The sequence below is a fragment of the Magnolia sinica genome, chromosome 19, assembly GCF_029962835.1.
Source record: "Magnolia sinica isolate HGM2019 chromosome 19, MsV1, whole genome shotgun sequence".
In the NCBI taxonomy this organism is placed as follows: Eukaryota; Viridiplantae; Streptophyta; class Magnoliopsida; order Magnoliales; family Magnoliaceae; genus Magnolia; species Magnolia sinica.
This window is the reverse complement of record NC_080591.1, coordinates 63,812,314-63,956,492: the sequence shown is the minus strand read 5'-3', so window position 1 is coordinate 63,956,492 and position 144,179 is coordinate 63,812,314. Positions and strand designations below refer to the sequence as shown.

Genomic DNA, 144,179 nt, shown 5'->3' with positions numbered 1-144,179 from the left:
TGGAGGGGCAGATCAGAGTTTTAGCAACTTGTGGCTGAGAAATAGCTTCTTCATCATCATTAGCACTGCCAACCGCTCCATCTTTCGGCCCATTTTTTGGTGTTTTCTTTGGTTATGGACAAACTGAGCATCGGAGGCGTGAGTGCCCTCTCCCCATACGGGAGAAGAGGCCACTGCAGTTGCCTCCTCCTCATCCTCCTCAGCAGTAGCAGCAGTGAGCACAGCTTCCAGCCCCACTCCTAGAGATCCTCCTTAGAAATAGAGGTAGCCAGGCAAACCTCCTCAGAAGAGACAGTAGCAGCACCACCAGCAGAGGGGATACCTTATGTTCAGTCCCTGGGTTTAGTGTGTATCGCAGCCCAGCAAGCACAAACTCAGGACCCCCAATCTTTCGATTTGCTTCCTCTACCAAGTCAGGACCGATTTTATTCTACAGAGCAAGCACTAGGCCAGGACCCGCAGTCATCGACCAGTGGAGTCGCTGAGGGTATTCTTCTTGTTTCTGCTTGCATTGCTCATGTTTTATTTGATTCTAGTGCCTCCCATTCTTTTGTGGCCGAGCAATTTTACAAATCGACTGGTATTCTATCAGAGTCCTTGTCTGAGGCCTTGGCAGTCTCGACTCCCATGGGGAAGTACGTTGTATTGACCTGTCGCTGCCCTTCTTGCCCGGCATTAGTAGGTGAGATGTTCCTTCCTGCTGATCTGTTCGTGATGCTGATGTCAGGCTTTGATGTTATTTTAGGTATGGACTGGCTTGCAGAGTATCGTGCCATTTTAGACTATGCTGCGAGGACAGTCACGTTCCACATTCCAGGCTTGTCAGTATTCCAGTTTGTTGCCGAGCCCAGGGGAGAGCTGTTATCTAGTTTCTTAGCTTCTATCGTAGAGGATTCTGTGGCAGAGTGTATTGAGTAGCAGCCAGTTGTTTGTGAGTACCCGGATGTGTTTCAGGAGATCCCGGGTTTACCACCGCATTTATAAGCAGAGTTTCAGATTGATCTGGTGCTCGGTACTGCGCCTATCTCCAAGGCCCCCCTACCGGATGGCACCATTGGAGTTAAGGGAACTGTAGGAGCAATTGGATGAGTTCTGGGAGTTAGGTTTCATTCGTCCCAGCAGTTCACCTTGGGGAGCCCCGGTATTGTTTGTGAAGAAGAAGAATGGTTCGTTGCGACTCTGTGTGGACTATCATGAGCTCAAAAGAGTCACCATCAAGAATTGATACCTGCTTCCCCATATTGATGATTTGTTCGACCAGTTGCAGGGTGCAGAGTATTTTTCTAGGATAGACTTGCACTCCGGTTACCATTAGATTCGGGTCCAAGAGGAGGACATTTCGAAGACGGCTTTCCGGACACAGTATGTTCACTTTGAGTTTTTGGTCATGTCGTTCGGACTGACCAATGCACCTGCCTTATTCATGCAGCTGATGAACGAGGTCTTCCGGCCGTTCCTTGATCAGTTCGTGTTAGTAATCATTGATGATATTCTTGTATATTCAAGGACCCGGGAGGATCATGTTGAGCACTTGCAGATTGTGCTAGAGACCCTCCGTGCCCACCAGCTGTATGCGAAGCTGGAGAAGTGTGAGTTTTGGTAGGGGGAGGTGAAGTTCCTGGGTCATGTGGTGACGAGGGAGGGTGTCATTGTGGACCCCCTCGAAGGTTAATGTAGTGTGTCAGTGGGGCCAGCCCACGAACGCATCCGAGATCCATAGTTTCCTTGGTCTAGCTAGGTATTATCAACAGTTTATCGAGGGTTTCTCCCGTATTGCAACACCGCTAACCCGGTTGACGCAGAAGGGCGTCGTGTTCATCTAGAGTGACACCTGCAAGGAGTCATTTACGGAGTTGAAGGACCGCTTCACATCCGCTCCTATTCTCACTCTTCCTGATGGGAGTGAGGGTTTTGTTGTTTTCACTGATGCCTCTAGAGTAGGCTTGGTTGCTGTACTGATGTAGCATGGGAAGCCAGTGGTGTATGCCTCGCGCAAGCTCAAGGTCCATGAGCTGAACTACCCCACTCATGATTTGGAGCTTACAATAGTCATCTTCGCACTGAAGGTGTGGAGGCATTATCTATATGGGGTAAGGTTCGAGCTCTTCTCGAATCATAAGAGCTTGAAGTATCTATTTTCACAGTCCAAGTTGAACCTGCGTCAGAGGTGATGGATGAAGCTGTTGAAGGACCATGATTTCAACATTCAATACCACCTGGGCAAGGCAAATGTGGTGGCAAACGTGCTCAGCTGTTAGCCACGAGGCATGTTGGCACATATGATGGTGCGAGAGTGGCAGATGCTTGAGGATGTTTTAGAGTTTGACTTTGAGTTTAGTTTGCGGTCTTCCATTGTTCAACTTTTGAGCTTGTCGATTCAACCCTCTTTGGTGGCTAGGGTGATCGAGGTTCAGCAAACGGACGAGTCAGTTTAAGAGTACTGAGCAGAGGCTGCATCTGTAGAGCAGTTAGACTAGCAGATTGGTTACAATGGTGGATTATGCTTCAGAGGCCGATTGTGTGTCCCAAACGTGCCAGAGTTGCGTCGTGATCTGATGACCAAGGGACACCGATCGAGACTTACTATTCACCCAGGCTCTACAAAGATGTATCTTGTTATGAGGAGGTAGTATTTTTGGCAGGGGATTAAGTGCCAGATTGCTAGTTTTGTGGCCGAGTGTGACATATGCCAGCGTGTCAAGGCCGATCATCAGAGACCCCCTGGTCCCTTACAGCCGTTGAGCGTTCTAGAGTGAAAATGGGAGCATGTATTAATGGACTTCATCGCAGGTTTACTGAGGACTTAGCACAGTCACGATACCATTTGGGTTACCGTCGATCGTCTAACGAAGTCGGCTCATTTTATTCCAGTGCATGCTTCCTGGTCGATGGACCGGCTTGCAAAGGTGTTCATTGAGGAGATAATGAGACTGCACCACATCCCAGTTTCAATCATTTCAGACTGAGACTCCAGATTCATGTCTCAGTTTTGGAGGAGTTTTCAGCAGGCGATGGGACTCACTTTGCATCTCAGTACCGCTTATCATCTGCAGACGGATGGGCAAACCGAAAGGGTTACCCAGATCCTTGAGGATATGCTCAGAGCTTGTGTGATAGACTTTATGGGCAATTGGGATGAGCATATGCGCTTCGCCGAGTTCGCATACAACAACAGCTGTCAGGCGACTATCAGCATGGCTCCTTTTAAGACACTTTATGACAAACCTTACAGATCTCCTAGTTGTTGGACCGAGGTTGGAGAGCGTCGTCTCTTACGTCCTGAGCTTGTATTGTAGATGTCAGAGGCTATTGATATTATCAGGCAGAGGATGCGCACAACTCAGAACCTGCAAAAGAGTTTTGCTAATCGTCGGCATCGACCCCTTGAGTTCACAATCGAGGACATAGTATATCTCAAGGTCTCACCTATGAAAGGCGTGGTTCACTTTGATGTGAAGGGCAAGCTCACCTCGAGATTTATTGGACCTTTTGAGATTACCAAGCACTTAGGCACTGTGGCATATAGGCTTGCCTTGCCTCCTGAGTTGTCCGTGATCCACGACGTGTTCCATGTTTTCATGTTGCGGAAGTGTGGGTCAAACACTATTCCTGTGATTGATTGGCAGCCACTTGAGGTCTATGAGGATGCTTCTTACATTTAACAGCCGATTCGTATTCTTGATCGGAAGGAGCAAGTCCTCAGGACTAGGGTCATTCCCTTGGTGAAGGTGTAATGGGGTCATCATTCGGAGGCCGAGGCATCTTAGGAACGCAAGGCCGAGATTAGAGAGCGTTATCCCCTTTTGTTCAATGATTGATTGCTTGTATTGCTTGTGTTGCCTTCTCTTATGATTAATGATTGATATATATATATATATAAGATGATGTTTATCCATTCTTGTTGCTCCAGTTTTGTCAATTTTGAGGACAAAATTTCTTTGTTGGTGGGAAGGATTATAAGATCTGACATAAGTTTCTGCATGTTCTTGTGTGTATGTGTTAGTATGCATTTCATTTCTTCTAGTCCCGCGGTCCTACCGGTCTAATTTCGGCGACCTTCGGATTGTGTTTGCAGTCATCCTTGAGTCTAGTCAAATAGTAGATTGCTTGCTCTTTTCTTCTGGAATAATTGTATTAGCTAAGGATGTACTTGATTGCATTTGTCAATACTGAGATGTACAATAATAATGGTCTTTTGAGGACAGGCAACACTAGCATTAACGGGTTTAATAGGTATTTCTTTATTTTGTCGAAAGCTACCTAATAGTCATTGTTTCATTCCTTTAGTGAGTTCTTTTGAAGTGGTTTGAAGATTATCTCAATGATGGGAGTGAGTTGGTTGAAGAAGCAAATGATGTACTAAATTCTACTTAAGAAGACAAATTTCATTTTCAGTCTTTGGAGGCAGCATCTCAATGTTTTCTTTTGTCTTAGTTTCAACGACTTTAATGCCTCCCTTGTCAATGATGAATCCAAACAACTTGGTCTTGACGACACTGAAGAAACTACTGCAAGTTGAGTCAGAGCTCGTACATTTTTAATCAGTTAAAGAATATTTTCAGATCTTCAAAATGCCCTTAGATGCTACAAGACTTGAAGCAAGGCTATCATGGTTCACTAGTATGTAGCTCCAATGTTCTTCAACTTGAATGGCATGACTTAGTACTAGAAAGTTCCATAGTGTAATGCATGATGTCTTCTCTCAATCTTCTATTATCATCTTTGTTTTGATTATGTAAGACCTGACTCAAGTTTCTGCATGTTCCTGTGTGTGTGAGTATACATTTCATTTCTTGTAGTCCCGCGGTCCTACCGGTCGAATTCCGGCAACCCGTGACCCTCGGATTGTGTTTGCAGTCATCCTCGAGTTCGGTCATATAGACCCGACTCAGATCGACCTGAGATTTATGCCATCTTGTTCACATCGTCGCTGTAGTTCTAACAACGTGTCTTGTGCATCCATCCGACCTATGGATCAAAAGTTATAAGCATTACATAATATGGCGCTTGATCATGTGGCCCACTTTTATGCAAATGCATGTGGGTCACCTCCATGGCACAATTTCCCATGCACACCACACACACACTACACAATCCCATGGAATAACACCACCCACTCAAGTCACCACCCAAGCCTAGTCTAAAACCTACAAACATGGTAATCTCCTCCCATAGCCATCATTACTTTTTTACAAACTCATGACGGCTTTTTTCTCTCTCCTTATCTTTCCTTCCCTCTCATTTTCTTCCCTTAAGCTAGCAATTCCTCTCCCTCCAACATCCATATTTTTCTCTCTTCTCCAGCCCCCTAACCCCCATCATTCTCTCAATCCCTCCATTAGAACTAGATCTCTACCATTGAAATTCATTCCTTGCTCCAAGAGCTTCATGGAGTAGAAGTTTGGTAGTGAGATCGCAAGTGGGTAACTATGATCTTGCTGATTTGATTTTATACCTTTACATCTTCTTATTTCTTCTTGTGTGGATCATATGGGACCCACCAATCCATGGTGGGGATCTCATTTGACCCCATGCATGTGGCCCTTTGGCCCATTCTACATGCATATCATGATACATAAGGGGGCCATTCTCCTTATGTTAAATCTAGACTGTTGCATGGACTGTCATATTCAATGTTTGGCATGGATTTTGGATCATGATTTCTACTATTTTCCTTATTATTATGGGGTGTAATGAGAAGGTGTGGACCCCACCTTGAGGTGTGGTGTGTAACACCTCAGATGGCCCATGAAATGGTACCTAAAAAGGGAGGCCCATAGGGGTGGGCTATCCAGCCCATATGTATGGAAGGAAAAAAAACACAAACTTCAGCTTGGTTTCTCTAAGGGGTGGCCACTTTTGTGGACCCCACCTTACTGTATTTTATGAAAAAAATACTAAACATCCACTTTCCCCCCTAGATGAAGTTTGGGCCCACCTTATTGGATAAACAATGCATGGACAGCAACATTTCACCCTGGACAGATTGTAATTCTAAATTTAATTAAAATACTTTTCAGTATCCAAAAATTATGAAAATTTATAAAGAGGTGGTCCACCCATTGTAGGACCCACCTACCAAATTTTAGGGTCAACGGACCCTTATGCACATCGTGGAAAGGCCTATACCAGCCCACCATGTTGGGACATCCATATTAACCAGATTATCTAGATAGTCTATTTTATTTAAATTAATTAAAATACTTTTGATCATCTAAAAATTGTGAAATTTTGTGGAGTTGTGGCCCATCTATGGAAGGACCATCATGAAAATTTTTAGGGTCATCGGTCCCCTGTACCGACCATTGTGCACTTTGTGGGTCCACCTTGATGTATTTTATATCCCACCATTCATCCTTGTGGGGTCCATAGGGGACTTGATCATCCTCTCCTTTAGTAGCTTCCTATTGGACCCCATTGGATGAGTTTCTGGGGCAAATATCCAGGCCCATAGAGCTGCCTACACATGGGACACCTGGCCCATTGGGCTGCTGCTAGACGTCCAGTCTAGTAGCATGGCCCATCTGATTTATTTGTTAAATCCACTCCCTTCATCTGGTGGACCCCCCCCCCCCCCCTTCCCTGTGACATGTATGGGCCACCAGGAACTAAAATAAACATATAATTTAATTAATTTTTGAATTTCCAGCAATGCCAGATTGTGGAAGGGATGGAATTTCAATAATAGGCCCATGATTGATGCCCATAAATGGATGTTTTGGGGCAGCATGGTCCACCAAATTTGGGAATATTATTACACATATCTTGCCCTATTTAGTTATATTTTGGGCTTAATTAGTGTATATTTAAGGCCCATTCCAATTGGGTTTTATTGGACTAGTCTTCTTAGTTATTTGTTGGTTTTTCCTAGGCCCATTGTTTTGAAACTTTTTAATAGGCCATTGGACCTTTGGGGCCTATATTATCATGCCATTGTGATGGATTTTATGGGCTAAATACTAAAGTAGTTGGGCCCTTACTTGCCCATTTAAAATGAATCCATGCTTGGGCTGAGATGTGAGGCCCAACTTACTTGTTTTAAATGTAAGGATTACCTATATGTTTGAAATAATGGACTGCCCATTAGGTCCACCGCAATGAGTGGATTCATGACCCTTATGGTTGGGCCCAAACCTTATTTAAGGGCCCACCATGTTGCCTATGTATTGGGCTTAATGTATGGCCCACCGAGCCATGGATTGTTTGGGCCTTGGACCTTAGTTTTTATGCGTAGCGGGCTACCTTTTGGTACCCAGTTGAGGTTGGATGTCCTCCTTGGTGACCCTAAGGTAGGCCCATAGGGTCCTTATGGGTGGTTGAAGTCCCACCTTGGATCTTGATTAGGATTGTTTCTTCCTTGGGATTATGACTCTCTTAGCTTGTGGGTCATCCCAAAGTACTGGGCCCCCACTAGAAGACTTCCCTTCTCCTTAAAGTATTTGTCTATGTACCTAGACCTTGTCCTTCCTTGGGAAGGTGAAATATTTTATATTCTATAGGTAGCGCACTTATATCATTGTGACCCATATGCATCATCTGTGTGAATTGATTGCATTGTATGGTGGTCATAAAGGGATGGAGTTTCTCCCCTCATGCACATTGAGTACCTGAAGCTAGTGCATGATCTATTTGTGTGACTCATGCATTAGCATTGTATTTCATGATAATACCGCCCTTGTTTCATTAGGGCCTTGCCTCCATTAGGATATTCGTGGATGGCCATATGTGTGGACACCGGAAATGATACTTGAGCATACCGGGTGCATAGGATGCCCATGGGTGAAATTCTTAAAACTTCCATGGTACAAAGGATCTGCTCCAACACCATGACCGGGTGAAATATATGAGCACACGAAGGCCTTATACCGTTAGGTCACGACTCTCATTGTCGTGTAGTCAGTTGGATAGGGGTGTGGCCTTACTCGCCTGATGTAAGAGGGCATTGCTAGGCTGAGTCTGACCAACTCGTGAAGGGATCCGCTACCGTCAGGCCTTACTGGTGGTTGGTTGTCCATAAGCGGGTAGTGAGGTCTCTTACACTCGTTTGACTTTACGGGGTTTGTAGAGCGGCACTCATCCAGTAGTGTAATGGACCCTAGTGATTTCCTTATGATTGGAAATGTACTTGATGTGTGGATTGGATATGAGTACTAGCATTACTTGCATCGCATTCGCATCAGCTGTGTAAGCCCCTTCATGCATTGCCTTGGTATGGCGCCTAGTATTCATTGCATCGTATTCATGATAAGCCTTGGTAAGGCTAGTAATATTGTCATTGAGAATGTTCCTCTTCTTGTACCTCATATTCTTCTGTGCACCATTATCACACACTTTCACCACCCTCTAAGCTTCTATAAGCTTATGCACGATTGATGCGTGCAGGAGATCCTAATCGGGTGTCGTAGCAGCAGAGCTTGGATTAGAGCTGCGCTTGAGGATCCCAGTGTTGCAGATCTTTCTCTCCTTCTTCTATTATCTTATGTATGTCCTTTTGGACCTTATGGATACTTGTAAAAGTTCAAATTCATAGTGAATTTTGTAATGTGTGCCTTTGTTATTCTTAGATATACTTGATATGATATTGGGTATGCTCGTATTGGTAATGATTATAGTTTTATGAAAATCCTCCTTGTAGGATCCCAGTATCGGAACCTACCTCATGAGCCAAGAATGGGGAACTACGAAGACTGTTGCGGCCAGAACCGGCTATCAGAGTCCTTATGAATCCGGTTACCGAGTCTGGGGCGTGACAGATTGCAACTAGAGAAGCCATCCATAAATAAGTATATCTTGTACCCCATTGTGTTGTTGGCTAGGGTATCAATGTGTGGGAATGGAAAGTCGTCTTTGGAACTTTCTTTTTTGTTGAGGTTATAAAAATCAAGGCACATTCGAACCTTGTTGTCCTTTTATGGAACTAATGCAATGTTCATAACCAATTCCCCATAATTGGACACCACCAGGAAGCTAATATTGTATTATTTGATGACTTCTTTCTAGATCTTCAATATCCACTTTGGCTTGTAAGCATGTGAAATATAAGTCATGTCTTCAAGTGTGTCATCAACGTCGAGAATACCCAGGTGCCCGATTTAGGGCGTGACAGATTGTTACCCCACCGACCTTCCCGCCATGAAGTAATGTGGTTGAGTGTCAAATGGTCAATCGTCTAAACAATGACCAACTTACCCATATATCTTAATTGTGCAAAGTATTGAACGTATTGTAATTTTTAATGGCCATTTCGCCATGAAACCTCAACATACGACGAACAAACCATCAAAGATCCGTCCACCATCGGCCGTCTTGTCATGAAACTCGACCCAGCATGATAAATAGACAATTGCCATAATGATTATTGTTCACAACCCCAAGTATAGGGTCGTGACGCAGTAATAATCTTGGTGAGACCGATGTCGAATCCATAGGGACTAATTTTGTGTGTATTCTGAAAGTAACGAGAAGTAGAAGTAGAAGAAGATGTGAATCTAAATCTGAAATTAAACAAAGTAATTGTGAAGTGTTTAATTATAAACTTAAGAAATTCAAAGGAGGGAACTAGGGTTTCCAAGGATCCACTTATAGCAATCATGGAAATACTATGCTTGATTCACGGACACAACTGGAATCAGAGTCCTATCTTATCCAGTTGAAAGATATAGCAATTAAGATCAAATCTGAACATCCATCGACCTAATTCTTAATGGATGAAAGTTGTGAGAACTGGAAGTGATTTCATCACTTAGCCATGCCTAGGAGATAATGGCAAACAACAGGATATACCAATTCCACAATCAAATATAGGAGAATCGTGAAGATTATAAGGGATTCCATCATCCAACCATGCCCAAGGGACGATGGTGAACAAAAGGATTTCCTAATTTCACAATCTCAAAGCATGAAAAAAAGATACTCAAAACTATTACAGATTTATTGTAATTTAAGTCACAACAAACTATTAAAAACTAAAAGTATTCCTTAAATATCAAACTAGAATCAAAGTAAGTTCAACATAAACATGAATCAAAGCAATAGAAACATCCCATCACGCTATAAGCCCACCTCTTAACCTTAGCTAAGAGATTTAGCCAACCAAAGACATGATTGGATCTAAAACCCTAAAAGAAAGTATGAAAAACTAAGGAAGAAAGAAGACAAACGCTTGGGGACAGCTCTCCACCCTTATGCTTCGCTCCTCCAAACCCTAGATAGATACCCGATGATGCCCTAGGGACTCCTATTTATAGTTGTGCAACACCTCCTTTCGCACCTCCTTAGAAAAATACGAAAATTGCCTCAAATTTATGCACTCTGCATAATTCTGCACAACTCTGCACAAGTCGTACGATGACATCAAACTGCCTTCGATGTCATTGAAGGTGCCTTTTATACATGTTTTTTCATGCTATTGTAACTTCATCTGGCCTGCATAACCTTTTATGTCAATGAACCTTCCTTTGATGTCATTGAAGGTGTCTTTGATGTCATCAAGCGTTGTTCAAGGAATCAATAATGCATCTAAAACAGTCCAGCGAGTTTTTTCAAAAATCCATAGAAAATTCGATGTCATCGAACTGGCTTCAATATCACCGAGCAAGTCTTCGAGTCATCGTATAAGTCCTCGAGTCATCGAAAAATGTCTTCAATTTTTCCAACAACCAACTCGATTTTCTCTCATAAATTTAATGTCATCGACCTGTGTTTGATGTTATGGAATGTGTCCTCGATGTCATCGAATGGTGCGTTGATGACACAATCAATATGAATTATGCACTTGTTCTTTCGACTTCGTTCCTTCTCCACTTGGTTTTCTTGAATCTTAGGACCTTCAAATCTTCAATCTTTGCCTCCTAAGATCCATTCTTTCCCTTGGTGATCTTTGAGCGACATATCCATGCTTCTAGCACCTTTTCCAATCGAAGCTCTTAAATTCACCTTGCAACACAAACATGAGTAAAATAGGACATTAAGCAGTAACATGTTCATAAAAATAAGATATAAATAGGGGATAATATACAATATTGACCGTCAACACAATCTTCAACCAGTATTTTGCTAGTCCCGAGCAAAGTAGCGTGAAATAAATCTTAATGCTCAATGTCCGAAACCTCTTTTAAGGAAACAATCTTTTGTACACTCAAGTATGAATAGGTAAAATTAAAATACGAAAGTGAGATTTTGAAAACCTAGAACCGAATCACATAAGCAACCAATCAAATAAGTTCTTTATCCATTAAACTAATGCATAGTTTGCATATCACATTTTTTAATGTACACAGTGAAAATCAACTTACTTCCCATACGAATATTATCAATTCATCATGTTAGCCAAGCTCATCACTTCAAGACTGGTTTGAAATTCAAGAACTAATTCCGAACTTATCCCCTTCTCTTTCTTTTTTCAGTTTTTTATTTTATATCGACGATCAATTTTTATTCATTCTTTTTTATTTTTGCATTCTTTACCAGATTTTTCATTCTTTTTCATGACCTCTTTGTCGATCTCCTATTTTTTCAACCGGTTCTTTTCATCTTTTAAGGTGGATAAAATTCTCCAGACTCGATTCTCACCATCTATTAATGATTCACATACTAAAAATTAGAAATTCAAGTATGACCTACAAAAGACAAATTGAATGTGTATTGAGATTTAGATTAACATGATATTCAAACTTCTTTTTAATCAATTGAGCGCAAGAACTTAGGTGATAGATTACTTAGTTGATCAAACTCCAACAATCCAAAATTCAATCTCTATCTTATCATACTCACAGCATTCTTAAATACACAATTCATCGCTTCTAAAACAGATTTCAACTTGAAACATTGAAATTTTTAAATTTTTTTGCTCAAAACTGAGAAAACACTGATTAGTTTACCTAATCCCCCATCCCCAACCTAAAAATCTACATTATCATCAATGTAAAAGAAATAAGCATGTAATGTAAAAGAGACAATGAAAAGAAAAGGGAAGTGATGAAAAGGTAATACCTGAAGAAGGAATTCTGAGGCATTTCTAATGCTCTCAGTGTGAAGATGAGTTAGCACAAGAATTAAACCAACAGAAAGTAAATTATCCTAAATAATGAAAAGCAAACTATCCTAAACAATCATATATGAAAGCAATAAACCTAACTATACCTCCGTCAGACTAGGAGGTTTATCCTGTAAACAGGATCAATCAGAGGTATGGACAGGTCCTCTAAATCAAATTTCTCAACAAATGGCTTTAATCGATGTCCATTCACTTTAAAAATATTGTCATTATTTAGATTCTAAATATCAACAGCCCCTTGAGATAAACATAGTAATTGTGAAAGGGCCAGTCCAACGAGATCGGAATTTATCTGGAAAGAGATGTAACCGAGAATTATACAAAAGGACCTTCTAACCTAGTGTAAATGATTTCTGAAGAATGTGTTGGTCATAAAACACCTTCGTCCTGTCCTTGCAAATTCTCGAGTTCTCATATGCATCATTCTGAATCTCTTCAAGTTCATTCAACTAAAGTTTATGCAGCGAGCCAGCATTGTCCAAATTAAAATTAAAATTTTTAATAGCCCAGTAGGCCCTATGTTCCAACTCTGCAGGCAAGTAGCAAGCCTTCCCATAGACGAGTCTAAAGGGAGGCATTCCAATAGGGGTCTTAAATGCAGTATGGTAAGCCCATAAAGCATCGGTCAAGCGGATTGACCAATCCTTACAGTTAGGGTTAACCATTTTTTCATAATATATTTAATTTTCCTATTGAAAATCTCAGCTTGCCCACTTGTTTGTGGGTGGTATGGAGTACTCACTTTGTGGGAGATGTCATATTTCTTTATTAAGTTTGTAAATGGCCTATTACAAAAATGTGAACCTCCATCACTAATGATGGCTCAAGGCATTCCAAACCAGGAAAAGATGTTCTCTTTTAAGAATTTAATGACCATTTGATGATCATTATTCCGGCACGGGATCGCTTCGACCCATTTAGTAACATAGTCTACCGCTAGTAAAATATATAAATTTCTAAAAGATTGGAAAATTGGTCCCATGAAATCGATGCCCCAGCAATCAAATGCTTTAATGATCAAAATGGGGTTCAAAGGCATCATATTTCGATGGGACAATGCTCCCAATTTCTAACAATGCTCACAAGCTTTGAAAAACTCATGAGTGTCCTTGAACATAGTGGGACAGTAAAAGTTGCATTGCAGAATTTTTATCATGGTCTTTTTAGCATAAAAGTGACCACCACGGGCCTGAGAATGACAAAAGGAGATGACACTTTGGTGTTCATTGTCTGGCACACATCTCCATAAGATTTAGTCTGGACAATATTTAAACAAATATGGATCATCCCAGAAGAATTTGCGTACCTCAGTGAAGAATTTTTTCTTGTCTTGTGCAGTATAATTTGTTGGCGTGAAACCTATAGTAAGATAATTAACAATATCCGCAAACTAAGGTGAATAGGAGACTTTAAATAATTGTTCGTCAGGGAACATATCATTTATATGTGTCATCTCAAAGGAATCAAAGAGATCAAGGCGGGAAAGATAGTCAGCCATTACGTTCTCTACTCCCCTTTTATCTTTTATTTATAGGTCAAATTCTTGGATTAGGAGGATCTATCTTATTAGGCAGGGCTTAGCATCATTCTTGAAAAGAAGATACTTGAGCGTCGCATGATTTGTGTAGATGATGATCTTAGATCTGATCAAGTAGGACCTAAATTTGTCCAAAGTGAACACTACGGCTAAGAGTTCCTTTTTCATGGTTGAGTAATTCACTTGAGCAGGATTTAAAGTTCTACTTGCATAGTGTATAACATAGGGCTTCTTCTCTTTTCTCTGGCTTAAACCCCAAGAGCATAATCGGACACATCACACATAATTTCAAAAGGAAGGTTCCAGTCAGTTGGCTGCATGAGAGGTGTAGTGGTTAACATGCCCTTGAGCTTACAAAAAGCTTCCTGGCATTGCTCGGTCCACTCGTATGGTACATCCTTTTGAAGTACATTACATAAATGACGAGAGAGGTGACTAAAGTCCTTTATGGATCGTCTATAAAATTTGGCGTGTCCCATGAAGGATCTCATGTCTCGTATGTTCTTAGGTGGAGGCAAGTTAGAGATAAGATCGATCTTAGCCTTATCTACCTCAATTCCTGTAGACGAGATGATATGTCTAGGGACAATTGAACAATTCCCTTACGAACCATGAAATGACACTTCTCCCAATTTAGTACCAAATTCTTTTCCTCACATCGCTTTAACACACATTTAAGATTCTCCAAACAATCATTGAAGGATGAACCAAAGATAAAGAAGTCATCCATAAAGACCTCTAAATATTGCCCCACCATGTTAGAAAAAATACTCACAATGCATCGCTGAAAAGTGGCGGGGGCATTACATAGTCCGAATGACATCCTTCAATAAGCAAAAGTGCCAAAGGGACATGTGAATGTGGTCTTTTCCTGATCTTCAGGGGCCATCTCTATCTGGTTATAGCCCGAATATCTGTCAAGGAAGTAGTAGTAGGAATGACCAACTAGCCTTTCCAAATTTGATCAATGAAGGGCAAAGGAAAGTGGTCCTTCCTCATGACGGTATTCAACTTTATGTAGTCAATGCAGATTTTCCAACCAGTAGTGACTCTAGTTGGTACTAGTTTATTATTGGCATTGGCTACAATGGTGATTCCAAACTTTTTAGGAACCACCTGAGTTGAACTCAGCCATTGACTATCGGATATCGAGTATATGATACCCACATCCAATAGTTTAAGTACCTCAGCCTTAACCACCTCCTTCATGTTTGGATTTAACATACATTGTGGTTGCGGGGAGGTCTTCACATTATCCTATAGATAAATGCAGTGAATACAAATTAAAGGGTCAATTCCTTTGAGGTCCGCAATCGACCATCTAAGGGCTCCTTTGTGCTCAATGAGAGTAGAGATATGCATGCTCTCTGGTTCTGGCTCAAGGTGGGAAGAAATTACCACCGGGTATGTCTCATCTTGACCTAAATAGACATATTTCAATTCAAATGGCAAAGGTTTTAGGTCAAGCTTCAATGCCTTGAGGTTAAATGGTAAAGGCAGTACATCAGTTTCGGGCAATTTTTCAAATTGTGGCCTCCACCGGTTAACTTCAAGTAGCGACACGGTATCAAGCATGGAACCCATTTTCCTAATCATATCATCATCTAAATCATGAAAGTGGATCAGGCACATCTCTAGAGAGTTAGAGGATAGGGTCAGAAGTGTTCTATCTTCCACGAAAGAATCAATCAAATTAACATCGTGGCCTTCGTCATCATCCTCTGCTTGTTTGCTCATGTTAGAAAAGATATTGAGCTCCAATGTCATATTACCAAAAGACAAATTCATGACTCCATTCCTACAATTGATGATTACATTTAATGTGACAGGGGATGTGCGATCAAGGATGATAGGAATTTGATTACTCATATCCATGATGGGTTGAGTGAGTACTCATATCCATGATGGGTTGAGTATCTAGGACAATAAAATCAACCGGGTAGTAGAATTTGTCAACTTGGACCAACACATCCTCAATTACCCCTCTTTGTACATGAACTGAGTGATAAGCAAGTTATAATGTAGTCCGGGTGGGTTTTAATTCACCTAGACCCAGTTATTTGTTGACCGAGTAAGGGATCAGATTTACGCTCGCTCCTAAGTCAAGAAGTGCATGCTCAATCCGGTAATTTCTAATTATATAAGTGATGGTTGGGCTACCTGGATCTTTGTACTTTTGTGGCACATCTTTCTTTATGATGGCACTCACTTTTTCTGTCAAAAAGATTTTCTTTTGAATATTTTCTCATCTTTTAGTTGTACACAAGTCTTTCAAAAATTTGGCATATGAATGTATTTATTTAACATCATCCAGTAGTGGAATGTTGACCTTCACTTGTTCCGTACCTCTAGAATGTCCTAAGAGTTAGAGAGAGGTTTTGGTACAATAAACCATTGAGGAAATGGAGTAATCGGCTTGCCTTGAGGTTCCGGTTCTAACTCATGTGGAGTGTTGTTAGGTCTATCAATTTCATTTATTTCCAGGTCCTTAGACTTTTCAGCCCTTACTGGAATAGATTTGTCAATTATTTTCCCACTCCTAAGAGTGGTGATAGACTTAGCTTACTCCATTTGATTCGAAGAACTTTGGTCGCTGACTTCATATTGCTGTTTTGGATTGGGAAGAGGTTAAGCTGGAAGGTTTCCCCTTTCCCCAATCGCATTTTTTACCTCAAGCCCTTGTATGGCCTTTGGAAGGTCTTTAAAGGCTTGTAGCATACCCTGATTGAAATGCTCTTGATTTTGAAGATGCTTTAGAAACAGATCCTCTTGAGGTTTCCCTTTATTTAGAATTTAATCAGGAAATCCTTGAGGAGTAACAGTTTGTCCATTCCTCCAACGGAAATTTGGATGATTTCTCTGACTAGGATTGCATATATTTGAAGTGGATCCACTAAAACGTCTTTAGTAATTATTCACAGCATTAGATTGCTCATTCAGTACCTCTTGAAAAGCAGGAATTGTTAGACAATTTTCAGTTGTGTGAATGTTACAAGCACAAATACCGGAAACAGTTTGTGTAGCCTTATCCTTCTTTAGTTCCATGGCCTCAAGTTTTCTTATGAGATTAGCCACTTTAGCATGTATATCATCTTCTTTCAGAAGATAAATTCTGCCCCTATCCTTTGATTGAGTGGGCTTGGAGGTGGTGCTATATTTTGGGAAGATGTCCTGTGATTGTGTGTTTTCAACAAGCTTATCAAAATAATCCCACACATCATAGACCTCTTTGTTCATGAATTCCCCATTGCACATTGTCTCGACCATTTGGCGCATGGAAGAAGTCAGCCCATCGTAAATAAAAATAAAAATTGTTATTCACCAAGTTTCAAAACAATGTTGTGGGCATGAATTAACAAGATCCTTGAACCACTCTAAACATTGGAATAATGTTTCATCTTCCTTTTGGGCAAACTTCATGATCAACTTTCTAAGGGTGTTCGTTTTATGATATGGGAAAATTTTCTTAATGAACTCCCTCGTCATGTCATTTCATCTGCCAATAGATCGTGGATGTAGTGAATGCAACCACGTCTTAGCTTTCCCTTTAAGCAGAAGGGAAAGAGTTTCAGCTTGACCGTGTCCTCATGCACGTTCGGAAAATATAAGGTGGCTATGATCTCATCAAACTCTTTTAAGTGTAAATATGGATTTTCATATTCAAGTCCATGGAATTTTGGAAGGAATTGGATCACCCCTGGATTGATATCCATATGTCCTGTATTTTCTAGAAAAACCATGCATAAAGGTGTGCTCACCGCCACTGGTTATAAATAGTCTCATAAAGTACGAGGCGGGGGTGCATGATGCACCTTGTTCTCATCCTAGATTTCCTCAACCCTAGGTTGAGGTGGAATTGTAGGTTGATTGGCCAGTTGAATGGTAGCCATGACTTCAGTTAACTCTGTGGATCTCGAGTGGTGTCTAATCCTGTGATGGATAGATAACCCCTCAACCAATCCTCCTTCACTCAAGAGACGTTGAGTGTTGTCACTGACCCACTTGGGCATGAAACACTCTCAGCCCTCAATTTCAGAATCTAACTTAAACCTAAAAAAGAAAGAGGGAAATAGAAATCTAGAAATAGAAAGAGAGAGAATTAGAAAGAAGTTATCAAATTAGAAGTTTTTATATTGGGATCCTATAAAAGAAAAAGGAAAGTGAATTAGTTTCTAAAAAAAATGAGAAAGCAACCTAGTTTCTAAAAAAGAAAAAGGAAAGTTTCTAAAATATTTATTTTTAAAAAAAATAGTTTCTAAAAACAAATTAGGAAAGTTTCTATCCTAGAATTAGGAAGTAAATTAGTTTCTAAAAATAGAAAAGGAACGTTTCTAAACCTAGAAATAGAAAGCTAAGTTAGTTTCTAAAATAATTCAGAAAAAACCATAACCTAAAAATAGAAAGTAGAAAAACCCTAATCTCAAACTAATTCCAAAACTAGTTAATCTCAGAAAAATGTAACCTTTAATCCCTGACAACGGCACCAAAAACTTATTCATAACCCCAAGTGTAGGGTCGCGATGCAGTAATAATCTAGGTGAGACCGAGGTCGAATCCACAGGGACTAATTTTGTGTGTATTCTGAAAGTAACGAGAAGTAGAACTAGAAGAAGATGTGAATCTAAATCTGAAATTAAAGGAAGTAATTGTGAAGTGTTTAATTAAAAAATTAAGAAATTAAAAGGTGGGAACTGGGGTTTCCAAGGATCCACTTGTAGTAATCGGGGAAATATTATACTTGATTCATGGACACAACTGGAATAGGAGTTCTATCTTATCCAGTTGAAAGATATAGTAATTAAGATCAAATTTGAACTTCCATCGACCTAATTCTCAATGGATGAAAGTTATGAGAACTGAAAGTGATTCCATCACATAGCCATGCCCAGGAGATAATGGCAAACAACAGGATATACCAATTCCATAATCAAACATAGGAGAATTGTGAAGATTAGAAGGGATTCCATCATCCAACCATGCCCAAGGGACAATGGAGAACAACAGGATTTCCTAATTTCACAATCTCAAAACATGAAAAGAAGATACTCAAAGCTATTGCAGATCTATTGTAATTTGAGTCACAATAAACCATTAAAAACTAAAAGTATTCCTTAAATATCAAACTAGAATCAAAGTAAGTTCAACATAAACATGAATCAAAGCAATAGAAACATCCCATCAGGCTACAAGCTTCACCTCTTAGCCCTAGCTAAGAGGTTTAGCCAACCACATGATTGGATCTAAAACCCTAAAAGAAAGCATGAAAGACTAAGGAAGAAAGAAGAAAAACACTTCGCAACGGCTCTCCGCCCTTGTGCTTCGCTCCTCCAAACCCTAGATAGATACACTGGGATGCCCTGGGGACTCCTATTTATAGTTGTGCAACACCTCCTTTCGCACCTCCTTGTAAAAATCTGAAAATTACCTCAAATTTACGCACTCTGCGTAAGTCGTTCGATGTCATCGAATGTGCCTTTTATACGTGCTTTTTCACACTATTGTAACTTCCCGGACTACGTAACCTTCTATGTCATCAAACCTTTGATGTCATCGAGCATTGTTCGAAGAATCAATAATGTGTCCACAACATTTCAGCAAGTTTTGTCGAAAATCCATAGAAATTTTGATGTCATCGAACTGACTTCGATATCATCGAGCAAGGCTTCAAGTCATCAAACAAGTCCTCAAGTCATTGAAAAATGTCTTCAATTTGTCTAGAAACTAGCTAGATTTTCTCTCATAAATTTGATGTCATCAACCCGTGTTCGATATCATCAAATGTGTCCTGGATGTCATCAAACGGTGATCGATGACACAATCAATATGAATTATGCACTTGTTCTTTCGACTTCGTTCCTTCTTGTAAGGCTCGTATCCTAGTCCGTACCATTTTGTAGACTCTTGCAATCCTCCATGTCGAATTCTGGCAACTCAGGACCTGTAATTGGCATTTGCGCACAACCCTGAGTCACACCCCGTATATCTGAGTCGGCTCGACTTGAAACTTGTACCATCGCGACCGCACCATCGCTGTGATTTCAACGCCACATCTTACGCACCATGCCATACCCAGGGCAGGAGTTGTGGGCCCGTGTATTTTCCTAAGAAACACCGCGTGCTGTGAATTCCAATAGAATCTCTACAACCCATCACATCAATCAATCAAGTACGAGTCAAGTACACAACCCATGCCTCTCCCATCCCTTTCTTACCAAAAAAGACAAGCAAACCATACCCTATGCCACCTCTCCCCCCATAAGTCAACTCTTCCTTACACTACCCATCTCTTTCTTACAACACCCATTCCTCTCTCCCATTCGTCACTCCATCTTATCCTATTTCTCTACCATTTTCCAAGCAACCATGAGAGAAAAATTCTAAGGAGAGAAAATAAGCTAAGTGTGTGGCCCACTTCCTACCCCAAGATCCCTCATCCTAACCCTTCAATCTTTATCATCTTCCATCAAAGAGAGAGCCAAGGAGTTTGGCATTCTATTAGACCAAGAAGATCCAATAGTGGGTGTTTTGTAGGATTAGATTTCATTTTTTATGATAGACCAAGTGGGGCCTACCGATTAATGATATGGATCCTATTTGGGACCCATCTTGATGTATGTATTGTAATCTTAGAGGGGCCCATAGTGGCAGGGTCTCTCCATCTCACCGCTCTCTCTCTCTCTCTCTCTCTCTCTCTCTCTCTCTCTCTCTCTCTCTGGTTTGATGGCCCACTATTGAAATTGTATGATGATCTATGCCGTCCATTTAAGCGGGTCACCCGCTGTCCAAATTTGGGGCCCACCCGTTGCTGGACTGCCCGTCCAAATGAACTACCCAGCCTGTCCATTTTGCACAGCCCATTGAAGAGAAAACACTAATGTCGGCTTGGTCTGTGGGCCCTATCGCGTGTGTACCCCATCCTCACCGTCCGTCTAGTAAACCGGGCCCATTGGCTGTTAGATTGATAGTCCTGACGTCCCATCCTAGCAATCCATTCTGGACAGACCTGGTGGATGGAAAACATAAGTATCAGTTTGATTTTTTTAAAATAAATAAATATAATAAATAATGTTATAATAATATTATATATATATATATGGTGGGCCCTATGTGGGACCCACCGAGATTGGAAATGTATTGGCTGGTGCATCTCACACCAGCTATATATCTGCTGTGGACGTTGCCAAGTTCCGTGGGACCCACCTGATGTGTGTAGATCTCATCCACATCATCCGTCCATCTGGACGGGACCCACTTGATGCGTGGGTGGAATCCACGTTGTCCGTCCATCTGAAGGGAGCCCACCATGATATATATATATATATATATATATATATATATATATATATATATATATATATATATATCTGACGTCTACTCAGCTATTGAAATGATGCCACCAAGTTCTGTGGGCCCCACGCATGATGTATGTGTTTTTACATCCACACCATCCACTGTTTGGATGGTGAAAACCCACTGTTAGCGTGTCTAATCCAAACCGTCCAGATGAGGTGGGGCCCACCCTAATGTATGTATTGTTTACCAGTCGTCCATCTGGACGTGCTAGAGGGGCGGGCCAACCATGATGTATGTGCTTTGGTCCACACCGTCCAAATGGCTGGACGGTGGGCCACACCATGATATATGTGTTTTATCTCCACCATCCAGATTGTTGGACGGTGGGTTGCGCTATGATATATGTGTTTCATCAACGCCGTCCATCTGTTTTATATCAACACCGACCATCTGTTTTATAACCCACGCCGTGACGTATAGGTTATATCCAACCATCTATCAAGTGGACCACACTGCAAAAATCATTGGAGATTGAATGTCCACCATTGGAAACTGTTTGGGATCATAGAAGGTCTAGATCCATATGAAATTGCTTTCCCTTTTAATTTAGGCCTTGGTGACCTCATGATCAGATTGGATGGAAAATAAACATTATGGTGGTCCCTATGTATTGTTAACAATGGAAATCATTATTTCCACTGCTATTTGTGGTTCGGTCCAGATGATCTTTCGATATGATTCATTTTTTTGGGAATGTATGAGGCCCATTGGTGCGGCCCACTTGATGTATATGAGGCCCATTGGTGCGGCCCATTGATGCGGCCCACTTGATGTGTATGAGGCCCATTGGTGTAGCCCGTGGATGCGGCTCACTTGATGTATATGAGGCCCATTGGTGTGGCCAATGCGATGTGGCCCACTTGATGTATATGAGGCCCATTGTGATGTATTTGAGGCCCATGGGTTGAGGCCCAATGTGATATATATAAGGACCAGGAGTGAGGCCCAATGAGACATATGTGAGGCCTTTGTGTGGGGCCGAATGTGATGTATATGAGGTCCATTACGATGTGTGATTCCACCATGATGTATGCAATGATATTTATGGCGGGCCATGCCTTGGGAGCAATGATGGTTTAACATCCACATTATAAGAGCAATAATGGTTAAATGTTCGTATTGTAACTCTCCCTAGGGCCCATTGTTAGGCACATACTTGTTATGTGTAGGCCGTCTAGGCACATCTTCATTATGAAGATAGTTCATCACCATATAACATGCTTAGTATAACTCCATGATTCATGCCCATACGCATCATATATATGCTTGATATGATGAGTGATTGATCATAACATAAGTCATTGGGTAGATTGTTTATAGGACTCACTGATGGGAGTTGCCCACATGACCGTGCGGTACACGCAGGATTGCTCATGACTAGATAGTGTGATTCATGCATCTTGCATCTGTGTGACATGATCACTATACGCCCTAGTGATATCAGGGTCATGGCCTCCATAGGCACATCGTGGATGGCCAAATTAAACACCGAAAATATTGAATCTAACATTGTGGGCACATAGGATGTCCTTAGGTGAAAGTCCCAGAACCTTTTTGGTACTAGGAGATGCTTCAACATCTAGACCAAGCAGATACACGAGCGCACGAGTGCCGAATACCAGTAGATCGCGTCTCCCACTATGTCGTGGTCGGTTGAAAGGGGGTGTGGCCTTATTCGCCCAAGTGAGGGGGTTGTAAGCTAGGCTAAGTTTGACCAACTCACAAATGGGTCCGCTATCAACGAGTCGGGTAGGTGTTGGTAGACTACTGGTTAGGCTGATAGTGTGATCTCTTCCACTCACTAGACTATGCGGCTAGGGAGTCGGCAGTCAGTGTGGAGTGTACTAGACCCCGGTGATATCTCAGAGGGGAATTGTACTGATATATATACTTGATGAGGACTGGCATGCTTGCATTGCATCTCGCATATGACATTTGGCTACGTAGGCCTCGCATCACATGGCCTTGGTATGGCCGATAGCATTCATGTCTTGCATCACATAGCCTTGGTACGGCTGATAGTATTCATGGACTTACCAGCATATTTCCGCATTACTCCGATATTGCATACTTGACACTAGCCTTCCGCACACATTTACACCACCCTCTAGCTTTTCGTAAGCTTATGCATGACCGTTGCATGCAGGTGACGTTGGATCGCAGCAGCAGCACTGAGGCCGGAGCGTGTAGCTGAGCTTTTGGAGTTCCGATATCTATATTTGTATTTCCTTTCCACATTGTACTCAAAGTTTTTGATATAGTGGATATGTGGTGATGTTGCTTTCTGACTTGGTTATGCTTGTGGTTATGCTCCATTATAAAAAAAATCATATTGAAAATCTTCCTTGTAGGATCCCAAGATTAGAATCTGGCATATGGGTGACAGGAGCCGAGAATGGGGCACTACGGAGGCTGTCGGTGCCGGATTCGGAGATTGAGAATTCTGTGAGCTCGGTTTCCAAGTTTGGGGCGTGACACTTCTCCACTTGGTTTTATTGAATCTTGGGACCTAGAAATCTTCAATCTTTGTCTCCTAAGATCCATTCTTTGCCTTGGTGATCTTTGAGCGACAAATCCATGCTTTTAGAACCTTTTCCAATCCAAGCTCTTAAATTCACCTTGCAACACAAACATGAGTAAAAATAGGACATTAAGAGAATCATGTTCATAAAACTAAGATATAAATGGGGGATAATATGCAATATTTGACCCTCAACAATTATCCAGCCTCGATGTCTGTCGAGAGAAAAACAAACATTTACCCTTCCTGTGAATCATGAGTTTGAAGTTTATACTATAACAAACTTATTGTTATTCCTAACTACTGTTCGACTACAAAGTCAGTTGAATAGGCAATCTAACTTTCATACCCGACAACCTTCTTGCCACTGATAGATAGTTGTTTTCAATGATCGTCTCACTTCGAATAGATTGTCATTAATTATCCTCTTTAAAAAAAAATATTCTTTTCAACCGAGTGTAGTTAAAACTATAATATTTAATTGATCGCTTTTGGCCTAGTTTATTCTTTTTTATTATATTCTGCTATCGTTGAATGGTGAAAAGTGAATCATGCCTTTTTATCAAAAATAAAGTCCTTATTTCAAAGGCAAAAAGAAAGGTAAAAAGAATTTATTAAAGGACATACCTTCCCTTCACAAATCGTTTGATTTTACGCAATTAGTAGCTAAATAGTTAAGTCGATTTTCACATATCCAGTCCTAAGCCGATTATTTCGATGCTTGGGGTCACAAGGCTTCCATTCGAGTTGAGTTACTATTAGCTCCGTCACGCTCGACACATGCACATGCATACATAGTAGGACCACCGAATTCAAAACCATCCATTTCAACCAAATTTTCTTTAGTCGTACATTTATTACATTTATTGCTTATACAGCGGGAGCCCTCGTTGATGGATTGGATGTTTTAAATCCTTAGCTATGTGTAGCATTGGCACATGGATTAGATACTGACAATGTTAGTAGCCAAATTGCTACTGAAGTGACGTCACCAAGATATGTGGACCCCACCACGGTGTATGTGTTATATCCATACTATCCATCCATTTGGAGAGATAGTTTTATGGCATGGAAAAAAATGAGGTAGATCTAAATCTCAAGTGGAACCCACCACAGAAAACAGTGGGGCAATGATACTCACCCTAGAAAATTTTCTAGGGCCCACCGTGATCTATTTTTGAGATCCAACCTATTCATAAGTTAACATAGAGGTAGATGAAGTCAAAATATAAATATCGGCTTGAATGGAAACTTTTGTGGCCCCTAAGAAGTTTTGAACGATGGATGTCACTATCCCCACTGTTTTCTATGGTGGGATCCACTTGATATTTGGATCTGCTTCATTCTTTGGTTCGTTCCATAAAATGATCTCTTCGAATAGATGGAAGGTGAGGATATCACACATAAATCATGATAAGGCCCACAGAGCTTGGTGACGTCACTTCAATGGCGATTTGGCTACTGACATTGTCAGTATCAAATCTTAGGTAGACCACACCATAGGAAAAAAGTGGGGATTGAATGCTTACTATTGCAAACTTATTGAGGGCACCCAAGTTTTTAGATCAAGCTGATATTTGTGTTTTGCCTTCATCCATGGTTATGTGACCTAATCAATCGGTTGGATGGCAAATAAACATTACAGTGAGGTATAAGAAGTTTTTAACAGCAGGAATTCAATCACCACTGTTTTCCTGAGATTTAGATTGGCCTCATTTTTTTTTCATGCCTAAAGATGAGTTGGCAAAATGGATTGACAACATGGATAAAATTCATACATTATGGTGGAGCTCACGGACCTTTGCCACTAGCTAGCTGGCTAGTTTGCGATCACTAGCCAAACCCTATCCGAACTATTTGATGCCATAAAAGTGGGACCCACCTGCAATGACTTAGGGCTCGTTTGACATCTCTACTCTAATTCAATAAGAACTTTTTTTAATAAGAGTTCTTTTTGTTCTAACCCTTGTTTTAAATATGCTTGTTTGGTAAAATAACTTTTTTTAAATTACGAAAACTATTATATGAAATAAGCAATTTTGACAAAACATTTAAATAAGATTATTTTTTTTAAAGTGTACTTGATGTCATTTTTTAAAGATTACAAAAGCTTCGTAATAAGAACAATTCATATGGTTGTTTTGGTGGATCTCACCATAGATGGATGGTGCCCCAAAAGGCAAAAGAGTGGATGACTACATACAATCTTCATATTTTAAGACATTTGGGCCTTCCATTATGTCGGATATTGAATATGGACTGTCCATCATATGGAGCTCGTCTTTAATGTGGACCGTCCATCATGTGAGCCAAACCTTCAAAGTGGGTCATCCACCATGCAAGACCCATCTTGAATGTGGACCATTCATCATTAGGGGCCCACTTTAATGTGCATCATGTGGGTCTCACCATCAATGCTAGTTGCCCTTAATGTGAGGCCCCCCAATGTTCACTACCCATCACCCATCATGTGGAGTCCACTTTGATGTGTTCATAGTGTGGGCCCTACCTTCGAAGTAGATTGTCCATCATGTGGGGCCCACTTTCGATATCCATTATTCATCGTGTGGGGCACACCTTTTATGTGAATCATCCATCACGTGGCCCACTTTAGATATGGGTAATCCATCATGCAAGACCTTGGATGTGGACCGTCCATTAGGTGGGAGCCACTTGATGTGGACCATACATTACGAGGGGCCACACTTTGATATGGGTCATCTATCATGTGAAGTCTACTCTATCCATTATGTAGGCTCACCTTGATGTGGACTATTCATTGTGTGGGGCCCACCTTCAATATGGGTCATTCATCATGTGAGCCCACCTTTGATTTTAACCAACCATCATATGGGCCCACCTTCAATGACCATCAACCATCAGGTGGGTCCCACCTTTGATGTGGACCGCCCATCAAATGGGGCCCACTAAATGTGGATGTTCCGTCATGTTGGCCACACTTTAATGTGGGTCATCCATCATGTGAGGCCCACCATTAATATGAACCGTTTATTATATGGGCCCACCTTGTGTGGGCCATACTTCATGTGGGGCCCCACATTCAATATAGGTTGTTCATCATGAGGGGCCCACCTTTGATGTCCACCATCTATCATGTGGGTCCCACTTTTGATGTGGACTATCTATCATGTGGGTCCCACTTGATGTGGATAGTCCATCATGCGGAGCCACATTTTAATCCAAGCCATCAGTCATGTGGGACCTACCTTTGATGTCCACCATCCATCATGTAAGTCCCAGTTTTATTGTGGATCGTCCATCACGTGGGACCCAACCTTCAATATAAGTCATTCATCAAGTGGACCCACCTTTAATGTCAACCTTCATTCATGTGTTCCCACATTCAATGTCCACCATCCATCATCTGCGTTGTAACTTTTATTTGGATTGTCCGTCATGTGGGGCCACACTTCGATGTGGGCCATCCATCATATGGGGTTCACTTTTGATATGATTGTGCATTATGTGGGCCCATCTTTGATGTGAACCATTCATCATGTGGGGCCCCACCTTCAATACGGGTCATCCATCATGTGGGCCTACCTTAGAGATATTATAAGAGAAGAGGAGAAGAAAAGTCGGCAAGATGGAAATTACTTGAAAAGTTTAAGGACAAATTTGTTTAAAATTTGGTAAAAAAATGTCAACCTATTTAAGCTAAATACAATCTTTTTCAAAATTAATTCATCCCTAAGTTACTGAATCGGAGCTTATTTGATACTTTCTAAACAAATAAGCCCCCTAATTGAACTTTTTCCAAATGGTATAAAAGTTTATTTTTTTAATAGAAATAAGCCAATAAGCTCTTATTTGTAGAGATCCTAAATGCCCTCTTATAGAATTAGTTTTTTCTCAGTGGGAATTAGGTACTTTTTTTTTACACACAACCCCACACAGTAACGCCGTAGTGGGATTTCACCACCTATGGATACTCGAACCCTTGACCAGGAGTTGAAACTCCTAAGAGTCTACCACCCGAGCAAGATTAAGGATCCGGACTTAGCCAAAGATGGAGTTAGGGCCTCTGTAGCGCTCACTGTGATGCATGCTTTATTCATGTCATCCATCCATTTTGAAAAATTATTTTTTTAAGGTCCAAAAAATGAGGCAAACGAATGCTCAAGTAAACCATAATACAGGAAAAAGGTGAGGATTGAATGCCCATCAATGAAAACCTCTTGGGGGTTGCAGAAGATTCAAATCAAGCTGGTATTTATTTGTTTACCTTCATCTAGGTCTATGCGACATTATGAATAGGTTGGATGGCAAATAAACTCACAATGGGCCCTAAGAAGGTTTCAATGTTGGGGGCTCATTTTCACCATAGCTTCCTGTGATGTGGCCCATTAGAGTCTTCAATATGTCTCCTTTTTTGGGCTCATGCTCTAAAATGATATTTCAAAATGGATGAGTGGCTTGGATAAAACACATAAATCACGATGGCCCCATAGAGCCCTGACAGGACTGCCCGTTTTAAGTGAGGTCCTAGTGGGGTTCCTACCCAATCCACACAAGTTTTCCCCGCTATATAAAAACTTTAATACCTTGATAGTGTGATAGATGACACGTAAACACCTAAAGATTACTTATATGGTGCATATGTTATCACACCTCCAATTTTGAGATTAAAATACTCTTAACTCAGTAACCTAACCAAGGGGTGTGACTTATTGATATTAGGTAGTAATGACCATTCCATCACACAAACCACGCCATTCACCATAACATAAGTTACATCAAAGAATTTATAATTGAACCATCATAAATGCATTCCTTATTTGCTAAATGTAAGAAAATAAATTATTTTCAAAATGCAAGCAAATTACTAAATTGTTCTTTTAACGTTGGATTCTTTCGAAGAATTGAATTATAAATTAATTTGAAGCCTCATTCACTCGTCCTCCTCTACAACAATTCCTACCCTTTCCACCTTATTTCGAGGAATATTATCAACATCATTGGGCATTTTTCACAGATGATGTACGTAGTCTTTACCGATGATCAATTTTCAACAAAGTGAGTTATCTAAGCTTAGTACGTAATAACATCACATGCTTATAAAGGAAACAATTTCAGTCTTACCGTGTCCTCAAACACGTTTGGGAAGTGTAATGTAGATATTATCTCATCAAACTCTTTTATATGCAAGTATGGACTTTCATATTCTAGTCTATGAAACTTTGTAAGTAGTTGAATCACTCCCAGTTTAACATCCACAATTCCTGCATTCAATGGAAATATCATGCAGGAAGGTGTACTCACCCCCGCCAATTGTAACTAATCATGTAAAGTACGAGGTAGGGGTGTATGATGCACCTCATTCTCATCTTGAGCCTCTTCAATTGGGTGTTGAGGTTGATGTGTAGCCATCACTTCTATTGACTTAGAGGATCTCAGGTGGTGTCTAATCCGGTAATGGATAGGCAACCCTTCAACTAATCCTACTTCACTCAAGAGACAGAGAGTGTTACCACGAACCCACTTAGGCATGAAACACTCGTAGCCCTCATGTAACTAAACAATTGAAATCTGAAAGGAAAGAAAAACCTACAACAAATAAGAATTCTAAAAAAAAAAATCAAGGAGATTGGAGAGAAGTTACCTGATTAGGGTTACTGTGTTAGGATCCTACAAAATAGAAAAATATTGTTAGTCTCCAAAAACAATTTCAGAAAAATTCTAACCTAAAAGCATAACAGAAAAATAAACCCTAATCTTAACCTAAATTCCAATACCAATTAATCTCAGAAAAATACAGTCGTAGTCCCCAGCAACGGCGCCAAAAACTTGTTCACAACCCCAAGTGTAAGGTCGCGAGGTAGTAATAACTTGGCAAGACCGGGTCGAATCCACAAGGACTAAACTTGTACATATTCTGAAAGTAACTAGAACTATAACTAGAATAAGATCTAAACTTAAATCTGGAATAAAGGAAAGTAATTGTGACTAATGTTAATTAAAACTATTAATTGAAAGGGGGGAACTAGGGTGCCAAGGATCCACTTGTAGCTATCAGGATGCTACCTTACTTGATTCAAGGAACACAATTGGAATTGGAGATTTATCCTATCCAATTGGAAGATAAAACAATTAAATCAAATCTCTGAACTTTTCATTGATCTATTCCTCAATGAATGAGCATTGTGGTGATTAGAAGGGATTCCATTATCCTACCATGCCCAAGAGATGATAGTGAACAATAGGATTTACCAATCTCGCAATCTCAAAATAGGAAAAGAAGATATCCAAAGCTATCACAACATCTATTGTAATTTAAGTCACAATAAATCATAAAAAACTGAAAATATTCCTATAATATAAAACTAGAAATCAATGAGGTTCAACAAGAATAAGAATAAAAGCAAGAAAATCATCCCAACACGCTATAAGCTTCACCTCGTAGCCCTAGCTAAGAGGTTTAGCCAACCATAGACATGATTGGATCTAAAACCCTAAAAGAAATTATTAAAAATAAATAAGAAAAACTCTTGGGAGGCTGCTCCACCCTTTAGCTCTGCTTCCCATAACCTAATTCATGTCTAGAACTCCTTAAAAAACCTATATTTATAGCCTTTGTCTGACTGTCTTTGAAAACAACCTCAAATTTACACACTCTGTATAACACCTTCGATGTCATCGAACGTAACTTGAATCCGAAAGTCACGCCTTTTTACACTGCGTAAGTCTTCATATCATTGAACATACCTTTGATGTCATCGAAAGGTGTTTGAGTAATTGAGAATGTGCCCAGATTGTTCCAGCGAGTTGCTATAAAAATCCACAAAAATCTCATTGTCATCGTACTACCTTCGATGTCATCGAGCAGGTCTTCGAGCAATCGAACAGGGCTTCGATGTCATCAAGAACTGCATCCAATTTGTCCAACAACCAAACTTGATTTCCTGTAATTTTTTGATGTCATCGAACACTGGCTTCGATGTCATCAACTGGCGATCAATGATATAGACAGTGAAGTTCAGATTCTGTGAATTTAGGCACTTTGCACTTTCGACTTTCTTCCTTCTCTACTTAGGTTTCCTTGAATCTTGGGGTCTTGAAATCTTCAATCTTGGTTTCCTAAGATCCATCCCTTGCCTTGGAGATTCTCGAGCATCAAATCCATGCTTTTAACATTCTTTTCAATCCAAGCTCTCAGATTCACCTTGCAATACAAACATGTATAAAATATACCAATTAAGTGTTATCATGTTCATAAAACCAAGATATAAATAGGGGAAATATGCAATATTTGACACTCAACACACCCCCTAACCAGTATTTTACTAGTCCGGAGCAAATCATGCATGAAAGAATTCTCAATTCTCAATGTTCAAATCACTTTTTTAGAAAACAATCTTTTTTCTAAACAGGTATGAATAAGTATAATTCAAAGAAGCAAGAGTGAAATTTTGAAACCTAGAGCCGAATCATATGAGCAATCAATCAAATAGGTTCTTTATCAATCACTTAAGAGTAGAAGTTCATATATCAAGTTTTTCCAATATGCTTAGTGAATTCCAACTTACTTTCCATAAAAATACTATCATTTCATAATGTTAGCCATGCTCATCACTTCAAGATTGATTGAATAATCAAGTGCTAATTCCGAACTTATCCCATTTTCTTCTTTTTCTAGTTTTTGATTTTATATCAACGGTCACTTTTATTTATTCATTCTTTTTAGACTTTTTATTCTTTTCCAATCTTTTCATCAAACATGACTTTTTTGTCGATCTCACTATTTTTTAACTGGTTCTTTTCATCTTTTTAAGGTGGATAAAATTCTCCAGACTTAATTCTCAACATCTATCAATGATTCACATACTAACAATCACAAATTCTAGCACAATACCAACAAAATAAATTGAACGTGTCTTGTGATTTAGATCAACATGATATTCAAACTTCCTCTTAATCATTTTAAATGAAAGAACTTAAGTGATAGTCTACTCAGTTGATCAAACTCCAACAATTCAAAATTCAATCTCTATCTTATCAAAATACTTAAAGCATTCTTAAGTGCGCAAATTTTTATTTTCTAAACAGGTTTTAATTTAAAAAATTGAAAATTTTAAAAAAAAAATTGCTCAAAAGCTAAGAAAACACTGATTAGTTTACCTAATCCACACTCCCAACCTAAAATCTACATTGTCATCAATGTAAAAGAAATGAGCATGCAATACACATGAGACAGCGAGAAGAAAGGAGAAGTGATGGAAAGGTAGTACTTGAAGAAAGAGAATTAAAGCTTTTTCAAAGTTCTCAACATGTAGATGGGTTAGCACGAAGACTAAACTTATTGAAAAAAACTATCCTAATCTTAAACCTATGAAAGCAATAAACCTAACTACACCTTCATCAGACTAGAAGGTCAATCTTGATACACAGGATCAATCAAAGGTATGGACATATCCTCTGAATCAAACTTCTCAACGAATGGCTAAAGACGATGTCCGTTTACCTTGAAAACATTATTATTCGTCAGATTCTTTATCTCGACGGCCCCATGAGGATAAACATTAGTAATAGTTAAAGGACCGGTCCAACGAGATTGAAGCTTACCCGGAAAAAGATGTAACCGAGAATTGTACAGGACTTTTTGACCAGTTATGAATGATTTCTGAAGGATGTTTTGGTCATGGAACACCTTCATTCCATCCTTATAAATTCTCGAGTTCTCGTAGGCGTCATTCCGGATTTCTTCGAGTTCATTTAATTAAAGTTTACGCTGCAAGCCAGCGTTGTCCAAGTTAAAATTCAGATTTTTGATTGCCCACGGACAAGTGACAAGCTTTCCCATAAACCAGTCTAAAGGGAGATATTCCAATGAGTGTCTTAAAAGCTGTACGGTAAGCCCATAAAGCATCAGTTAAGCGGATTAACCAATCCTTATGGTTAGGATTAACCATTTTTTTCAGAACTTGCTTAATTTTCCTGTTGAAAATCTTGGCTTGCCTGCTTGTCTGCGGGTGGCAAGGAGTGTTCACCGTATGAGAGATGTCATATTTCTTCATTAAGTTCTCGAATGGCCTATTGTAAAAGTATAACCCTCCATCACTAATGATGGCTCGAGGCATTCTGAACTGGGAAAGGATGTCTTCTTTTAAGAATCTAATGACCATTCGATGATCATTGTTCCGACATGGGATCACTTCGACCCACTTAGTGACATAGTCTACTGCTAACAAAATATAAATATTTCTAAAGGATTGGGGGAATGATCCCATAAAATCGATGCCCCAGCAATCAAATGCTTCAATGACAAGAATTGGGTTTTGTGGCAATATATTTCGACAGGACAATCCTCCCAATTTCTGACAACACTCACAAGCTTTGCAAAACTCGTGAGTATCTCTAAACATAGTGGGCTAGTAAAAGCTGCACTACAGAATTTTGGTTGGGGTTGTTTTAGCAAAAAAGTGACCACCACAGGCCTGAGAATGACAAAAGGAGATGAACTCCGATGTTCATTGTCTGGCACACATCTCCTTAGAATTTGGTCCGGGCAATATTTAAATAGATAAGGATTATCCCAAAAAAACTTATGTACCTCGGTGAAGAATTTCTTCTTATCTTGCGCAGTACAATATGTCAACGTGAAACCTGTGGCAAGATGATTCTCAATGTTAGCAAACCAAGGTAATTGGGAGAGTTTAAACAATTGTTAGTCAGGGAACATGTCATTTATCGGTGTCAGCTCAAGGGAATCATGGAGATTAAGTCAAGAGAGATGGTCAGCCACTACGTTCTCTACTCCCTTTTTTATCTCATATTTCTATGTCAAATTCTTAGAGTAGAAGGATCCATCTTATCAAGTGGGGCTTAGCATCATTCTTAGAAAGAAGGTACTTTAGCACCGTATGATCAGTGTAAATGATGATCTTACATCCGATCAAGTAGGACCTAATTTTGTCCAAAGCAAACACTACGGCTAAGAGTTCCTTCTCCGTAGTAGATTAGTTCACTTGGGAAGAATTTAGAGTTTTACTCGCATAGTGAATCACATAGGGCTTTTTTTCTTTTCTCTGGCCTAACACCGCTGCGCTGGTGGTGATGTTACATCTATCATTCGTTCAATCATTTATGGTAAATCAAATGAGGCTGGATCAATAAAAAGCATTGTAGGTTAAGCTTAACCTATAATACAACGTGTGGGACCCACCATGATATCTGTGCATGACATCCAATCTTTCAAACATGTGCATCACCCCATGTTTTCATTGGCATCCAAAAATTAGGAGGCATAAAACTCATGTGAGCATCATCATGTAGCATCATGCCTAAAATTTCTAAAATCAAATGGTGTTGTCCAATTGAGTTTTTGATGTTAGATTTTGTGCGCGCTACCTGTGTTGGAGCATGAAGAGAGAGTCAGGCATGCTAAGATGCACGTGCACTTTGAGATGCACGTGTAGCCATGACGAGAGAGATAATCAAGATGAGCTCTCAATAAGATCGATGTGATTTTATTTAGACTTAACCAATTGACCATAGCTTATGGAATTAGGCAGAGACGATCATGAGATGATTAAACAAGAACCCACTAAATGTACGGTGTAGATTTGTTGCAAAAACAAGCAAAGCCTCCTGGGTCCACTAGGTTTGGCCACGAAATGGAAATCACAAACCCACTAAACAAAAAGCAGCTCTACATGCAATGCAATGACTGGCGATGGGTCTATGTATTAGAGAGAGAGAGAGAGAGAGAGAGAGAGAGAGGTGCAGAGGTGCGTGTGGGCTTAGACAGACCTGTTAGGCGTAGACATTACCTTGATAATCCATCCATCTGAATTTTTCAAATCAAGAAAAGAGAAAAGGTCTGGTGGGTCGTGTGTATTGAAATTTACCCATGCAAATAGCTGCATTTGGACTCTCACCTTTTCCAATTATCTAAGTGGACCGTCCATTATGTCTAATCCACTCTCTATAGGTTGACTTGAAAAAAAAAAAAAATCATATTATCCGGATGATCTAAACCGTCTAATCAGTGTGTAAAACATTGACGGACAAGATCATTCCTGACGGGTTTAGTTCGTCGGTAAAACTCAGGGCGAAAATCTTCTAAGTGAAAAATATAACACATTTACTGACAAAAATTTTCGTCGGTAAAAGTGGTTTTGTGCATTTTACCAACAAAAATGTTTGTCAATAAAAGTCTTACCGTGAACTTTTCAAAATAGCGGCAAAATTTTCTATATTAAAAATTATTATATTTTTACCGTCGAAGCTTTTCGTCGGTAAAAATATTATTCCCTACGGTTTTAGTTCGTTGGTAAGACTTAGTGTGAAAATTTTCCAAGTTACAAAATATAACATTTTTACCGACGAAAAGGTTCGTCGGTAAAAGTTACTTATGTGCCTTTTTACAGACGAAAAGGTTCGTCGGTAAAACTCAGTGTAAAACGTTTTTAGATGAAAAATATAACATTTTTATTGATGAACAGTTTTATCGGTAAAAATATTATTCCCGACGGTGTTAGTACGTCGGTAAAACTCAGGGTGAAAATTTTTTAAGTGAAAAATGTAACACTTTTATTGACGAAAATTTTTGTCGGTAAAAATATTGTTCCTGACGGTTTTAGTTCGTCGGTAGAACTCCGGGCAAAAATTTTCTAAGTGAAAAATATAACACTTTTACCAACAAAAAGTTTCATTGGTAAAAGTGGTTTTGTGCTTTTTACCGATGACAATTTTCATTGGTAAACACATTATTCCCAACGGTTTTAGTTCGACGGTAAAACTCCAGGGCGAAAATTTTCAAAGTGAAAAATATAACACTTTTACCAATGAAAATTTTCGTCGTTAAGTCTTACCGCGAACTTTTCAAAATAGCGGCAAAATTTTCTATCTTAAAATAAAAGTCTTACTGCGAACTTTTCAAAATAGCGGCAAAAATTTCTATCTTAAAAATTATTATATTTTTACTAATGAAAATTTTCGTCAGTAAAAACATTATTCCGGACAGTTTTAGTTTGTTGTTAAAACTTAGGGCGAAAATTTTCAAAGTGAAAAATATAACACTTTTACCGACTAAAATTTTTGTTGGTAAAAGTGGTTTTGTGCTTTTTACCGACGAAAATTTTCGTCGGTAAAAGTCTTACCGTGAACTTCTCAAAATAGCAGCAAAATTTTCTATCTTAAAAATTATTATATTTTTACTGACGAAATTTTTTTTGTCGGCAAAAAATTTTGTTGGTAAAAGCGATATTTCTTGTAATGTTAATGTGTTGAGGATTTTTCTTGCAGAATCACACAGATATGGATATAGGATAACAATCCAAGAGCACTAAGTAATCATAAGAGAACATAGCGATTTTACGTGGAAAACCCTTGCCGGAAAAAACCACGGCACAAAGCGATAGAATTCTACTATGTAAATATAAATTACAAAGAGAAAGGACTTAACCGATTCAAACAACCTAAAATCTCACCCTTGCTGCACCTTTTAGAAACCCTAAAACCCTTTTAGGAACCCTTGGAACCCCTTTAGAAAGCTTTATCATACCTAAGAATGGCCCTAGGGACTCCTATTTAAAGATGGGAAAACCCACTTACGCACCTCCCTATAAACCGCCTCAAATTTACACAGTCTACGCATAAAGCAAGCACCGTCTGCATAACCCTCGACTAGTCGAGCCTGGGCTTTGACTGGTAGAAGGACCCCTTCGACTGGTCGAGCATCCCGGAAATCCCAAACACATCATTGCTGGACTTCGAGTCGAACTGTCTTCGACCGGTCGAAGGGACCTTCAACTAGTTGAGCCAGTCCCTCTACTGGTTGAGCATCTCGATGAACCAAGATTAGGACATCTATTTTATAAGAATCTCTAGCACATCTTCAATCTTTAACCGTGTAGCTTCTTGACCTCTTTTCTTATCTCTGCATCGCATCATAACTTCAATCAACGCTTCTTATGCACACTTCATCCTTCTTTTACACCATCGTTAAGCCTAGAGAAGTTGGACATAACTTAAACTTCTCTACAGGAATGATATAAGTGAGTATGTCTGCCGGATCTAAATCTGCATGCCCAACCACCTTTGCTCCTGTCTTCTCAAAAGTAAGACGTAGTCTTCTATACCATCTCACTGCCGCCCAATATTATTTGCCGAGGTATTTGCTCATAACACTGATAGCCCATGAAATAACCGGTTTAATATAGACCATGACATGTACTGCCAACCATATTCGAATATGGCTCATGAGACATCCTGCTTTTCCTCATCTGTTTCAGGACATGTCTTAAGGAAAACTTGAGGAGAGACGCGTGGGGAATGCTTTCCGGCTTTTCCTGGTCCATCATATCCTTGATCAATACCTATACAAGGTATTCTACCTGTGATTACCAAAACCTGCTCCTCTTTCAGTCTCAATGCCAAGAAACAACTTTTTAGTCCCAATCCTTCATCTTGAATGTCCCACTTAACCGAGTCTTTAGTACATTGATTTCAAACATGATATAATGGGCGATCTACATGTCATCAACATACAATCCCTGATTTACTATGAAGGAATCAAAATTTATACCACTGCCTAGGCAACAAGTTATACGACAACCTTCTGCAAACTTTTTTACTTAGCCCCTTTAAACTTTGAACTGCTCTAGTTGCTTCATGCAGATCTGCTCTTCCATTTTTTTGTGCAGAAGTTTAGACTTCACATCCATACTTTCTAGTTCAAGATCGCATTGACCAATTAGCGTCAATAAAAAATCTAATAGACACCTACTATATTGTCGGCGAATATCTATGAGAAGCTAATCCCTTCTCTTTGAGCATAACCCTTTGCTACTAACCTCGCTTTATATCTATGTTGTATCTTCATGAAGATCCACCTGCATCCAACTATTTCCCGGCCCACTGAAAGTTCCACCAACTCTCATGTGTCGATCTGGTACAACGAGTCCATCACATCACCCATAGTTACCTTCTACTTCTCAGCACCAGGTTCACCTAGAGCCATCTGAATAGAGGACGGATCCCCTGTGATATTGGAGTCGTCCATGTACCTCGCCGATATCTTGCGATTATACCGAGTGATTCTTCTCGCAGGTGGCTGCTCCACCTACTCTGTATCCTTGTCCGCGCGTCTCAGCTTCATACCCTACCCGCTCAAGTGGCTATGCCCAACATGGCACACATGTGCAAAGGTGGAATCCACTACAGCCACTGAAGCTCCACCTTTTGAAGTGCCCCGATCAACCTGTACATATTACTGAGCCGTTGCGCTTTCATGATTACCCGTGCCCCCTTAGATATTTTAAGAGCACCATCAATACTTGTGAACTTATAGCCCATTGCTTCAAGTACACCAAGAGAAATCAGGTCATTTTTTATGTCAGGAATGTGTCTCACATCAGTCAGTGTACGCTCTGTCGCATCAAACATCTTGATGCTCACTGTACCAACAGCTATAACATTACAGGCAATGTCGTTACCCATAAACACCTATCCACCATCGCACTCTCTATAGCTGGCGAACCAACTTCCATGAAGAGTCATGTGAAAAGATGCCCTTGTGTTTAGAAACCACTCGCCTTTACGATCATCATAAAAGTGTTTGATCGTAGATACAGATAAAACATCACTATCACATTTACTCGATCCATCTAACATGGCAGCATGAGCCTCCCTGTATGAAGCCTCAGATTCTCCTCTCTTATATTTAGGATTTGTACAATCCTTCTTCATATGTCCTTCAATCCCACAATTTCATTACTTTAACTTTCCTTTACCCTTGCCCTTGGATTTAGATCTTGACCTCAAAGACTCTGTATCTTGCTTAGAATTTCTGCCCCTCATAAATAGTCCATCAGAAGATGTCCCCATGTCATCGTTAAGCTTTCTCGTGGCCTTCCCTTGAAGGGCTGAGATAACGATGTCGATACTCAGGGTTTTATTCGTGGTGCACATTGTGTCCATGAATGACTCATATGAAGCCGGAAGGGAATTCAGCAACATACATGCTTGTTCTTCATCTTTCACCACTTCCTCTATATCTAGCAATTTACAAACCAATTTATTAAAGTTGCTGATGTGAGCCTCTAAATCTCCACCCTTTGCCATCTTGAAATTATACCATTGTCGCTTTAAGTATAGGTAATTTTCAGAGGATTTTTTTAGATAGACATCCTCTAACTTCGCCCACAACTTAACCACAGTTTTCCCCCTCATGACATTGTAGAGAATCCGTGAGACAAACGAATCGATCATAAGGCTTTCTTATTAAGACTATTTCAATCATCATCTGTCATAGTAGACTTTCACTTCTCAAGAGCACCATCTTCACCTTACTTGATTAAGGAACTAATCATCTTGATCTTCCATAACTCAAAGTTATTTTTCCCTGAGTACTTCTCAATCTCATACCTAATGCTTTCTATTGATGTTAATCCTTCATATTCAGATCTGTGCCCCAATGATATCTTTGATACCACATGTTGGAAATTTGTCCTATGGAATCACATAGATATGGATCTAGGATAACAATCCAATAGCACCAAGCAATCACAAGAGAACACAGTGATTTGAGGTGAAAAACTCTTACAGAAAAAACCATGGCACAAAGCGACAAAATTCCACTATGAAAATAGAAATTACAAAGAGAAAGGACTTACCTGATTCGAACAACCTCGAATCTTACCCTTGCAACACCCTTTAGAAACCCTAAAATCCTTTTAGGAACCCTTAGGAACCCTTTAAAAAGCTTTAGCATACCTAAGAATGGCCCTAGGAACTCCTATTCATAAATAGGAAAACTCCACTTATGCACCTCCTTATAAACCGCCTCAAATTTACGCAGTCCGCGCATAAACCGCGCACCGTTTACGTAACCCTCTACTAGTCGTGCTTGAGCTTCGACTGGTCGAAGGACAGCTTTGACTGGTTGAGCATCCCAGAAATGCCAAACACATCGTTGCTGGACTTTGAGTCGAACTGTCTTCGACCAGTCGAAGGGACCTTCGACTAGTCGAGCTAATCCCTCGAATGGTTGAGCATCTTGATAAACCAAGATTTAAGACATCTATTTTACAATATAATGGTGATACCCATGTGATGATCATGCCTTTGAAGATTGTTTGATACATCACATGTGTGACTCATATCACCTGTTAACCTACAATTTATGTGATTCATCCTAATATGTGAGTTGGCTAATCTGGTAGCTGACTCTGGTGGCCTTAGTACTCTTTACTATATAGCTAAGCTAAAATAAGAAGACACTACTTTGGTGTGCATTCTCAAGGTCATTCAAATTCTACTAGGTTAGAAGAATGCTGGACATGCGACAATGTCATGGCTGAGTCCACAAGTGGGTTAGAGATAGATCAATCTCTAATATTGTACTAATGAATCTTATCCTTGGATCTATATTGAGTGCTTTATTGATGGATGTTGCAAACTGTTTTAGAAAAGTATTTATATTATATATATATTTAATGTTTTTTAAGATATAGTTTTCTTAAGATCTAGAGTACGCAAACACAAAAATGGGATATTTTGTTTCTCATGCTTAATTAGATTTAGTATGATTCATCCCTAGTGAAGGTGAGAGGTTCTAGAGGTCTTAGATCTTATATCCATGGAATATGATAGATGGTTGATGTATATTTGCATATGAAGAAGCACAGAATGTGATGTACCTTTATTATTATTTTATTTTTTTACACACTCACACCAACACACACCTCAATGGGAACTCGAACCGCGATCTTAGTATTGAAACTTGTGGAATTACATTGAAAGAAGAAAGTAAATGGAAGAAAACGAGAGGCAATGGTTTTAGAAGAGAGGGTATGGGAGAAGATGTTTTTTTGCCATAACCCTATATAACCTTAAATACATCATATGATCTTAGATTGTCTATCACAGCACACGGAAGCTTAAAGGAGATTAGAATTATGGCTAAGACCTAAAGTGAGTTGAATAGAACCACTTAAAAATTCTTTACCTAATTAACCAATTTACCAATTTAAATCAATAAGACAAATAACACTTATGCTTCTATGCCAAGTGTGTCCAATCACATAAACTATAAAAGATGCAACAATAATCAACTAGTTCATAAAGAGATACTGATATTGTGTGTGAGATGTGCACACTATTCAACTCCAACCATAACATTTAATTATGCATTCATATAATTCAACAAGTTAAGCTCATAAGCAGAAATAGAAATGTTTCCAAATAACAATCTTAAACACATGCACGTATAGTGGTTCATATACTTGCCTAGTCCACTTCCGACGAATGCACTCTCTTCAAGTGTATTGAAATTTCACTATCACAGGTTTTAAATTAAATTTTTTTAAGCAATTGTAAGTATTTTTTTTCATATTCAAAGAGACATCTATACAAGTTAAATTTTGGGCAGACCTACCAATAAAACAAGGGTGCAAGTCCGCTTATTGTGAAATCAAAGACAACAAAACTAGCCCTCCCTCAAGCTACCCAAACCTACTTTATCCAAGAATAAGTGACCCCTAATGATGGGGGGTAGCTCTGCCGATGATTGGAACTGGCGATGTATCTGACCGTCGCTCCCCCTAACAAGCCAGCTCGTCTACGACATAGTTAGCCTCCCTAGGGGTGTGTGAGAAGGTAACCTCCATTCTACGCATGAGAGACTTGATCCTGGCCTGCCAATACCACATGTACCATGAAGGAGGAGACTACTTAGAGAGGACTCCCACCATAGACTTGAGTCAGTTGCCACCTACAACTTTGTGAAGCCCAATTCCGCACACCAGGAGAGACCCTCCAGGATCACCTTGATTTTCGCCTTAGTATTGGAGCCAAAGCCGTACCTTGATGAGAAAGCAAAAAGGAAGTCACCTAAACTATTTCTACCAACTCCTCCCCCCTAGAGGGCCCCAGGTTTCCTAACGCTGATCCATCCATGTTTATCTTAACCCCAACCATACTGTGGTCTGGCCCACTTAACCGGATGAACCTTCCTTGTATTAGACGTTGACCCTTAAATCCCTAAAGCTCTGAGTGCTCCTGACGTGAACCTCTTCACAACCTTGGGAAGGGGGAGAGTGGGGCCAACTAGACCAATCTAGTGGTGGACCTTGGAGATCACCTTAGAGGTGCAAATCACGTATTCTTCAAACTGTGCACCATTCCTAGCCATCTAGATTTCCTAGAGGATGAAGGTGGGACTAAGCCCACTTAAGAGGAGGAAACAATTAGAAGTTACATCTGTTGCCCACCATCTGGTTGCCCTACCGACAATTGAGGTGGAACTAGATGTGTGAATATAAATTAGTAACTTGAAGATTTCCCATACCTTTCTTATAGTATCAACCCAAGAGAATAAGTGATCAATCGTCTCAATATCGAACGTTTGAGCTTAAGGCTAGCTTGCGCATTTAGAAGCAAAACAGACCCCTCTAGCTTGAATTCTAGCGTCCATTGGAATTACCCTATGTATCATCTTCCATGTTAGGATTGAAAGCATCAATGGGAAGTTTGGGTGCCACACCCACTTTGACCAGTCTTTCTTCTTGCCCGCAGTTCTGATAATTTGCCAAGCCGACCCATTGTCGAATTCACTTGAAGTGGAGTTTGTCCAAATATAATCATCTTCCATGCTAGAGGTATGGATCCCCTCATCTAAAATGTGATCAAGCAGTGTCTAAGGGAGGAGATTTTGCACACATGCTTGTGAACACAAGCCACTAGGCCCAATCAACTCATGAACTTTTGCTGATTGAAACTGAGGGGACGATAACTTCAATCTCCAAGCACTGAGGGACCCTAAGCCCGACTAGTCATCCTCCTAGAAGCTACACTCGCTCAATCAATTAACCAATGGGCTTGGTCAGCAACAGTTGGGATTAACTAGCAAAGTTTCTTCCACAATGGCAAAGCGAAAGAGGTGAGACTCGTACCGCCTGATGTCTAGAAGTCTCTGGAGTACTTCGCCTTCATAAACTAGCCCAACAGCTAGACTTCCCTAGCCCAACCTCAGATTTTGGGGGAGCAATTTTGTGTCAGTTCAACAAATGGCAATGTTTGTTGTTCCCTTCCTAGCACCTAAAAAAAAATAATCAAAGAATGCTTTTTCCAAGTCTCCTAACAGGCTAGAAGGGACTTCTGTCGCCGTAAGAAGGTGAATTGGGATGCTACTCAGCACGTGGTTGATTAGCGTAAGCCTTCCAACTTAGGTTAAAATTCTTCTTTTCCATCCCAATATTCTTTAGTGGGTCTTCTATACCACCGACTGGAAGTAAGCCTTCTGAGGCCTCCCTTTGAAAATAGGAACCCCTAGGTAGGTAAAAGGAGAGACCTCCTTGTTGAATCCAAGGATTCTTTCCGCTGACTTGGTGCGCGCTTCAGATTGACTCACAATGAGAATAAAGAAGGTCTTTTACCTATTGATTTTCTACCCTAATTCCCTTTCATACTTATTGAAAAATTTGACAATCAATTTTAGCGATTCGCAGCTTTCGTTCACAAAAAGGACCATGTCGTCTGTGACGAGGAGATGTGAGACCAAATGGCAATCCTTGAGAGTCTTGAAGGTTTGACAGAAGCCTCTATCAACCAATCACTTGAAGCCTCTACTAAGAACCTTAGCAGCTAAGATGAAGAGTCCTGGTGAGATAGGGTCCCCTGGCGGAGCCCTCTTAATGACTGAAGAACCCACAAGTCTCGTTATTAATTGGTATCAAGAACCAAGAGTTACTCCAATACTTTTTGACCATCTCAATCCATCTTATATTGAACCCAAACTTGTTAAGGACCGCTTTCAGGAGACCCAATCGAGTCTATCGTAAGCTTTTTCCATGTTCAGTTTAATGAGAATGTTTCCCCATCTAACTTTTTGGTTTACGTCTCAGAGGATTTCCTGAACAAGAGCGCAACTTTCTACTATGGATCTCCCTTGCATGAATGCCTCTTGTTTCACCGAGACTATTTTAGGAAGAATCCTTCTTAGCCTGTCAGCAATAATTTTATAGAAAATCTTATAGACACAATTACATAGCTGATAGGGCAGAAATAAAAAATTTTACTGGAGAGGATGTCTTCAAAATAAGATAGATAAGTGTTGATGTGAAAGCCCTAAGGAGTGCCCCGCTCCTAAAGAAAGAATGCACAACGTTGAGAATGTCCAGGCCCACTGTCTCCCATCGTCCTCAGAAGAAAGCCCCGAAGAAGCCATCTAAGCGCCTGATCATTTGGAAGGGCCTTAACTGCTTTGAGCACCGATTGATGGCTCGACCAGGAGAGCCTTATTTTCATCCATTGTGATGCATGACAGAATGACCTCCAGGACCTCCCCCATCTGCCTTGATGGCTCACCTCTCAGGAGCATTGAATAAAATTATATCACATCCTGCTTAATTGACTATTGGTCAGCTGTCACCGTCCCACCTTCTAGTTTGATCTCCTTTAATTATAGATCTTCTTGCTCACCCAAAAGCAATGCCATGGAAGAATTTGGTGTTCTGATCACCCTCCTCAAGCCACTGGTTGCTAAACTTTTGTTTCCAAAAGATCTCTTCACAGAGCTCCAAGTTGGCTAGCCTTTGTTTGTCCTATTGTACCATTTAATGCAAATAAGGATCCAATGGATCCCTGGGCTGCAAACTCTACCTGGCCAAGGTCAACTTTAACCAACCTTAAATTATGAAAACTATTCCCAAATGTGTCCCTGTTCTAGCCCCTTAGGAAGACTAGCATTGGCTCCCCCGTAATATCTGAAACTCATGCCCTCCGGAATAGCTACTAGAAAAGATTCTTGTAGTAGCCACATGTGTTGAAATTTAAATGGCTCTAGGAAGGAAAACGCTTCAACTGGAAATGATAGGAGGAGAGGGACATGGTCCGAGTTGAGTCTAGGTAGGTGCTTCCCCTGAAAGGGCAAAAAGGTGTCTATCCACAAGGTGTTGCAACACACTCTATCCAACCTAGCCAACACCCTTGGTTGCCTAGCATGGTTATTGCACCACACAAACCTGCTCCCAATAAAGCTTGTGTCGATTAGCTCTGCCTTGTCTAGCCCTTTGAAAAAGTCAGAGGAACTCTGAGAGTCGAAAGAGATAGCCCCTCTCCTCTCTGAAGATCCTAAGACAACATTAAAATTGCCACAAATAGCCCAAGGAACAGAACATCCCATGGTCAATAGGTCCAATTTCTCCCATAATTGTCTTCTTTGGATCCTTGAGCATTTTGCATAACCAAATGTAGCCATAACTCCATTTGTCCTTCCCTAAATCCCCACCATGACTGAAAGCATCTAGTTTGAAGCAACGACTAGGTCAATGGACAAAAAGGTTGTGCAGAAAAATCACACCTTTCCTCCCTAGGAAGCATTATAGCAAGAAGAGTGGTAGCCTAATTTCATACCTATGCGCACATGCTTTTTGTCCCTAAGCTTTAGCTCAAGAATAACAATGATGGCTAGTTATAATTCTCTAATGAGCGGGTTCAAGGTTCTTATTGTGGGTGTGTTCCCCACTCCACGTGCGTTTCAAATAAGAATATTGTTTATTAAGTTATTAATTGACAATCTCAACTCGACACTTCAACTTTCTAAACCTCTCATTCCAGCTTACTTCTATCCATTTATTCTCAACAGGCATGCCTTATATGTCCTCTAATCTTTATAATGGTTTCTCCTAACCTAACCATTAACCTACACATACACTCCCATGTTAGAGGAACACATTTCCCCCAATGTCAGTGGCTCCCGTGGAGACTTGATTTTTTATCGGATAACCAATAACCACTAGCAGTTCTAATCCAAGGCCCTACATACAGCCCCGTCGGCGGCTCCTTATGGAGACTAACATGTACACACATGTGTCCGTTGAATGTAGTCCTAATCCAAGGCCTTACATACACTCCCGATGGAGGCTCCCCATAAAGACTAATATGTACACACCCGTGTCTGGTGAATTTAGTCCTAATCCAAGGCCCTACATACACTTCCACTAGAGGTTCCCCACGGAGACTAACATGTATACACCTATGTCCAATGAATTTAGTCCTAATTAAAGGGCCTAGGTCCTATATAAGAACTTATTCAAGTTTTGGTCACAAACTTTATACTCAATCATACATAAAGAAAGAGTGTGTATACTTTAAATTGATAACCTTACTTCTCGGATTGAGCCCCTTTGTAACATCTTCTTAAGATGCTTCTTCAATGCTCTTTCATCTTAAATCAGCTTCTCAATTGCTCCCATGTTCATTGATGTTGTTGCTTCAACTCCATGAGAAAACACCTTATATATGATGTACCAATGAGGTGACCAAGGTAATAGAAGGATGGTGGTATCTCCTACAACTAATGGATAGTTGGTTTCCAAAGGAGATTCACCTAGATGGGTATTCTAAAGGATATAGACATAGATATACCTATTGGTTTGTGTCTAATATTCATAACAAGGTGGAGATTAAGTTCATCTTCCTAATGAAGGTTTGAATCCTCATTAGAGTGGTAAGACTCAAGAAGATGACTTGAATCTCATAGGTTTAGAGGCTTGGGATGATGGATATGCGTGGGGAATCACCTAAGCTCCAATAACAAAAAAAAAAAAAAAACCATTAAAATTCCCAATGCCTGAATGTCCTTTATATAGATTTTGGTTTTTAATGACTATAAAATATGTAAATTAATGGCATCCTTGATTGATTGACCGAGGTTCATCGATCGATCGAAATTCATTGAATTTAGTCAAAGAACTCATTGGACAGTTTTGGCCATGTTCGATTGATTGATCTTCGCTCGAGAGTCTACTGGTTTGGGCATTTTGGTTTCCAGCTGCTCGGGACCTATATATCCTATCTAAGCATGTTCAAATGGAGCTCTTAAGGCTAAAGGATGATCAATTAAAGGTTTATCTATTAAGGTCAGGATTATTTAGAGATTATGTTGTTTTGGGTTTAAAGTTAGGGTCAAGGTACCTCATGATTCACATGTTCTTTACTCTTTGATGCCTCTTGTCCTCTTATATCTTCTATCTTTAGCTTCCAAGTGATCGAACGACTCACTGACACTGGACTCACAAGATTATTAAATAGGTGCATAAATAGGTGCATTAATAGGTTGTCCTCCATGTGGGGCCTACTTTTGATGGCCACCATCTGTCGTGTGTCATACATCCTCTATGTGGATTATCAATAAAATTAGGCCACTTTGGATATGGGTCATCCATCATGCAAGACCTTGGAAGTGGAGAGTCCATTAGGTAGGGCCCACTTGATATGGACAATCCTTCATGAGGGGCCACACTTTAATGTAGCTCATCTATCATGCGAGGTCCACTCCATCCATTATTTGGGCCACTTTGATGAGGACAAATCATTATGTGGGGCCCCACCGTTAATACAGGTTGTTCATCATGTAGGCTCATCTTTGATGTCAACCGTCCATACGTGGGCCCACCTTTAATGTCCATCATCAATCATGTGGATCCCACCTCTGATGTGGACCATCCATCAAGTGGGGCCCACTTAACGTGGATGGTCCATCATGCTACGCTATACTTTGATGTGAGCCATCCATCATGTGTGCCCACCTTTGATGTGGATCGTGCATTATGTGGGCCTATCTTGATGTGGACCATTCATCATGTGGGGCCACCTTCAATATGGTTCGTTCATCATATAGGCCCACCTTTGATGTCCACCATTCATAATGTCAGACCCACCTTTGTTAGGGACCATCCATCATGATGGGCTTACTTGATGTGGATAGTCCATCATTTGGGGCCACATTTTAATGTGGGCCATCCATCTTGTGGGACCCACATTTGTTGTGGACCATCCATCATGTGGGGCCCAACCTTCAATGTGTGTCGTTCATTATGTGGGCCCACCTTTGATGTCAACCTTCTATCATGTGGTTCCCACCTTTGATGTGGGTCATCCATCATATGGGGCCACACTTTTACGTGGTGCATCCATAATATGGGGCCCACATTTGATGTGCTCGTGCATTATGTGGGTCACCTTGATGATGCCATTCTTCATGTGTAGCCCCACCTTCAATATGGGTTGTTCATCATGCAGGTCAGAGTATGAGACAGGGACATTACATAAGAATGAAAGGAAGGAAGGAGGCGATGGTAAGACACAAAATGGGAAATTAGATGATGAGTTCAAGAATGAATACCTTTTCATAGAGCAATAGGAAGATCCTAGTCAGGAGATGTGGGGGACACATGGAGACTGTCAGGGACCTAGATGATGTAGGTGATGATGGGTCGATGTGAGTATGCATCCTGTCTTTATGCCAAGAGGAGTGATGGAGGGAGCAAATGGCACAAGAGATGGTTGAGGAGTGGCACTACACTATGGGACAACTGCATTTATACCCGAAACAGGGATGGAAAAGTATGGTTTATCTTTAAAAAAGTTTAAAGTGTGACATTAGAACTGACATAGATACGTTGAGTAACGGGATCCATGCACTGAATCCCTCTTAGGGGTGAGAGTATCCACGGAATAAACATTTAAAAGCACACGTGTCAAATTTATCAATAGATACACCTAATTGTGTACAAATATAATGCATCCAAAGACACGAGAGGGTAATGGGAAGGGCTCTTGTCTAGGAAATAAAATAGAAATTGGAGTGTCACCAAGAACAACAGACAAAAGTTGTTTATTAATTAGTTAGCAGGCAGTCAACATGACATAACTCCAAAAACTTTTTTGAACGCTCATGTGCGTTAATAGTGAATGAGCTAGCTACGTTCTTTCATTTTACCATTCCATTCTGTTGAGGAGTGTAAGCACACGAAGTTTGGTGACTGATCCTTGCAGAAGATAAAAAACTTTTAAAAGTATGTGACATGTATTCAGATGCATTATCAATACAAAAACATTGTATATCAGTATGAAACTGAGTTCAAACTTCTGCATGGAGTGATTTCAAGATATCAAACAATTCTTGCCAGTTATGTATAAGATAAACCTAAGTCATACGTGAAAAGTCATCAATAAAAGTTACAAAATATATAAATTTATTAAAACTTGGGACCCTAACGGGCCCCACACATCAAATGCACCAGAATAAAGAGAACATGACTACAGATATCTTGACGAGGTAAATAACTAGAACGAGCATGTTTAGCCAATTGATAGGCTTCGTAATTCATTGACTATGCATTTGATAGAAAAGGAACCAACTTTTTTAAAGAATCAAGAGATGGATGACCAAACCGGCAAGCCACTATAAGGAGTCAGGGATCATGTACTGTGGTGAGTAGCATTAACTCCTCTTAGTTGAAAATAGTATATTCTGCGTAGCTCACGCCCCCCCTAATTGTCTACTTCGTTTGGAGTTCCTTAAATACACAATAATATGGATAAAAGGTTATTGAACAATTCAAGTTCTTTGTAAGTTTCCAACTAAGACCAGCCTCATAGGAAAGATTAATGCGAGGAATAGGTAAGGTAGTTCTTGTGACAAAGACAGAGGAAACAGAGCCATCTGCTAGAGATACGAATACGCAGGGAGCTGAGGTGTCAAGAGAAGACAAAAGATAAGGGGTACCTATCATGTGGTCCGTGCCCCCCGAATCAATCACCCAAGGAGACTATCCAACTGATGCAACAACGGCGTTACCTGACGTGATAAGAGAGGTGGAAGGCACAAATGTAATATCGATAATGAAGGTGTGGCCAAGAATTTTCTCCAGATCAACAAGAGAGAGAATCATAGATGTTTTTGAAGAAGAGGACTCTCTGAAGGATGAGCCTGATGAGGTTGTGAAGATCCATGCTTTCGAAGTAAGGCCCAACACTTGTCAATCGTATGACTTTTCTTCTTACAGTAGAAAAAAATCTTTGTTGTCCATTTTCTCATCCCCAGTCTTGTCCTCCTCCTCGACCACCTCGAAAAAGTGCATGCCCACCATGTGCACTACTGTCCATATTAGTAAGTGCCCAGCATTGTTAGACAATTATGAAGTAGTACGAGTAGTGACAAGGAAGGTGGGTGTGGAAACATTAAGAAACCAAGAAAATACATCAGATAGGGATTAAACATGTTCACTCCATATAGCAGAAATGGACAATGTAGCAGAGGTCATTAACACCATATATAGTGGTGCTTCCTGACGATAATGAAGAAAACAGTGTAACGGGCAATGTTTTTAACAACCATATATGTTTCTAACAATGATCATGTTATGCAAAATGATTTTGTTTAAAATTGTGTGTGTGTGTGTGCGCGCGCGCGCGCGTGTATATATGTATGTATGTATGTATATTATTGTTTGTTTGTGAAAAGAATGGCTTTTCGCATTTGGGAATAATCCCATATTGGATAGGAGAGAAGAAAAAATCCCCTTAATAAGTAAGGTGTTGAGTACCTTAATATTTTTTTTTGGTGAGACAAATGAGTATAGAGACTTACGTTCACACTAGAACACACAAGCATAGGCTCGTACTCGGTGTAAGGGCTGGGGCATGTGAGGCTGTGTGGTTGTGTGGTTGTAGAGGCTTTAGTGGCATACTTTGCACTTCACATGTGCATGTTTAAAGTGCTATGGGTAAAAGGTCTGAGAGAGACCTCTCTACCTTATATTGGAGCTGTAGAGCAGTTTAAGAAGCTTGGTGTAACTACCTACTCATGCAGTAATTAACCATACCATGTAGAAACTATTGTATGTCTTGCCCAACAGTCAGAAACGGCTAGCATACAACTAGTCTCCTATATGCAAAAAGGTTAGAAACTACCAAAAAATGGCTAGTTTCTCACCAACAGTAAAAATGGTCCATTGCAATAATGATCCTGAACCAAAACGTCCAACCACACTTGCCTATTTAAACAAAGTTTGGCTTATTCATTTCAACATCACAAACAAATTGACTTACTCTCTCATATGAACCAGTAAGCTCCAAGCATTCTCTGATCAAGCCAGTAGGTTCAATAAGAACCTGAATAAGCAAGTCCACAAGAACTAGACTAGTGTAGTGGTCTAATCTAGCAAGTCCACAAGAACTAGACTAGTGAAGTGGTGTAATCTAGCAAACACAATCTTCTACTTTATATCTCTCTTTTCATTTGGGAATTTCTTTTTTGTTATCATTTACCAGAAAATTTGTGTTTACAGAGTTCCATTAGTGGTTCCTTCATACATGTTAAAAGCAGAACCACACACAGAGTCGTCATATCCTGAAAGCTATTTGCCTGCAACTTGACAGTAGTCTTAATTATTTGAGAAGGGACAAATAACACTTTAAGGACAGGGTGATCACATATGCTTCATCATGTCCTTAATATTATATTTTTCAGTTTCCTATCTGCTTCCATTTTACAAGAATTGCAAATTTGTAATTTGAGATTATCAAATCTTAACAAGATCAAGTGACCATGGTAGCAACATTGCAACTCTTAAAATTTTTCAAATCAAATTGATCCCTAAGAAGAAGAAGAATATGCAACAGCGTCTTATGCCATTAACAGCCACTAACAATGCAGAACCCAATTGGTTTGGCAAAACAATGAAGGTGATGAAGGTCTTTTATTCAAGAAAACTAGCAATCAAGAAATGCTTCAAGGGATCGAGATACTTGAGAGGTTATCCAATCTACTATTGGCGATGAAAAAAATCATCGATGATGTCGCTCTGATACCTTGTGGAATTGCAAAGAAAGAATAAAGAAAAAGAGGAAAGAGAGAGAGGCAATGGTTTTAGAAAATAGGGTATGGGAGAAGATGTTTTTCTTCCCTAACCCTAAATACCTTCTTTTAGGATAAAGAAACTATAAAAAAGTCATGAAGAAAAGTACAGACATTTGGGTGGGCCCCACTCAGCAGAAGATAGGCCACATCTATCCCACAACAACTAAAAAAACAAACATATAATATGCACGAGCTGATGGGATTCTGGATTGAAGAAGGTAGGAAGCGGGAGTTGAAGAAATTGAGGAATAAGGGGTAAGAAGGAAGGAGTGATGTAGATGTTGGTGTAGATGTCGAGTATGAGAAGAGTGGAAGAAAGAAGAGGGAAAATGTTAAGGTCGAAGATGGATTGGATAATGGTAATGAAGATTCTTTCGAGGCAAATAGGAAGAGGAAAAAGAAGAGGGTGGATTAGTTGTTAGTGATGATGAATTTTGATGACATTGACTCACTTTTCATTGTTTAACAACTTATCATTTTCCTATACCTCGGATGGTTGCAATGCTTGGCATCCTTCCTCCCTCCTCCTAAGAATTACGGGTTGCCCGGTCAACTAGTTTGCAATCCCTCAACATCGTTTTTGGGCCTAAGAGAAGGTAGTTCCTCTTAGTGGTAAAGTGGACCAGACCTCTTGAGGGATGGGCGAAGGTTAATATGGACAGCTCAACCCGAGGTATTGTGAGGCTTTCAAGAGGGGGAAGGGTCTCCAGAAATAGTGGAGGAGAGTTTATATTTGTTTTTTTCCAATGAATACGGCTAGGGGTCCAACCTTCACGTTGAAGCCCGAGTTCTAATTTTGGGTCTTTCCTTTTACGTGAGTAGGGGCATCAATAGTATACTAGTCGAAAACAATTCCAAGGTGGTGGTTGAGTTGCTCAACCAAGGTAGACTAACCTTGTGGTTTATGTGGTATTGGTGGTCTAGGGTGGTAGTAATAAAGTGGGGATATCGTGCAGATATTTTGTTTGCCCTTATGGAGGCTAACACTGTTGCGGTTGGATTGGCCCACCTGGGGAATGAATCCCAACCCTACAAAATTTTCTCCAATGTCCAAGGCCTCCCAGCTGTAGTTAGGGGGGCCCTCCTTTTAGATTCGGCAGGCCATGGGTGCATTCGAGAGGCCTCCATTCCAATGTCTCACTAATAACCTCGTGGCTTCATTATTGCGTTGTCTTTTTTGTGTGTGTCTGTTTTAGCATCTGCTCTCGGGGGGTATATGATAGGCAAGCCTTAAGGTATTTTTGTTCCAAGAGCCTACCCAAAGTTGTTTGTTGCTTGTTGTATAGCCTGACGGTTTCTCAATTAAATTCTTTCTTTAAAAAAATGAGGAACAATGCAAAATCATCCAAAAAAAAGTGTTTAACAACTTTAATTATCTATCAAAAGATCTTCTAGTTCTTGTATTGACCAAGGAGGCTTTGTTTCAAAGGAATTTTTGTGTCCAAGATTACTTTTTGCAGCCACGGAAGCTTTTTGTTAGATTCTAGTGTGTAACTTTGAAGAAATGTCATTAGTACTTTCGGTGGCAATGAAAATTGTAATATTCATCTTGAAGAAAAAAATGTCATTTACCTCTACTTACTTCCAATTCACCCCATTTACCTTCATTTACTGCTGCATGTGCATCCTATTAATTAATTAGATGCACCCTTCCATGGTGAGCATGAGCCTAAAAATTAGGCTAACCCATGACTTAGGTGGGCCACACCACACAACAATTGGGAGTGTATGCCCGCCCAATGAAACCTTCCTGATTGTATATGGGTCCCAATGACATGTGGTTTAGACATCTAGCCCAGGTGGGCCCCACCAACCTTTAGATGTTTTATGCATGATTTCTCATAGTTTCAGATGTTGTAGCCCACCTATTACTACTGATTTTTGGCACATCACAAAACCTAGAGGGGACCTACAAAATGCATGATGTGGATGCCCATCACACATCATGGTGGGGCCTATAGAACTCAAACTCATGGGAAGCTCTGGTGGGGTCAACCTCATAGCACAATTTCCCACGCATATGCCCTGTGCTAAAATTTTCACCTCATCCAAAAATCTGGTAAACCATAACAAAGTGAGGCCCTTGATTTGCCTCTCACCTTGTTACGGCCCTCCAGATTTTTGGATTAGGCCAAAAAAGTTAGCCTTGATTATTTTCTGAGGTGGCTCATTTAGTGGACCGTCCGAATTTTGTGCTCCACCTCATGAAACCCATAATCACATTCGTTTTATTTTTAACAAATTTAATTGCATGCGCTAGGTCACTGGATTTATGGTGCAAAATTCTACAGCAATCAGCTTATATTAGATTATATTTTGGCTACATATAAGAAGCCACAGGTCAGTCGCACTTATCACATCATTTTTCTTCCTTTCTTTTTTCTTTTTTTCAGACAAACCCACACCACACACACTCACACAAACAAACACCCACACCACATGGGCATTCAGTCCCCTAATCTCTGTGTTGAAACAGATTCTGTCTACCACTGTGCCATGCAACCGGACCCACATCAGCATTTTCTTACTTAAGTGTGTGTTTGGTTGCATCCCATTTCATAAAATATCATGTAATCTTGAGCCAAGTTAGATGAATAATCATGAAATGCCACAAATTTGATGATATTTGGTGTAACCTAACGCACCCTAAGCTTCCTAATAGAAATCTTGTCCAATAATAGTTTCCTTGTAAGTTTTATGTTCCAATGTCCTCTTAGCAAATTATTGGTCTGATTAAAAAATAAAAAATAAAAAAAATAAAAAAATAAAAAAACCAGATGTTTCACTACAGCTGTTCTAGATGAGAATTTCACACAGCTAGTTGCGTGTACGGCCCATGAGGAGTGTGTGTGTGGTTTCACCCAACCAGGAAAATCTGGCACCCCAAAAATTTGGCCAATCTGATCATTAGGTGGGTACATAGGACAAAAAATGAACCAGCCAAAAATTGATGGTCCACTTTATGATTGGATTGACTTGATTGCAAGGGTCCAAATTTCATGGCGGGGTGGCCCTGTTAGACGGGTTCCATACACAACACCGAGATGGCTCCACAGCTGCAAGAAATATTCCTCAACAAGAACCGCCTTCTCGATACTAACGAAGAAACATGTTTGAAGGTTTGTCTCATTAATGGAATGATTATGGGAGGTGGAGCTGGATTATCCATGAATGGAAAGTTTCGGGTCGTCACAGAAAATACGGTATTTTTTGTTTTTCTTTTTGAATTTTTTATTCAGAAATTCCTCCTAGTAGATGATATTCTAATAATATGCTTTAATCCTTTATATTCACCGAAAGGATCCTTTCACTACACGGACAGAGGATAAAAGGTCCAAAATACTGTTCATATAGAATTACGCATAACTGGTGTATCTGAAGGAGGAAAAAGGAACTTGTAATTTATGAACATCTGACAGCTTTGTGGGCATTATATTTTAAAAATCCAATCTGATCATAAATTGACATACCTAATTTTAAGCATAGGTATCAAAAGCCAATCTCATCCATTTTTTAGGTGGGCCATACGATTGGAAATATTGTACATGGTGATGCCCACCCTTCAAATTATTTCCATTGGTGTTGTTGTCTCTCAATTTGAAATTCAATCACATGGTTAAAGCGGGTGTGTCAAAATTAAATATGCAGCCCAATTCAAACCGAATGACTATGACCCCAAGTGTCAAAATAGGCAGATAAATTAGAATTGACTGTACGTGACCAAGATAAAATAAGATCAATCACTTATTCAACCACTTGCACAACCTTTAAAATAATTAGGTGATTATCAAAGGTTGGGGTTCGTCCTCTTAAGATGGGTTGCACTTTTACCTTTAGTACAAAAGGACTTTTCAATAAAGATAAAACAAAAAGTAAATTCGTATAGTCGGCCGCAGAGAACAATTGGATAGCGCATTTCTAAATGAGGAACTTGCTTAATACTCGAACTGAGTCCAGTGTATGAGCGTAAACCTAAATTACAACTAGAGTTAACAGCTACTTGATTACTACTACTGATTCTTGCTATTGGTTTCACTAATGAATGTAAATGACTGATAATTATAATAATAATAATACTAAGGAGTACAAAGTAATTGAAAGATAAGTTCAGTTTGGTTAGCATAACAGTTTCTTTTACTGACTGACTTCATTATTTATAGCCTTAGGTCAATTATCTGGATGCTTCCCATGTCCATATTGTAATCGTAACCGTTTTAGCACTACTTGCCTTCCTTTGCACTTGTCTTGATAACCGCTCTAGGCTCCTTATTGATTTGACTACTTTTTGCTCAACTACTCTCACTTAGTAGATGACGTTGTGTGGTTCGATAGACACCAGCTGCATTACCGTAAAATTACACCAAGCAACTCTCATAAAATTATACGTGTCCCTTTTTGATTGGCTCTCATGGGAACAAATAGAAATAGGGTTGAACAATAGTAGTCGAAAAGCTTTTCTAGCTTCTCTTTTCTAGATATTTCTTTTAGTACTTTTCTTCTTCATGACTATTCATCTTCTCTCGACCAAGCTCTTTTTTTTTTTTTTTAATTACTAATCGATCATCGGCCATACATCAGCCACATTTCTTTTGTCAGTCGCTTGCCCACTCTCCGCATCTTTCCATTTTGACTACTCAAGCAAGCTTCTCAGTCGTATTCCATTTCCTTACTTCCCTTAGCCGCTCGGTTTACTTTTGGATGCCTTTCATCCACTCTTTACCCTTTAGTACAATTATCGATCACTCACTTCACTTTATTTACCAAGGTTTTATCTTGGTTGCCCTCTTGGTCGACCTCCTGAATGACTCTTGGCCACTTGGCTTGCTTTTGAATTACTTTCAACTACTACATGTCTTGTCATCCTGTCAGTTGTGATTTTGTAAAAAGTACTCCAAGTATCCTTGAATATCTTTAAAATTTCATATCTTTCCCTTGCTATAACAATTATCCTTTCCAATTGAGTTTACTAAGAATGGTTAGAAATAGGGTACAACATTGCCCCCACATTGCTTCACCTTTGGTAAAAGGTGAATGTGATGTTAATTCATTGTTTAGCACCATAAATGTGATTGCTTGGCCATGTAAAACTATTAATTTTGGGCAAATTGGCCAAATTTGGCCATCTTAGTCAAAAAACAACAAATTCGGTTATCTTGGTCGAATTCATCCATCTTAATTAAGAAACGAAAAAATCGGTTGTCTTGGTCGAGAAACGAGAATATCCATTGTGACAATGGAGATTGTTGATCAATCTATTATGAATAGATATTATGGTGGACCGAGGTAGTAATACGGCTAAGAAATTGGCCTGTTACTTAAACTATTTGAATAATTTGATCAGAATTCAAATGGCATGATTCGGTCATTGGAAGAGGTTCAAGGCCTAACTGGTTTTGTCTTCCATAATACGGTTAATTCCCAAGGAAGGACTGTCCCCCCAGGTATATCCTTATTTCCTTCTTAAGGAACAATAAATCTCCTGAACTCAGCAGATAATGGAGCATTTTATCCATCCTAGATTGAAATGGGAGGTATGTTCCACTGCAAGGGAGGTATCAACAGTGGTTGAGCCATATTACAGACAAAAATTCCTTTGGTATTATACTATGTCACCGTAGGTGCTCTTTCGATAATGATGGCCATCAATTGATCCATGGCTTCAGTTTGGTCAGCCATTTATCTATTAACATTCTTAGTTTAAACATAAAATTTCTTAGCTTGAGTGTGTACCAACTCTGCGTGAGTTCTCCCATATTCCTGAACATGTTGGATACTTAGTTGCACATCCCTAAGTGTGACCATTATCACTTATGGAGAAACAGTTCCGGAGGTCAATGTTTATTCATGATTGTTGGGATTGAATGTCGAACTAGTATATAAATTCAACGATTCAGGGACATTGGAACCAGTAAATCCTTAATCGGAGGTGGTGCGTTTAGCGTTGAGGGCTCGGCCCCAGGGATTTGATTAATCCTATTTATATTTCTAAATAATCAATTCACAATGTCGCACTAGTAGGTAAACCAAAGATAGGGTCCCACCGGGCGTGCCTAAAATATGTTGTCTCTCGATTTCAAATTCAGTCATGTGGTTAATGCGGGTGTGCCAGAATTAAATGTGTGGCTCAATTCAAATTGAACGACTATGACGTCAAGCATTAAGATAGGCAAATACGTCGAAATCAATTGTATGTGACTTAGATCGAATAAGATCGGTCACCTATTTAGCCACTTGCACAATGTTTGAAATGATCAAGTGATTATCAGAGGGTGGGGTTCGTCCTCTGAAGATGGGTTGCACCTTTAGCTTCCATACGAAAGGACTTTCAATTTAGATAAAACAAAAAGGAAATTCTTGTAGTCGGCCACTAAGAACAACTGCAAAGTGCCTTTTCGAATGGAAAACTTACTTGATACTTGAATTGAATCCAACATATGAGCATAGACTTAAATTACAACTAGAGTTAATGGCTACTTAATTACTGCTACTGTTACTACTACGATTACACTAAGGAATGTAAATGACTGATAATGATGATGATAATGTTGAGTATAAAGTAATTGAGAGATAAGTTTGATTTGGATTGGTTTGTTTGGTATGAGACAATTTCTTCTACTGACTTCCTTCATTATTCATAGCCTTAGATCAATCATCTAAATGCTTCCCATGTCCTGACGATTATCAAAACAATTTTAGCACTACTTGCCTTCCTTGCCACCTATCATGATAATTGCTCCAGGCTCCTTATCAATTCGTCCACTTTTCGCTCAACCACCCTCACTTAGTGTATGATGTGGCGTTGCTCGATAAATGCCAATTGTATTACCACAAAATCCTATTATGGTATCTCCACAGATCTCAAATACACTATGCAACTCTTATAAAATAACATGTGTCCCTTTCTGATTGGCTCTCATAGGAATGGATATAAATAGGGTAGAATAATAGTAGTCAAGAATCCTTTCTAAATTCTTCTCTTTTCTATATCATTTTTTTTAGCACTTTTTCTTCTTCATGATCGTTCCTCTTCTCTCGTACAAGCTCTATTATTTTTCACTAATTGATCATCGACCACATATCTCCTTATGGATGCCGGCGAGGAGAAGGGCGTGATGAACCATGGGTACGGGATATCTACTCTATTGTTGTCCACGAGTTGCCTCCTTCGAGGGCTTTTGAAAAAGGGGGTTAAGGTGTTATACTTTACCAGAGTCACCAATAGCCAATTATTACGATTCTACTATCGGTTAGAGACTGTAAAAACACTTAAGATTGAGAAACCGTGAGTCCTTAACCCTAAGATGACTCGTAAGTTTACGTTCTAGAGATTTTGAGTAAGGTACCATGGTTACAAAGAGGGAAGGTGTTAGGCACCTACTCTATCTATAGACATGTACGGTTTTTCCTTCATAAGATCTAAATAATTTTTGAAGAATATGGGTAGTTCTGGCGTGTTATAAATATATAAATATGATATATAAAATGTAATACAGTGCTATAGTAGAGGTGTTTAATCAATCTGAATTTTTGATGGGAAGGATCCGACTATATCGGTAAGCCGCAGAGCATATGTTTGAAATGAGCAAGGGTAGGGTGCAAATATAGATGTATGAGATTCTTCATATGGATGCTTATGATAAAATGATGGCAAACTAGCTGAGGTTTCTATTGGACCTTCTACAATTATATCGGCAAGTCTCAGAACATACGCCAACCAGTCAAATGTGGTGAAAATGATGAAATGCAATGTATATGATAAAATAACACCTAACTGGCTAAGGTTTCTAATGGATAAGATCCGATTATATCTACAAGCCACAAAGCATACGCCCGCTAGTCTAATGTGATGAAGATGATGAGATGCACTATGATGCTAATGTATATGAAGAGCATGGGGGTTAAGAAAGGAATGAATGTTGCATGATATTGATGAACTGATTTGATGAAACTAATAAAGGTTTGGATAGTAGGATGAATGCTAGTGTCACAAGGCTAGATTGAATGACTCAGATTTGAACTTGTGTGACTTAGGAGGCTTGGACTCTGGCTAAGATAGGCTAGATTGGGGTTGGGCTCTCTCTCTCTCTCTCTCTCTCACTCTCCTTGGTGGAGGAATTGCTAAGTGGTGGTTAAGGCTCTCTCCTTGAAATGAGAAGGGATTTTAAATGAGAGTGGATAGTTGAAATGAGAAAGGGAGGGGGCTATTTACAATCTCCCAATCCAGTTTTCCTGTAATTCCTGGTGATCCTAAGGGTAAAATTTGGTTGAATGGTTGGGATTAGAGATTGTCACATGGAATCATCTCATGGGTTGGATGACTTAGTAAAATGGTAATTTTGGATTAAGAGTTGGGCATCAGAGTAAATGCTCCTTATTGACACACTTATGGTTTGAAAAAGGAGTAACCAACATGCTTGAGGGATGCTTCCTAAAAGATGGGGAGTGTTACATGGCTGATGACAACCTGGCTGCCACCAGTCCCCACTTGGACTCCCTGTTTTGGCAGGCAGCATCCTCCGAGCATGTGAAGGCTCTGTTATGAGGGTTAGTTCTTTAAAGTTTCGACCATTTCTCTGATTGGGCTTAGAATTGGGCTTGAGTTCGGGCTTAGTATTGGGCTTGACTGGGTGAGTTGACTGGGTTATGGGCTTGAGTAGGCTAACTAGGTGAGTTGACTTAGTGAGTTGACTCACCGAGTTGACTCAAGGCTCTAGGGTTTAGTTGACTGGGTTGGATGGGTTGAGTTTATGGTTTAGGATTGCGTTTCCTATAGTTTAGGCTTCTAGGGTTAGGGTTCCTATGGTTTAGGCTTTTGGGGTTAGGGTTTAGGATCGGGGTGTAGTTGCCCATCCATCATGAAATGAAGAGCTTGTGATGTCCTAGAGAGGGGGTGAATAGGACAATGCCAAATTATTGAAACAAGGGTTGAATATGTAAATAATACAATAATCTCAATTGCTTGAGTATTGAAACCTTGATTTCAAGTAATTTGTAAGACAACCTTCACCGAAAATTTTAGGCAAGACAACCTTATTTAACGAATGTTTTCAAAAACAAAACTTCAAACTGGTAAGAGTAAATTAAAGAATTACAACATTCACTACATAACTGAAATAATTAAATACATCGAATCCACCAAAAATAAAAATAAGGCATTCACCACATAGCACAAAGAATTATAGTGGTTCGGTACTTTAAAAACATTCATACCTACTCCACTCCCAAAATTACTTCCCTCGGAATTTTGGCTTTCACTATAAAAAAAGGTTTTCATAGGGTCACCTTAATAACCTGATACAGTTCCTTGTGATTTTCACGGGCTATCACAACAAAAACCCAAACTGAGATTTTCACAGGCTATCTCAAACAAAACCTCAACTTAGATTTTCACAAGAGATCATAGAAAAACCTAAACAGAGTTTTAGAAGGTATACTTATCTTGAATCATATAGGATGTAACAGAAAGATCTCTTTCTTGAATGTAGAAGTCAGATAGAAAGGGTCTAGGGTTTTATAGATTTTGATTTTTTAAAACCCAAATGCTACTTAATTCAATTCTCTTAGAAGATAGAGGAGTATAATTTATTCTCTTAGATTATACTTAAAACATTTGAAACTAAAGAGAATTAAATAAGCCATTTAAATAAATTATAAATACCAACCAATAGCTCACCAATTACTTGAGCTTTTCTCTCTCTTACAAAAGAATTTTGATAGTTAAATTGTGTAATTTGGAATAAGAGAAAGACTCAATTTATAGGCAAAGAGGTTGGAACTTCGGCTAGCCTGAGAGAGACTTCGACTAGCCCGAGTTCAGAGGATTTTGTTCAACGGATTTTGGTTTGCACATGATAAGAATTATCCAAAATTCGGCTGGACGAACAACACAATTCGTCTAGCCAAATTTTCCTTTTGGCTGGCTGAATTCCCGTGAATTCCAAAAGTTGATGTTGCTGGAATTTGACCCAGACTTTCTTGAGCTATGCGAATTCCAAGTTTGGGCTAGTCGAACCAAAACTCGAGCTAGTCGAATTTTCAACAAAAGTTGTTATTTGCTTCGCGCTTGAAGTTGCGTTGGCCAAACCAAAAGTTAGGCTGGCCGAATTCCAGGCAAAAATAAATATAAAAATTCATGATTAAATATTTTGTTAAAGCACCTAGTCCTAAGGTCTTTCTAAGGTTTATACCACCTAAGATATATCAAATATCTTATTCATTTTAGCTTAAACTTTGTCTCGGACTTCATTTTGAATTTAGGCTTAATCTTTTTTTGAACTTAAGCCGATCTTTGAGCTTTATCTTTTCTTAAACATAGACTGATCTTGAGCTTGATCTTCTCTTAAACATACACTGATCTTAAGCTTCATCTTCTCTTGTACATAGATTGATCTTGAGCTTGATCTTCTTTGAAGTGGTTTTGTCTTACAAAATTTAACAACCTATGTGTGCTCAATATCTTAGCACTTACAATCTCCCCCTTTGTCAATTTCATGACAAAACATTTAGTATTAAAAATACGCGTTTTGTTGTAAGATCGACCATACACAGATTTAACATAGAAGCTGCCCTTGAAGTCTTTGTAGCTTGTAATCTTCAACTCACAACTGATGATGCTTAACTAACACTCCCCCTATGAAATACACATGGAGCATCCATACATTCATTATGTACATTTTCTCCCTCATAATATATAGCATTGCATTTGCATATTATTAGCCCATCATTCTCTCCCCCTTTTTTATCACAATTTAACAAAAGAAGAATAGAAGAAATAATATGAATAGAAGGAGCATGTAGTAAAAAAATTAGGATAAGCATAAGAAATAGTTAACTATATTATCTAAAATAGGCAACTGTCAGCAAGCACATAATCAAGGCATTCAAAGTATTAAGAGAAGTCTCAAAATAAGTTTCAAGTACATAACCAAAAAAGTCTGAAAAAGAAATAAATCTAGTTTAATCTGACCTAAATGAATATGGTACAGATCGAAGGATCATTTAGCCGCAGACTCCAGTTGATGTGATGGAAGTACTTTTTCATGTACTTCATTGTAGACTGTTGGGTTTACGACAATGAAGCCCACGATACATGTAAAGACTCCACTTTCTCCTCCAATGTAGATAGTCTATCATCAAACTGAGAGGGGTGGTAGTCAGAATCAGCTGGATCATCTAAATCGTCTAACTCATTAAAAATATCATTCATTGTTGTCTCTTCAGTAGGTTGCGCTTTCTCTTCTTCATTTTTTCCACGAAGAGGAGTGAGGTTCATCATATTTAAGCTAGAATTGTTAAATGGGAGTTCGAATTCTGGTGCCTCATACATAGAAATTTAAATGTTATAGTGAAAGGCAATGTAAGTCATAAGATGAGCAAAGGGAATCGAACCATGCTTAGGATGCAAGCGAAACTGAATAATGATGTAACAAATTAAAGAAGGCAAATAAACACAAATACCTAATACAACAGAATGAAATACTCTAAGCATAAAGAGAGTAAGATCAGTCTTATTCCCAGCTCGAGGATACACATTAGACGTAAAAATTTGATGTAAGACGCGGTATTTGGGGAGCATTTGGTTTGCAAGAAGGGCATTACCCGATCACCATTTAACATTGAAACAACATAATGCTCAAGTGATGGTTTGTTTTTCAGAGTTCAACATCTTCTCTGATAATGTCGTGATTGGTATTCCATCATCTTCAACAACTATATCCATTAATGTAGATATAATGTGTGGTGTTATTGTGAATGTTTCTTCTATAAATTTAATTGAAAATGTCAGATTCTCAGGAGAAACATCACATATGGAGGTATACATGCCCTGCACTATGGACCAGTAAGCCGTTCCACCCCAACTCAAAATGCGTTCCCAACCAACCTCGAAAAAATAGGAACTAGACAAAACCTAGCAATGTGGTCTAAATTAATAGTTTTTTCTATGATTATATCCCTTGTGTGAAAGTCTTGAACATATTCCGGATCATCCTTCGGTGACCATAGGGTCCATACACTACGAGGAGTTGATTTTGAAGATGAACCGGTGTGATTCTTATGAACCATTTTCTTAGTTCTATATTCCATTTCAGAATGCACAAGAAAAATATCAAAGAAAAATAGAGGAAAAATAGTAGATCAGATTTGAAGCAAAACCTACAAGAAAAATGGTTTTGAATGAAGAAAAATCTACTCAAATATGTTAATATAGTATTAGACCACTTAATACTCAAAGGAATTTAAAAATAAATCACTTACAAGTGAGTTTGGAAGATGGGTTGGTTGAATGGGGCACTGGCTATCTGAGGAAGAAGGTAAGAAATGAAATAGATTTGAAAATTTTTCCCTTTTAGAGGCAAACCCACGCGATCTTCGGCTAGCCTAAGCCCATGCTCGGCTAGTCGAAAAATCTCAAAAATTTTGATTTTTTATTTTTTATTAATTTTTATTTTTTATTTCATGCATTTCATCATAGAAAATAACATAAACATAAATGCATAAAAAGAAATAAAATAATTATTTAACGATACATAATCCAATATCATGCTTTAGATTACAAAACTTTACTTTGTCAAGTGGCTTAGTTAGCATATCTGCAAGTTGCTTCTCATTTGAATGCATCCTAGCATGATAGATTTGTCTTCAACTAATTCTCGAATATAATGGTATCGTATGTCAATATGCTTTGTATGAGAATGTTGAATTGGATTTTTAGATATATTTATTGCACTTGAATTATTGCAATATAATGTCATCGTATCTTGTGTAATTCTATAATTAATTGGCATTCTTTTCATCCATATTTGCTGAGCGCAAGCATTTTTCGCTGCAATATATTCATCTTCAGCAGTAGAGAGATATACAGAGTTTTGTTTCTTACTGAGCCAATATAGTAAGTAGTTTCCAACATAGAAACATCCACCGTTGGTAGATTTTCTATCATCAACATTTCCTGCCCAGTCTGCATCTGTATATCTTATGATTTGTATAGATGTATCATGTGAATACCATACGCCTAGGTTCACAGAACTTATGACATATCTGATTATCCATTTAACAACAATTAAGTGTGATTCTTTAGGATAAGATTGAAATCTAGCACATATTTCAACACTGAATGCAATATCAAGCCTACTAGAGTTAAGTACAGAAGACTATCGATCATATTGTGGTATAGTCGAGAGTCTACACTTTTACCTGATTCATCTTTTGAGAGTTTAAGAGTTATACTCACTGGAGTATCGAAATTCTTACCGTTCTCAAAGCCAAACCTTTTTACAAGGTTCAATGCATATTTGGTTTGTGATATGAACATACCATCTTCAAGTTGTTTGGCTTGTAATCCAAGAAAATAGTTTAGTTCACTGACCATACTCATTTCAAACTTGGATTTTATTAGATCTGCAAACTCAGTAGATAGGTTAGCACATGTAGATACATAAACGATATCGTCAACATAGATATAAACTATTAGGATATGATCATCCTATTTCTTAACGAATAGGGTTTTATCAACACTACCCGTAACAAAATTATGACTAATTAGGAATTTAGTCGACTTTTCATACAACGCTCTGAGAGCTTGTTTTAAACCATAAAGAGCATTTTTAATACAATAAACATGATTTAGAAGTTTGGGATCTTCAAATTCCTTTGTTTGTTCAACATAATATTCCTCATTCAAATCACCATTTTAAAAAGTACTTTTTACATCCATTTGATAAATTTTGATTTTTTTATGGCATGTAATGAAAATAAATAATCTAAACGATTCCAGGCGCGCAATAGGTGCAAAGGTTTCATCGTAATCAATACCTTCTATATGAGTATAACCTTGTACAACCAATCATGCCTTATTTTTAAAAATGTTTCCCATTTCATTAGTTTTATTTTAAAAAAATCCACTTGGTTCCAATCACATGTTTATCAGTAGGTCTGGAAACCAAATACCATACATCATTTCTAATGAATTGATTTAATTCTTCTTACATGTCATTTATCCAACTTTCATCGGCGAGTGCTTCATTTACATTAATCGGTTAAATTTAGGAAGTAAAGCAAACAAATTATATATTTTTTCTAGTTTTCTTCTTTTCTGAACACCAGTGTGAGGGTTACCAAGTATTTAAATAGTTGGATGGTCTTTGACTAACCTTAACTCAATATTGTCTAATTTAGATGATGTCACGCTCAGAAATCTGGCACTTGGGTATATCCGACCCCGATTCCGTACCCGAAGGCATGACTTATGTTTTGTATGTTTACATTTTATAATCCACACATATGTTAACAAAATGATTCTTATTCATAAAATATAACCATCCAAAAATTAAATAATCAAACATTTATTTAGAAAATAATAAAATATCAATGTTCCGACTATTCAAGATTATTACCAAACTCATGTCATCTTCATACTATTATACTATATTTAATGTTTATTACACTAATTTAGAAAATTCTAAAGAAACATAATAAATAAAAGAAAATCTCTTTAAGCGCCTCTACAATATCCTGATCCTGAAATTTTAAAATCCCAACAGGGTAAGCTGCGAAGCTTAGTGAGTAATCTCAACATAGGTTTCAAAAATAACATCATATAATCTGAATAAAATGTACTAAAAGATACAATACATATTTAGGTAAAGCAGCGGATGAGGAGATTAATAAATAAGATTTTTCGATGTAAATTCAAAGAAAAATGAATGAATGAAATCGACATATGCTATACTCCATAATAACAAGTGCGGTTTATTCTTTTTAACACCAGAGCCAGTTTACACCGGTTGGCCAACACTCGCGCCATTACAACACTTAGCCTGGCAATGGGAACCTCTTACGTAACATGCTCACCAATCCAAAGGGCACTTGGTGAGAGATCCATTTGTACGCTAGTTGGTCAGACTACTACCCTACCGAACCTGATAGTGAGAACCTTTTACAATCCTGATATACTCACCCACTCAAAGGGTACAGTAGAGGTTCTCAAAGGTACCAGTTGGGTGTCTAGGACTTTCAACCTAAGGGTCTTAATCGCCTTATCTATTTACGCTTTAGGGATTTTCAACCTAGTGGACTTGATTGCCCCACTTATTTTCTGGTGTTCCAAAAACTATTCTAGTCATGTATGATTTCAATATTACATGAAATAAATATTTCTAAAAATATACAACGATCGCTATTCTTTGGTTGAATTCATAATATATATTGAAAATAATTTATCAAACTTAAAATAAAATTTTTTGTCAATGTAAATTGTCTGTACATGATTGAATTTCTATAAAAAATTTAAAAAATAAATAAACATGCAATGTAATCAATTAGATCTTAGAATCTCTAAAAAATATAAATATATAAACTCAAGATTCCTACAAATAATTTTTAAAATCTAAATAAAAATTGAATTTTCAAGGTATGATTAACAATAAGACGATATAAAATCCGAATTGAGGCATATTAAAATAACAACATCTGAAGTAAAACTAAAATAAAATTTACACACATTTTCGGAAGCATACTAAGCAATTACATCAAATTAAAAGAACATTTAAGATGGAAAAAAATAATTATAAGTGCAAATGAATAAACAAACAAAAAAAATAAATAAATAACATTTTTATAACATCAAGTGAGAGAAACTCACATTTTTTATAAGAAGAAAAAAGTATTTTTTTTCCTCTCTCTCCCTCTCTCCCTCTCTTTCCAACGTGAGCAACCTCTCTTTCTTATTTTTTTTTAAATCTCTCTCTCTCTCTCTCTCTCTGTCTTCTCTCTCCTCACTCTTCTCACGACAAAGCACACTCCACTTCACATTTTCACCATGCATCTCTCTCTCATGCATCCCCTTTTATAAGCTCCTTATACACTTGTCGCATGTATGAAAGAAAGCCTTTAATCTCTTACCGTTTCTCTTTCTTTTATTTTCATTTTCACTTCATTTAAAACATGTGTTTCATGTTTCTTAATTTTCATGCACTACATGCACGTGTGCCATATGTGTGTGCATGCCACACGTGGACCATGCATCTCATGTGTGCCGCATGAGTGTGCACATGTGTGATAAGTGTGTGTGTGCATGTAGCATGTGTGAGAGGTGTGCATGCATAAAATGGGTGTACATATTTGATGCATGAATTAACCTATGATTGTGATGTATTCAATGGTGCATAAATGGGTGATGTAGATGGATGGATCGATCGATGTATACATAGATGGACTGATGGATTTATGGATAGATGGGTGGATAAATGTACGGTTAGATAAGTTCATGTGTGATTGGGGGATGGACGTTGGGATGTACCTATGGATTGGTGGTGAGATGGATGGGTAGAATTGTAAGTGGCCACATGACAAGTGAGATGGACGGTCAGTTTAGATGGATGGATGAGTATTCTGATGATTTCAGCATATGGATGATTTGATGGTTGTATCATTGGATGGATGGTTAAATGCATGGTTGGATTTATTAGTTAACGAACAATTGGATTGGATATGTTCAAATCAATGGTTGAGATTGGACCAATTGATCTTGTAGATCAATGGTCATATTGGGCTAATTTAGTATATTGATCAATGGTTAAAATTAGACGGTCATAATTAATTCGGGTTATTATAGATGAAGAGTCAGGTATATTAATCAAATTGACATCATCATCATCTTAATCAGGACTAGGTGTTATCTGTCGAATCTTTATCACAATGTTTATAGATTATTATATCACCCCAGTTCTTTTGTTAAGAACACGGTATGCCCGACTATTTAGAGGATAACTTATAAATATTCCCTCATCACTCTTGTCTTCAAATTTTCTTGATCACGTAAAATAAAGTATTTGCTTCCAAAAGTTTGAAAAATTTTAACTGTGGGCTTTTTATTAAACCATAATTCATAAATTGTTTTGTTTTTAGTTTTTCTAATATAAACACTATTAATTATATAGCATGCAGTACTAACAGCTTCAGCCCATAAATTTTTTGGTAGGTTCATGCTATTTAGCATTACACTAGCCATCTCTTGAAGAATTATATTTTTTCTTTCAACTACTTTATTTTGCTGCGGTGTTTTTGTAGCAGAAAATTCATGCAATATACCATGATCATTGCAGTATTTCTCAAAATTACTATTTTCAAATTCGGTACCATGATCACTTCTAATTTTGATAACAAATAACTCTTTTTCAATCTAGATATGTTATGTTTTAAAAAAATTCCTAACTTCATAAATAGTATCTGTTTTTTCTCTTAGAAAGGCTACCCAAGTGTATGTAGTGTAGTCATAAACTATAACTAGAAAATATTTCTTTCCACCTTTACGCTCCATTCTAGTTGATCCGACTAAATCCATAAGGAGAATTTCAAGAGGTCTAGCCATGGCTAAGGAGTTCACTTTCTTGTGACTACTCTTAATTTGCTTGCCTATTTGACATACGCCACAAACTTTTTCAAACTTTTTTAATTTGGTCAGGCCACGTAAGTGAACTCTTTTGCTCAATTTATATAAATCTCTATAGTTTACATGTCGAAGATGTTTATGCAATAGTTTAGTCTCATTTGTTAAGCAAGAATTATCAATTACATTGCAATTTTCAGACGTTCTGCGACCATTCAATATTACATTTCCTTTTTTCATTTAATATCTCACATCTGTGATATGAAAATATTACGTTTTAATCCTTGAACATATAGAATATTTTCAAAGAGAGGTAAGTTAAGATAACTGAGTAGCCATTTACTTCGTTGATGTTTGAGAATATAGCCTTATCACCTATCATGTGTCTCAAACATCCACTATCTAGGTACCATCTTGAATGGCTATTGGCATTAAAAGCTGTGTGGGCAACAAAACACTTAACCTTTGGAACTCATTTCATTACGGTTCTAGGTTTAGGAAGAACTCTTAATTTTTATTTTCATTTTTTGTATTTGGGAGTTAGGATTTCTCCTTTTTCTGTATACTCCAGTTGTAAGACCGGTGTCCTAGTCCGTACCATTCCGTTGGCTTTCGCGGTCCTTCCGGACAAATTCCGGCAACCTTCGCACCATATCCGACATTTGCACGCGATCCTAAGCTAGGTCCCGCACACCGACGTCAGCTCAATCCGAAACTTGTATCATAGCGACTGCATCGTCGCCGCGGTTCCAACGCCATGACTTGCGCACTGAACCGATACCCAGACCGGGAGATGTGGACCTGCGTTCATTCTGAAGAAACGCTGCACGTTGCGAATCTCGAGGAATCTCTTCGATATGTCCCATCAATCAATGTCAAGTACAAGCCTTACCTCAAGTACAACAACCCATCCCTAGTTTTTTCAAAAGTCCACTCTCTTTCCACCTCACCACTCCTCTTTTTCCAAATTTCAACCACAAACATACCACTTTTACAAATTTTCAACCCAACCCATCACCCATCACACCTCACCCATCCATATCATCTCTCTCTCTCTCTCTCTCTCTCTCTCATTTCTCAAATCTCCCAAGCAACTCAAGCCTCACATGTCCAACCCCTCTCTCCCAAACCACAAGTGTGGTCCACCTTCTCATCTTCCATCTACACCCTCTCATCTCTCATCCACACCATTAATCTCCCATCATCCACCGTCCAAGGCAAAGGCAAGGAGCATTTGAAGCCAAGGGAGCAAGGAGGAGGCTTAGAGGTGGGTGATTTACCGTTACTTTCAATTTTAGGGCCCACTTGTTGGTGGGACCCATTTGGATGTATGTGATTTAATTAAGAGGGGCCCATAGTGGTGGGGTCCCTCTATCTCACCATATATTTCTCTCTCTCTCTCTCTGTGATGGTGTGGATCCCACCAATATGTGTTATATCTACCTGTCCATCTACATCAAACGGTGTGGCCCACCCTATTGCAGGTGATGATCCACACCATCCACTGTTTGGATGGGCCCAATACATCCTTCCTTCTATATGTTATATTTTATATAATATATATAATATAATATGTATTATATATATATAATATAAGATATATATTATATGCATATGTATATATGTTGGTGGGCCACGTCCACGTGGGACCCACCACAATAATGTGTTTATAGAAGTTGGTAAACAGTGAAGTGTTAACTGACATGGGAGTGTACTACCAAGCTAGCCAAAGAGAAGGGAGAGGTGAACCACTCATGCAGGCCCCACCTTGATGTTTTTATGCAATCCAAGCCGACCATCCTATTTCCCAGATCGTTTGAGGCGTTGAGCTGAGAAATGATATTAATCTGAATTTACGGTGGGCCATAGCATAACAAACAAGTTTCCTACCATTGAAATATATTCTGATGTTGCTGTACATCACAAAACCATTCAATATTGGTCTCGATAGGTTTGTATCGAGCCACAGGGACCAATGGTTGGTGTGGATCTTGCTGAAGCAGGCCCCGCCTGGGAAAAATCGCAGAAAAATAACATTTTCAAAAAAAAATAAACAAAGCAGCAGCAGCAACTATTGCCACTGACAGAAGGCGCAAGCAGCACCTGCGGTGGCTGCTTGACGGATGGACCGAGTAGGGCCCTCATGGCCCAACTGTGGGCCCCACCTTGATGCGTTTCGGCCATCAACACCATGCATTTGGTGGGTCTCCTCTGGCCAAGGGGTCACCCCAAAAATCGGCTGTATACGGAACTTAGGTGGGCGACACCATTTAAAACCATGTGAAGACATGACTGAACATATAAAAACATTTGGTGGGGCCTACTTGAGTTTCAGATGTTGCTGAAACTTGGTCTGGACTGTCAGCCAGGTGGGACCCACATAATGGGTGGGCTGGATTTGTGAACCACGTTTCGGTGGGCCCCACACCCATTGCCAGGTCCAAGTGACCATATAAACAGGTTGGACGGCATATGAATATCACGGTGGGCTCCTGCCCACGTGACCAGCCAATAGTTTGGTGGCAAATAAACATTTCAGTGGGCCCTACCCCCTGGTCCACGTGACCTTATGAACCGTTGGATGGCAAATATATGCTCCGGTGGGCCCCAGTCCCACCCAGGTCCACATGACCTTATGTACAGGTTGGGTGTAAATAAACGTTATGGTGGGCCCTGGCCCACATGACCTTATGTACAGGTTGGATGTAAATAAATATTACAAGTGGGCCCAGGTGGGTGGAAAATAAATATTACAGTGGGTCCTACCCTGGTCCACATGACCTTATGAACAGTTGGTTGGAAAATAAACATTATGTTGGGCCCTAGGTTGCTTGGAAAATAAACATTACTGTGGGCCCCGGTCTGAATGACCTTATCAATGGGTTGGATGGGAAATAAACATTATGGTAGACCCCACATGGGACCCACTTATGTATGTATTGTAAACCATACCCTCCATTAGAGTGGGCTCCATCATGATGCATGTGTTTCATCCAACTGTCCAACCATTTTGGAGATAATTTAAGGCCCATTGTTGAGGCCCATCTTGATGTATTGGTGGTCCTTGTTGAGGCCCACCTTGATTTGTATAGGGCCCATATTATGAGGCCCACTGTGATGTATGCAAGGCCCATGTGACTAGGCCCATGTTGATGCATTTGTGGCCCGTCATTGAGGCCCACCTTGATATGTACATACGAAACCCATGTATGAGGCCCATTTGATGTACCGGAGGCCCATAGGTCAAGGCCCAATAGGACAAACATAAGGCCCATTGTAGTGTAATTCCACCATGGTATATGAGTTGGTTTTGTAGTGGGCTATACCTTGGGAGCAATGATGGTTTGACGTCCACATTGAATGGATAATGTTGGTTAAATGTCCACATTATAACTCTCCCTAAGGCCCACGGATAGGCCCATATTTGCGGTAAGTAGGCCGTCTAGGCCCATCTTCGTTATACACAGAGCCCACCTCTTTATACATATTTAATATAGATCCATGATTCATGATCATTCGCATCATATGTATGCCTGATGTGAGGAGTGACCGATCATAGCATATGCCTTCGGGCACACTGTTTATGGGCTCCCTAACAGGTGGAGTTGTCCCATATAAGTGCATGGTATGTGCAGGACTGTTACATGACTGATGGTGTGACTCATGCACTTGCATTTGTGTGATTGTAGTTACTGTATGCCCTAGAGACATCAGGGCCATAGCCTCCACAGACACATCGTGGATGGCAGGATTGGATACCAAAAATATTTGGTTCTAGCATACGGGCGCTAGAGATGTCCCTGGGTGAAAATCTCTAAACCCGATGATACTAGAGGATGACTCCAAAGCCGAGACCGAGTGGATACACGAGCGCGCGAGGGTCGTATACCAGTAGGCCACGTCTCCCACTGTATCGTGGTCGGTTGGAAAGGGGTGTGACCTTACCCGCCTGAGTAAGGGGGCAATTTCTAGGTTGAGTTTGACCAGCTTGAGGAATCGGTCCGCTATCGACGAGCCGGGCCCGATATTGGCAGGTGGATAGTGAGGTCTCTTCCACCCTCCCAGTTGTGCATCTGAATAGGGGCGATAAGCTGGCGTGGAGTGTACTTGACCCCGGTGATTATCCATACTGAGAACCACACTGATTTGATGCTCTAGTGAGGAGCTGTATTGATATGTGGAGGAGGATTGACATGCTTGACTTGTATTCTGCATCGCATGGCCTTGATGTGGCCGATCGCATTCATGTTTTGCACCGCATGGCCTTGGTATGGCTGATTGCATACATGTGTTCATCAGCATGATCCCACATTTCTCTGACCTTGCATCCTGAGCACGCTTATATTGCACACACACTTACACCACCCCCTAAGCTTTTTATAAGCTTATGCACAATTGATGTGTGCAAGTGACGCTAGGTCGCAGCCGTAGCATAGCAACAGCAGGAGTGTACGGTCGAGCCTTTGGAGTTTTGTTATTCGCTCTATCTTCTATTTTCCCTTTCAGACGCATTGTACTCAAAAGTTTTGATCATAGTGGATTTTGTGGTGGTGTTCTTGTGGTTATTGTTCGTAGGTTATGCTCATTATGAATCAGACTGATGATTATAAATCCTCCTTGTAGTATCCTAGGATCGGAACCTGGCGAATGGGTGTCGGGAGCCGAGAATGGGGTTTTACGGAGGCTGTCGGCGCCGGATTCGGCGATCGAAAATTTTGTGAACCCGGTTTCCGAGTTCGGGGCATGACATCAGTCTTATCTGAGTTGGATTTCAATAACTCTTTAAATAAGTCTACAATTTTTTTAGCTAAAGGAGGTTTATTATTCCTTTGATGATTATAATACTTGGCGTTATTTTTTACATTAGAGACTTGAAAAGGTTTTGAGTTTATGAAGTCTTTCCTTTTATAGTTTGAATATTTTAGAGTTTCTGCTTTAGAGTTCGAGGATTCTTCTTTTACAAAAGTAGGATCAGAATCCTTAGATTTCAAATAGTTATTTTTAATATGACCCAGTCTAGACTTGTCACCAGATTGCCTCGATGAGGTTAAAAAATTTTCACATTTCTGGTCACCAAGGGTATATTTCCAAGTATTCTTAGAACTTTAAAGGGGAGAAACTTCAAGTTTTAGTTTCTCATTTTCAGTTTTAAGTTTTTACAATTTAGAAGACTTAAAACTCAAATCTAATTTTGTTTTTTCAAAACAATTAGAAAATTGATATTTTTCTAAAATAACTTTTTAAAGTTCTAATTTTAGTTTAGCATAATTTTCTTCTTGAATTTTCAATTTGACCACAATTTTACAACTTTCTCTGTATAGGGTATTATAAACATCTTGAAGATTATCTTCATTTTCAGGGTCACTTCTTAGAGTTTCACAATTAGACATATCACAGTTATCTAAAGAAGCGACTCTGGCTATCATCATAAAGGCTTTCAAATTGTTTTCATTTTCCTAGTCTGATTCATCAGATTCAGAATTAGTTTCAGACTTTGATGATTCATCCCAAGTACCTATCATGTCTTTTCTTTTAATTTTATCCTTAGGACATTTATAAGCTAAATGCCTATATTCAGAATAGTTGAAACATTGATCGTCTTTTGTTTTAGATTTATAAAAAATTGATTTTTCTTTTCTTTTATTAGATGGTTTTTGAAAATTTGTTCTTTTTTTATTTTTGAAAATTTTATAAAATTTCTTTGCTAACATTGCCATATCATCTCTTCAAAATTAGCATTTACATTAGTTTTCTTTGAATTAGATGTAGAAGATTTAAGACCAATTGACTTAACATTTGTATCCCTTAATTCATGTATATCAGTAACCTTTGAATTAAACCTATCAAGAAGTGATCACAGTATTTTTGCGCAAACCTTGCTTCCAGGGATTCTATCTCCAAGACCCCATATGGAATTTACTATGTCATTTAATTTCATATAGAAGTCCATAAAAGACTCATTTTCTTCCATAAGAATCTCCTCAAATTTGGTTGTGAGGATTTGAATTTAAAATTTTTTTTTACTATAGTAGTTCCTTCATGTGTCATTTCGAGAATGTCCCGTGCTTGTTTAACTGCATCGCAAGAAATTATTCTTTTGAATTCATCTGGCGATAGAGCGCAAGTTATTGCATTTAAGGCTTCTACATTTTCACTGCTTTCACTTTTCTAAACTGTAGTCTAAAAAGTAAATGTGGTTTCTTTCATTAATATGGTTCCATCATCGGCTACTACTTCCATCATAGGAGGGATTCATTTAGATACAGTGGCTTGCCACACACTTTCATCTATGGATTTGAGGAAAATCCTCATCCTAGCTTTCCAGTATGAATAATTCGAGCGATAAAAGGGAGTTGGCTTGGTAATAAATAGGTTTTCTAAATTTAACATATTAAAGCTCTGGATCTAGCTCTAGGAGCAAAATGTAAAAAAATAAAAAGAGCAACCTGCTCTGATACCACTTGAAATAGAGAGCTTGCAATGTCGGGGGGGGGGGGGGGGGGGGGTAAATAGGACAATGCCAAATAATTGAAACAAGTGTTGAAAATGTAAATAAAATAAAGATCTCAATTGCTTGAGTATTGAAACCTTGATTCCAAATAATTCGTAGGACAACCTTCACTTAAAATTTTAGGCAAGACAACCTTATTTCACGAATGTTTTCAAAATCAAAACTTCAAACTAGCAAAAGTAAATTAAAGAATTACAACATTCACCACATAACTAAAATAATTAAATACATCTAATCCACTAAAAATAAAAGTAAGGTATTCACCACATCGCACAAAGAATTATAATGGTTTGTTGCTTTAAAAACAGCTACACCTACTTCATTCCAAAAATTACTTCCCTCGTAATTTTGGCTTTCACTACAAAAAGGTTTTCATAGGGTCACCTTAACAACTTGATACAGTTCCTTGTGAGCTATCATAATAAAAATCCAAACTGAGATTTTCATAGGCTATCTCAGATAAAACCTCAACTGAGATTTTTACAGGAGATCTCAGAAAAACCTAAACAGAGTTTTAAAAGGTATACTTATCTTCAATCGTAGAAGATGTAGCAGAACCTTTTAGCAGAAGGACCTCTTTCTTGAATGTAAATGGCGTCGTGTTCATTCAGATATAAATGGTCTCGGGTTTTATGGATTTTAATTTTGTTAAACCCAAATGCTACTTAATTCAATTCTCTTAGATCTCAAAGAGGAGTATAATTTACTCTCTTAAATCAAACTTAAAAGATCTAAGACTAAAGGGAATTGAATAATTTATTTAAATAAATTATAAATACCAACTAATTACTTGCCAATGACTTAAGCTTCTCTCTCTTATAGAAGAATTCTAATAATTAAATTGCGGAATGAGAGAAAGACTTAATTTATAGGCAAAGAATTTAGAACTTCGGCTGGCATGAGATAGGCTTCAACTAGCCTGAGATCAGCGGATTCTGTTAAATGAATTTTGGTGTGCGCGGGATAAGAATTATCCAAAATTTGACAGGCCCGAGGACAAGTTCGGTTGGTTGAACAACATAATTCGGCTGGCTGAACCAAAAGTTGATATTGCTAGAATTTGACTCAAACTTTTGGTGGGTGATTTTAGGATATCCACCGTTGATTTTAATTTGAAGGCCCACTTGTGATGAGACCCATTTAGATCTATGTGTTGTAACAAAGAGGGGCCCATAGCGGCGTGGTCCCTCCACTATGTCGTCTCTCCCTCTCTTTCATTTCTTTTGGTGATGATGTGGCTGTGTGCCCCACCCGGATGGACCCCACCATGAAGTATGTATTCTATATCCACATCATCCGATCGTGAGACCCACCATGCTGTTGCCTTTTGGCAGGCCCTGGATGAAGGGAATCGCAAATATCAGCTGATTCAAAACCTTGGTGGGCCACCACGTCGACCCACCTCAACGTATGCATTATATATTCACAATGTCCAACTAGTGGGCCCACGGCCTCGACGGTTAGCACTGTCCAATGCACTTGGGCCCTGGACATTGTAGCAACAACAAAAAAAATAATAATAAATATTAAATTTATATATATGTGTGTGTGTCTGTGGTGGGCCCCACGTGGGACCTACCTACCTGGAAACGGATTGACCATGTACCTCACATAGTAATATAGCTGCTGTATTTAAGTTAGTAAGTTCTGTGTGTCCCGCATTGATGTATGTATTATATCTATACCATCCGTTTTAGGACGTATGGACCCCACTGTGATGTCTGGTCTAATCCACACCAACCAGATGGCTGGACGATGGGACCCGCCACTAATGTATATGTGGCATCCATACTGTCCATCTGCTGGATGAGCAGTATAGTTGTTGTATTGACATCTGCAAGTAAAGTGGGCCTGATCATCAGGTATGTGTTATATCTAACCGTCCATCTGCTGGTGGTCCCACGTCAGCAGTTGTGTGGGCCTAGTCATGAGGTAAGTGTTAATCCAAACCGTCTATCCACTTGTAAATCGTCTTAAGGCCTAAGATGAGGATAAGGCAGATCTGCCTATCAAGTGGACCACACTGCAAAAATCAGTGGAGGATTGAATGTCCATCATTGAAATTGTTTGGGGTCAAGAAGTTCTGGATCAATATGAAATTTGTTTTTCCTCTTAATTCAAGCCTTTGTGACCTTATGAACGGATTGGATGGAAAATAAACGTTATGGTGGCCCTGTGAATTTTAAACAGCGAAAATCATTATCTTCACTGCTATTTGTGGTATGGTCCAGATGATCTTCTAATATGATTACTTTTTGGGTAATGCTCTAAAATAATCTCTATAAATAGATGAATGGTGTAGATAGTCCCACTAGGAGGATGGGCCCACTTGATGTATATGAGGCCCATCGTAATTGTATGAGGCCCGATATGATGTATATTGGCCCATATGATGAGGCCTGATGTGATGTATGAGAAGCCCACAGATGTGGCCCATTGTGATGTATTCGAGGCCCATAGGATGTGGCCCATTGTGATATATTTGAGGCCCTTGAGATGTGGCCCAATACGATGTATATGAGGCCCTTGTATGAGGTCCAATGTGATGCATGTGATGCCCAAAGCGATGTACATGAGGACCGATGTGATGTGTGTGATTCCTCCATGATGTATGTAATGATGTTGATGATGGGCCATGCCTTGAGAGCAATGATGGTTTGATATCCACATTGTAAGAGCAATGATGGTTAAGTGTCCACATTGTAACTCTCCCTAAGGCCTCTTTCCTTAGTGGGCTTACCAAAACCGCTGGGCCCTTACGATCGTTAGGCCCATTATTGATATGAGTAGGCCGTCCAGGCCCATCCTTGATATGAGGAGAGTATATCATCATCATATAACATGCTTAGTATAAATCCACAAACCATTCCCATCTGCATCATATATATGCTTGATATAAGGAGTGATTGATCATAGCACATGTCATTGGGCGGATTATTATGGGACTTCCTAATAAGAGTTGCCCACATGAGAGCGCGGTGCGTGCAGGATTGCTACATGACTGGATAGTGTGATTCATGCATCTCGCATTGTGTGATATGACTATTCTATGCCCTAGCGACATTAGGGTCGTAGCCTCCACAAGCATATCGTGGATGGTAGGATTGGACACCAGAAATCTTTTTCTACATGGGGTGTTATAGATGTCCCTGGGTGAAAGTCCCTAAACCCTCTTGGTACGAGAGGACGCTCCAACATCGAGACCAAGTGGAAAATAAGAGTGTCCAGATGCCGACACTAGTAGGTGGCACTCCCACTGATCATGGTCGGTTGGAAGGGGGTATAGCCTTACCCACCCGAGGGTAGGGGGCATAGTTAGGCTGAGTTTGACCATCTCGTAAATGGGTTCGCTATCGACATGTCAGGTAGGTATTAGCTGACTACTGGCTAGGTGGATAGTGAGGTCTCTTTCACTTCATTGGTCGCACGTCCAGTAGGTGATGATCTGGTGTAGAGTGAACTAGACCCCGATGATGATCCTATAGATGTACGGTATTGATATGTGGACTTATTGAGTAGGAGTTACATACTCAGCATTTTACTTATTCATTCATTTATTCACTATCCACTCAGGCTGGTGGTGCGTAACTAATTAGTATGTGTACCTTTGTAATGGCCATGATTTCGGTTGGGGTGCATGACCAACCCGAGATCAGGAGTTTACCACATTGAGTCTGGATATCCAAATTTATGTATGAGACTGGTTTAGATAGAAGTCCCTTGTGATGGACCCCATAACCTACCATACTATGTACTATCATCCCGACTTCACACTCCAGCTTGGGCATTTCATTCACATCGCATATTGCATTGCATCCTCAACACAGCATTTGGTTTACTGTTCTTTTGTTTTACATAGCATGGATAAGGTTGATGGTATATGGACTAGCCAGGATCTCTATATTGCATTACATCCACGGCATATGGTATTTGAGTTGCCATGTTTCTGTATTTATATGGCCTAGATGAGGCTGATGGTATTCGTGGCTCTTCAGAATTGCATATTGTATTGCATCCTCGATATCTTATATTTGGCTCACTATGACTCCGTATCGCATAGCCGATCTGCATTGCATACTCTGATATTGAATGACTGTTAGCCTTGCAAGTGTTCTGCTTACGCTGATATTTGTGTGCTTGACACGTATCTTGCGCACACAATTACACCACCTTCTAAGCTTTCTATAAGCTTATGCACGATAAATGTGTACAGGTGTTGTTAGGTCATAACAGTATTAAGCTTGGAGTGTGCAGCTGTCTTCTGGAGCTTTAATTATCGATATATGTATTTCCCCTTCAGTAATGTAATCAACTGTTTATATTAGTGGATATGTGATGATGGTGTTGCCTTTGTGATTTGGGTAAACTTGTGGTTATGCTTTTTATGAGACAAATGTACGTTAAAAAATTCTCTTTGTAGGATCCCAGGATCAGAATTTGGCGTATGGGCACTAGGAGCTGAGAATGTGGTACTACCGAGACTGTCGATACCGGATTTGGTGATTGGGAATTTTGTGAGCTTGATCCCTCAGTTTGGGGCGTGACAGAAGTTGGTATCAGAGCATAATTTGGGAATACCTGAGGTTAACATCACATATTTACTGATAGTTACCCTACACTCTATGATTATTGAGAACTTAGAATTATTAGGTCCCCGAGTTTGAATAACTTAGAGATTTACTGATATAGCTCCCTACCGTTGAGATTGTGAGGCTGCATAGTATTCCATTCTCGATCGTTTCTAACCAGGATCTGAGGATCAGTGGGGTCATCATTGTGTAGATGAGGCGTCTTAGGAGCAAGATCCTGAGATTCGCAAGTGCTATTCGATTATATTTTGTTTCTGATATATATATATATATATATATATATATATATATATATATATATATATATATATATATATATATATATATATATATATATATATTGCTATGATTTCTCCTCCATTCCCTTATGAGTTATGTCTAGTTGCGTAATATTGTAAATTTTGAGGATAAAATTTTTATTAGTAGGGGAGAGCTGTAAGGCCCGTATCCTACCATTCTTAGACTCCCGCGTTCCTCCCCATCGAATATCGGCAACCTACGACCTGTAACTGACGTTTGTACACCACCCTAAGTCGCATCCCGTATATCTGAGTTGAATCAACTCTAAACTTATACCCTAGTGACCGCACCATCACCGCAGTTTCAACCCCGTGTCTCGCGTGTTGATGCGATACCCAGGCCACTAGTTGTGGGCCCGCGTTCATCTCGAGGAAAACGCTGCGCATAGTGAATTCCGAGAGAATCTTTACCATCCATCACATCAATCCATCAATCAATCAAGTACACATCTCATCACAAGTCAAGTACCAACCCATACCCTGTGCATCCCTCTCTCACCCAAAAATCAACTCTCTCTCTCCACCCATCTCTTTCTTACTCTCACCCATCACTCACACCATCCCTTTCATCCCATCAAATCCTCTCCTCTCTCATTTCTCTCTTCACTCCCAAGCAACCAAGAGTGTGGACGTCCAAACTTTCCATCAGAGAGCCATGTGTGGCCCACTTCCTACCCCTCTCATCTCTCATCCTAGCCCTTCAATCTCTATAATCTTCCATCAAAGAGAAAGCTTAGGTGCCAAGGATTTCAAGGAGCTAAAGAAGAAGACCATCGGTGGGTGATTTTGGATATCCACCGTTGATTTTCATTTGAAGGCCCACATGTGATGGGACCCATTGTGATGTATGTGTTGTAACAAAGAGGGGCCCATAGTGGCGGGCTCCCTCCATTACGTCGTCCCTCCCTCTCTTTCATTTCTTTTAATGATGATGTGGTCGTGTGGCCCACCCAAATGGACACCACCATGAAGTATGTATTCTAGATCCACGCCGTCCGATCATGAGGTCCACCTTGCTGTTGCCTTTTGACAGGCCCTGGATGAAGGGAATCGAAAATATCAATTGATCTAAAACCTTGGTGGGCCACCACGTGGATCCACCTCAACATATGCATTATATATACACGATGTCTAGCTAGTGAGCCTACGGCCTGGATGGTTAGCACTGTCCAGCGCACCTAGGCCCTAGACATTGTAGCAACAAAAAAAATAATAAATATTATATATATATGTGGTGGGCCCCACGTGGGACCCACCTACCTAGAAACGGATTGACAAGTGTACCTCACACAACAATATAACTGCTGTATTGGAGTTAGTAAGTTCTGTGGGTCTCACATTGATGTATGTATTGTATCTATACCATCCGTTTTGGGACGTATGGACCCCACTGTGATGTCTGGTCTAATACACATCGTCCATATGGCTGGACGGTGGGACCCACCACTGATGTATATGTGGCACCCATACCGTCCATCTGCTAGATGAGCAGCATCTTCATAACGGAGAGCTGGTTCACTATATTGCCGACCTCATTCATGTGCTCAGCCACAGAACCACCATATTTAAACTTGAGATTCATAAGTTGTCTTATCAGGAAGATTTTATTATCGACTGTCTTCTTCTCATACAGCCCTTTCAATTTCAGCCATAAGCTAACTGCTCACTCCCCAAGTATAGGGTTGTGATGTAGTAATAAACTCGGTAAGACCGAGGTCGAATCCACAGGGATTGAACCTGTACGTTTCCCGAAACTAGATAGAAATAGGACTAGCCTAAGATGCAATCTAAATCAAATAGAATTTAGGGAATAGTTGCGGAATAATTATCTAAAACTTAAGGAATTCAGAGGAAGGAAAACTAGGGATTCAGAGGATCCACTTGTAGGGATCAGGGAGATCTTATGCCTGCTTCGAAAATCATGGAAATCAACTAGACTTCCTTTGATTTAGTTTTCAAGAGATGAAAGGTATATGAATTAGAATGGATTCCATCATCTAACCATGCCCAGGAGACAGAGCAAACAACAGAATTAGACTAATTACCAACCAATCAACAATGCATGAAAGTTAGGAAGGATTCCGCCATTCGACCATGCCCATGGGACTATGGTGAATAACAGGGTTTCCTGACGTCATGAGCATCAAAAGGAAGAAAGAAATACTCAAAATCATCGTAGATCCATTGTAATTTCAGTCACAACAAACCTTTAAAAATAACTGAAAGTACCCTTTTTAATTTGAACAAAAATCAATATCAGTCCATCTAAACAATAGGCACCAGCAAAGTTTCTCCCATCAGACTACAAGCTTCACCTCTTAGCCCTAGCTAAGAGGTTTAGCCACACATTGGCATGATGTGGATGAATCTCTTAAACAAATTAAAATAAAAGAAAAAAAGAATAAACAGGGAAAAATACCAAATCAGCCACTTTTCCCACGTGCCAGCCGTTTCTTCTTTCCTTCTCTTTTGTTTTTTTTTCTTTTTCTTCCCCTGATGTGCAGCAGCCTTCCTCCGTTACAGCAGAAAACGCCCTGCCTTTTGCTTCCGTTTTTCCCTCAAACCGAGCACCTCTCTCTCGTTCCCTCACACCGATCCAAAAAAACTGCCTTTCCATGCTTTCTCTTCTCTGTTTTATAGAAGACCCTCCTGAACACTTCGGTCGAAGTTTCCCTTCCGCACCAGGAGGGCTTTCGCACTTTGTTTCCGCAACAGATTCTCGTATGCGCAGTAAAAATGCAAAACGACTTGCGTTTGGAGTGTCTTTGCGGCGTGATATCGACCTACCTAACAATTCTGAAATCTTGGCTAGGGTATTGGATTCCCTGTGGACACATTGGACGGTCCGGATCACATATTCGACCACGAGCGTGATCGCACAACGGCCCAACAGCGGCCGGTCGCGCGGTGAACAGGGCCTGCGGACGGATTGCCGCTGGACTCTCGGTGGGGCCCATTATCGGTGTCAGAAGAGAAATCTACGCCGTCCATTAATCTCCCCTCGAAAAACCGGTTAGGACTGGTCAGTTTTAGGCTGATTTCGGTGTGGCCCACCGAATTTTTCTCCCTACCGTCCATCCTGCGTTTGGACTGTTAAAATCTGATCCACGTTTTTTTCAAGAAAAACCCCACCTAGGTCTTGGTGATATGGGCCGTAGAATTCTTATGGACGGTCCAGATTGGACCGCCGAATCAAGATGGTGGCCCACTGCACCCACCCACGAGCTCTGTTTGTGCGCTGGAAGGCATTCGGATTGGAGAGGGAGAGGGGGAGCTCGGTCAGCGCCCGTTTTTGACCGTGGTATGGTCAGGTGTGCCGTAGGTGAGACTGCTATGTGTGCACACCCGCTACATAAAGTACATACCTTGATGTTTCTACAAAATCCACACCGACCATCTGCTTACCCATCTCATTTTAAGCGTTGACCCCAAACTTGAAGCAGATCCAAACATCAGGTGGGCCTTAAATTGTTGATGTGTGGGCTGATATGTCCGTTGGGCCACTTCTACAATGATCTGAGGGCTAAATTTTGATATGTACGGTTAATTCATGGCCCTTAGGCCATGCATGCAGTTTTGAGCCAATCAGATGGCGGGAACTATGTGATCTTGCATTCTTCACCAATTTCGGGCCTCTTTAACGTGAATGACTTGATTTTCTCGGATCCCTGGCATGTAAATTCTTCAGTCTTGGTTCTCTCGAGTGTGTCCCTTGCCTTTAGTGTCATCAGAGCATTAAATCCATGCTTTGAGCTCCCTTTTCAGTCCATGCTCGTGAATACACCCTGCATCACAAACACGATTAAATCGGGCCGTTAAACAGTACTATGTTTGTAAATCCTGGCAACAACTAGGGTATGATATGCAATATTCGACCCTCAACACAACCCCCAACCAGCATCTTGCTAATCCTGAGCAAGGTATGCGAAAAATAAATTGAGAATTACAGGATAATTTCTACAAACTCAAGAGATTTATGAAAAACAATTCAGATACTCGAATTCTAAGATTCATGAATGTTGGCATTACTTTCTCCTGAAATCAAGCTCATAGTAAACTTCATAATCAAGTTCAAAGTATTAGTTCATCAATTAGAATAATTCTAAACATTGAATTCCATGGATGCATAGTCTAATCTCGAATTATCAACATTAAAATTCACTTCTCTACACATTATCTTTTTATTCTTTTAATTTTTGACTTTTTCATTAGAAGTAACGCCAAGAAGAGGGATCAGATCCTCACCTATAGGGAGCAAACCTAAGGTAAAGACTGTACACCCAACTTTTTCACATATCATTCATGGGGAATCGAATCCTCACCTATAGGGAGCAAACCTATGGTAAAGACTGTTCGCCCAATCCATTCGATTTCTCAAGTTGGTTCCTTTCATGTTTAGTGATTACCAAGTTAATCCTTTAATATCGAACTAAAACCTTAATATGCAAGCGAGATGTGTCCTGCGAATTCATGACTCAATCAATGTTTACAAATTCTAATAATGGATTAATAATTCAAACTTAGCTGTGAAATTTAATAGATAACTGAATCCAAGAGTCATAAAGTACCAACATCACGCATCTTGAAATTTCAAGTGCCCTAGCTGGCCGTCAAAATCACTTCGACTTCATCAGAAATCCTGAAAAATTAAAAATTTTCACAACTTTTGCTCAAGACCAAGAAAACACTGATTAGGAAACCTAATCTCCCACCCCCAACCAAAAATCTACATTGTCCTCAATGTAAAAGAAATAGACATGCAATGCACATGAGACAACGGAAAAATAGGAGTGATGGAAAGATAGTACCTGGACGAAAGAATCAAGAGGCTTTCCAAGGATATCTACGTAAGAGCGGGTCAGCACAAGAGAGACACCAACAAAAATAAAATAAAAATAACAAAAATGAAATCCTACCTACACCACTTTCGTAGGTGCTCTCGATTGCATTTAGCGTATGCAACAAGCCTTTAAACCCCTAGGTTACCCCTAGTGGACGAGTTGTAGTCTCGTGAGGGTTTACTGATAATGTTACCCACAAACATTGAACTAGCTAATGATATAAACGAAATGAAATGAAGAGTCGGGCTGCCTCCCCAGAGCGCTAAGTTTACCGTCTTCACCAGACAAATAAAGCAACTACCCTAATCCTATGAAAGCGATAAACTTACTTGTACCTCCATCGGACTAGGAGATCAATCTTGGTAAACAGGAGCAATCGGGGCATGGACATGTCCTCTCGAATCAAATTTCTTGACAAATGGTTTCAATCGTTGTCCATTGACTTTAAACTCCTTACCATTGTCGGGATCTCTTATCTCAACGGCCCCATGCGGAAAAACAGTGGCAACAATGTAAGGGCTGGTCCAACGAGATCGAAGCTTACCCGGAAAGAGATGTAATCGAGAATTGTACAAAAGGACCTTCTGACCAGGCGTGAATGATTTTCGCAAAATGTGTTGGTCATTAAGTGCTTTCATCTTGTCCTTGTAAATTCTCGAATTATCGTACGCATCATTCCGGATTTCCTCAAGTTCATTCAATTGAAGTTTGCGTAGCGAGCCAGCGTTGTCTAGATTGAAATTAAGATTTTTGATCGCCCAGTACGCTTTATGTTCCAGCTCCACAGGCAAGTGACAAGCCTTCCCATAGACAAGTCTAAAGGGAGACATTCCAATAGGGGTTTTAAAGGCAGTACGGTATGCCCATAAGGCATCGGTCAATCGGATTGACCAATCCTTACGATCTGGGTTAACCGTTTTCTCCAAAATGTGTTTGATCTCCCTATTGGAAATCTCAGCTTGTCCACTTGTCTGTGGATGGTATGGGGTGCTCACCTTATGAGAGATACCATATTTCTTCATTAAGCTCTTGAATGGTCTATTACAAAAGTGTGAGCCCCCATCACTAATGATGGCTCGAGGCGTTCCGAATCGAGAAAGGATGTTTTCTTTTAGGAATTTAATGACCGTGCGATGGTCATTCTTTCGACACGGAATCGCTTCGACCCATTTAGTGACATAATCCACGGCGAGCAAAATATACAGATTTCCAAACGATTGGGGGAATGGTCTCATGAAATCGATGCCCCAACAATCAAATGCTTCTACGATAAGAATGAGGTTCAAGGGCATCATATTTTAATAGAAAAATGCTACCAATTTTTGGCAACGTTCACAAGCATTGCAAAACTCATGAGTGTCCCTGAACATCGTGGGCTAATAAAAGCTGCACTACAGAATTTTGGCCATGGTCTTTTTAGCAGAAAAGTGACCACCACAGCCTGAGAGTGACAGAAGGAGATGACACTCTGATGCTCATTGTTTGAGACACATCTTCTTAAGATTTGGTCTGGGTAATATTTAAACAAATATTGATTATCTTAGAAGATTTTGTGCACCTCGGTGAAAAATTTCTTCTTATCTTGCGCAGTCCACTGTGTCGGTATGGCACCTGTAGCAAGATAATTAGCAATATCAGCGAACCAAGGTGAATGGGAGACTCTGAACAGTTGTTCATCAGGGAACATGTCGTTGATATGGGGCGTCTCAAGGGAATCAGAGGTATTAAGGCGAGAAAGGTGATCGGCCACAACGTTTTCTACTCCCTTTTTATCTTTAATTTCCAAATCGAATTCTTGGAGTAGAAGGATCCATCGTATCAAGCGGGGCTTAGAATCATTCTTAGAAAGAAGATACTTCAGTGCCGCATGATCTGTATAGATAATGATCTTGGATCCGATCAGGTAGGACCTAAATTTATCCAAGGCGAACACTACGGCTAAGAGTTCCTTTTCCGTAGTCGAGTAGTTCACTTGGGCAGGATTTAAAGTCCTACTCGCGTAATGAATGACGTAGGGCCTCTTATCTTTTCTCTGGCCTAGGACCGCCCCAAGAGCATAATCAGAAGCGTCGCACATAAGTTCAAAAGGAAGGCTCCAGTCGGGTGGCTGCATGATAGGTGCAGTGGTTAACGTGCCCTTAAGCTTGGTGAAAGCTTCCTGGCACTGCTCAGTCTACTCGCACGGAGCATCCTTTTGAAGAAGAGTACATAAAGGACGAGATAGGAGACTAAAGTCCTTTATGAATCGCTCAGTAAAATCCTGCGTGTCCTAAGAAGGATCGCACGTCTTTGATGTTCTTGGGTGGAGGTAGGTTAGAGATAAGATCAATTTTTGCCTTATCTACCTCGATTCCCTTGACGAGATGATATGCCCAAGGACAATTCCCTTCGAACCATGAAATGCACTTCTCCCAATTAAGTACTGTGTTCTTCTCTTCACATCTTTTCAACAGCACACATTTAAGACTTTCCTAGCACTTGAAAGATGGACCGTAAACAGAGAAATCGTCTATGAAGACCTCCGATATTGCCCTACCATATCAAAAAGATACTAAGCATACATCGTTGAAAGGTGGCGGGGCATTACATAGTCCGAATGGCATCCTTCGATAGGCAAAGGTGCCGTAGGGACATGTAAATGTGGTCTTTTCCTGGTCTTCAGGGGCTATCTCTATCTAGTTGTAGCCCGAATACCCGTCAAGGAAACTATAATAGGAATGACCAGCTAACCTTTACAGGATCCGATCAATGAATGGTAAAGGAAAGTGGTCTTTCCTCGTGACGATATTCAATTTCCGTAGTCAATGCACATTCTCCAACCAAGAGTGACTCTAGTTGGCACGAGTTCATTATTAGCATTGGCTACGATGGTGATTCCGGACTTCTTAGGGACCACTTGAGTTGGACTCACCCATTGACTATCGGATATAGGGTATATAATACCCACGTCCAATAGTTTAAGAACCTCGGCTTTAACCACTTCCTTCATGTTTGGATTTAGTCTACGTTGTGGTTGCCGAGCGGTTTTTGCATTATCCTCAAGATATATACGGTGAGTACAAATCGAGGGATCGATTCCCTTGAGGTCCGCTATCGTCCATCCCAGGGCTCCTTTATGCTCAATGAGAGTAGCTATGAGCATACTCTCCTGTTCTTTCTCCAGGTGGGCAGAGATCACCACCGGGTATGTCTCATCTTGACCTAAATAGGCATATTTCAAATCAGAGGGCAAAGGTTTTAGGTCAAGCTTCGGCGGCTTGAGGTTAGACGGTAGAGGCACTACATCGGTTTGTGGTAATTCTTCAAATTGTGGCCTCCACCGGTTAACTTCAAGTACCGGTGCAGTATCAAGCAAGGCGCACGTCTCCCTAATCATGTCATCATCAAAATCATGGGAGTGGGCCAGGCACGTCTCCAGATGATCGGAGGATAAGGTCAGCGGTGTCGTATCTTCCACGAAAGAGTCAATCATGTTAATGTCGTGGAAATCGTCATCATCCTCTGAGTTGCTGCTGTTATTGAAAAAAATGTTTGACTCCAATGTCAAATTTCCAAAAGACATAGTCATGATACCATTCCTGCAATTGATAATTGCATTTGACGTGGCAAGGAATGGGCGACCAAGAATGACAGGAATCGAGTGCTCATGTTATTGATGGGTTCGGTGTCCAGGATGATAAAATCTACAGGTAGTAAAATCTATCGACCTGAACTAACACATCCTCAATTATCCCTCTTAGTATACGAACAGAGCGATCAAAGAAGTTGTAGTGTGGTTAGGGTGGGTTTTAATTCACCCAAACCTAATCACTTTGTATACCGAGTAGGGAATCGATTGACGCTCGCTCCTAAGTCAAGAAGTGTGTGATCAATTCGGTGGTTCCCGATTACACATGAAATGGTTGGGCTATCGGGATCCTTGAATTTCTGCGGTACGTCTTGCTTCAGGATGGCACTCACTTTCTCAATCAAGAAGATTTTCTTTTGAATAATTTTCTGTCTTTTGGTCGTGCATAAGTCTTTCAGAAATTTGGCATATGAAGGTATCTGTTTAACGACATCAAGTAGAGAAATGTTGACTTTCACTTGTTTCAACACCTTTAGGATATCCTGAGAGTTAGAGAGAGGTTTTGGTGAAACCAACCGTTGGGGGAATGGAGCAACTAGCTTCTCTAGAAGTTTCGGTTCTAATTTTTGTGGGGCCTCACTAGATTCATTATTGTTGTCCTCTTTCGGTTCTTGAGGCTTTTCGGGCCTAACCGGAAGAGTTTTATCAATGATCTTCCCACTCCTAAGAGTGGTGATGGATTTAGCATGCCCCATCTAATTTGAAGAGCCGGGATCATTATTCTCGTATCGCGGTTTAGGATTGGGGAGAGGTTGTGCAGAAGCATCCCCTTTTCTATAATCGTCATACGAGAATCTATCTTTGCATAAAATCTGTAATTCCCGCATTGCCTGGAGCCGGCTCTTGTATGGGATTTTGAACCGGTTCCTCTTGACGTTTCACTTGATTTGGATTTTGATTGAAGAAACCTGGAGGGGTCGCCATTTGTCTATTCCTCCAACTAAAGTTTGGATGATTTTTCCAGCCAGGTTTTATGTATTAGAGTTAAGTCCAAGAAAGGTCTTTGATAATTATTTACGGCATTGGCTTGTTCATTCAACACTCCTCGAAAGGCGGGTATTGTAGGACAGTTTTCAGTTGTGTGAATGTTGCAATCACAGATGCCGCAAACAATTTCATTCACCTTATCCTTCTTTCCTTCCATGGCCTCAACTTTCCTTATGAGCGTAGTCACTTTATACTTGAGATCATCCTCTTCCTTCAAGAGATATATTCCACCTTTCTCCTTTAATTGAGTCGGCCTAGACGTGGTGTTCGACTTTGGGTAATAGTCCCAAGATTGTGTTTTTTCAGCCAAACTGTCGAGGTAGTCCCATACCTCGTCGACATCTTTATTAATGAACTCTCCATTACACATTGTCTCGACCATTTGGCGCATGGAAGATGTCAGTCCATCATAGAAAAAATTTGTAATGCGCCACGTTTCAAATCCGTGTTGTGGGCACGAATTGACCAAATCTTTGAACCTTTCTCAACATTGGAAGAATGTTTCATCTTCCTTTTGGGCAAAGTTCATGATTGCTTTTCTGAGGGTAATCGTTTTATGATGTGGGAAGAATTTTTTTATGAATTCCCTCTGCATGTCGTTCCATGTGCCAATGGATCTAGGACGCAGTGAATGTAACCACGTCTTAGCTTTCTCTTTTAAGGAAAAAGGAAAGAGTTTCAGCCTAATTGTATCCTCAGATACATTAGGAAAACATAATGTAGCTATAATCTCATCGAACTCTTTCAAATGTAAATATGGACTTTCTGATTCAAGTCCATGGAATTTGGGAAGGAGTTGGATAACTCCTAGCTTGATGTCCATTTGTCCTGTGTTTTCAGGAAAAATCATGCATGAGGGCGTACTCACTCCCGCCGGTTGTAGATAATCTCGTAAAGTACGAGGCAGGGGTGCCTGTTGCACCTCATTTTCATCTTGGGTATCCTCCACCCTGGGTGGAAGTAGAGGAGGTTGGTCTTCAGCCATAACTTCAGTTAACTCAGGGGATTTCGAGCGGTGTCTAGTCCTGCAATGGATAGTCAACCCCTCAACCAATCCTCCTTCAGTCAAGAGACGTCGAGTGTTGTCACGGGCCCACTTGGGCATGAAACACTCGCAGCCCTCAATCAAATTCAAAGTCTAATCCTAAGAAAGGAAAAGAAAATCAAAAAAGAAGGAGAGAGAGAGTTGGAAAGAAATTACCAAATTGATGCCCCTAAGTTAAGGACTTGCAAAAATAAAAACAAAATAAGTTAGATTCTAAAAGAAGAGGAACAATCCTTTAAAATAAAGGTAGAAGTAAACTAATTTCTAAAAGAAAGTGAAAACTTCTAAAATGAATTAGGAAAGTCCTAAACTAGAAAGTAAATTACTGAAAGAGAACTGAAAAATAGGAAGTAGAGAAAGAGCTTACCGAATTAAAAATTTCTATTTTAAAAGCCTACAAAATAGGAAGGTTAGTTTTTAAACAAAAATTCTAAAAATAAATTAGGAAACAAATTAGATTTTAAAAGAATTAAAATTAGAAAGTTAGAAAAATAAAAATAGAAAGTTAATTTCTAAAAAGGGAAAGAAATAACCTAATTTCTAAAAATAAACTATTTCCTACAGAAGGGAGGATACTAGAATTAGAAAATTTCTAAAATTTAAACCCTAATTCTAAAAATAGGAAAAAGTAGAGAGATTAGGAAGGAATTACCAATTGAGAAACTTATGTCAAGATCCTATAAAACAGGAAACAAGTTAGTTTTGAACTCAAATAAAAATAAATAAAAAACTAAGGTTAGTAAAATCCTAATCTTAAACTAATCCTAAAACCAATTAATTTCAGAGAATCGTAACCGTCAGTCCCCGGCAACGGCGCCAAAAACTTGTTCACACCCCAAGTGTAGGGTTGTGATGTAGTAATAAACTCGGTAAGACCGAGGTCGAATCCACAGGGACTGATACCTGTACGTTTCCTGAAACTAGGTAGAAATAGAACTAGCCTAAGATGAAATCTAAATCAAATAGAATTTTAAGGAATAATTGTGGAATAATTATCTAAAACTTTAAGGAATTCAGAGGAAGGAAACTAGGAATTCAGAGGATCCACTTGTAGAGATCAGGGAGATCTTATGCCTGCTTCGAAAATCATGGAAATCAACTAGACTTCCTTTGATTTAGTTTTCAAGAGATGAAAGGTATATGAATTAAAATGGATTCCATCATCAAACCATGCCCAGGAGACAGATCAAACAACAAAATTAGACTAATTACCAACCAATCAACAATGCATGGAAGTTAGGAAGGATTCCGCCATCCGACCATGCCCAGGGGACTATGGTGAACAACAGGGTTTCCTGACGTCATGAACATCAAAAGGTAAAAAAGAAATACTCAAAATCATCGCAGATCCATTGTAATTTCAGTCACAACAAACCCTTAAAAATAACTGCAAGTATTCTTTTTAATTTGAACAAAAATCAATATCAGTCCATCTAAACAATAGGCACAAGCAAAGTTTCTCCCATCAGACTATAAGCTTCACCTCTTAGCCCTAGCTAAGAGGTTTAGCCATACATGGGCATGATGTGGATGAATCTCTTAAACAAATTAAAATAAAAGAAAAAAAGAATAAACAGGGAAAAATACCAAATCAGCCACTTTTCCCACGTGCCAGCCGTTTCTTCTTTCCTTCTCTTTTGTTTTTTTTTTTTTTATTTTTCTTCCCCTGATGTGCTTCAGCCACGTCCAGCAGAAAAAACCACCCTTGTCTTCCCATTTTTCTCCTAAAACTTCACGTCTCGGCCCAAAAAACTCCCTCTCCATGCTTTCTCTTCTCTGTTTTATAAAAGACCCTCCTGAAAACTTTGGTCGAAGTTTCCCTTCCGCACCAGGAGAGCTTTCGCACTTTGTTTCCGTAACTGAGTTCGTCTGCGCAGTAAAAATGCAAAACGACTTGCGTTTGGAGTGTCTTTGCGGCGTGATATCGACCTACCTGACAATTCTGAGATCTTGGCTAGGGTATTGGACTCTCTGTGGACACATTGGACGGTCTGGATCACTCAAAGTATTGATGACCGTGGCCCACTATCTCCCGTAAATTTCGGTTTTCCCGAACGTGCGTAAGGCAGTGGGCTCATGATCGGTGTCAGAAGAGAAATCTACACCGTCCATTAATCTCCCCTCAAAAAACCGGTTGGGAATGGTCAGTTTTGGGCTGATTTCAGTGTGGCCCACCGAATTTTCTCCCTACCGTCCGTCCTGCGTTTGGATTGTTAAAATCTGATCGACGTTTTTTTCAAGAAAAACCCCACCTAGGTCTTGGTGATATGCGCCTTAGAATTCTTATGGACGGTCCAGATTGGACCGCCGAATCAAGATGGTGGCCCACTGCACCCACCCACGAGCTCTGTTTGTGCGCTGGAAGGCATTCGAATTGGAGAGGGAAACAGGCTCAGTTAGCGTCCGTTTTGACTGCGTTATTGGTCTGGTGTAATGCAAGTGAACGTGCTCTGTGTACACGCCAGTCACATAAAGTGGGTCCCTTGATGTTTCTATAAAATCCACACCGACCATCTGCTTACCCATCTCATTTTAAGCGTTGACCCCAAACTTGAAGCAGATCCAAACATCAGGTGGGCCTTAAATTGTTGATGTGTGGGCTGATATGTCCGTTGGGCCACTTCTACAATGATCTGAAGGCTGAAATTTGATATGTATGGTTAATTTATGGCCCTTAGGCCATGCATGCAGTTTTGAGCCAATCAGATGGCGGGAACTATGTGATCTTGCATTCTTCACCAATTTCGGGCCTCTTTAACGTGAATGACTTGATTTTCTCGGATCCCTGGCATGTAAATTCTTCAGTCTTGGTTCTCTCGAGTGTGTCCCTTGCCTTTAGTGTCATCAGAGCATTAAATCCATGCTTTGAGCTCCCTTTTCAGTCCATGCTCGTGAATACACCCTGCATCACAAACACGATTAAATCGGGCCGTTAAACAGTACTATGTTTGTAAATCCAGGCAAAAATTGGGGTCATAGGGCAAATCTGCCTATTAGGTGGACCACACTACAAGTATCAGTGGAGGATTGAATGTCCACCATTGCAACCATTTGGGGTCACAGAAGTTCTGGATCAATATGAAATTTATTTTTCCTCTTAATTTAGGCCTTTATGACCTTATGAACAGATTGGATGGAAAATAAACGTTATGGTGGCCTTGTGAATTCTAAACAGTGAAAATCATTATCTTCACTACTATTTGTGGTATGGTCCAGATGATCTTTCGATATGATTCACTTTTTTGGGTAATGCTCTAAAATAATCTCTATAAATAGATGAATGGTGTAGATAGTCCCACTAGGACGATGGGCCCACTTGATGTATATGAGGCCCATCGTAATCGTATGAGGCCCATTGTGTGATTGCGTGAGGCCCATTGTGATTGTATGAGGCCATCGTGATTATATGTGGCCCATTGTAATTGTATGTGGCCCATAGTGATTGTAAGAGGCCCGATGTGATGTATATTGGCCCATATGATGAGGCTCGATGTGACATATGAGAAACCCACAGATGTGGTCCATTGTGATGTATTCGAGGCCCATGGGATGTGGCCCATTGTGATATATTTGAGGCCTATTAGATGTGACCTAATGCAATGTATATGAGGCCCTTGTATAAGGCCCAATGTGATGCATGTGAGGCCCTTGTGTGAGGCCAAATGCGATGTATGTGAGGCCCTTTTGTGAGGCCCAAAGCGATGTACATAAGAACCGATGTGATGTGTGTGATTCCACCATGATGTATGTAATGATGTTTATGATGGGCCATGCCTTGGGAGCAATGATGGTTTGATGTCCATATTTTAAGAGCATTTATGGTTAAATGTCCACATTATAACTCTCACTGGGGCCCATTGTTAGGCCCATTCTCACTTCCCCTTAGTGGGCTAGCCCAAACCGCTGAGCCCCGATGATCATTAGGCCCATTCTTGATGTGAGTAGGCCGTCTAGGCCCATCCTTGATATGCTAAGAGTACATTATCATCATATAACATGCTTAGTATAACTCCACGATCCATGCCCATGTGCATCATATGAGGAGTGATTGATCATAGCACATGTCATTGGGCGGATTATTATAGGACTCCCTGATAGGAGAAGTTACCTAGATGAGTGCGTGGTGCGCCCAGGATGCATGATTTGATAGTGTGATTCATGCATCTCGCATTGTGTGACATGACTACTGTATGCCCTACCGACGTTAGGGCCGTAGCCTCCACGGGCATATCGTGGATGGTAGGATTGGACACCGGAAATCTTTTTCTACATGGGGTGCTATAGATGTCCCTAGGTGAAAGTCCGTAAACTTTCTTGGTACCAGAGGATGCTCCAACATCGAGACTGGCTGGAAAACAAGAGCGCCCAAATGCCGAATACCAGTAGGCGGCGCTCCCACTGATCGTAGTCGGTCAGAAAGGGGGTGTGACCTTACCCGCCCGAGGGTAGGGGGCATAACTAGGCTGAGTTTGACTAGCTCGTAAATGGGTTTGTTATTGATGTGTCAGGTAGACATTGGCCGACTACTGGCCAGGCCGATAGTGAGGTCTCTTCCACTTGCATGGTTATGCGTCGAGTGGGCAGCGATCTGGTGTAGAGTGTATTAGACCCCGATGATGATCCCAAAGATGTACAGTACTGATATGTAGACTTATTGAGTAGGAGTTGCATACTCAGTATTTTATTCATTCATTCACTATCCACTCAGGCTGGTGGTGCGGAACTAATTGTTATGTGTGGGGCGTGTGACTAACCTGTGATCAGGAGTTTACCACATTGAATCTGGCTATCCAAATTTAGGTATGGGACTAGTTTGGATAGAAGTCCCTTGTGATGGACCCCATAACCTGCGATGCTACGTACTATCATCCCAACTTCGCTTCCAGCTAGGGCATTTCATTCACACTGTATATTGCATTACATCCTCAGCACTTAGCATTTGGTTTACCACAACCCTACATTGCATAACCGATCTTTATTGCATTCTCTGATATTGTACGACTCATGGATTTGTTAGTATTTCTGCTTACTCTGACCTTGTATATGTCCTAGATGAGGCTGATGGTATTCGTAGCTCTTTAGAATTACGTATTGTATTGCATCCTCGATATCTGATATTTGGCTCACTATGACTATACATTGCATAATCGATCTGCATTGCATACTCTGATATTGAATGACCGTTAGCCTTGCCAATATTCCTCTTACGCTAATATTTGTGTGCTTGGCACTTATCTTGTTACACCACCTTCTAAGCTTTCTATAAGCTTATGCACGATAGATGCGTGTAGGTGCCGTTAAGTCGTAACAGCGTTGAGCTTGGAGCATGCAGCTGTCTTCTGAAGCTTTGATTATTGATATATGTATTTCCCCTTCAGTACTATAATCAACTGTTTATATTAGTGGATATGTGATGATGGTGTTTCTTTTGTGATTTGGGTAAACTTGTGGTTAAGCTTCTTACGAGATAAATGTAAGTTGAAAAATTCTCCTTGTAGGATCCCAGGATCGGAATTTGCCGTATAGGCGCTGAGGGTCGAGAATAGGTTACTGAGGAGGCTTTCGGCACCGGATTCGGTGATCGGGAATTTTGTGAGTTCGGTCTTCGAGTTTGGGGCGTGACATTGGCCGAACCAGAAGTTAGGCTGGCCGAATTCTAGGCAAAAATAGATGTAAAAACATATGGTTAAAAATTTTTAGAAGCGCCTAGTACTAGGGTCTTTCTAGGGTTTATACCACCTGAGATATATTAAATATCTTACTGATTTTGGCTTCAACTTTGTCTCGGACATTATCTTGAATTTTGGCTTGATCTTTTCTTAAACATAAGCCGATCTTTGAGCTTGATCTTTTCTTGAACATAGACCGACCTTGAGCTTGATCTTCTTTTGAACATAAACTGACCTTGAGCTTGATCTTCTCTTGTACATAGACCGATCTTGAGCTTGATCTTGTTTGAAGTGGTTCTGTCTTACAAAATTTGACAACCTATGTGTGCTCAACATCCTAGCACATACGCATCCATTCAAACTCAATTAGCTTATCAGCCTGAGGTGGGGTGCCTATAGATGCCCCTCTTTAACAAAGGTTGTATGCAAATGAATGCTAAAGCGAGTTGACACCCCGCCTTTAACAGTTACACATGAATTGCAATCTGGATTCATTTCCTTCTTTTGTGTCTGTGTCAACTATTGTCTGGAAATAGATAACTCCCACATATCACAAGAGTTTGAGGAAAATGCTTCAATTGTCCCTACATGGTCTCCTAATTGTAAGCCTTTCACTCTCAATTTATACTAGCATTGAAAAGGTACAGTAGGGCCCCTACGCTTTTTGCGGCCTTACGAGGATACTAACTCAGTACCAGATCATTCTTTGCTTCCCAGATCACCCCAGGAGTACTTGTTTTGTTTAATTGTTAAAGTGATTAGTTGTCCCGTGCTTTCTGCGGCCTTACAAGGAACTCACTATGCCAACTTCGACTCGATCAAATTCCACAAGCATCCATGCCTAGGTATGTGAAGGTGACCTCTTTCCATGCAACTTCTAGTTTTGACACTTAGGTTACAGTTTATTTTTTTTTGCTATTTGGATTATTTCTTCTGATTAGTCTTGACCTATTATCTTTTGTGTGCATTACCATTTGATATAATGGAGCCGACATTGGAGTTGGATCTGGTAATCTCCAGAGAAACTGTAAGATATCGGATCTTATTTGATGTTGTGTTGAATCCCACCCAAATATATGAAAGATCTCTTAGTGCCTCGAAAGTCTGATGCTTTATTTTGAAATTGTTTTATGGTTTTGAAAGTCACCCCACTCAGCGAGTGATACTCCGTGGGGGTTTTTATTATAACATGATTTTAAAATGAGTTTGGTTGTTGGTCATCTCCACTAGGGATGCCTATGGGACTTGAAGTAGGCCAATTTTTATTGAAAATATGCAATGGATCGTGTGCATGCATAGTGGTCATGATGAACTTAGTTAGGGATTATGGATTTTGAAGATTTTGTATTTTATTTCTTGGGTTTTGGTTGTCGCAAGTGGGATTAAGATTTACTAGGGATGGTTCATTTGATGTACGTTTGATTAGTGGTCATGATCCAGAATCCAAAGGTTGATTTGTTCTATCATCTCATAGGGTAATCAGAGTTGATTGCTTGGGGGCTGGTCCGGAATGGTGGTTGTGATCAACTTTGGCTTTTGATGCAGATTTGTCCATGGGTGGCAGTTAGGATTTTGATTTGGAACTAATCGAATCCGTCGTCCCGTAGTTTGTAGTCAAGATTTCGATCCATGATAGATTCCATCATCCCACTGGTTTGTGGTCAAGATTTGATCTATAATCGATTCCATTGTCCTAATGTGTTGTGGTCAAGATTCTAATCCATGATCAATCAGATTCATCGACCCATTGTGTTGTGGTCAAGATTCTGATCTATGATCAATCGAATATATCATCCCACTATGTCGTGGTCATGATTATGATTTATGATCGATCAGATCTGTTATCCCACTATGTTGTGGTCAAGATTATAATCTATAATGGATCGGATCCGTCATCCTACTATGTTGTGGTCAAGATTCCTATCTATGATCGATCAGATCCATCATCCCACTGTGTTTGTTCTCTTTGGGGAAATATTTTTGCATTTTTGAAATATGATATAGTCCATCAGATTGTAAGTTGAGAGTCATGTTTGATGCTGATTTTATTGAAAGAATCCAGTCCACTGGATCGTGAGTTAACGGCCGCGAGCATTTTTGATTTTTTAAAAGATCCAGTCCACCAGATCGCCAATCGACGATCGTGGTCGATGATGATTTTGAAAGAATCCAGTCCATCGGATTGCGAATCGACGACCATAATTAATGCTGGTATTTATGCTTTTTGGAAAAGATTTAGTCCATTGGATAATGAATTGATTGTCATAATTGATGCTAGTTTCGAAAGAATCTAGTCCATCGGATCGCGAATCTATGATCGAGATCGATACTGGTATTTAATCTTTTTAGAAAAGATCAAATCCATCGGATCGCGAATCGATGGTCATGAACAATGATGGTTTTTATTGGGAAGTTTGAAGAGTTTTTGAAAATGATCTAGTCCATCAGATCGTGGATCGATAATCACGATCGATGCTAGTTTTTATTGGGAAATGTGAACTTTCCTCGTCATGTTTGGCTCTTGTGTTCTCTTGATTGACATGATGATTTTTTTGGCCATAGCATGCTAACCGTCCATTTTTGTACATTGGCTTGTGCGAGCAAGTGAGATTACTTTGTGGTTGATGAGCTTTAATACCTATGAGGAGAGAGAGAGAGAGCAATTTTGCAAGATTATTAAAGTATTGGATCGGGGGGAGAGACTTTCTTTCTGGGGATTCTGACGGGAATTGAGAGTTTATTTCTTGGTTTTTTGAATTTATTGGGTCGTCCTTACTCGCTTTTGTATAGTATGAAAATCATGGAAAGCATTGTATTTTTTTTTTTGTAAGCAAAGGAAAGACATATACATATAAAGAAAACATATGATGAAATGAAAAGAAAGCTTTTGAAAATTTTGTGCTTAGTGTTGTCTGTGTATGCATGTTGTCTGTGTATGCATGGTTTATAGTTGTTATGCCCATAGATGTAGGAATAAGAACGTTGACAAATATGGATATCATAATCAATTTTCTAATTATTTACCAAGGGTCTCGATCCTTTTATGGTAGTGCGCAATGGTATCTTGCCCCTAAGATTTGGCAAGAGCTTAAAAGAATTTTTGACTCATGACTGGCATCTTTGCATCTGTTGAATTTTCGTGTTGCCTTGGATGTTCCATTTACCTACCTTTTTTTTCTTTTTCCTTTTATCTTGTCAATATTACCCATAGCGCCCTTTCAGGTTTCAATACGTCCAGCTTGCCTGTCATTTTTGCCCGTGACACCCTTTAAGGTTTCCACCACGTCCCAAGTATTTGATCTTGCCCACCCCTTAACAGCATTGTTATTTTACCCTTGGTGCCCTTTTAGGTTTTTACCAAGTCTGCTGTGTGCCCACTATTTTTACTCGAAGTGCCTTTCATGTTTTCACTTCACCCATTTTGTTTAGGCATGCTTTCTTCTTCTTTTCTTTTTTATCTTTGATTTCTACAGTGATTGAGGGATCATACTTCCATCCTTGCCAGCCGATTGGTAGCTCTTCCTTCCTTGTCTTGAGTCAAGATGGCAAAGCCAGTGACTCATGCTGAGATCTTCCTGAGGGGATGTTAATGGGGATGGGCTTCTTGGGTCAAAATTTTTTTTTTTTCTGCTTTTCCTTTCTTTTTTCTTCTTTATTTTTTACCTTCGTGGACTGCATGCTCTTATTTTGTCCTCATTTCTTTTATTCTTTTCTCTGCTATCTTAAACTGTGCGCTCTTCTTTTGTCCTCATTTCTTCTCTCTCTCTCTCTCTCTCTCTCTCTCTCTCTCTCTTTGTTCTTTGACCCTTCTTATTGAAGCACTTATTTGGGGATGAGAGGGAGTGATTCTCAGGATGACTATCTTTGGTCAGTTGACTTTAGCTTTACTATTGTAAATCTTGACATGGTTAGACAATGTTGCCCGTTGTCGACGTTGATGGGCTCTAAAAGATCCTCCCCCTTCATGTTGGTGAGTCAGAGGTGCCTTCTAAAAGAACTCTTCTGATCTTTGGGCCATTTCATGTGATCTTTGAACTTGCTACTTCAGTCTAAAAGATATGACGATACTTGTTGTAACCCCATTCAAAATTTTCTTTCCTTGGCTTCACTCTTCATGAGATTTTAACTCGAACTTGTAAGATTTCTTCCGTCTCGTAAGTTAGCTTATAAAGAGTTTCACCTGTAGTTAATGTGTACGGATGTCTAATTGGCACAAAGCATACGAAAGTGACCCCATGTCTTCTAGTTTTCTTAAGGAGCTTGTCCATCATTGGATTCACAAAGGGCATCCTATTCTTGATGATGATGACAACATGTGTGTTCCTGTATCAACTGATGATGTTGCTCTTCACAAGCATCATTTTGTGAGATGCGGGATGCTGCCTCCATTAACATTTTGTGAAGTAATTGATCATCATGAGTACGAACTCATGACTGTTAAATGCGATCGGGCTGACTTTTCCTCTGATGTTGATATTCTGTGTAGAGGATGTCTAAGAATTTGTCAGGTTATAAAGTTTCGAAGTATACACATGGACCTAATGTGTGCACTCCTAACACTTAAAGTACTATCTGACATGGAATATAAGCATGGTCTTCACAACATCTGCATTGTTTTGACAAGAAAATGAAAGTATTTCAATAGGGGAATTATCATTCAATAATAACAAAGAATATGGGAGAACATTCATCACGAATATGTTTTATTGAATGTAAAATTTATTTTACATCCTCATATTTCCCTTGATTCCAATATGGAGTACAAAACATTAAATTGAATAAAGTCATATGGAATGATCCAAATGATGATTTCGGCAGCATTTCGGCTTGCAATGCACACATTTCAATGAAAGAAATGTTACGCGGGTTCAATAATCCTTTGTTTCTCCCTTAATTGATCTGGAATGACAATCTTAAAGGAAATGACTGAATTCCAACAAAATTTATAGACTTTCCAAAGGATTTGGTAGCATGAATATGCCATACATATTGTGTATGCGTAACAGGATTCTGTTGCGAGGCTCAGCGCAATGAATCTCTGTTGCACGGGTGAGCACAATAGAGTTCTTGCTCTTTTTTCTTCTTTCTTCCTTCTCCTTCATGGAATACCTTGCAGAGGTATTCGAATGGTTTTCTTTGTGATCTCCAAACTTGCATGTCTTAAATGAGGGGTGGAGGGGTATTTATAGGCATTCACACGTGCGAAGTCTCGAATCTTGTGTCGAATGGTCAACTTTGCGCAGTAGGCTTATTGATGCATGCCACTCAATGGATTATATATTAACTCTATGTTACGCAGACCCGCATAGTGAATCTCTGCTGTGCAATAGAACTCTTCTGTGGATTTATTTTCTGCTCTTCTCTTTTCCTTTGCTGCTTGAATCTTCTTACTTTCATAGTTCCTTCTTTACTAGTTTTGTGCTCCAACATGCATGATAGGCTTCATTTCAAGCTTTGCTGACAAGTTTTCAAACGAATCTGTATAAGTCTTTATATGATGCAAGATTGGGCAGTCATGACTTTAAGAATTCAATCATTCTTTGCTCATTTTCTGAAGAAAAGGATTCACAATGTGCACTTCCTTAAGAGTTTCAGAAGATCCTAGGTTTACGATTTTGAAATTTTTGGGAAGACATTAGCTTTTGTTTTTTAACTTTCTGAGGAGACCCTCTAGTTCAAAAGTCAATTCATCATCAGCTTTGTATTAACCCTCGAGTTTAAAGTCCAACTCTACATTAAAATCATATGAATTGACTTCATACTCAAGTTCTCTGATAGAAAGACTTGGCACTTTATTGCTTGTGATTTTTTAGAAGCATTTCTGGTTTTTTAAGGTTTTGAAAAAATTTTGATTTTTAAAATTTTACAAATATTTGAATTTATTTTTTTTTGTTTTGAAATATTTGGTGTTTTAGATTTTTAAAATCTTTTGACTCTTTATTTTTAGAATTTGATTAAAAAGGGACCCCAAGCAAGACAATAATAAAAACTAGGGGTTGCATGATCTAGCTCGGGGAGCCAAGCACTATTCACATTGGCTTTTATTGTCGTCGAAGGGTTACGAACCTGTTACTACCCTGCACTCCTTCCCCTCAGGAGGCAGGGCTGAAGAGATCAGTAGATGGATCCCCATCACTGTGCCTAAGTGTCAGGATGAGTCTGAGGTTGAGCTCCGAGTCAATGTCAAATGTCATATCTCTTAGTTCATCCCTGATGGATCGCATCTCCTCGGGTTCTTCCAACTCAGGTGGGACTAGGATTGTGGTCCAGTCAATTAGGAGAAATTCATCCCCCTTGTCCAAGTCCTCTGTATCATCTGATAGGATTGAAGTTTAGGTGAATGCATTGCCCCTCTATTGATGACCTTGCCTTCTTCTGGTGCTCCTATGCATTGTTTTCTTGCCTGGAGGAGGCTGATATCCTTGTCTTCTTCTGTTCTTATTCACTCAATCCTCAGTGACCAAGGTCGAGCATTGATATTTAAGATAGTCGTAAAAGATTTGGAGCTCACCAGGAAAGAATACATAGTTTGATTCGATGGGACATGTAAGAGGAATGTAATCCGCAGTCTCAAACTTGAGACTATGGTATGGGATGTCCTCATCGAAGCATTGTACATCTATGGCTTGGAGGAAAGGCTCCTTTTGTAGCTCGTTGTTGTCAGTACATGGTGAGGACTTCTGCCCTTGATTGATTGAAGTTGCGGCTGGCAGGGCACGCCCCTAGTTGGCTAAACCTGAGACAGGCGAGAAGTGTCCTTGGTTGGTTGAAGCTAAGATAGGTAGGATGTACCTCTGGTTGGTTGAAGCTGAGATATGTAGGGTGTGCCCATGGTTAGTTGAAGTTGATATATGCAGGGTGTGACCCCGGTTGGTTGAAGCTGAGATTGGCAAAGCGTGCCTCTGGTTGGTTGAGCTGAGATTGGCAGGGTGTGCCCCTGGTTGGTTGAAGCTGATACAGGTAAGGTGTGCCCCTGGTTGATTGAAGCTGAGACTAGTAGGGTGTGTCCCTGGTTGATTACTGGAGTGGGGAGGTTGTCCCTTGATTAATTGAGGTTATGAAGACTAGATCTGAAATTCGGGGGTCGAGCATAACTCGGCTCCCGAGTTCCAAAACATCACTTATGCAACATATTTAATGATGGATGTATGTTGACGTATTAGTGCATAAAACATGGAATAGATTAAGCCAAAGTAGATATAATTCAGGATAAGTGAAGAAAGCAAGCGGAAGACTTATAGAAATATATGTGTACAAGTGTAAATCACTGAACAGATACAAACCAGTCGTATGAAAGTGTTACTTATCAAAATTATAAGTATCAAGTTACATCATTTAAATTTCCAAAATAATCCCAGAGATCGCGCACCGAACAAGGCTCGCTAGAACCCGTCTCAAAACTGCATAAAAGAGAAAGCGACCTCATCATCATCCATCTCTCGCTCGCCTTAGAAGTCGCATCAATATCTGCAACATCAGAACCTAGATAGAGTCCGGTGGGTGTTTAACACCGCCTTAACGTGGGAGTGAGTGATCAACTCAGTGGAACAATAAGGCACTGGTTAACATGTTATCAGTTCAATCAAACAGTAATAATAAAGCAGAACAATTAAATAAATCCTAAGTACTCTTGTTAATGCAAAGATGTATGCAAAATGATGCGTGCCCTCACGCGTACACCCTCAGCGTCTTCATCTTACGTTACGCATGACATCGCCTCAAAGTGCGCCACATCTACAAAGCACATGCAAATGCGGTGCATGGATATGATTACCAAGTTGTTATTAGTCCATTTCACGCAGCAGGATTGGGAAGCTAAGATACCTTCCTCATATCACCATCCAAACAGTGATCCATACTAGGGTCGTCAATCCTAGACATCTCATATGATCATATATTTGAGGTCGTAGTAAATGGCTCGTCACTAATCAATGCTCGCCTTTCATGCCTTTACTACCACAGTTCGGCTCGTCACCTCCTTGCGGTATCCAGGTATGCTCGAGGTCACTACAAAGGGCTCGTCACCAATCAATGTAGGCCGACAGCACGAATATAGTGTCCCATACCACCATAATCGGCTCACGAGTGAGTTGCTCACTGGTCACTACGGGAGGCTTGTCACCCAGCGTAGGCCGACGGCTCGACCACGGTGTCCCATACCACCATGTCGGCTCATAAGTCTTAGCGGATCAAGGTACCATGGTTAATAGGATTTTACTAATAAGTTCGGTACCCTAGATTCAAGCAGTAGTGTCCATATATGGTGAACATACATCGGACAATCGGGTTACTTGACGAACTCGACTAGCACGAGCGCACGTTGGGTTGAATGACATAGAGTGCGCAAACAATCCGCGTGGCCAAACCACTGCTGACAACTCTAATACGACTTGGGTTCGTCTAATACGTCCTACGTGGCGAAAGCAACCTCAGTCATGATCTAAAGGCCGATTACCGATTTCCTGGACTAATGCATAGTCCCACACACATTACACTACAACAGAGATTCGTATTGAATGTAGAGCAGTAATGGAGCAACAACTCAAATCAAGTGGTACTTAAGCATCTGAAGAGTATCAACTTAACATAAATGTAAGCATAAGTAATGCTTGAATTTAAATAACATGGAATGTAACTTGCATAAAGGAAATCATGCACATCAATAGGAGTGTTGAGAATTACTTCTCAACGCCCGCAATTAGTGTAATAAGTTACACTTTAGATCATACAGGCATTCCTACAAATACTTAGAATACATGATACAACATACATGACGTATGTTGAAAAACAAGCATTTGGACAATTCCCTTTACCAAGGAGTTGTCATACATACATCTAGCATACATACATGACAAATAATCATGGCAAAAACATGCATATTTTATAAGCATACGGTTCTTTATACATACACATAGAATACACCAATCTCAATATAACACATGCATATCAGGAACGCAACATAAACACAACATTTGGCATGTGAAATCTCATCCATAACAAGAATAAATCATTCACTAGCATTGAAAGCCTAGAAAACCATAAACTATACACTAAAAGTCCGCACCTTAAGCAAGGAAAGAACACCAAACCGATTTCAGACGAGTTGTCATCGTCAACGGCGATGGAATACCCTAAAACACGGATAGAAATGAGATACAATAACACCAAGACTATTCTAAGCTCTAACACGATTAGGGTTAGGTTAACTTACCCCAAGATGAACTCGTAATCGTCGAATAACGATTCAAAGTGAAGGTTCAAAGATGCGAAGAATAGGAAAGAATCCAAGATGATTCACCAACTTCTCTCTCACTATCTCTCTCTTTCCAAGCTAGGGTTAGAGAAAATTCGTATGGAAAAGAGAGCTAGGGTTTAAGGACTCTAAATAGGCCTCATATTGATGAAAATAACCCCGGGACAAGGTATACTTAGGTTATAACCAAAGCATGCCTCTCTCAATCCAACGAAGCACTTCGGTGGGCCTAAAACCACAAAAGGTCGGACTTAAGCTCGTTGACCATAGATCTAGGTCAAGCCGAGTTTTCATACCGACCGCTCTTCAGATCACCGTGGCGGGCCACACTCAATTCAACGGTCCCAGTAAACTCGATCAAGTCCACAAGCATAAGGATATGCAGGCCACCTTCCCCGATCGTAGGGTGAAATTGGGTCAGAATCCAACAGTCAGATAGCTTAAAATCATCGCGCAAGCGACACGACTCAGATTTCATAAAAACTTATTAAATTTCAACCGTTCTCACACTCTTCACTCCGAACTCAATCAAATCGACCCAGAACATCACATGGACTTGATTTTTGAGGTAATGGTCAAGCCCAACTTGGTGACCGCAACAGCCTAAAATCATCGCTATCGGACTTTCGACGCGCAGTCCAGGTCCGATCCAGATCTTCCAAAAATTCTCCAGAATAACTAGATTTAGCGATGGATCCCAGGTTTTAGAGTAACATAGCGCTAACTAATCTACAAGTTTAGAGCCATGCAGATACAATTTAAAGTGATTGATGCGAATTTCACAAGCAATCGAATATAGCACTAATTACCCCAAAAACAACTACTTAAGGAAAGATTAGCACAAAAATTCCAAGGTCGTTACATGAAGACTAGATTTACCAAAAATGCCCCTTGTATAATTAGGGGCATATATATTAAACTGGTTAGGGATGCCCAAGGTGGGTGAGGGGCTTTGAGATTGGACTGGTTAGGGGCGCCCCTTGTAGGATGAGGGGTTTGAACTCCGAACGAGAATCAATGATATGGACAACTTGGACCTGATAGAGAGGAGATTCTTCCCTGACAATATTGATGATATGGGTGTCCGATGTACTGTGACCCGCTTGATGTTGTGGCAGGGGATTCTGGAGTTTGTTGTCCTCAATTGTGTTAGAAGTCACAATGGAAATTTTTCCTTGGTCAATAAAGTTTTGGACCGCATGTTTTAAGGTGAAACAACTATTCATCTTATGACCCATAATTTGATGGTATGCGTAGTACTCATGTTCATGATATGTTGGTGTTAAAGGGCTCGATGGGGGTCTAGGAAGCAGTGGGGTAAAAGGTTGCCCATGGACTAACGCGTTTAACATTTCAATATAGGGTCGATCTATCGATGAACTGCGTTTTTGGTAGAGGTAACAAGATCATCTTCTTCCAATGGATGGTGGATGGAAATACTTTCATTACCGTTCTCACATTCAGTAGGCCATCCTTGCACTATTGGTTGTACCGAGGAGGCCTGATGAGGCCACCTAAGAGAGATCTTCTTAGCCCTTATTCCAACTTCAACTTGTTCCCCGACACGAATGAGTTGGGTGAAGTTGACATATAGATGCAAGGTAAGGTATTTAGAGATACTCAAGTTTGTCGAGTGGAGGATCATGGAGATTTTCTCCTCGTCATCAATGGGTGTCTTCATTTTTGTGGCCATAGCCTTCCACCATCCAATGTAACCTAATAATGATTCATCATCCCTTTGCCTTAAGGTTGTACTTGAAATGATCAATGAATGCTTAGGAAAGTTGTTCCCAATTTTTTATTAAATGGTAGTTTAATGACGGTATCGATCTAATGTATCGCCTTTCAAGGACTTCTAAAACAGACGGATCAACGCTCCATCATTGTCTGCCATGGCATTAAGCTCTCCACAAAATACACTTAGGCGGTATATAAGACATCCTACACCATCATATTTTTTTAAATTTTTGATACCTCAAAGCCCGGAGGTTCCTTTGTATCAGGGAAGGGATGAAGGTCCTTGAACTTACTAGATGGGAGATCCACCCCACGTTGCTTCTGCAGTTTTCTCTCCATGTCCCATAGTTGCTCTCGGAGTTGCTCAATTTCGGAGGGACCAGATGGGAGAGGTTTGGGCCCTTGCCAGGCCTACCCTATATCCTTCACATAATAGTTGACTTTGTTGACACCTTTATGATTCCTACTTAGAGGAGTTTGAACATGGCGATTGTTCCCATTATAGGGAGTTTGTTGAATTGGGACTGAAAATTGAGGATCCAAAGACATCCTGATTGAAGGAGATTATTGAAATTGACTGGAATTTCCATAAGAGAGAGAAGCTTGGAATTGATCAAAAGTCCAGTGTATGGAATGACGGAATTGACTCTTGTTCGTAAGAGGATATTGGAAGAAATGCCCTGAGGTAGATGATTGTGCTAACCAGATGTCTCTATTGGGAGGATATTGGAAATCCTACACGAACCTTGACTGTTGTGGTTGTTGGTGGGGGAATACCTTCCTATATGTCGACAGCGGAGAAAGGGAGAGCCCTTCTTCGTAGTTGGCCATGGTTGTTCAGGATCTGTTTCAAAGTATGATGCGATAAGGGAGATTTTTTTAGGACCCCTGACTCGTAGAGGTACAATTTTTTATTCTTTTTATTCTTTTTTTTTTGAATGAATGTTGATGTAGAAGGAGATGCAAATTTGTGAGAACATGTATTCTTTAGGAATCCGTAAAATCTTCTTTTCAAGTCAAGTCGTGACTAGTGTGGCTAGTTACTCCCCAGTAGAGTCGCCATTTTATGGACACTGCGCGGAGGAGGGAGTGATGTCCATAGGGTATAGTAGACCTACTCTCTTCCTATCCATTAGTTGCCTCGTTCAAGGGCTTTGGAAAAAGGGGGTGAAGGTGTTAGACTTGACCAGAGTCGCCACTAACCAATTATTATGATTTTACAGTCGGTTAGAGCCCATAAAAATGCTTAAGATTGAGAACCTGAGGGTCCTTAACCCTAAGATGACTTGTAAGTTTAAATTCTAGAGATTACGAGTAAGGAACCACGGTTAAAGAGAGGGAATTTTTAGGCACCTACTCTATCAGTACGGACATACAATATTTGCTTCACAATATCCGACTAATTTTTGAAGAATATGGGTAGTTCTTGCATGCTGTAAATATAAATGTGATGCAGAAAATGTAATGTAGTATTTTAGTAGAGGCATTTGATCAATTTAAATTTTCAATGGGCAGGATCTGACTATATCGACAAGTCACAAATCATACGTTCGAAATGATCAAGTGTAGGGGTGCAAATATAGATGTATGGGATGTTTGATGCTGTAAGGATGCTTATGATAAAACGACGGCCAATCAACTAAGGTTTTTGGTAGACTTGCTGTGATTATATTCGAAGGTCTCAGAGCATACACCCATCAGTCAGATATGGTGAAAATGATGGTATGCAATGTATATGCTAAAACAACGGCCAACTAGCAAAGGTTTCTGATGGGCAAGATACGATTATATCAGCAAGCCATAGAGCATACGCCTGCCCCATGAAAACAATGAGATGCACTATGATGCTAATATATATGAAGAGTAGGAAGGTTAAGAAAGGAATGAATGTTGCATGCTGATGCACTGATTTGATGAAACTGATAGATGTTTGGATAGTAGGATGAACACTAATATCGCAAAGCTAGAATAAATGGTTCATATTTGAACTTAGGTGGCTCAGGAGGCTTGGACTCTGGCTAGGCTAGACCAGGGCTAGGCTCTCTCTCTCTCTCTCTCTCTCTCTCTCTCTCTCTCTCTCTCTCTCTCTCCCCCTTGGTTTTCTTCTTTAAAAAGAACATTCCTGACCTCCCGCTCTATTCGCCTAAACACGACGAACAGCGGAGCATTTTTTCCATCCTGGATGGGAATGGGAGGTGTGTTCCACTGCAAGGTGCATATTAATGGTGATTAAGCCATGTTACCAATAAAACTTTCTTCAACATTATACTGCCTCACCGTAGGTGCTCTTTTAGTGATGATGGTCATCAATCGATGCATAGCCTCGGTCTAGTTAGACATCCATCTATTAACATTCTCAGTTTGAACATGGAATTGCTTGGCTTTAGCGTGTACCAAGTCTACCTGAGCTCTCCCATATTCCCGAACATATTAGATACTCAATTACACATCGCTAACTGTGACTGTTATCTCTTCATGAGAAACTGTTCGAGAGGTAGTTGCATCTTCCTAATTGTCAGGATTGAGTGTTGGACTAGTATTTAAATTCAACGATTCAGGGGCCGTCGAAACTGGCACATCCTCGATCGGAGGTGGTGTGGTTGGTGTTGAGGGCTTGGCTCCAGCAATTCGATTGCTCCTTCTATTCATATTTCTAATTAATCAAATCAAAACATCGTTCTAGTAGGTAAACCAAATATATGGTCCCACTGGATGTGCCAGAAATATTTTTTCTCTCAATTTTAAATTCAGTCACATGATTAATATGGGCATGCCATAATTAAATGTGTGGCTCAATGCAAACTAAACGACTCTGACCCCAAGCTCCAAGATAGGTAGATACATCATAATCGACTGCATGTGACCGAGTTCGAATAAGATCGGTCACCTATTCAACCACTTGCAAAACCTTTAAAATGATCGGGCGATTATCAGAGGGTGGGTTTCATCCTCTGAATATGGGTTACACCTTTGCCTTCTATACGAAAGGACTTTTCAATACAGATAAAACAAAAAGGAAATTCTTATAGTCAGCTATGAAGAACAACTGTAAAACTCCTTTCTGAACGAAGAACTTAATTAATACTCAATCAGAATCCATCGTATGAGAGTACACCCAAATTATAAATAGAGTTAACAGCTACTTAATTACTGTTACTGTTTACTAATATCGAAAACACTAAGGAATGTAAATGCCTGATAATGATAATGATAATGCTTAAGAGCACAAAGTAATTGAAAGATAACTTTGATATGGTTTGCTTTGGTTGGTATGAGACAGTTTCTTCTACTAACTTCCTTTATTATTTATATCCTTAGATCAATCATCTAGATGCTTCCTACATCCTAACAGTTATCGTAACCATTTTAACACTACTTGCCTTCCTTGCCACTTGTCCTGATAACCATTCTAGGCTCCTTATCGATTATACCACTTTTTACTTGACCACTCTTACTTAGTGGATGACATGGCACTGCTTGATAGATGCCAAATGTATTACCACAAAATCCTCTTCAGGTATCTCTGTAGATCTCGAATACAACACCCAACTCTCGTAAAATTGCACATGTCCCCTTCTGATTGTCTCTCTTAGGAATGGATAGAAATAGGGTAGAACAATAATAGTCGAAAAGCCTTTCTAAATCCTTCTTTTAGTACATCTCTTCTTCTTAATTGTTCCTATTCTCTAGACCAAGCTCTGTTTCAGGTCGTTAATCAATCATCGACCACGCATTAGCCACATCTCTTTTGTCGGTCACTCACCCATGCTACACTTGAATGCTCTTCGCGTTATTTCATTTTGACTGCTCGACCAAGATTTTTGGCCGCTCGGTTTGCTTCTAAACACCTACTGGTCGTTCTTTCTACTTTTGTACAGCTATCGACTGCTTACTTCACTTTGTCGACCAAGATTTTATCTTAGTTGCCCTCTTGGTTGACCTTAAGAATGACTCTTGACTACTTGGTTTACTTTTGAATTCATTTCAACTGCTCCATATCTTGTCATCCTGTTAGTTTGATTCTGTAAAAAGCACTCCAAGCATCTTTGAAGATCTTTAACATATTATATCTTTCCCTTTCTATAACACATGACCTTTCTAATTGCGCTTCCAAAGAATGATATGAAATAGTATATAACATTGCCCCCCACATCGCTTCGACTTTGTTAAAAGGTGAATGCTATATCAATTCATTATTTGGCGCAATAAATGTGATTGTTTGACCATGTAAAAACATCAATTTCGACCATCTTTGTCCAAAAACAACAAATTTGACCATCTTGGTTAAATTTGGCCATCTTGATCGAGAAATGACAAATTCAATCGTCTTGGTTGAATTCGAACATCTTGATCAAGAAAATGGCAAAATCGACCTTGATAATGGAGACTATCGGTCAATTCATTCCAAATAGAGCATATGGTTGACCGAGATAGTAACATGACCAAGAACATGTCATGTTACTGCTTAAATCAGGCCTATGTCCAACATTTATTCATAATAAAAGAATGTTCATACCTCAACATATTAAAACATCACCTCAAATGTACCTCTTTTGTACATTTAAGGTTGGTCAGCCCGTGCGAGTGAGTGACCGGCCTACTGAAAAAAGTAAAAATCCTACATAATCTCAAGGTAAATGCTGATGAACTACGCAACTAGTTTATATTAATACTCAATACTTAATAAATAGAATGCATTATTCATTCCATATTATGTACATATGGTATGAATAATAAGAAACCAGATAAGGCAGCAGAATGTGGTTGTGGTTGTGTATATATTATGTAGACCCTTGGAGTGTCGATTTTATACATGAGATGAGTCACGAGGTCATGTGGTCACTGTTGCAATACGCGAGTTTGGAGCAGAATATAGATGAGGAGGTCATGAATGATAGAACTCTTTCTCTATAATTATATAATAGAATTCTTAGTCCTCAAGTAGTTTACACAATTGGTTATTCATAATCCCATTCATAAGAGTGCTAGAATGATGAGGAAGAGCCATAGGATTCACGGTGGTGTGCTTCTTCGTAAAGCTTCAAAGGCATCACTAAGGGTGGAAATGTGCATGTGACATATTCATTCTCCAAGATCTTGGATATGGTGACCTTGATGGTAAAATATATATATATAAAACTCGGTTGTGTGGTCTTTTTATTGAAATTTATATTCTTTTAGAAGAGTATGATCACCACTATTTTTATAGATTTGTTGTTACTTAAACTCATGAAAAAAGGAATGAAAACTGTTGATTCCAACAGTACTTTCGTTGTTTGGTATGGCAATAGTTTTCATTAAAATCTTAAAGGTTACTGATCAAATGGAGATTGTTATCTCTTATAGCCTTGAAATCCACATTTTAATATTATTTTTTTTGGAAGAAATCAATGTCAATATATTTTTTGTAAACCTTGAAAAAGTAATCAACTTTCATATCTATCTTCTTCTTTTTTTTCTTAAACAGGGCAAAAGTAACTACCTTTTCTTCTCAAATAGGGGAAACTAAATCTCCATGGAAATTGATTTTTTTCCAATATTTTTAAAAAATCCCGATCAAGATTAAGTTAGATAAGTAATATATTTATGTGGATTTGTTGCAGATTTTTGCCATGCCAGAGGCATCCTTAGGACTATTCCCTGATGTGGGTGCATCCTATTTTCTATCTCGTCTCTCAGGCTTCTTTGGTAACACTTGATACTTAAAGTAGATTTTCTATATCAATGATTAACACTCATCTTATTTAAAACCTTCTTGTTTTTATGTAGTATGTAATATTTTTTATGCTTTCTCCCTATTAAATTGAAAAATGATTCCACTGCTTAAATTTTATGAAGTAATAACCTTTTTTTTTTGGAGAAATATGGGAGCACACCACTTGTACCTTTGTTGGTTTTACAGAGAAATATACATCCTTTGGATTTGTCTACTTGACCCAAAAGCATAAAGCACCCATCCACACGCTCTGCCCCAGAATGCCACAAGAAGTGGACCATCTACAAAGGCCCCAACAAACAGAACTCTAGGAAGGAAACCTGGTAGGGCTATTAAAGTGATAATGCACAGAGGTAACCTACTAGAGACCATAGCAAATGAGGAACCATATTTCCATATCAATAACCAAAGAAACATTCATTGTTGGGACTCTACTGGACGTTGAATCACCCCATGCAAGGGCCTTTGCAAAACAACAGTCATTTGCCATATAGGCCACCCAATAGCCCCCCAACCTACCTTAGCAAAACAGCCTACACAGAACAATAGCAATAATAATAGTAACGATAATGGTTTGTTCTAAACATGATTTCACTACTAAAACACAAAATATTCTTTTAGCATTCAAGTCATTAGAAGTTTGTGTTTGGATGTCATAGATATAAACATAATCATTGATTTTTTAAGAAATTCACTGAAGGTAAAATGTTAAATTTTTATTATTAAACATTATATTATATCGAAACTTCTAGTTGTCGAAGTACGTATCCATATCTTGCAGGGGAATACATAGGTCTCACTGGCAAAAGACTAGACGGAGCTGAAATGGTAGCATGCGGCCTTGCAACTCACTTTGTCCTTTCCACGGTATAGTTCTCTAAGATTGTATTGAGTTGATTTTAGTATTTTGGTTATGGACAATCTAATTTGAACAGTAATTACTTTCATATATTCATTCATACTGCAAAAAAGGTGGAGCTTTATTAAAATTCAATGCTCTTGCATGCATCCATCTTAATATCAACTAAGTTTGTCTATGCTTTCCATGAATAATTTTGCAATATATATTTCAAAAATGAACAGAACTTACCTTTGCTGGAAGAGGAATTGAATAAGGTGGATTCGTCAGATCTGACTATTATCTCCACCATTATCGATGCATTTTCACTAACTTCAATTTTGAAGGAAGATAGTGTTTATCGAAGGTGCGCCATTAGTTGGTGGGCATATTGTTATTATTAGAAAGATCATTTTCATCTTCTCTTCTCATAATAAATTAGTGTTATCACATCAATATTTGATCAAGATGCAGAATGGATATTATTAATAAATGCTTCTCCAAAGGAACAGTGGAAGAAATTCTATCTGCACTAGTAAGTAACTCTGTAAAGAATTGTATGTAACCCTTACAATTTTAGTGTGATGTTTTAACAAGATAAAAATTTAAAGGGTTATTACTATAAGGGAATTAATGTTGTTTGTTATAGGAATATGAAGCTATAAACAAAACAGATGACTGGATTGTTTCAGCTGTTAAGTCATTGAAGACATCATCGCCAATGGGTCTTAAAGTTTTTCTTAAATCGGTAATAGTCTATCTCTTCTTGAAAATTCAAACTAAATATGGTAATTATCTTTAATTTTAAAGTCTTTTTTTTTGTGATTTTCCCTCCATATAGCTTCATCAACAAAACCAAAGTGTTTTCTTTATTCTATAGGCTCCATTTGGATGCACAAGTGAGCTAAAATTTTAAGGCAGAGTAGATAGCAAAATTTATTAAATGACTAGTTATGCTCCTTTCAATTCTAACCTAAAAGTTGGAATTCAAACTATATATATTTTGGACTTACTTCCTCTTGTATATTCTCAGATTAGAGAAGGACGGACACAAGGCATCGACCAATGTTTAATTCGGGAATACAAAATGGCTTGTCATGCCCTTAGAAGAACAGTAACCGATGATTTCTTTGAGGTCTCTATGCGGGATCACTTGTTGTTACTTTAGTTGATTTTTCATGGGGAAGACATCCAATGCCTCTAAAGGCAAAGAAACAAACCATGCATTTTATGGTCTCTGTTGGGTATTAAAGGGCCATTAACCAAAAATTGCCTCAGTGGACTATCCAAACTGTCAAATTGTTGATATTTTTCCCATTAAATCTAAGACATTGTTGATCTTGCACTTTTGCCTCTACATTTAAGCCACTAATGAAAGAAGTGGGATTGTTGAAATAGTTTGATCTTTTGTTGATAGCCTTACACTATTGAACCCATTGAATGAATGGTTTCACCTCACTAAATATTCCATTGGTACAACAATGAAATAAGGAACATCGCATGCCATGCCTGAGGGGCATTGAATCAGATTCCCTTGTTAATTAATTTGAATCTTCCTAAGATAGGCTAAAAATGTAGGGTTGTAGGGCAGCATTGTTCGACAAAGATAAAAAGCCTAAGGTAAATGGAATTTATTATGTTTTTATTCCTTTTGAATACTCATTACAAAATGTTCAACTAAAGTATTTCTTTTTCTTTTTATTTACATTCAGTGGGAGCCTTCAAAATTGGAATTGGTTAGCAAAGAAATGGTGGATCAGTATTTCATTGCAGTAGACAGTGATGATTGGGAAGAACTACAACTTCCTATCAGATCGAACTCCACCAAATTAGCTACAGCAAAGCTCTAAGGATTCTTGCAGATGAAAGTGATCTAAAGTGCACATCACCACTACCAAAGGAGGTCCATGAATTCCAAAATAGATTATCGTAAGTGACAAATGTTGAATGTTGGATGAGTTATTATAGTGTTACTGTAAGATGGTTTATTATCAGATACATGATGCATGTTATTTTATTGTGTATGCAACATATGCATTGCACTTTAGTTTACGAGGGATATGGTAATCTTTTGCCCATATAAAGATGACTGTGTGATTGGAAGTTTACCATTTTCCAATATCATTAGGCATCAAATTCCATTGAGTTTGGTAGAAAAAATGTGTCCCTAGATTGTTCGATGCACCCACCCTTGATGTATCTTTAATGAGCATTGAAGGTAGTCTTCATGCTCCTCACCTTATTTCCTTTAAGGCTTGTTAAGGTATTATGGAAAATTTTAAATTGTGAGAAGACTACTGTAGATCAAGAATCTATCTATGAATGAAGGAAAAATAATCTTAACTATCACTATTATTCTCTCTCTCTCTCTCTCTTTCTCTATCAATTCTACACACTCTTACACCAAACTCATGAGGACTTCTTGTACATGACAAATTAGGATAGTGTTAGCACCCAACCATGTTCGGGGTCGAGCATAACTCAGCTCCCGAGTTCCAAAACATCACTTATGCAACATATTTAATGATGAATGTATGTTGACTGTATTAGTGCATAAAATATGGAATAGATTAAGCCAAAACACAGATATGATTCAGGGATAAGTGAATAAAGCAAGCGGAAGACTTATAGAAAAGTATGTGTACAAGTGTAAATCCCTGAAATACATATACAAGCCAGGTCGTATGAAAGTGTTATTTAACAAAATTATAAGTATCAAGTTACATCATTTAAATTCCTAAAAATAATCCCAGAGATCCCGCGCATCAGACTGAGGCTCGCTAGAACCCATCTGAAAACTGCATATAGGAGAAGGCAGCCTCATCATCATCCAGCTCCCGCTCTGCTTCAGAAGTCGCGTCCACATCTGCAACATCAGAGCCTAAGATAGAGTCTGGTGGGTGTTTAATACCGCCCCAGAACGTGGGAGTGAGTGATCAACTCAGTGGAACAATAAGGCACTGGTTAACATGTTATCAGTTCAATCAAGCAGTAATGATAAAGCAGAACAACTAAATAAATCCTAAGTACTCTTGTTAATGCAGAGATGTATGCAAAATGATGCGTGCCCTCACGCGTACACTCTCAGCGTCTTCATCTTACGTTACGCATGACACCACCTCAAAGTGCGCCACATCTACAAAGCACATGCAAATGCGGTGCATGGATATGATTACCAAGTTGTTATTAGTCCATTTCACACAGCAAGATTGGGAAGCTAAGATACCTTCCTCATGTCATCATCCAAACAGTGATCCATACTAGGGTCGTCAATCCTAGACATCTCATACGATCATATATTTGAGGTCGTAGCAAAGGGCTCGTCACCAATCAATGCACGCCTTTCATACCTTTACTACCACAATTCGGCTCGTCACCTCCTTGCGGTATCCAGGTATGCTCGAGGTCACTACAAAGGGCTCGTCACCAATCAATGTAGGCCGACAGCACGAATATAGTGTCCCATACCACCATAATCGGCTCACGAGTTTAGTTGCTCACTGGTCACTACGGGGAGGCTCGTCACCCCAGCGTAGGCCGACAACTCGACCACGGTGTCCCATACCACCATGTCCGGCTCATGAGTCTTAGCGGATCAAGGTACCATGGTTATTAGGATTTCACTGGTAAGTTCGGTACCCTAGATTCAAGCAGTAGCGTCCATACATGGTGAACATACATCGGACAATCGGGTTACTTGACGAACTCGACTAGCACGAGCGCACGTTGAGTTGAGCGACATAGAGTGCGCAAACACTCCGCGTGGCCAAACCACTGCCGACAACTCTAATACGGCTCGGGTTCATCTAATACGTCCTACGTGGCGAAAGCAACCTCAACCACGAACATAGAGTCGATTACCGATTTCCTGGACTAATGCATAGTCCCACACACCTTACACTACAACAGATATTCATATGGAATGAAAAACAGTAATGGAACAACAACTTAAATCATGGTACATACGCATCTGAAGAATCTCAACTTAACATAAATGTAAGCATAGGTAATGCTTGAATTTAAATGACATGGAATGTAACTTGCATAAAGGAAATCATGCACATCAATAGGAGTGTTGAGAATCACTTCTCAACGCCGCAATTAGTGTAATAAATTACACTTTAGATCATTCATGCATTTCTACAAACACTTAGCATACATGGAACAACATACATGACGTATGTTGAAATACATGCATTTTGACAATTCCTTTTACCAAGGAGTTGTCATACATGCATCTAGCATACATACATGACAAATAATCATGGCAAACATAAGTGCATATTTTATACGTATACGGTACTTTATAAATACACATAGAATACACAAATCTCAATATAGCACATGCATATCAGGAAAGCAACGTAAACACAACATTTGGCATGTGAAATCTCATCCATAACAAGAATAAATCACTAACTGGCGTTGAAAGCCTTGAAAACCATAACCTATACACTTAAAGTTCGCACCTTAAGCAAGGAAAGAACACCGAACTGATTTAGACGAGTTGTCTTCGTCAACAGTGATAAAATACTAGAAATGAGATACAACAACACCAAGACTAATCTAAGCTCTAACACAGATTAGGGTTAGGTTAACTTACCCCAAATAGAACTCAGAATCGTCAGAAGAACGATTCAAAGTGAAGGTTCAAAGATGAAGAAGAACAAAGAAGAATCCAAGATGATTCACCAACTTATCTCTCTCACTTTCTCTCTCTTTTCCACTCTCTTTCCAAGCTAGGGTTAGAGAAAATTCGTATGGAAAAGAGGGCTAGGGTTTAAGGACTATAAATAGGCCTATTATTGATGAAAATAACCCCAGGGACAAGGTATACTTAGGTTATAACCAAAGCATGCCTTCCTCGATCCAACGAAGCACTTCTGGTGGGCCTATAACCACGAAAGGTCGGACTTAAGCTCATTGACCATGGATCTAGGTCAAGCTGAGTTTTAGTACCAACCGGCTCATCAGATCAGCCGTGGCGGACCACACTCAATTCAACGGTCATGGAATCTCGATCAGGTCCATAAGCACTAGGATATGCCTGGGCCAACTATCCTGATCAGAGGGTGAAATTGGGTCAGAATCCAACGGTCAGATAGCTTAAAATCGTCGCGCAAGCGACACGACTCAGATTTCATAAAAACTTATTAAATTCCAACCGTTCTCACACTCTTCACTCCGAACTCAATCAAATCGACCCAGAACATCACATGGACTTGATTTTCGAGGAGATGGTCAAGTCCAACTCGGTGACCGTAAATGCCTAAGATCATCGCTATCGGACTTTCGACGCGCGGTCAGGTTTGATCCGAGATCTTCTAAAAATTCCCGTAACAATGGATTTAGCGATGGATCTCGGATTTAGAGTAATGTAGCGCTAACTAATCTACAAGTTTTGAGCCATGCGATACAATTTAAAGTGATTGATACGAATTTCACAAGCAATCGAGATAGCGCTAATTACCCCAAAAACAACTACTAGGGAAAGAAAAGCACAAAAATTCCAAGGTCGTTACAATCTAACCCCCTTAAAGAAAATTTCATCCTCGAAATTCATACCTTCATATAATCCTCAAGGATCAGAGGGTAGGTCTTCCTGACCTCAGCTTCAGATTCCCAAGTAGCCTCTTCCACACCATGATGCGTCCATAGCACCTTCACAAGAGGGATAACCTTGCTATGCAATACCTGCTCCTTCCTGTCGAGAATACGCGTCGGTCGCAGTACATAAGTGGCATCCTCACTCAACTGCACTTGCTCCCAACTAATAATATGCGAAGGATTAGGAACGTACTTCTTCAGCATAGAAACATGAAATACGTTATGCACGCCCGCAAGAGGTGTGGGCAAAGCAAGGCGGTATGCTACCGCTCCCACTCGATCCAGAACTTGAAATGGACCAATAAATCTCGGCGTCAGCTTCCCCTTCTTACCGAACCGCAAAACTCCCTTCATAGGAGAGACCTTCAGAAACACATGGTCTCCAACCTCAAACTCAAGCGGTCGACGCCTCGTATCAGCATAACTCTTCTGCCTGCTCTGCGCTGTCAGAAGTCGACGTCGAATGATGTCAACCTTCTCTGAAGTCACCTGCACCAACTCTGGGCCAAGCAAACTACGCTCACCAATTTCTGCCCAACAATGTGGTGCTCTGCACGGGCGACCATACAACGCCTCATAGGGAGCCATGCCGATACTCGCCTGGAAACTATTATTATACGCGAACTCTGCATACTGAAGACAATCATCCCAACTGTCTTTAAAATCCAAAACACAAGCTCGCAACATATCTTCCAGGACTTGATTCACGCGCTCCGTCTGCCCATCTGTTTGCGGATGAAACGCGGTGCTGAACTTCAGTTTCACACCCATTGCTTCCTGGATACGAGTCCAGAAGATAGATGTAAAACGCGTGTCTCTATCAGACACAATCTCCAGGGGAACTCCATGCAGATGCACTATCTCCTTGATATACAACCTAGCCAACTCGTCTGCAGAGTAAGTGACTCTGATCGGTAAGAAATGCGCCGACTTCGTTAATCGATCGACGATCACCCAAATAGAGTCAAATCCCTTCCTCGTCCTCGGCAACCCAGAAATAAAATCCATAGAGATGAAATCCCACTTCCATTCAGCTATGGGCATGGGCTGCAGCAACCCAGGAGGTCGGCGATGCTCTGCCTTGACCTGCTGGCACGTGAGACAACGAGAAACAAATTCAGCAATCTGGACCTTCATATTGTCCCACCAATAAGACCTCTTCATATCCTGATACATCTTCGTGCTACCTGGATGCATCGCAAGTTTAGAACTATGGGCTAACTCGAGAACCTCACGTCTCAAGTCAGTGAGTTAGGAACACATAACCGCCACGAAAACGTAGGCCCCCATTAGAACTAACACTCCGGTCGGAGTTCTCATCTGTACCAACCTCGCCGCCTCATCTTCACCAAAAGCTCATCATTTGCCTCAGCTGCAACGATCCTCTAGTCGATAAGGGGTTGTACACGAATGTGTGCGATAACCTCATACGGCTCGACCACCATAAGCTTCGCTCAAAATCACACACGAACTCCAACATATCCCACTTTGCTATCATCAGTGAGCCGCAAACTCAATAGCCTTCTTGTGACTCAACGCATCCGCCACAAGGTTCGCCTTGTCCGGATGGTAAGAAACATCGAACTTGAAGTCCTTCAATGTTTCCATCCATCTGTTGCCTCATATTCAAATCACGCTACGTGAAAATATACTTAAGGCTCTTGTGGTCGCAAAAGAGCTCGAACTCCTCACCATAGAGGTAATATCTCCAAAGCTTTAATGCGAATATGACATGCTAACTCCAGTGTCGTGCGTAAGGTAATCCTCTTCGTGTTTCCTTAATCGACGCGAAGCATAAGCAATCACCTTGTCCTTCCGCATAAGGACACAACCCAGACACGCGAGAGGCGTCAGGATATATAATATACTTAACCCCTTGCTCGGCAATACTACAGAGGCGGACGTCAACTTGTCCTTCACTCTGAAAAGCTAACTCCGCCGCTCATTCCAAGCAAACTTCAAATCCTTCCGTGTCACCGCGACAACGGTCCGGCAATCTTCGAGAAGTCTGAATAAAGCATCGATAATAGCCTGCAAGACCCGAAAAAACTCCTTACCTCAATAACTCCCAGTCGTGTACTGCGATTACCTTGGCAAGGTCGACGGCTATTCCTTCCTTGGACACCACATGTCCCAAGAACTTGACTTCCTCTTTCCAGGAAATCACACTTCTTGAACTGTGCGAAGAGCCGATGCTTCCTAAGAGTATCCAAAACCGCTCTTAAGTGCTCCTCGTGCTCTGCCGGCTCGCCGAATAAACCAAGATGTCATCGATAAAGAGAATGACGAATCGGAACAGGAATGGCCAACACCCTGTTCATTCGATCCATGAACACGGCCGGTGCGTTCGCCAAACCGAACGACATCACAAGGAACTCATAATGACCGAAGCCGGTCCTAAAAGCGGCTTCTGCATGTCCCCATCCTTGACGCGCAAACTGATGATACCTCGATCGCAGATCAACCTTCGAAAAGTACCGTGCCCCCTTCAATCGATCAAACAGATCATCAATCCCGGGTAAAGGGTACTTATTCTTCACGATTACCAGAAGTTCAACTGCGATAATCAATACGCAATCGCAAGGAACCATCCTTCTTCTTCACAAACAGAACAGGTGCTCCCCAAGGAGACACACTAGGCCGAATAAAACCCAAATCCAACAAACCATCTATCTGCTTTCTCAACTCCTCCATTTCACTCGGAGGCATACGATAGGTGGGTAACGAAATGGGTGCCGCACCAGGCATAAGATCGATAACAAAATCAATCTCACGCTGAGGAGGTAATCCAGGAATCGACTCAAACACATCTTCAAATTGCCGAACTACCGGCGTAATAACTAATGCCGATTCAGCCAAACTCTCCAACAGAGAAGAATAATAATCAATACGAAGAGGGTAACTGACCTGAACTGGGAAAGTAACAATCTCGCCCTCAGGTCCATGGATCGTCACTGATCTAGCTTCACAATCAATCTCAGCTCGCATCCTCGTGAGCCAATCCATACCCATAATAATATCGTAATGATAAAGCGGTGCGACTAGGAAATCAACACGGATCGATCCACTTCCCAGATCGACCAAACAATCCATACAACGCTTGCCCAAAGCAGAGGAAATCCCGAGTGGTAGTAAGCGTCACTCCTTACATAGGAATAGATCTCAAACCCAAACGCCTAATTACGCATAAGATATAAGAGAAGTAGTGGACCCCGTATCCACTAACACGAAACGGAATACCTTCAATGTGCGCTGTCACCTCGAAGGACCTCGGCACTAAGTCGACATAGGCGCTTCAGCAAAGCGCATGAACACGAGCCTGCTGCCGACGATTCGGAGGAACCATGGGCCGAGGTGGCCTCGAAGCTAGGAACCTGCAGTCTCAAGGATGGATAAGTGCCGATCGAAGAGGAGGAGGAGAAATAACCTGAGGCATCGGACGGCTAACCCTCTGTGGTGGAGTAAAACCACCTGCTCGCATACGGGAGAAGCAAAAATGGTCCAAGTGCCCCACCTTCCCACAATAGGAACATCGAAGATCAGCTCTCATCTGCTGAGCGGGCGGCGCTGAACGCCTCAGAGGAGAATCAACTCGCGACCTCTTGCCGAGGAAAGGTGCACCCTGAAAGTTCGGTCGCAGCCTAGGAACCATCGATGCTCGCATGCGGGACGCTCTATCTCCGTCCTGCTCTGCTCGCAAGGACATGCTCACCAGCTCCGCATACAAAGAAATGCTAGCACAGCAAATCTTCGATCGGATCTCAGGTCTCAGTCCCTCAGAGAAACACCGCATCCTCATCGGCTGATCACCCAGGATCAAAGGAACATACCGCCCCAACTCAGTAAACCGGTTCTCATACTCCGTCACCGACAACCCTCCCTGGCGGAGGCAAAGGAACTCACTCTCCTTCTCATGTCGGTACGTGACCGGAAAATACTTCTCGTGGAAGCGCGCCTCAAACGCCTGCCACGACCACTCAAAGCCTTACTCGACAGTGTGAAGAACACTGTCCCACCACAGACTGGCCTCCTTCTCAAACATGAAGGTGGCAAGCTCAACCTGCTCGACCTCAGAGCAGTGCAGCGGTCTCAGCATCTTAGAGATGCGGTCTATCCAATACTCGGCCTCCTCGGGTCTATGAGAACCAGCAAAAGTAGGAGGTCGCAAGCGCTGGAATCGCTCGAAAGTGCCGCTGGCACTGGCGCTCCCAGATGGAGGCATAGGTGAAACAGGTGGAGTCACCCCCACTGACTGAGCAAAGATGCCAGCCATGGAAGAGAGGAACTCCTGCTGCTGCTGCTGCTACTACTGCTGAATCTGCTGCTGCTGCATCAACAACATCATCTGCTCAAACCTATCCACAGGTGGAGTAGATGAAGGTGCACGGCTCGGCCCAGGAACCGAGGGTGTGACTGGAGGAGCCATCGGTGTCGACCCAACACCGGCCCGAGGGGCCCAAGCTGGGGTTCGTGCGGCTATCGCTCAAGGGAGGAACCCCAGCAAGCGACTCAATCAGAGAGAGACGGGCCGAAGTCTTCGAACCCTTAGGAGGCATCCCTACATTCAACAGAGGATGCAACCTGTCAGATTCTACGTCACATAATCCATCCACACAACAACACAGCACAACTCCACAGGCAAACAACATGCATTCCATTAATCAAAATCGTCGCAATACAAGTAGTGCAGCAATACATGAATCACGACTAGGAAAGCATGAAAACAACAACATCTAATACTTCAAACAACCACAGCAACTACAACAACCACAAACAACTATCACAATTACAACACTACAACACTCCAACTACAAGCCAATAATGGCTACACACAGAAAGAAAAACAACAAACAAAGCAAAAGACGGCCACGACGACAGCTACTCGTCGAAATCAGGAGATGAAGGTGGAGCACCCTTATCCTACAAGCAACACAGGATAGACTTCAGAGTTCGAGTCACCTTCTTAAACTTATGTTTAACAAGCCCTCGAAGATCAACCATATCCTGGCGTAAAATAGCTTGCCCTTCTTTAAGCCGTGTAAAACGGGCATCTCTGGCAGTCTGCTCTGCGCCCTGTTCTGGCGCCACAGGAGGAGAGCTATCACTCGAATCCTGCGCCTCAATCTCTTCCTCGTCTTGTTCTGTTTCTTCCTCAGACTCCGCACCACCTTCAGCATAACTCTCTTCATCACCGCTCTCAGACTCAGCCTCACCCTCTGAGGCTAGCCGACCAGAACCAACCTCCATCAGCTTAAGAGTCATCAGATTGATATAACGAACAGGAACCGGCTTCTTAGCTCCAAGCCTATAGCCAAACTCATGTGCAATCTTGCAAATGAGGCGGTCAAATAAAAGCGATTCGGTCCTTCTACTCGAACGAGCGATGAGAATAATCTGGCGCAGGACATACGTCGGCACACACAACTTCGCTTTCTGCCCCACCTGATATAGGAAATCCACCATCAGGCTCGTACACTCGCTGCGGTTGCTTCACCTTGGATATACATTGAACGTAAATATTTGGTGAAGCAAATGGAAGTCGTCCATCATGAAGGAAGCCAGAAGACTCCTATTCGGCTGCCATTCGACCAGACGACCACACAAGGATCGGGTGCGACGATCCCTCTCGCGCACACTATCCACATTCTTCGTTGGCATGCACTTCACCAAGTGGCACTCTCAGGAGGCGGGATATCAAAGCAACATCGACGATACCCACACGACCGCTACCACAAGGAATCTAGAATTGTAGAGGCTCCAGCGAAGGCTCCAGAATGTTGGCATAAAAGGCCCGAACAGTGCTAGCATTCGCACGATACTCGCCTTCGAATAAGGGACCCCAACCAGCCCCTTCTAGGCACTCCAACAAGAAAAACTCACCAAAGAGCCGCGGATCAACATGAGCCTCAAAAAGGACTCTACGGCCTTCATAAATTCCATGCGACAACTCCGCCAATAAAGTCTTACCAATGGGAGCTCGAGGATCGAGGTCCCGCTTGGTCTAGAATTCACGAGTGACGGACGTGCTCGCGGCGGCACCTCTCGGCCTCCGTGCACGGGTTGGGCGGCTAGGCCTGGCTTCATCCACGGGCGCTCTCTTCTTCCCCATCAAGGAAAGAAGGGAAGAAATGGAAAAGATGGCCGTCACAATCTCAAAGAGGGTGATGAGAAATAAGAGAAAGAGAGAAATAGGAAGATGGTGAAGCTTCCACACAACTATAAGCCAAAATGGGAATGCAAGGGCCCAAATGAGAAGAAAAGAAAGAGAAATCAGCAATGGGAGGGAGAAGTTAGAGATGGGGTGATGGGTTTGCACGAAAAATGGAGGAAGAAGAAGATTTGGGAGAGATTTGAGAGGATTTGGAGAGGGTTTTGAAGAAAGGGAGAGCTTGGGAGTGGGTTTTGTGAAGGAAATAGGTTAAAGAAAAAGGTTTTAAGGGAAAACCGTGGAGAGGTGGGCCACATTAGGCCTAGGAGTGATCGGCCGGCGTCGGCCCGCTGGGTGGCGAGCCCTCGCCGAACCGGCGATGGCATCGCCAGTCTCTGGACATTCCGACGATGCCTCGCCATTTTGACAAGGCCCTCCTGGTCCCCCATGGTCCAAAATGTGTGGTTTCCCCCCTGGGCCCCACTGGAAATGCCCCGATCGGCCCCTTACATAGTTTGACGCCTATCGGGTCATTCTGACAGAAATCTGATTCAAATAATGATTTCTTGAAGGTTTAAAGGTGAAAAAGGGAAGATAGACCGTCTAAACTCATTAATAGATGGTCTAAGAAAGGTTTCGGGTTGCTGTGTGTGCTTAGGTAAAAGTACAGACTCGATCTAGGCGAAGGTTTTCAGGAAACTTTCGCCGATAGGAACTACGGAGCACAAACACCAAATCTACAATAGACCCGCACCCAAATACACTAAAGTGGCGACAATGTGCGGTGTGTGACCATAACCTAGGTCCGGTTTAATCCAGATCATGCTCTGATACCAACTTGTAACGCCCTGAAATTCGGGGGTCGAGCATAACTCAGCTCCCGAGTTCCAAAACATCACTTATGCAACATATTTAATGATGGATGTATGTTGATGTATTAGTGCATAAAACATGGAATAGATTAAGCCAAACACAGATATGATTTAGGGATAAGTGAATAAAGCAAGCGGAAGACTTATAGAAAAATATGTGTACAAGTGTAAATCACTGACATATACAAGCCCAGTCGTATGAAAGTGTTATTTAACAAAATTATAAGTATCAAGTTACATCATTTAAGTTCCCAAAAATAATCCCAGAGATCCCGCGCATCGGACCAAGGCTCGCTAGAATCCGTCTGAAAACGCATAAAAGAGAAAGCACCTCATCATCATCCATCTCCCGCTCTGCCTCGGACGTCGCATCCACATCTACAACATCGAACCTAAGATGAGTCGGTGGTGTTTAACACCGCCAAATGTGGGAGTGAGTGATCAACTCGGTGGAACAATAAGGCACTATTGGTTAACATGTTATCAGTTCAATCAAATAGTAATGATAAAGCAGAACAATTAAATAAATCCTAAGTACTCTTGTTAATGCAAGGATGTATGCAAAATGATGCGTGCCCTCACGCGTACACCCTCAGCGTCTTCATCTTACGTTACGCATGACATCGCCTCAAAGTGTGCCACATCTACAAAGCACATGCAAATGCGGTGCATGGATATGATTACCGAGTTATTATTAGTCCATTTCATACAGCAGGATTGGGAAGCTAAGATACCTTCCTCATATCATCATCCAAACAGTGATCCATACTAGGGTCGTCAATCCTAGACATCTCATACGATCATATGTTTGAGGTCGTAGCAAAGGGCTCGTCACCAATCAATGCACGCCTTTCATACCTTTACTACCAGAGTTCGGCTCGTCACCTCCTTGCGGTATCCAGGTATGCTCGAGATCACTACAAAGGGCTCGTCACCAATTAATGTAGGCCGACAACGCCAATATAGTGTCCCAAACCACCATAATCGGATCACGAGTCTGATGTGCTCACTGGTCACTACGGGGAGGCTCGTCACCCCAGCGTAGGCCGACAGCTCGACTACGGTGTCCCATACCACCATGTCCGGCTCATGAGTCTTAGCGGATCGAGGTACCATGGTTAATAGGATTTCACTGGTAAGTTCGGTACCCTAGATTCAAGCAGTAGCGTCCATACATGGTGAACATACATCGGACAATCGGGTTACTTGACGAACTCGACTAGCACAAGCGCACGTTGAGTTGAGCGACATAGAGTGCGCAAACACTCCGCGTGGCCAAACCACTGCCGACAACTCTAATACGGCTCGGGTTCGTCTAATACGTCCTACGTGGTGAAAGCAACCTCAACCACGAACATAGAGTCGATTACCGATTTCCTGGACTAATGCATAGTCCCACACACCTTACACTACAACAGATATTCATATGGAATGAAAAACAGTAATGGAACAACAACTTAAATCATGGTACATACGCATCTGAAGAATCTCAACTTAACATAAATGTAAGCATAGGTAATGCTTGAATTTAAATAACATGGAATGTAACTTGCATAAAGGAAATCATGCACATCAATAGGAGTGTTGAGAATCACTTCTCAACGCCCGCAATTAGTGTAATAAATTACACTTTAGATCATTCATGCATTTCTACAAACACTTAGCATACATGGAACAACATACATGACGTATGTTGAAATACATGCATTTTGACAATTCCTTTTACCAAGGAGTTGTCATACATGCATCTAGCATACATACATGACAAATAATCATGGCAAACATAAGTGCATATTTTATACGTATACGGTACTTTATAAATACACATAGAATACACAAATCTCAATATAGCACATGCATATCAGGAAAGCAACGTAAACACAACATTTGGCATGCGAAATCTCATCCATAACAAGAATAAATCATTCACTGGCGTTGAAAGCCTTGAAAACCATAACCTATACACTTAAAGTCCGCACCTTAAGCAAGGAATGGACACCGAACTGATTTAGACGAGTTGTCTTCGTCAACGGCGATAGAATACCCTAAAACAAAGATAGAGATGAGATACAACAACACCAAGTCTAATCTAAGCTCTAACACAGATTAGGGTTAGATTAACTTACCCCAAAAAGAACTCAGAATCGTCAGAAGAATGATTCAAAGTGAAGGTTCAAAGATGAAGAAGAACAAGGAAGAATCCAAGATGATTCACCAACTTATCTCTCTCACTTTCTCTCTCTTTTCCACTCTCTTTCCAAGCTAGGGTTAGAGAAAATTCGTATGGAAAAGAGGGCTAGGGTTTAAGGACTATAAATAGGCCTCAGAATGATGGAAATAACCCTAGGGGATAAGGTATACTTAGGTTATAACCAAAGCATGCCTTCCTCGATCCAACAAAGCACTTTTGTTGGGCCTATAACCACAAAAGGTCAAACTTAAGCTCCTTGACCATGGATCTAGGTCAAGCCGAGTTTTCGCACCGATCGGCTCATCAGATCAGCCGTGGCGGACCACACTCAATTCAACGGTCATGGAATCTCGATCAGGTCCATAAGCACTAGGATATGCCTGGGCCAACTATCCTGATCAGAGGGTGAAATTGGGTCAGAATCCAACGATCAGATAGCTTAAAATCGTCGCGCAAGCGACACGACTCAGATTTCATAAAAACTTATTAAATTCCAATCGTTCTCACACTCATCACTCCGAACTCAATCAAATCGACCCAGAACATCACATGGACTTGATTTTCGAGGAGATGGTTAAACCCAACTCGGTGACCGCAACAGCCTAAGATCATCGCTATCGGACTTTCGATGCGCGGTCTAGGTCCGATACAGATCTTTCAAAAATTTCCCAGAACAACTGGATTTAGCGATGGATCCCAGATTTCAGAGTAACGTACTCTAACTAATCTATAAGTTTTGAGCCATGCAGATACAATTTAAAGTGATTGATACGAATTTCACAAGCAATCGAGTATAGCGCTAATTACCCCAAAAACAACTACTAGGGATTGTACATGACAAATTAGGATAGTGTTAGCACCCAACCATGTTCACAGGATCACTCGAAAGTTGTTCACACCAGCATGCTAATACACATTATGTCTATTAGCTCATAACAACTTTTATCAAAATCATTGATCCATGATGGTCCACCAAGATGATGAAGTCATACATTCTCTCGTTTCGGGAGAAAATTTTTAAATTTATAATGGTTGTTGAAATTTTTATTTTAAATATTTTTTACAAGTCGAATATATTTAAAATACCTAATGTGAGATCTCTAAATGCATTTAGTGTGGTATGAAGAACTTCTGCTGATTTGTTACTATCATGGTTACGGGTCCACTAGGGCTATGGGTTTCAGTGATGGATTCTCCCTACTTTGGTATGACAGAATTGGTCATTACTCTCTGGTTTTTGCTCTCATTCCCATCTCTAATCTGCTTGTCCTCAGTAAGCAGGTGGTTGAATCATGCTTTTGTGAAGTAGGCATATTGAGGTTTCGAAATTGTTAGTTCAGGTGGTTTCTCATCTTCTATATGGAATGTTCTGCATAGCTATCTAATTGAGTGCATTACCTAGCTAGATGCGGTGTTCCATCGTATGCGAGCTCGTCAGGTGCTGTGGTTGTGTATTTTGTGGGTTTAGCTCTCCCAAGCTCTATCTTTGTTTGCTCTTGCTATTGTTGTAATTTTCTAGTTTCTACCACTATATGCTAATAGTTGCTGCAGAGTTTTAAATCCCAAGTTAACTGGGCTATGTTGGTTGGGGTCTATCAAGATGGATGCTCATGTGGTAGTGTTTTTTGCCGGTTCATTGTTGCTTTTGATGTGCTCGGAGTGAAGGTCTACCTTCTCTCCATGAACCTTGTCTTGCATCGGGTGCTAGCTTGAGACTTTTGAATATTTCTGGTCCCAAAGTCATCGAGGTCCTCTAATCAAGACAATGGGATTGGATTCTTTCTATCGGGTGTGGTTTACTTTTGTTGTCATTGTTATTACTTCGGGGACTTATGCAGTTGTGCCATCAATGAGCTGGTCAACAACGAAGAGTATTGTCCATGGCCATTGAAGTGTAAGGTGGGTTATTTGTTGGCTTTACAAAGCCTTAAGAGACAATTTAAATCAAGTACACAAGGATGTAAGAAAGAAAGATAAAATATTGTTATTGATAGATTAGATGATCAATTGATTCCAATTAACTACACAACACACCAATTTATAAACTCTAGACAGGAATTTAAAGGGATAGAAATAAAGATATACATAATTACTACATTATTACAATGGATTTTCATTTTTCCATATGTTAGCTATTTCAATACCTTTTCATTTCCCATAGGTTAATTGTTACAGATTTTCAATGTGACTCTTTGAGAAACCAAAGATTGTTGAAATGGTTGATGGTTACTTTAGTTTGCAACATCCAACACTCCCCTTCAAACCAAAAGCATCTTCATTCCAAGCTTCGTCCTTAATCTTTTCAAAGCATCAGTTAGTAAAGACTTAGTAAAGATGTCAGCCACTTCTTTTGTAATATTAAAATACACTAGCTTTATTTTCTGCCTTACATGATCTCTTAGGAAATGTAACTTGGTGTCAATATGCTTTCCCCTACCTCAGTGGTAGACTCTGAGGAGTTTCAACACGAGGTCTTGGGTTCGATACCCATAGGTGATGAAATCCCACTATGGGTTGCGTGGGTGTGTGTGTCGGGTGCATGTGTAAAAAAATAAAAAAATATGCTTTCTTCTTCAATGCCGTATTGGGTTCTTGGAAAGTTCTATAATAGACTTGTTATCCACATATATAATTGTGGACACTTCTTGCGAATGTTTTAATTCTTTCAGAAGGTTCTTTAACTATATCACTTCACAAACAAAGGATGATTTTGATACATATTTGGCTTCACGTGTGGATAAGGTAACAATACTTTACTTTTTCGAGATCCTTGTAAAAGCAGGCGATTCAAGATAGAAAACATATCATGTGGTACTTTTCCTTTCATCTTGATCACCTCCCTAATCACTATCTGAATATCCATATAACTTTGTTTCATCATTATATGAATAAAAATACCAAAATTCATGGTACCTATAATTTAGAATCCTTTTTGCAATAAGTCAATGGGATTCCTTTATTGCTTCCATGTATCTACTTAAAAGTCCATCCCTATAAACAATGTCTGGTTTTGTAACTGTGAGATACCTTAGCCTTCCAATAAAACTCTTGAATAAAGTGACTCCTCGATTCTTCCTTCTTCGTCTTTTGACAATCTTAAGCCGGTTGACACAAGTGTATCTACAACATTACAATCGATCATTCTGAAATTTTAAGGAATTACTTTGCAAATTTTTTCTAAGATATGAAAATACCATATAGTTGTTGTCTTACCTCAATGCCAAGGAAGAAGGACATGACAGCGTCCTCTGTCAGTCATCTTGAACTCTTGAACATGGCATGTTTGAATTGATGAAACATCTGTTGATTGTTCCCTGTAAATAATAAAATCATCAACATAAAGGCATGCTATGAGCATTTCTCCATGAGTAATCCTTTTGATGTAAACTGCATGTTCGTATGAAAATTTGACGAAACTATTTTCTTGAAGATATTTATCGATACGTGCATTTCAAGCACGTGGAGCATGTTTTAGTCCATATAGGGCTTTTTTTAGATGATATACTTTGTCTTCTTCTCATTTCATAATAAAGCCTTCATATTGGCCAACATAGACCTCTTCTTCAAGTATTCCATTTAGGAATGTTGACTTTACATCTAGTTGGTATATTATTAAAATGTGATGTGTTGCAAGTGAGATTAACATTCTTATTGTGTCAAGTCGAGCAACTAGTGTAAAATCTTCTTCATAGTCCACACCATATTTTTTCTTGTAGCCTTTAGCTATAAGTGTTGCTTTGTAACGATTGATCTCTCCATCAGCCTTTCACTTGATCTTATATACCCATTTAACACCAATAGTTCTTTGGCCTCGAGGAAGTAGAGTCAACTCCCATGCATTTTTTTATGTCATGGATCTATTATTTCATGCTAATTCTCCAACGATCTTCTTGTATAGCTTCTTAAAAGTGAGTGGTCATAATCTACACACAAAAAAAAAAAAAAAGATTTACTTTTTTTTTGTTCATATATTTCTTTTAAGTTCCTCATTTTGGCTGGTGTCATAGATGCAGAAGAGTTAGTTGAATTTTGAGTTGATGAAGTGCCTACTAGGGATATGAGTTGCTCTTTTGGACTTCTGTGAGTTGTAAATGATATTGCATGAGGAGGTGTTGAGATAGTTTTCTCCAAAATTTCATAATTTTCTTCTTGTTCTTCTTCCTTAATCTAAGCTTCTTTAATTGTATCTTCTTCATTCCATTTACATGCATCGTCTTCATTGAAGAGCACATTTTACTTACCATTATTTTGTTAGTAATTGGATTGTGAAGTTTATGAGCTTTAGACTCCTCACTGTATTCAATAAAGTTGCATTTTTCTCCACGACCATCCAGCTTTTTCCTCTTAGCCTCTAGTACTTAAGCATATACAATACACCCAAAGATCCTTAGGTGTGGCACGCTTGGTTTACAACCGCTCCATGCTTCCTGGGGTGTCATGTTCCTAATACTCTTTGTATAATATTGGTTGAGCAAATAGGAAGTACATGCAACCACCTCTACCCAAAAATTCTTTGGAAATCCTTTTTCTTTAGGCATGCTCCCCATCATATCAAGAATGGTATGGTTTTTCCATTCCAAGATCTTACTTGATGCCTTGTTGCTTACAATATTCTCGAAAGACATTTGAGGTGTACTCACCACCTCTATCAGATCTGAGTATTTTGATTTTACAACCACTTTCAACTTTAACACAAGCTTTGAAGTCTTTAAGGATAGTAAAAGCAACAGATTTTTCTTTAATAAAACACACCCATAACTTTCTACTAAAATCGTCAATGAAATTAATACAATATTTATTACCTCTATGAAATACCTCTATGAAAAGTCATCTCTAATAATCCACAAATATATGTGTGAACCAATTGTAATGCAGCTCTTGTTCTCTATGACAACCTACTTGAAAGAGAATTTCTTTGTTTCTTACCAAATGTGCATGCCTTACACACATGTTATGGATTTTCAATTGCCGACAAGCCACACACCATGCTTAATATAAATAATAGCTTGATTCTGCTGAAATTGAGATGCCCAAAGTGAAGGGACCACTCCCATGACTCATTATTTACAAGTCCATGGAGGCACTTTTCAAATCTAGTATTAATATAAAGCAAGAACATACGAGTTCTAGCCATTTGGACTTGTGCAACAAGTCTCCCATGTGCATCTGTAAAAGAAAGAGAGAAATTCTCCATGTGCATTACATACCCCTTTTGTAGAAGCTAACCAACACTGTGATACTTTTCATGTTAGGCACATAATACACATTTGAGATATATTCTGATGCACCATCCTTTTGATAAATTTTAATTTTTCCTTTCCCTTTCATAGGAACTTTTGATGAATCTCCCAAACTTATGATGCCACAAATATCTTCTGTAAGTTGCACGAAGAATTCCTTCTTTCCACACATGTGGTTGCTGGCTTGAGAGTTGAGATACAACACATCCAATTGATCACCCACCTCTTCTTGCGTAAGAAGATGTGTGGATTTTTCATTTTCATAATTTAATGCTTCTATATAATTGGAATGCTCACCTTGTTCTACTAGTTTGCTCCTGCTGTCTAAGGCATGATGGATGAACTAGTTACAATTGAGGCAATGAATATTTTTAGTATTTCCATGTCCATTTATGGATTTGCCTCTACTAATTCCTCTTCCATCGTAATTGGTATTCTTTTAATGGTTTTGACTATAACTTTGATAACTTCCTAGCCCTCGGCCTCTTCCACTATTATTATTGGTATGACCACCACATTGTAAATTTTCACGACTGCCATTTTGCTTGTTTAGAGTCAATTTTGATTTAATTGTTTTTTCCACTACTATAAAACTAATATTCTTTTGCATACATTGCTCATGAACTTGCAACGATCCCATGAGATCCTCGGTTGAGCGTTTTTCCAACATGTTTAAACTTGGCTGTGAGGGATCATAGAACTTCTTCAATGACACAAATGTCTTGAATCTTTTCACAATTTCTTTTTAAGTAATTAACAATGACTAGTAATCGTGAAAGTAATAAAAAATGCTCTCACCTTCCTTCATGTGAGCTGCCTAGAACTCAACTCTAAGATTTTGTAGTCGAACTCACTTTACATGATCAACTCCTTTGAAGATATTGCTTAGGAATCCCAAGATTGTTTATTTGACGTCACTTCGGCGATCCTTTCGAAAATCGAATCATCTAACCCTTGATAGAGTAGGAATAATGTTTTCTTGTCCTTCTTCCTCTAATCTTTAAAGGTGGCTTTTTGGTATGTGTTATATAGGTTGCATGAGATTTGTTATAGCAAATGTGTGGATGGCCCAACTCTTCCTTTTTCTTTTTATCTTTTTTTTTCCATCTAAAAGAAAAACTCAAGCAAAAGGTGATGGATGATATGCAATCAGTTATAAATTACTTAGAAATTAGATGCATGGCATGTAATAATTCTACACACATGTCATTCAATAATTCAAACTAAACTCTCCAAATTTTCAATACTATGGATGTCATTCTTTGTTGAGTTTTTCTCCTCTTCACACACACACCCTCAGAACCATGCATACCACATGCATCCTCGAATCCATGACCTTAGGGTTGAAACCCATAGGGTCTAGCAATGAGTCATTTCAACTATTAAACTAGCAGACATTTGTTAGAGAGTTGGGAATGAAAAATATCCATATGACCTGATGTAGAGCGGGTTGCAGACACTTTAATGGCCATGATAGACCAAAGAAGGCCCAATCAAAGGCAGAAGTGATCAGGACCGCCAGAACCCTAAATCACGCATATCTCACAAATCGGAATGAATTATTCAATGTATCATATATGATTTTAGGGTAGGAGAACTACTTTAGCCACCCAACCCGCTATGCCAAGTTGTCCATGCCGGATTTGTGAGATTCTGTCAGATCGGTGGTCGAAAGTCCAATTTAATTTCATTTTTACTATTTATAATAATTTTTTGTTCAATCATTAGTCTTGATCCTTTGAGCTTTAGGAGTCATACCCAACATGAAAAAGGCTTAGAAAAACTAGGAGAATAACGTGCTTAGGCCGAATTGGACACTTACTATTTTTAACCGAAAACCATGAAGTCTAGCAGAAATCATTACAATCTATAAATGGAAAGTACTATTTATAGTAAGTCACATTTTTAGGGAGTTTGAGTTGGAGTTTGATTCTGAAACCTCTTCCTAGGTTTGATATCACTATTTAAAGGATTGTAAATTCATTTTTGTCATCAATCAATTTATTTTCAATTTTATTAGAATTATTTCTATTTTCCTATTTTCCCTCATGGATTCGAGTAATCTCTATGGGGAGTCTAGCAAAGCAATGTGGATTCGGAGTAGTTATCCTTAAAGAAGACAGTGATTGACCTCATCATGTTCATTCCTGCATCAATTGGTATGAGAGCGAGGACTCCCCTCAGGCCGATGGCAAATAACGATGGTATGGACCAAAATCTCATGGACGGTAATGCAAGTATTCATTATCTTTTGGAAAAAATGGAACCTTTACACTGAAAGATTCAGTTCACCATGCAAAGGTTACAGCCAACACTCGATTGTCTTATGGATACGTTAATTATGCCCCGAGCCTAAGGCGATGCTCAACCGCGTGTGGTTGTTGTATGGCATAGCCCCAATTTCTATAGTGAATCGTAGGGCTACCCCAAATTAGTTGACCTCTAACAATGAGGACATCGATGGAGGATTTGCTCAACAACTAGTCCAAGGAGGTGATCAATTAGATCGTGTTGAAAGAGACTATTAAGGCAAGTCTGAACTTTCTAGTTTTAATGGCATATTGTGTATAGAAGATTTCCTTGACTGGTTAGCCGAAGTATAAGGATATTTTATTTACATAAACGTGTTGGTACATGAAAATGTGAAATGAATATCTTTCAAATTAAAATATAGTGCTTTTGTATGGTGGGAGCAATTACAACTCTCACATGCTCGACGGAACAAGGCGCCCATCCAATCATGGCCATGGATGAGACGCCTTCTTCAATCACGATTCCTTTATAATGATTATAAGCATGTACTATTCTAACAATACTAAAATTAGCAATGGAAAATCAAACCATCACAGATTAAACTGAAGAATTCTAGTGGTTAATAACGCGAAATGACCAGTCAGAAACTAAATTATAGAAGGTAACACGGTTTATAGGTGGGTTACGATCGACAATTCAAGACCAAGTTCAGATGGACCTGGTTGGGACCATGGATGAAGCGGTTCAATTGGTAGGTAGGTCGAAAACACAGCTTGCAAGAGTCCCTACTCAGCCCTCATGACAAGTCCCACGTAGGATTCCACACTAGCACAAGAAGACAAACAAGTAAGAGGATATCATCAACCTCCTGCAACCACAAACTGTGACATGAAGAGTGGTCCATTTAGGCCTCAATGTGTAGAATGCACAACAATGGGTCCAAATAGGATTCCAAATCCTGATGGTCGGTCAAGGCTGAACACTTGTTATCGTTGTGGCTAACCATGCCACTTATCAAACTCCTGCCCTCAATGCCCCGCAGCCCACTTGGCCATTAACGAAGGGGGCACTGAAGGTGATGCAGCAAAAGAAGGCCCTAGATTTGATGAATATGAACAAGCCACTATGAAAGGAGATGGTGATGAAAAATGGTTGGCCGAGGATCATGACGAATCCTTGGTCGCGAGGTGATTATTAAACACTCTATGGAATGAGTTGCACCCACAACGGCACAATTTATTCCATACACTGTGTACCATCAACGATAAGGTATGTGATGTAATTATAAACATTGGCAGTAGCGAGAGCATTGTCTCGAAAGTGATTGTGGATAAGTTGTGGCTACTGATGACAAAACAACCTTCCCCTTAGTCGATTGGCTGGTGAACGAGACTACCGAACAATGCAGTCTCATTTTTAATTGGTACAAAATATAAAAATGGAGTACGTTGTGACGTGGTTGACATGGAAGCATGCCATATGTTACTCAGTCGACCATGGCAGTTGGACCGTGATGCAACCCCCTAAGGACGAGACAACGTTTACATCTTCTTCAAGACGGTCAAAGAATGGTCCTTGCCCCTGTGACACTAGAGAACCACCATGAAGCTTCTAAAGTGGAGGGGAGTTCCCTCCTGATCATTTGGAATTTCTTGGAGGAATCTAAGGAAATTGACAGGTGTAGGCCATAATGGTAAAGATCAAGGAATCAAAGCCCTTAAACACTCCCCCAAGTTTTAGGCCATTGTTGAACAAATTCATGAAAATCTGTCTCAAAGAGTTACCCAATGGATTTTCCCCCATGCGAGATATCCAACATCACATAAACCATGTTCCTGAGGCTAACTTGCCCAACCACCCTCACTATCAGATGAGTCTAAAAGAGTATGAGATACTTCAGGGGCAGGTAGAGGAATTGATTATAATGGTCTTTTTATAGAGAGCATGAGCCCATGTGCCATGCTAGTATTATTAACACCTAAGAAAGATGGGAACTAGCATAGGTGTGTCGACCGCCAGGCAATTAACAAAATTATCATCAAACACCTGTTCCCAATATCGCGATTGGACAACATGCTTGATATGCTAGAAGGTGCCAAGGTAATCTCTAAACTAGATCTGATGAGCAGGTACCATCAAATTCATATCTGCCCCGGTGATGAGTGGAAAACAAAATTCAAGATCAAGAAAGAGTTGTGTGAGTGGTTGCTCATGCCCTTCGGTCTATCGAACGCATCAAGCACTTTTATGTGTCCGATGAATCAAGTGTTAGAGTCGTTCATTGGCCAGTTTCTGGTAGTATATTTTAATGACATCTTGATATATAGCAAGGATGAGATGGAGCACATGAAACATCTTAGGCAGGTGTTACAGGTTCTGTAAGTTAATAAGTTGCACCTCAACTTGAAGAAGTACAATTTTTTTTTACAGATAGCCTATTGTTCTTAGTATTTGTGGTGATGTCCATAAGCATCCATGTGGATGATGAAAAGGTGCGAGCCATTAAGGAATGGTTGATCCCGACAAACATTCATGAAATGAGGAGTTTTCACGAGTTGGCGACCTTCTATCATCGATTCGTCCATAATTTCAGCACACTAGTCACACCTATTACAGATGTATGAAAAATAAGCCGTTTTAGTGGACTAATAAGGCTAACAAGAGCTTTGGTGAAATTAAGCATCGATTGCACACAACATCGGCCTCAATTCTTCCCAGTTTCAACAAACTATGTGAGGCTGAGTGTGACGGCTTATATGTTGGAATTGGAGAAGTCTTATCACAGGAAGGCAGGCCGACAACCTTCTACAGCGAAAAGCTCAGCGAAGCCCAAAAAAAGTGATCGACATATGAGCTTGAGCTATACACAGTTGTTTAAGTATTGCAACAATGACAGCATTATTTGATTCAGAGGGAGTTTGTTCTCTACACTGACCATTAATCCTTAAAGTTTATTAATAGTCAGGCTAATATGAATCATGTGCATGATAAATGGGTTACATTTTTATAGGAATTCATGTTCGTTCCAAAACACAAGTCAGGGCAGCAGAACAAGGTGACTAATGTACTTAGCTGTCGTGCATCACTACTTATTATAAAGAGTAATGAGGTGATCACTTTGACTGTCTCACGAATCTGTATGCCGATGACGATGGCTTCAAGGATGCATGGATGATATGCCAAGAGGGTCATCCCAATGACCTACATATGTAATATGGTTTCCTCTTTAAAGGGGATCAACTATGCATCCCCTAAAGTTCTCTAAGGGGGCAAATTATTCAAGAGTTACATGGAGGTAGGGCGGTACATGAGCCAAGCTTGCTTAAAAAGCTCAGTAGGCTTGGCTTGATCTAGCTCAGCTTGACTCATCTTGAACAACGACTCGAGGCAAGCCAAGCTTCATATGACCCAACTCATTTTGAAAATAAGCTGAGTTCCAACATAGTGGAGTTTAACTCGACTCGACTTGAACACGGCTTGGCTCGAAGCTCGAGCTTGGCTCGAGTCAAATTTTATATATATTATATGTATGTGTATACATTTAAAAATAAAAAAGTTAAAACTTAAACCCTACCCTACCTGTTCGTCCCTTTCTTACCCTTTCTCTTCCTTACCCAACCCACCACGCCTAAACTCCTCTCTCTCTCTCTCTCTCTCTCTCTCTCTCTCACTCTCTCTCTCTCTCCCCACACACACACACACACACACACACACACACTTGGCCACTCGCCCGAGCTCGACTCAACGTCTACCCAACTTGTCTCAGTCATATGGCCCGCACTCGGCCACTCAGCCGAGCTCTCTCTCTCTCTCTCTTTCAACACTAATAACAAGGTATACCTCAATGGTTCTATCTAATAGTATATATATATATATATATATATATATATAATTGAATATTTGATTTGGGGATTGGGTCGTGTCCAGGTTGGGTCAGTTGGTTGGGTTGAGTTGGGTGCGGGTTGGGTCGGGTTACTAGGTTGAGTCAGGTGCAGGTTGGGTGCTAGGTTAGATCAGGTTGGGGGTAAGCTCGACTCTACTCGAGGTAAGCGCACCTCAACTCGATCCACTAGCTCGCCTCAAGCTCGACTCGAAAGGTTTGGCAAACAAACTAAGCTCTAATTGTAAGCTTGAGCTCAAGCTCGAACTCAAGGAGAGTAAGGACAAGTTAAGCAAAGCTTGGCCCACCTTGACTTGACTCGGCTTGATGTACATCCCGTCATGGAGGTGGCCTTGGTGGACACCTTAGACGAGATAAGATGCGAGCTCTTGTAGAGGAACGATATTATTAGCCGCAATTAGTATGTTATGTGGGTAAAGTAGTGTAGTGTTATCATGTTTCTTAGACCTCTAAGGGGTAGTCTCAGAATACGGGCCTCTACGCCGTTATATGTGCCTGACAGCCCTTGGGAAGACTTATCTATGGACTTTGTGCTTGGTCTCACATGAAAACAATGTGGAATGGATTCAGTGTTTATGGTGGTAGATCGTTTCTCAAAGATGGTGCACTTTATCTCATGTAAGAAGATCCTTGATACAACACACGTGGCGAATCTATTCTTCAAATTGGTCATGTGGCTATATAGGGTTCCCAAGACCATTAGTTCTGATCATGATATGAAGTTCATTAGCCACTTCTGGCGAATTTTATGGAATCAGTTTGGTACTCAACTTCAATTCAACAATGTCGACCGATGGGCAAACTGATGCTATGAATCGCACATTTGGAAACCTCCTTCAATGTAATTTAGGTGAAGAAGCGAAGCAGTGGGATTTGGCCTTGCCTCAAGCGGAATTTGCATTCAACAACATGGTGAACCGCTTAACAGGGAAGTCTCCATTCCAGATTTTTTATGGTCAAGTGTCTCACCACACACTTGACATAGTCCCTTTGCCCAAGTTCTCGGGCATGAGTATTATAACAGAACATATGGAAGACTAAATCATGAGCATTCATGCGGATGGGTAAGACAAGTTGCATACCTCGAACAACAAGTACAAGGAGCAAGCCAACAAGCATCGACGACAAAAGGTGTTTGAGGTGGGCAACCATGTTATGGTCCATGTATACATGGAAAGATTTTCAACCGGTACCTACAAAAAATTAAATAATAATAAGATTTGACTCATACCGATCTTCCAAAAGATCAATGACAATAATTATGTCATTGATCTTCTGGATGACAAGGCGATCTCACATACGTATTTTAAATGTCACAGACCTGACTGAGTATCATGAACCAAAGCAGGAGGAGAACTCAAGGATGAGTTCTTTTCAAGTGGAGGGGATTGATGTAGAGTTGGTCATGGACACTTTCATGGCCAAGATGGACCAGAGAAGGCCCAATCAAAGGTGGAAGTGATTAGGACTGTCAGAAGCCTAAAGCAAGTGTATCTCGTAAACTGGAACGAGTTATTCAACGTATCATATATGAATTTGGGGTAAGAGAAGCTACTTTAGCCACCCATCCCTACTATGTTATGTTGCCCATGCTGGATTTGCAAGATTCTATTGGATCGATGGTTGAAAGTTCCCTTTTATTTTGTTTTTACTATTTATAGTAATTTTTAGTTGCCCATGCTGGATTTGTGAGATCCTTTGAGCTTTAAGAGTTGTACCCAACATGAAAAGGCCTTAGAAAAATTAGGAGAATAACATCGTTAGGCTAAATTGGGAACTTCCTATTTTTGGCCAAAAACCATGAAGTCTAGTAGAAATCATGATAGTTTATAAATATTTTACTATTTATAGTAAGTCACGTTTTTAAGGAGTTCGAGTTGGAGTTTGATTCTGAAACTTTTTCATAGGTTTGATATCACTATTTAAAGGTTTATAAATTCTTTTTTAACGTCAATCAATTTATTTTCATTTTATTAGAATTATTTTTATTTTTTTATTTTCCCTTGTGGATTCGAGAAATTTCAATGAGGAATCTAGAGAAGTTCTGTGGATTTGGGGTAGTTATCCCGGAGAAAGACAATAATTGTGCTCATCACGTTCATCCCTACATCATGACCTTATTTCAACAAACAAGTTCCATGAATTAGAGTGTAGGATTGTGCAACCAATATAATTTTTGTATTGCAGCTGGCAGATGGTAGCTCCACAATTTAACTAGTTGAATATGAGTTAATCTCTTGTGCAGCATTTTGAAGTTCCTGACCATCAAGCTAGCCCAAGTGTGAGCTATGCTAGCCTAGCTCGGGCCAGGTAACTCTCACATCGGGAATCAAGTGAATGGAATTTTCATTAAGCTTCACCCCTATCAATCAGGCACACTATATTTATCTTTAAACAGAAAAAAAATAAATAATAAACCATGACCATCAGAATTCAGGTAGGATGTGCTTGAGGAAAAAGTTTAGTTGGGACAACAACCACTAGTTATATAGGGTCCACCATGTTGTCCATTCCACTTATGTTCCTCGTTTGGATGAAAGAAGTGCCCAAAAAATAAAAGTATTGCAGAATTCAGGTGGGCCTGATGGATGTTATGGTCTTAGATATAATTTTATGTGTCAGCTTCCTCAGTTTGATTTAGTCTGAGTTTTTGCATCAAGGATAAACATTGGTAATGGACCAGATGGATGTGGTGGATTTCATGGAGGGATTGGATATCTCACCTACTTGCTGCCATGCTGTCACGTCTACGGCTAAGGTATATTGCACAAAAGTGTGTGCTTAGTGAAGCTCGTGACTGTAAATGCTTTTCAGGGGCTCAAAACTTTTTTGAGGTTTTCTAGAGTTCATTCCTTGTTCACAACCCCAAGTGGAGGGTTAAGATGTAGTAATAATCTCGGTAAGACCAAGGTCGAATCCACAAGGACTAAACTTTTCTAAAATTAAATAAAACTTGAACTAGAAGAAGATGTAAACATAATTCTGAATATTTTGAGAGAGTAATTGTAAATAGATTAATTAAAAACTAATAAATTTAAAGGTGGGAACTAGGATGCCAAAGATCCACTTGTAACAATTGGGAAGTTACCTTGCATGATTCAAGGACACAACTGGAATCAGAGTCCTATCTTATCAGTTGGTAAGAAGAGATTTGTCAGATCTCTGAACTTCTCATGGATCTAATCATTAATGGATGAGAGTGGTGAAGATTTTGTAATGATTCTATCACCTAACCATACCCAGGAGACAAGTCAAACAACAGGATTTACCAATCCCACAAACAAGCATAGGAGAATTGTGAAAGTTAGGAGGGATTCCATCATCCTACCATGCCCAAGGGACGATGGTGAACAACAGGATCTCCTAATTTCACAATCTCAATTCAGGAAAAGAAGATATCTCAAGCCACCGCAAATCTATTGTAATTTGTCACAACAAACCATTAAAAATTAAAAATATTCCTTTATAATCAAACTAGAATCCAAGAGAGTTCAACAAAACATGAATAAAAACAAAGCAAACATCTCAATCATGCTACAAGCTTCACCTCTTAGCCCTAGCTAAGAGGTTTAGCCAACCATAAACATGATTGAACTAAAGACTCTAAAACAAAATAAAAAGATCAACTAAGGAAGAAGAAGAAAAACTCTCGGACGGTGGCTCCACCCTTTTACTCCACTCCTCAAACCGTAGAAGATGCCTAGGGATGCCCTAAGGACCCCTATTTATAGTTTTGCCTCACCTCCTTTCGCACCGAGTAGAAAATTTTCAGAAACCGTCTCAAATTTATGCAGTCCTCGCAACATCTGCATAACCCTCAACTGGTCGAGGACCATCCTCGACTGGTTGAGGGTCACCTTTAACTGGTGGAGGATGACCTTTGACTAGTCGAGGATAACTTGATTTTCGATGATTTCGCCACTGGAGTTTGAGTCGAGGAATCCTCAACTGGTCGAAGAGGAGCCAGGACTAGTCGAGGGGGAGCCTTGACTAGTCGAGCAATAGTCAAGACTAGTCGAGGATCACAGAAATTCACATCAAAACTTTGATTCTCTTCATTCTTGACTTGGTTTTCTTGAATTTTTGCATGTGAATTCTTTATTTTTAGTCTCATAAGATCCATCCTTGGCTTTAAAGATTCTTGAGCGTTAAATCCATGCTTTTCGCATCCTTTTCAATATAAGATCTTAAATTCACCTTATAACACAAACATGATTAAAATAGAACATTAAGCATTATCATTTTCATAAAACCAAGTAATAATTGGGATCTAATATGCAATATTTGACCCTCAACACAATCCCCAACCAGCATTTTGCTAGTACCGAG

At 40.0% G+C, this 144,179-nt stretch overlaps 1 protein-coding gene and 2 non-coding genes across 6 annotated transcripts; all 3 read left to right on the top strand.

Annotated features, from left to right (window-relative positions):
- Window positions 1-16,923: 16,923 nt before the first annotated feature.
- Window positions 16,924-17,030, top strand: LOC131235913 (small nucleolar RNA R71). Its single transcript, XR_009166427.1, has one exon. It is a non-coding gene; the product is annotated as a small nucleolar RNA R71 (small nucleolar RNA).
- A 16,504-nt stretch (window positions 17,031-33,534) lies between these two features.
- LOC131235482 (probable 3-hydroxyisobutyryl-CoA hydrolase 2) lies at window positions 33,535-115,890 on the top strand. 4 transcript variants are annotated; one of them, XM_058232673.1, is made up of 11 exons: window positions 33,535-33,573; window positions 53,400-53,479; window positions 54,259-54,342; window positions 112,688-112,772; window positions 113,582-113,667; window positions 113,884-114,005; window positions 114,113-114,173; window positions 114,288-114,386; window positions 114,672-114,773; window positions 115,217-115,258; window positions 115,351-115,886. In XM_058232673.1, exons 3-11 carry the CDS (start codon window positions 54,277-54,279, stop codon window positions 115,486-115,488), a joined length of 801 nt encoding a protein of 266 aa, XP_058088656.1. In that variant the 5' UTR covers window positions 33,535-33,573; window positions 53,400-53,479; window positions 54,259-54,276; the 3' UTR covers window positions 115,489-115,886. The 4 variants fall into 4 exon arrangements, with proteins under 4 accessions (XP_058088656.1, XP_058088653.1, XP_058088654.1 ...); XM_058232670.1 differs by lacking the exons at window positions 33,535-33,573; window positions 53,400-53,479 and having other exon boundaries at window positions 54,101-54,342; window positions 114,107-114,173; window positions 115,351-115,890; XM_058232671.1 differs by lacking the exons at window positions 33,535-33,573; window positions 53,400-53,479 and having other exon boundaries at window positions 54,104-54,342; window positions 115,351-115,888.
- Window positions 89,821-89,927, top strand: LOC131235757 (small nucleolar RNA R71). Its single transcript, XR_009166279.1, has one exon. It is a non-coding gene; the product is annotated as a small nucleolar RNA R71 (small nucleolar RNA).
- Window positions 115,891-144,179: the final 28,289 nt, after the last annotated feature.

Bases quoted from the DNA above. Each gene is read 5' to 3' on its own strand.
- LOC131235482 (XM_058232670.1), top strand. From the start codon at position 54,184: ATGGCTCCACAGCTGCAAGAAATATTCCTCAACAAGAACCGCCTTCTC. The intron at 113,668-113,883 runs GTATAGTTCTCT...AAAAATGAACAG, and splicing joins CTCACTTTGTCCTTTCCACG to AACTTACCTTTGCTGGAAGA. The intron at 114,006-114,106 runs GTGCGCCATTAG...TATTTGATCAAG, and splicing joins GAAGATAGTGTTTATCGAAG to ATGCAGAATGGATATTATTA.